This window comes from Galleria mellonella, unplaced genomic scaffold (assembly GCF_026898425.1).
Source record: "Galleria mellonella isolate WM207_F2 unplaced genomic scaffold, CSIRO_AGI_GalMel_v1 utg352, whole genome shotgun sequence".
In the NCBI taxonomy this organism is placed as follows: Eukaryota; Metazoa; Arthropoda; class Insecta; order Lepidoptera; family Pyralidae; genus Galleria; species Galleria mellonella.
Window position 1 is genome coordinate 7,915,765 of NW_026442084.1, and position 131,456 is coordinate 8,047,220.

Genomic DNA, 131,456 nt, shown 5'->3' on the forward strand with positions numbered 1-131,456 from the left:
CTATCAAAGTGAAAGCTTTTTTTTAAGCAATTTATAATCTAAATATTATATTGTCATAGTCGTAGAATACTGACGTATCTGACAAATATTACATATAACGATCCGTCAGTATTCTACGACTGTGACGATATGTTTTTTTTTTATTATTTTTTTTTACGAGTGTACAGATAAAATTTCCGTCTTCAAGAATCTATGTCACAATGTCTATTCTATTAAGTGTAATGTTTGGTACTCGTTGAGTGTTGCCAGCTTGCTGAATGTATCGCAAATCAGACATTATTGTTAATTATGATGAATTAATGTACACTTCGAGCTATTTTTCACATCGACTCTTTTGACTTTTTTTTTTATTGTAACAAGAATAATTTATACAGTCACTGTTTTACACTGGGATTTATGGTTTTATCAATGAATATAAATATAAAATGAGTGTTTTTATGTTTCGTTGCTATTGAGTGTATATCTGTGAACCGTGTTATGGTAGAAAATGGTATGGTAACCCCGCCTGCGCTAAACGGTATACGCTTGGCGGAGCACCAGTGAAGGATGATAGATGAGAATGAAAACAGGCCAGTTAGCCCATCATGATGAATTCATCGGGAATTAACCATGATAGTTGTCAGGGAGAACTGCGAAGAGATCGACCTGGTTGGGTATATTGCTAGCAACGGGATTCTCAGTCTTCATTACTTACAATCCCTTACTCCCCAATACCTATATATTCGAGTTATAATATCTATACAATAATATACACTCAATAACAGATATATTAATTATTGGTTACCCAATATATAGTGTCAAAAAGAATAGCGCTGGTATGGAAATATATAACTGATATGGGCGTTATCGCAATACATGGTCATCAATATCCCTTTCAGACCTGAACGATACGAGCGTGAGTTGTAATTTTAAAAAATTCTAAAACCGCGCCCAATTCATTTTTACGCACGAAGCTGAAATAACGTGATAGTGAGATTCTAAACCAGCCAATAAGAAATCATTTTAGCGGTTAGGTGGTGCAGTAGTCTCGTGCGTGCCGGCAAGATGGCTTGGCTCCAAAACACGAAAATATATTTAATCTGAAAGCAAAAAAATCTTGTGTCTGAAAGGGATATCCGGAAAACCTCTATATATAGATATCGGGTATTGTAATAATAATAAATCTTTTATTTTCAGATATACACCCATAGTTTACAGTTATTATGATTAAAATTTCCTTTTAATTAATTAATTACAATTTTTACATTATTAATTATACAAACTATTATTATTATTATTTTTAAAATACCCATCTCTTGTAAAAGTAGTCAAAAGAACTTAACTGGTTGTTAGTTTGAAATAACATATCTCTACAATTACATTATACTTTCTAGTTAAATTGTCGTCCGATGATAGTTTGTCTAAGTTAAAACGTATTAAATCATTGTAAATATACCATACTGATGATGTAGCGTACAATCCAACAGTGAATTCGGTCCTTCGATAAATAATCATTAACTTATTTGTTTAAAAAGCACTAGCTAGATATAAAGTTTCAAGCGCCTTTCTGCTTAGACCTAGTTTAATGTAACATAGAGATTTGTATTCCGATATTTTTCTCCAAAATGTTATAAAATAATATAGTGCCCGTTTAATTTAATGATACAATCGATCGAGAGTAGCTAGTTTTTTCCACTCATGAGATATTAGACCTTTAGCTTAATCTGATACTTTAATTTGAAAATTTCCCGAAATTATTGTTTTATGGACCATACATATACATACATACTAAAATTATAAAATTTTTAATTATTCTATATGAAAACTAAATCGTATCGGTCCTCAAAATAAAGATTTCGCTGTGAAATTTTAATCTTTAAAAGAAAAGGTTTTAAGGTTAGAAAAATGGCGCCGATTCTGAGGCGCCATCGCTTGAAATGTCAAAGTTTGGCGCCAATTGTTTTTGACATTATTTTTTTTCGTAGTGACAGCGTTCGGTTAATGTTATAATGATACTTAAGTTCTTAATTATCATAATAACATATCGTGTCTTAACAAGCATATCATGGCCGAATTCTTTTTTTTAAATTTACCGCGTTTTTCTTTCAGTTAGACAGTGGTATAGAAAAATATAATAGTTCTTAGTGTTTTAAAATATATTTATATTATTATCTGTATATATATTATTTGAGTATCTTTAACATCTCACTGTGGAATATATATTTTATATATAATAATGAATAGTAAATATTTTTAATGTTTTGAAATCTACGAATCTATAAAGCTTGTCGCTGGCGACTGTTGTATCCAATATAATCTATGATTATTATTTTTTTACTATAAACTGTGTGCCTATAGAGAAAATATCGGAAAACAATAGTATCAGATAGTATGTAACAGATTTATTGTAAATTAATTACGGCGAATGTATATTGTTGTGACAAAGAAAGAATTTTCTAGACGTATCCAAGTTTTTTTTGTTTTATTTATCCTCAAACAAAACACCAATATTATTTATATCACCAAGGTAAGTCGTTTTTTTTTCTATAAATTTCAATAAATTCATTCTATAAAGCAATATTCATCCATTAGTTTTTTTTTTTTTTGTTATATTACGAAGGTGATAAATAAGCATACGGCTCGTCTGATAAGGGAGAAAGGGATTGTTAGTAATGGGGTCTAACAGCTCTATTGCTAGCAATGTCTGGTTGATTTCCACGCGGTTTCCTCCTAGAAAACATCGTGGCTAATTGTTGAATTCGTCACGATGGGCCAACTGACCTGCTTCATCCTCATCTATCTTCCCTCACTGGTGCTCCGACAGTGTGTACCGATAGCGCAGACGGAGTTATCATACCATTATCACCCATTAAAAAAACCACCAGAGGGAGACTGTAAAAAAGTCGATTGCTTGGGTACCTCTGTACCATTCGTGTTTCAACCGTGAAGCAGTTGTGTTTGCATGGCTGTGTTTCGGTTTGAAGGGTGGGATATGGCGTGAATTTACAGGGTACAGAGTAATAACACCTGAGTCCTCAGGAATGGCAACGCATGGGGGGTATCATGGGCGAAACAGTATACTCTGTTATGTCCATGGCACTGCTCATGTCTATAGGCGACGGTTACCACTTTCCATCAGGTGGGCCGTCAGCTTGTTTGCCATTCTAAGTTGTATAAAAAAAAACCCAAAGATGCAGGTCTGTGCATTTATTGCAGTTAGTCTGTTCGTTTGTTGTGGCACCTAAATTCTTGGATACTCTTTAAGGTGTCTTAAAGCATTAGGATTTTTGGACTTCGTATTACGAACTATGTTCAATTCAGGGATTATTTGGAGGAAAAAGCGAATCTTTGCTTCTAACTTAGTGTTCTGAACAAGGCGAAGGAGTATTTCACTCCTCAGCATAGACTCCTGCTATAGAAAACCCAAATTCACCCACATAGAGAGTACTGCTTATATCTTTGGTCAGGAGTACCCCAATATCGGCTCCTTTCACTCTATACAGCGTCGCTATTAGTATACACTGGCGGGGCACCAGTGAGTGATGATAGGTAAGGATAAAAAGACAGGTCAGTTAGCCCATCGTGGTGAACACACCTGTAATTTAGCACGATGGTTTCCAGGGGAGACCACGTGGAGGTCGACCTGATTGTGTATATTGTTAGCATTAGTGCACTTAGTCTCCATTATTAATAATCCCTTCCCCCCGAGCGGTACGAGTTGTCGACGATCCCATGGTAACGGACGGTTTGGATTCCCTGAGTTTGAGACAGGATGTTGTCTATCAATTTTATATGGGCTGTACAATGGGGAATGATCCAGGGAATTATATGGCCTGATTTATTATGCAACTTAGAATGGCAAACAAGCCTACACTAGGCAGCTATGAATTGAGAAAAATAGCAACTGATGGTGTATCTTTCGTCCTCTTTTTACTAATTATATTTGCATAAGAAGAAAGGAGGCAACCATATGATTTACAGTTTTTATTTTATCATCCCTACATGTAATTCCTTGTTCCTAGAACTTATTTGCAAACTTACTTTCATTTTAGAGGGATATTTTTTTACTATTAAAGATTTTTGCCATACTCAACTACAATTCAGTGTATGTACTTATTTAAAACGGTCGTGAGACATTATCACGATTAGATTTACGAGTACAACAGAGTCATAATGTCGCCATAAACGACTATGTAAAGCAAGCAAGCCGATGGCCCGCCTGGTGGAAAATGGGAATTGTCGTCTATACACGAACAGTACCAGGAATACAACAGAATACACGGTAATTACTTTTTTTTCTTTATTTAAGGGTATTTATTCTTATTTGAATATGTCATCTCTATAGGTAAACATAATACGATGTTATTGTATTGTAATGTAAGATTATTAACTAAAATTAACTTTTTTTTTATACAACTTAGAATGGCAAACAAGCTGACGGCCCACCTGATGGAAAGTGGTAACCGTCGCCTATAGACATGAGCAGTACCACGGACATAACAGAGTATACTGTTTCGCCCATGATACCCCCCATGCGTTGCCATTCCTGAGGACTCGGGTGTTATTCCTCCGTACCCAGTGAATTCACGCCATATCGTGGGATATCCTTTAAACCGAAACGCAGCCATGCAAACACAACTGCTTCACGGTTGAAACACGAATGGTACAGAGGTACCCAAGCAATCGACTTTTATACAAAGTCTCCCTCTAGTATCCGATAGCGAAGTTTTTTCCCCTCCATGAAATAATAACGTACTTTTTCATTGTATATTAGCTATGGGTTACTGTGTGAACGTCTGCTATTTCTGGCAAAATAAAATAACAATGCCATTACCTTTACACAAGTTGTCGTGAACTAATTATTTTACAATATTCATGCCTGTGGCTCTTTTCTATTTGTCGGGTCGTGGTCGTCGCACGCAGCTGCTGATTCTTCAATGTACAAGATATTTTATTCAGTGCCATTATTAAGACAGGTTGGTTTTTAAATTATTATTCATGTAACAAATTTGAAAACATTAGGACCTTGAATTCGCACGTAAGTGGACGCGCGTGTAACACCTGTGGTGACACTGCCTTAATTTTAACCGCCTTTAAAAAGGAAAAGTTTTAAATTGGTCTATTTTTTTTTCTTATTTCGTTAATTCAGAACTGATTTTGATATTTTTTTTTAAATAGTAATATTTATTTATTTATTTAAGGCAGAACAATACATAATTATACATTTAAATACTAATTTAACAGCCACTAAAGTTTGCACAAATGTAATACAAATGAAGGAAACATAAAATTAATCAAAATTAAATAATATTAAATTAAACAATACTAAATAAATATAATATAAATATTTTTCAATCTCGAATATCGATTTCGTAGTTTTTTTTTTTAGATGGGCGCACACTTCCACGTTAATTTCATACTCGAAGCCCAAGGCAGGTCAGGGGATTTTTTTCGCGATTCATGTTATATTTTTGCAATAGAATCTCGCTTGTTTGTAAAAGCGTGACGCTTAAATAAGTCAAATAATGCATTAACAGCAATAAGTATTACAATTTTATATATATTATTTATTACACTTGTGAAAAAAAAATACCTACAGCGATTAATTGGTTTAACAACTTGTTAGCAAGGGTGGTTTTATCTCTGCAAGGGATCTCTTACAGCCATCTTAATGTAGCTAGAGAGAAAACCTTACCTTTTAGTGCGGAGAAAATTTTACAAATAGTATATGAGGGAGATTTTGTACAAAGGTACAAAAAGGTGATTGCTTGGGTACCTCTGTCCCATTCGTGTTTCAACCGTGAAGCAGTTGTGTCTGCATGGCTGTGTTTCGGTTTGAAGGGTGGGATATGGCGTGAATTTACTGGGTACAGAGGAATAACACCTGAGTCCTCAGGAATGGCAACGCATGGGGTGCATCATAGGCGAAACAGTATACTCTGTTATGTCCATGGTACTGCTCATGTGTATAGGCGACGGTTATCACTTTCCATCAGGTGGGCCGTCAGCTTGTTTGCCATTCTAAGTTGTATGAAAAAAAAAATGTAACTAATCTTTTTATATGTTAATACGGTTTGAAGATGTAGTAAAACTATTTCTATTGACATGGTAAAACCAAACATAGGTACCTAATACAATATGAATACTAGTAGTAAACAAGTACGTAAGTGATACCTCATTGTTACGTTTCAAGCGAACTCATAAAGAAGGAGGTATTCAAATCGGTTTTTATTTTAATGGATGATAATGGAATGGTAACCCCACGCGCGCTATCGGTATACACCGGCGGGGCACCAGTGAAGAATGATAGGTGAAGTAGGTCAGTTAGCCCACCGTGACGAATTCAACAAGAATTGTTCACGATGGTTTCCAGGGGGAACCACGTGGAGGTTGACCTAATAAGGCATATTGCTAGCAATGGGGCTGTCAAACTCCATTGCTAACAATCCCTTTCCCCCCACTCAGATCGGTTGTATTTTTCCTTATGTTTGTTACCTCATAACTCCGTCAATTCTAAACGGATTTGGAAAAGTCTTTTTTTATCTGAAAGGATATACTTATAGTTTGGTCCTGTAGAGATTTTGTCAAAATTGGTTGAGTAATTTAGTTTTTTTTATACAACTTAGAATGGTAAACAAGCTGAGAGCCCACCTGATGGAAAGTGGTAACCGTCGCCTATAGACATGAGCATTACCATGGACATAACAGAGTATACTATTTCGCCTATGATACCCCCCATGCGTTGCCATTCCTGAGGACTCAGATGTTATTCCTCTGTGTCCTGTAAATTCACGCCATATCCCACCCTTCAAACCGAAACACAGCCATGCAAACACAACTGCTTCACGGTTGAAACACGAATGGAACAGAGGTACCCAAGCAATCGACTTTTGTACAAAATCTCCCTTTGGTATAAAATCATTTTAAAATATATTCCATTCACAACTGTTCTATTACAGAGGAAATGTTGAAATACGTACACTCGTATGTCGGCTTCGAATCCTGCCGGCGAACAGCTGAATCAACATAGATAAGTTTATATCCACTTGTTAACATGACCTTGAATAGATTCAAGCCTTCTACGTAATACAGTGTAAGGTTTTTTTTTTTTTGATGGGTGAAATTGGTATGATAAACCCGCCTGCGCTAAACTATCATGATTAATTCCTGATGAATTCATTATGGTGGGCTAACTGGCTTGCTTTCATTCTCATCTATCACCGCTCACTAGTGCTTCGCCAGCGTATCCCGGAAACGAAAAAAAATATAAACGAATTAAGGTCTTCCTTTTTGAAGTTCGTTAAAAAAACGACTAATTTAGATAAAACTCGCCATAGTATTTGTTTAATGGATGATAGTAGAATGGTAACTCAGCCTGCGCCTGTACCCTGCCAGTATACACTGGCAGGGTACCAGTGGGGGATGATAAGTGATGAAAAGGCAGGTCAGTTAGTCCATTGTGATGAATACACCTGGAATTCAGTACGATGGTTTCCAGGGAGGCCACGTGGAGGTCGACCTGACAGGGTATATTGCTAGCAATGGGACTGGCAGTCCGCATTAATAGCAATCCCATCCCCTCACCAATGTATTAAATAGATATGGTCATATAGATCAAGATGACTTTGAACGAAGATTCGTGATTTCTTTGGTTACCCACAATGATTTTATCCATGTATTTTGATGTATTTATTCTTCCGTTCCAGACATGGGTAACTTTCAGCGTTCTCATGTTTATGGTTGGTCAAGGAATGGTGATAGGTTACACGACAATGTTGGCAGCTCTTCAAAAACCTATATCCGGTATTCTACTTGATAATTACGGAGCATTCCAACTGGGTAAATATTTTATTTACTATTTCTATTTATTGTTAGTGAGGTAAACTAGCAGACGGTCCACCTGATGGAAAGCGCCTACAGTCGCCCAATACCTGCAACACGAGAGGAGTTGCTTGTGCGTTGCTGGCCTTTTAAATATTTAAAGGCACGTTTTTTTAAATAGCTCATACTATATTGTAAAGGGAAAACTGAAGACGGGAGCTCATTCCACACGAGGGAGAAATGAACGGGATGCATGAACAGTAGTACTATGCCATGCACCCAAGAAATGAGGAAATTAATAAACTATTATAGAACACAATGTGATGTGACAGTGAAAAGATATAGAGAAAAACTTAGACAATCATAATAAGATAGAAGAAATCAAAATTCAAGAATTCAGGACCCCACGAGCAACCGAGGTTTTCCCTAAAGACTACGGAATGGGATTTTTTAAAAAGATTTCTTTAGGCTCAGCAACGCGCACGTGACAACCCTAATGTTGCAGGCGTCTATAGGCTACAGTAACCGTTTACCATCACACAGGCTGTATGCTTGTTTGCTACCTTTGTGGTATAAAAAACAAAACAGCGTATATGCTTGAGACGACTTATAAAATTGGATGAAGCACTTGCCTTTCATTAAAGACATACATCACTGGATATGCCGTGTGGTCCTGGACTACCCCTACTACTCCCTCCTTTTTCGTGGTTGTCGTAAGAGGCGACTAAGAAGACTTGGTCGAGGGATGGGCAAAAGCGTACGTTTTAAAACATTACCAAAGTCTAGCTGCGTTTGCTAGCTCGCCTGCCAAGCGTAGCAACTACTGGCGTACTAACTATCCTCCTTATGGGGGATGCCTATGTTCAGCAGTGGACAGTTAACGTCTGATTTAATAATAATTATAATATAATAATCACTGAACATATGTATTTGGTACTCGGTATGTTTTCTTTGTTTCTCCCATAGTTTATGGGATATGACATGAAGATAGAATAGTTTTAATATATTTACATGTTAGATACATCTACATTTGGCGTTCCATTGTTTTTGCTTACCCTAATGGGAAACAGGCGTGACAGATATGTATGTATGTATGTATACATCTACATGATTTAATACACGAATTGGGAAACTTATTGTAGTAAACTTATATTCCAGAATTGGTGATGATTTTATTTGCTGTCCAAATCTAATAACTCCAACCAAAGCACGTAACGATGAAAGCAACTTCTAATACTCTTATTTTATATCTTATTTCAGAAACCTGGTTAGAACGATCATGTTTTATTGGACTTGTCATATCATCTATACTAATGGACTGGTGTGGTCGAAAAACCACTTACTTACTGATGATCCTTACGGGAGTAACCGGATGGTTACTAATTGATTTCGCTCAAACTTTATCAATGCTCATCGTAGGATGTTTGTTAAGTGGAACTACGTTTGGAAATTTATTACTAACTTCACTGATTATTAGCGAGTATGCCAGCCCGAAATATCGAGGAATATTTCTCTGTTTGAAAACGGTCTCAGTTTCTGTTGGGATCACAATCAGTCATATTCTAGGTAATGATTTTGATTGCAGACTACTATCTACGTTGGTATTGATATTTTATATCGTATCTTTTGGTATGGCTTGCGATTGGCCAGAGAGCCCTGTTTGGTTGGCGTCAAGAAAACAGTTCGTGAAATGCGAAGAATCTTTCATTTGGTTAAGAGGAACTGAGGAGCCATCAATGGCAGAATTTCAAGAATTGATCAAAGCACATAAAGAACAATACATGTACAAGTGTTTAAGAACCAGAACAAAGATTGTAGAGTTTATGCAAAAATTTATAAAAACAGATTTTTTAAAACCTATTACAATCATGATATTTGCATTCCTGTTATTAGAAGCAAGTGGCAAGCACTATTTTCCTGCATATACTTTGCAGTTTATTGGCGAAATCACACCTCGATCTTTCTATAATACGTTGTATATTGATCTAGTCCTATTAACTAGTTCTACAATTTCATGTATTTCAATTAGATTATTTAAAAGGCGAAGTGTTTTACTGAGCACAGGAATAGCAGCTGTTATTGTATTAATTTTAACGAGTAGTCATATTTTTTTAATTTCTAATAACATTTTACCTAACAGACCATCGATTTCTATATTATTGTTATTTTTATATTTAGCATTAGCAAATTTAGGATGTACAACACTACCTCTTATATTTATAGGGGAAATACTGCCTACTTTGCACAGAGCAGTAGGTTCTGCAGTATCAGGTGTTATAATATCTATATTATATTGGGTTGCTTTAAAAGCAATTCCTTATTTGTTAGAATGTACAAAAGTTTATGGGGTATTCGCAATTTTGGGTCTATTAATTACTGTATCTGTGTTGATATTATATTTTATACTGCCAGAAACCAAGGATAGAACGTTAGAAGAGATTGATTATTATATTTATAACGGATGTTTTCGAAATGAAGAAAGTATTGATGATATATTTAATATATAATGTTAACTGAAGCCTCCGGTACCGTCTGAAGAGTATTTTTCTTCTTGTCCTATTTCTTCTAAATGTTAACGATAATGAGTAATAATTTTAATTAGATTTTAAATTCAATGATATTCAATGTTTACCATCAGACAGGCTGTATGCTTGTTTACCTTTGTGTAACAAAAAATTGCAGGATGATTTTTTGCTTTATTTATTTTTATATAAACTGGTCAACTAATAAGAATAATGTTTTCTTTATGAATATGCTTACCTAATTTAAGTCGAATTATTGACGGGTGACAGTGGTGAGATGTCACCGATCTTTTTTCATTATATAAATAAAGTGCTCGAATAAGAGCGCGAATGCCAATGACATATTTATTTTCCAAAAAAAAAAAATGCATCTGCATAATACAAACAGACAAAACAATCAACCGATCTGACTTTATCCATATTTATCATCACTCATTGCTACTTTGCAACTGTATACTTATTACTAGGGGGAGAGGAGATTGTTAGTAACGGGAACTACAAGTCCCATTGTTAGTAATATAGGATATAGTCGGTTCGACCTCCACGTGCTCTCCCTTGAAAACCATCGTACTAAATTCCAGGTGTATTCATCACGATGGGCTAACTGACCTGCCCTTTCATTATCATCTATTATCTCTCATTGGTGCCCTGCCAGCGAATACCATTAGCGCAGGCGGGTATAGCATTCCATTATCATCCATAAAAAAGACAATATAGGATGTGTAGCAATGGGAAAAACAAAATGCACCCAGTACCAACTGGAAACCATCATGGCGAATTTAATTATATTTTGCTAACAGGCCTGACTTGATTCTCATCTATTATCTCTCACTGGTAGTCTGCCACCGTCTACCGATAGTGTTGGTCGGGTTACCACTCCATCATCACTTATTAAATACATATACCTATTATAGACGGGGATAAGGACTCCATTTTATTCCCGTATAAACCTACTTACATGACAAATTATAAATCGCAATATCTATCTATCTATTTATATATATGTATTCTATAAAAGTTGTAGCACTTCAGTTGCCTGCTAACGACATGCTTTCTAACTGCATTGGGTTGACTGAAAGAGATCTCTGTCAGAGATAAGTCCACCCTTACTCACAATATTTATAAATGCATTAACAAAGAGACTCATGTTTAAACCACGTTGTTTTAGGAAGTTTTCAAGGTGTTTAATGAATAAAATCGCTTATTGTAATATTTTGATTTTATTTCACACATAGATTCGTGTGGTTGCAAAGTTGCTTGCTTATTAATGATCATACCATAATCAATAGGATTCTTTTTACAACACAGAGGGCAAACGAGCATGCGGCTCACCTGATGGTAAGTGACTACCGCCGCCCATGATCACCCACAACACCAGCAGCATTGCAGGTGTGCTGCCGGCCTTTTAAAAAAGAATATGCTCTTTTCTTGAAGGTTACGATGTCTTATGTTTGTTTACTTCACCAAAAGTTGTATATCACTTCCCATATGATGACCACGTGAAATCACAGTTAAATCTATGTTTTGGTTTTCGTTAACATCCTTTATTTTTTTCTTTGTCAAATATCTAAAAAAGTCACTAGATTCAAACCCTTCACTTTTATTGTAGGTGCAGTTATTTATCTCTTGTTTTTTCTTATCTTAAGTATGTTTCAATAAACAATAAAAAAAACCTCATTCTGCAAGTCTGGTCAAGGACCTTCGTAAATAATATTGGCTTAGAATCCCTTAACATTGGAAAGAGATTTCTCATATACACCTAGGCAATTTTGTTTAATTTGCACCAAAGAACAGTTTTGTAATGTACGAGCAAATCTTTGGTTTTAAATAATTATAGAACTTTGAGAATTAATCAAATCGAAATTGTAAAAAATACTTATATCTTAGATTATATAGACAGAGCACCGAGCCTCAAAACGGGTCAACTTTTTGTCAGCTAATTGTCAAATTAGCTGACTCGTTTTTTTTATCAGTGTTCTATTTACTTACGCACACAATGTATCTTCACGTATCTATATTTAATTATTTAAAAATAAAATGAGTTATTGCGTATTAAAAAGGTGCAGAATTTATAACACAAAATAAATATAGAAGTTATAAAGGAATCACTCATAACTATTTGTCACGCAAAATTGTATGAAAAAGTTGACCCGCTTTTCTCGAAGCATTTGTATGGACACAGGTGTATGGTTTTACCTTGATGTGTTATTTACAAATGACTTATTTAATTGGTTTTTCTACGTCTGAAGTCCATTCATACGAAATAACGGACAAGAGGCTAATGAGCAAGAGTACATAACAATTTTAGTTAAATTAATATTTCTACGGCGAGGCTGTTAAAGTGAGAGATGTCAGCTTACAGCCTTGAGGAAGCAAATAGTGTCAATAGTGTCAAGGATTATTTGATCAAAATTGTAGTTAGATATTATTAATTATAAATAATAATTACTTTTAATCTACTTCCTCGTTCACTATTTTTCTATTGACATCATCCTCAAACTCATGTTCATTTTCATTTTTTTTATAAAAAATATCTTCTATCTCTTGCAAAGTTTTATTTCTAGTTTCTGGCAGTATAAAATATAAAACTGCCAAACCTATCGCTGTAAGTATACCAGATATTGCAAGGGTCCCATATATTTTTACCTGAATCAACAGATAAGGAAATACTTTCAAACAAACCATTAACGTACCACATATAAATGTACCTAATATACAATGACTGGTCACTCTATGTTCTAATGGGAACATTTCTCCAGCCAGTGACATTGGTATTGGACTGCAACCTAAGTTTACTAAAAATAAATAAATTACAAAAAGTAATATAACAATCCACGCCCTATCATTTGATATGATGCCATTTGAAGCTAAGGCAAGGTAAATGCAAGTAACAAATAATGTAATTAATGCTGCGGATCCAGTGGAAAAGAGGAGAGTTCGAATGTTAACGATTCGAACTAATATAGAGGAACATATAGCACTTACTATAATAATCAAATCCAAACATAAGACGTAATAATTATTACTTTGAGATCCCATAATTTCCGCTATAAATTGTAAAGCATATGTTGGGAATGTATGCCTGCCGGACATTTCCATTACAGCCACAGCACAAATGCAAATTAGAAGAGGTTTCAAAAAGTCCCTTTTACTGATTTGTCTCCGCAATTCAGTGAGGTGTATACGGTTGACAGTTCTCTTGTCGTTTAACAATCGTTCCCTTTGCGCTTTGATCAATTCTTTGATCTCACATTTTGAACTATTACTTCTCCCTCTAATCCAGAAGAAAGCGTCTTCGCAATCTTCGAACCGTTTCTTTGAGGCGAACCATGCGGGACTTTCGGGCCACATGAACGCCATCACGAAGGACACGATAAAAGGAGTTAGTATCATAATAGCGGCTATTCTCCAATGAAAATGGCCCCCTAACGCATGAACTATTGTAGTTCCTGAAGTGAAAAAAACCGTTTTTAAATTTAAAATCATACACCTGTATTTTGGATGGACGCATTCTGCGATGGCAATTATGCTTATTGCTTGTATTCCTCCAACCGTTATTCCGATTAATATACGACCAATGAGAAGTGATATATAATTTTTGGCAAAATACGTTAATAATAAGCTGGCAAAACTTGGCAAGTGTGATAGTATATATACTGGTTTTCGACCAATACTGCCCATAATGTAAGACGCTATTAGATGTCCTAGTAGTATGGCTGGGGCAAAGGATGCAGCTGAAAATAAAATAAACAGTGTTAGAATGTTAGAGACGAGGCATGCAGTCAGGCTCATGCTCGCGTCCTAGTCACTCAATGAGTAGGGATATATATTATTACATCTTCATATTTAGAACTAACAGAATTTTTCATTGTGCCTCCCACCAAATTGTTTATTACTCCTCTCCATCCAAAGGTTGCCTGGAAGAGATCTCTTTTAGCGATAAGGTCGCCCATTGTTTTCTCATTGTGATTATTTCTTGTAATTGTTTATATTTATAACAAGTTTACTATCGTAATCTTTTGGAGGAAACAATAAAGAGTATTTATCTATTTATCACTCATGACTAAGGATCACGAATTGATTCCGAAACTAGTCTAGCTTTTTAGATCTAAGTGCACGTAAGTTAAACCGGTAGTTATTAAATTAAAATAGAACGTTAGAAGTGGAAATTGTTTGCTTGTTCACATCTATATCAATAAAGATTAAATTGAAGTACACGCTCCTACAGTATTTATTAATAATTAAGAAAAAATCTTTGCTATAAAAAATGAATGCTATATAGCATTAAGCTCGCCATTTGTACAAAGTATTATTGTGCAATAAAGAATAAATAGACATTTATGTCTACATAGAAATGCTTCGAGAAAAACGTGTCAACTTTTTCATACAATTTTGCGTGACAAATAGTTATGAGTGATTCCTTTATAACTTCTATATTTATTTTGTCTTATAATTTCTGCATCTTTTTAATGCGTAAACACTCATTTTAGTCATTAAATAATACGTCAAGATACATTTTATGCGTAAGTACATAATATAGAACGCAGATAAAAAAAACCGAGTTAGCTAATGTGAGAATTAGTTGATAAAAAGTTGACCCGTTTTTGAGGCTCTAATGCTCTATCTATATAATCTAAGGTTTTTTTTGATGGGTGAAAATGGTATGGTAACCCCGCCTGCGCTAACGGGATACGCTGGCGGAGCACCAGTGAGGGGTGATAGATGAGAATGAAAACAGACCAGTTAGCCCATCATGATGAATTCATCAGGAATTAACCAGGATAGTTTCCAGGGGGAACCGCGAGGAGGTCGACCTGGTTAGGTATATTGCTAGCAATAGGATTCTCAGTCTCCATTACTAAGAATCCCCCCTATAATCTAAGGTTGTATCTAATAGTTTCTAATAGCTATAGAAGATTTTGAAGTAATATTTTTGAAGTAATATTTTTGAAGTAATATTAAGCCAAATAATAATAATTTGGCGTAAAATGGAAACAGAGGAGAAATTAAATGATCTTTATTAAAACAGATTTGTTTACAAGTTCTATTAAATCGTCATACTGCTGATATTGGAAACTTGTTAGATTGGAAACTGCAGATAAGTAGAAAAAAAAATGCAAAACAAACTTCACGTATTTTTTTAGAAACGACAATTTTCGTAATAGGATTTTTTTTTCTCTTTTCAAACCCAAGGACGTCAGTGAATAAATGAAATGTACATATGTAGGTAAATTGATCATAAAATTAGTTACTTAGCCATGACATAGAAGATGGATCAATTTTAATGGGCGAGTCTGGTACACTGAGCGCCGCTATCAGTATGGACATGTATCCAAGCACAAGGCCCAGTCCCACATTCACGATTAAAACTGTCGATGCCATCCACATCTGGAAAATAAAATGGTATTTAAAGCGACTTACAAAATGCATATAACTAGATTTTATTAAGTTCTCCGTAACTTTATGTTCGGCAACGCCTAAAAAGTTGCTATATATACAGGGTGTCCGGTAATGAATGGATAACCTTGAAACGTCTTATAGTTCAACTTATGGCCGTCCATACCATAAGTAGCCATATATATAAGTAGTACATATATACCATAAGTAGTACCTTTGTTATCTTTATTTTAAAGAAATCTTCTTTTCTATCTTATTTTACTGTCCTGATCACAATGACCAGAAATGAATGAATTCTATTGGTTTTTTGTTGTTTTATTATTATACACTACTTGTGCTGATAGATTTAAAGTTAATAGTATGACTAGCTATGCAGTTTTTTTTTAATACGCAAACTAATTTATTTTTAAATAATATGTAAAAAAAAATTTTTAATCAAAGTTCAAACCGTCTAGGGTATAAAAAAAATGTATGAATACATGGGTGACCAATCATTTTAAAATAATGTCTGTTTCAAGTAGATTTTACAATGGTACAATTCATAACTGTATCTATCATAAATAGTGATTTATTGCCATTAATGTAAAAAAGGAGAAAATTTGACTAAATAACAAAATTTGTAATATGGAAACATTTTTTTTAAATTGAAATTTATCTCATCATTGGAAAATAATAATAAACAACATTTAATATTTAAAATAATTTATTTTACATAAATTTACAATAAATGCTCAAATTGTTTCCTCCCACTTTTATGCATGCCCTGCATCGTCGGATAAATGCGCTTTTGAGCAGTCTTGTGTACCGTCGCTCGTTTATTTTCGATGCGGCTGCTCTGATACGACTGCGTAATTCGCCCAAAGACTGTATAGGCTTACGGTACACTTCCTCTTTGATGCAGCCGTAAAAAAATCCAATGGATTTAAATCCGGTGAACGTGGAGGCCACAGAATTGGCCCTAGGCGCCCGATCCATCTGTTTGGATACCTTCTATTTAAATATGCACGAACCGGTACAGCATAGTGCGCAGGACAACCGTCATTTTGCAGCCAATACGTCATTTTTAATTTTCTTTAAAATAAAGATAACAAAGGTACAACTTATGGTATATTTTGTTTCGTATTTTTTTAGGACGGCCATAAGTTGAACTATAAGACGTTTCAAGGTTATCCATTCGTTACCGGACGCCCTGTATATATATATACATATATATATATATATATATATATACACACACATATATATATATATATATAACATAAGCATAAGACAGACGCTGCTGCTCATCTCTCACCGTCCCTTAGTCACCTTTTATGACATCCACGGAAAAAGACGGGATGGCCTGTTTTATACTGGGACCACACGGATACATACAATATGGATATAGAATATGTAAAACGGAGCCATTTTGAGGCCCTCAGGATCAAAGGCCCGTTTGTCTCCTACTGGCAGAGAATTATTAGAAAGTAAAATATTAGGTCCGATTGCTACCGAATTTCGACTAAAAGCAATACAAATAAATCATGTATATTAAATATAATATATTTTTAATTGTTACAATAATCAATTTACTGTAATGTAGTATGAAATTATATTAAATTAGCTATAACATATTTTTCACCACATCTGCCCTTCATACGCTTTCTATTTTTACCCAATGGTTAGCTGGTAGAGAATGCCATATGGCATTAAGCTCGCCATTTGTACAAAATTTTATTGTGCAATAAAGAATAAATAAATAAATAAAACATAGTTGAGTTCTTCGAGTAAATCATTAACACTGTATTTATTTAGCTATTTCTTTACTTATGTAAATAAAAAAATAATATAGTTTAATCTCACCTGCTTCCAAAAAGGGGAAACACAATTCAGTATGTTACACATTTTATTAATTTAAATAGATTGAGTTTTAAATACTAGATTGAACCCATTATTGGTATAGTTTAAACTGCCATATTTCAGAAATGAAACAATAGCGACTGTAATTCTATTTCGGTCGTGTAACAAGTGTGTAACAAGTGTGTAACCCTCCCACGACGGCTATGGTCTTTGAGAATGTAAAATTAAAAAAAAAGAACTTTTATGTTTTTTTTTGCCTCATCATCATTTCAGCCATTGTCCGTCCACTGCTGGACACAAACCTCTTTTTTTTTTTTTTATACCACTGAGGTGGCAAACAAGCATACGGCCCACCTGATGGTAAGCGGTTACCGTAGCCTATGAACGCCTGCAATACCAGAGGTATTACGCGCGCGTTGCCGACCCTGAAGAAACCTCTTTACCCCCTTTTGAAGAACCCCATGCTGTAGTCTCTCGGGAAAACCTCGGCAGGGAGCTCATTCCATAACCTGAGTGTTCGTGGGAGAAAGCATCTCTGAAACCGCGTTGTACGCGACCATTTAGGCTGTAAGGTATGAGGGTGAACTCCCCCATAGACTGTCATAAAGTACGGTCCTGAGCTACCTGCATCCACTGACTCCCTGCAATACCTTTCAGGTCGTCACTCCATCTTTTTTTTTATACAACTTAGAATAGCAAACAAGCTGACGGCTCACCTGATGGTAAGTGGTAACCGTCGCCTATAGACATGAGCAGTACCATGGACATAACAGAGTATACTGTTTCGCCCAGGATACCCCCCATCTAGTGGTGGGTCGTCCTACACTGCGTTATTTTGCATAGACAAGGTTTTTTTTAGTGGGTCATAATGGAATGGTGTCCCTGCCTACGCTATCGGTATACGCAGGCGAGGCACCAGTGAGGGATGATTGGTGAGAATGAAGTCAGAGGGCCTATCATGAAATGTTTTTCGAAATTTCGGATCCGAACGAAACAAAAATTTGATGTTAAAATTACATGATACGTACCGTTTAAAAATATTAAAAATGCTAAAATATCGTTCCTTTGAACTGTAATGGTAGGAATTATGACAAACGAAATGTTGAGCTCCATTTACAGGGTCGATTTCGGCAAGAAACAAAAACACGAAATTGAGCGCGAAAATTTCATTTCTTGGTAGACTTCCAGTTCAGTTAGCCCATCGTGACGAATTTCGCAATGGTTTCCTGGGGAACTGCGTGGAAACCTAATAGTGTATATTGCTAGCAATGGGACACTTAGATCTTATTATTGACACTCTCTTTCCCCCTACGCGTAAACAAGGTTGCTTGCTGATTTAATGAACAAATATTGTAATGAAATAAAATGAATTCATTTTATTAGAATAATATTATAAAAAGAAATTAATTGATAGTTTATAATGAATAAATTCAAAAATTACTCAACTTATTTTGAAATATCTTGCTAGAGAGCTACAATACCAGCGCGTAATATAGGTGTATGTTTTTTTTTCGCAAATTCTATGTATCCATGCCAAGCCGTGCCGGACTGTTAGTATATAAAACTTTTAAAACTTCTCTCAAGCCTAACTGCGGTTGCCAACCCACCTGTCAAACGTGGCAATTACTGGTAAAACCCCCCAAGGCTTATGTTCAGTAGCGGACGATTAAAGCCTGATATGATGATGGTTATTGCGTAAATTTCATTTCTTGATCGTTTATTAAATCGCATCTTCGCTAAGTTATTTTTTTTTTAAGTTTTTTTTAAATTCAACGTCGTGTTGTTCGCCAAATTCATCCAAAACGACAAAAACACTAATGCTGTCTGGTAGCGAATAATCCGTATTTATTTCGAATCTTTGTTTGACCAGAAAACTGAATATTTTTATGGTTATCCCTTTCAGATCTGAACGATACGCGCGTGAGTTGTAACTTTAAAAAATTCTAAAACCGCGCGCAATTCATTTTTACGCACGAAGCTGATATAACGTGATAGTGAGATTCTAAACCAGCCAATAAGAAATCATATTAGCGGTTAGGTGGTGCAGTAGTCTCGTGCGTGGCGGCAAGATGGCTTGGCTCCAAAACACGAAAATATATTTAATCTGAAAGAAAAAAAATCTTCGGTCTAAAAGGGTTATGCGATATTTTGTATGTTGTGCCCTTGTCTTACCTGACGTGCAAAATGTCAAGAATAATGACAATGTACAGTGTAAGTAAACGCACTTTTCACTTACAAACATAATTTGTTTTTTTTTTACAACACAGGGGGCAAACGAGCATGCGGCTCACCTAATGGTAAGTGACTACCGCCGCCCATGATCACGCACAACACCTACGGCATTGCAGGTGTGCTGCCGGCCTTTTAAAAAGGAATATGCACACATACATATTATATACATAATTTGTTTTATTTTATAATAATAATAATTTTTGTTTGTAAGAGAAATTTGGGTAGTTTTGTTCAACAATTTTGGTATTTGTAAACTATAAAAAATGATAAATGCAAGAAGTCAGTGTTTACAGGTGGCTCAGGACTGCTCCTTATAACAGACTAGGGTTGGTGCCTTGTTCAGGAGTGGACGGATAAAGGCCAATATGATGATTACGAAACTATAAAGAGGTAGCAAAATAGCAAAACAGAGAATGGGAGAAGATATAGTAAGATAAACTAAAAGCAGGAATTGAAGATGTGATCTTTGTTTTTTATCGTGCAATTTGTATTGATTAGGAGATATAATATTTGAAGTTTAGGTAAACAAAAAACTATCTGGCAACCCTATGTTGGGAATAATTTGTGAGATACAAGCTCAATCGAGAAATCAATTTAAAAAAATATATTTTTTAAATTGATTTCATTGTTGTATGGTAACCGATAATCTTTAATAATTTAATTTTCTTTTAATTTAATTAAAAAAAGCATTATTCATACTATTTAGATGGTGTTTGGAAAATTGTGACTTGTTAAATTTAAAGAAGCAAATAAAGTGTTACTATTTGTTACTGTAGAGAAAATCGTGAAACTGTGACAGATTTCAAGCAACCAAATGCATAAATGATCTATCATATATAAAAATTTAATTTATTTTTAACAAAATAATAACAATTAACATATTACAAGTGATCTCCGAAATAATACAAAGTTTTATGTTTTGGCCAGAGAGATTGCTAGAGGGTTGACGTCAGGCAGGTGGCCGGTCGTAAGACTAGAAGCCAATTCTAATAATTCCAAATATTACGCCGACCCCAAATAATAATTGGGGTAATGGTAGGAAATCACCATCATAATGGTCATTGAGACCGAATGCTATTATAAATTTTGACGCACGTATAGAAAGGTTAAATTTTATATATACCTCATATTGTTTTTACAGCTGTTAAAACCACCTGTTTGAATGTCAACAACATAATTTTTATCGACGAGAGCAGCAGTTTGAAGTAAGGTGGTATAATTCTCATTGTAGTCATATTTTGGGGAATAGCTTTGATAACTAGCGGTTTTATGGGGCACCAAGATCAAGGGGGGCGCGAGGTTTAAAAGGGGCGTCGAGGTCCAAAAGGGGCGACGAGATCCGTATCATAGTAAAAGGCGGTGACTGTGGTTTCTGACTTTAACTGCAAGCTACTGTCTACGTTGACATTGAGGATGTCTTATGGAATGGCTTGCATTTAGCCAGAGAGAGATGCTTGGTTACTGTCAAAGAAACAGCTAAATAAATACGAAGAATCTTTTATTTGTTTAAGAGGAGTTCAGGAAAAAACCCATTCAAGAGTTGTTAATTTTCACTGCCATATTTCACATGCGAAACTAGTGGTGAGCTCGGATCTTGGTGTTTCTCGTAACATAAGGTAGTTGTTAGCAATTGGTGTGATTGTGTGCCATTTGTTTTATTTATTTATTACTAGTTTTGTGGATGCTACTTCTTACACGATTTCAGAAGTAGGAAAATTTATTAAATAAATTACTTCTAGATGGGTTATCAAGACAAAATATATACCAGATTTAAAGTTAGACCTTTAAGAACATAACTATGATAACGACATCAAATTTGGTGTGGTCGTTATTGCGTATGTCAAAACAACATAGACAGACAAAATTTCTAAAAATGATTGTTATGGCTTTTATTAGTCTTATCCATAATATATTTTTTTCTTAAATACGAGTATCTCCCATGTATAGACATCGTCTGACTACAATTTTATTTATTTATTGCATCAACTAGTTGAGCTTTACAACCTAAATCTCTGAACACGAATACTCTGTGGTCATTAGACGAAACTCCTGCAAGTTGGAGGCAAATACATCCAATTGCGGATACTGGCTTTTTTTTTTATATAACTTAGAATAGCTAACAAGCTGACAGTCCACCTGATGGAAAGTCATTCGGCAGTTTCAATGCAAGATGATAGGGCAGCTTGCTTTTTTTTTTTTATGCAACTTAGAATGGCAAACAAGCTGACGGCCCACCTGATGGAAAGTGGTTACCGTTGCCTATAGACATGAGCAGTACCATGGACATAACAGAGTATACTGTTTCGCCCATGATACTCCCCATGCGTTGCCACTCCTGAGGACTCAGGTGTTATTCCTCTGTACCCAGTAAATTCACGCCATATCCCACCCTTCAAACCGAAACACAGTCATGCCAACACAACTGCTTCACGGTGTGTTGCTTGGCCAACTCTGATCTTCTTAACAGAATATTTATTATTTATTTTATATACAAGTACAGCTATTCAATGACAGAAATACGAGTGAGATGAAGCTATCTAAGAAGACAACTTTTGCTTTTAATCTCCCTATGGTACTTACCTTCTTATGATTACAATGTATGGGTGTAAATGGAATGATAAACCCTCCTGCGTTAGCGACATATGCTGGGAAGGCACAGTGAGAAATGATAGATGAGGTTAAATGCAGATAACTGATCTGCATTTAACTTCGTGACCATCGTGATTAATTGTACAAAAATTAACCACGATGGTTTCCAGGGGGAACTTAAGTGGAGGAAGGCAGTGGGAGATTGACCTGATAAGGGTATAGGGTTTGTTAGCAATGGTACTATTAGGCTTCATTATTTACAATCCCTTCCCACCAAGAATACCATGTAACTGACACTTGTGCATTACTCTGTTTGTGGATATCAGAAAGAGTAACTCCTTTATTGGTATTCGATTTATTAAGGATGTTTTATAGATGTTTAATAAAGAAAACATATTTATATAATAGTTTGATTTTATTTTCAATATCCTTTATAGAATCGTATTACATTCTTGATTGGTATCGTCAGCTTTATTAGAAATGGTGTTGTCGAAACATCTACTCATACTGCTAGTGCACTCACTGATCATCAATAAGTTGATCTTACAATGAACTGCGGTATGGTTATTAATTTACATTGATTTTTTTTGTTAAAGATAGTCAAAATGATCACCATCCATTTGGAGTTAAGTATTTAATATGTTCTAAATATGAGTGACGCCATCACAGCAATTTATATTGTTTTGGAGCTCGTCGTCTTAATAATCTGCAATTATATGTAATTTCTCATAGGACAACTACGTGGTATTGGATTCACAGTTGAATTTGATTTGTTGATCTTCTTTTAGGAAATTAATATCATCGAGAGTTAATAGTTTTGATGATAAATTAGGCGTCTCATATTTTTTGGAACAGCTCGTATTTGGTTCGAGGATCCTGTTTTATAGCTTCATTTTAGAAAACACGCGAAATATGCGGAAAAATCCTTGTTTCAAAGTATATTGACAAAAAAACAGTAAATTAACTTCGACTGTTTATTAAAGTATGGTATATAAACACTACACTAAAAATAATATTGTGAGTGTATAAGAGGTAAAATTGAGGATTTAATAAAGCTTATATACAAGTCTATTTGAATAAAGATTATTTCTATTCTAGTCCTATTCTCTGATGTTAAAAAATTGAGGTAATATAGAGTTTTATTATTATTTATAAGATGTGATCATTTTAAATTTCTTCGTCATTTACAATTTTCAGATCATAATCATCATTTAAATCATTATCATTTTTATTTTTTAGATTTCTATTGTAAAAATAATCTTCTATCTCCTGTAAAGTTTTATTTTTAGTTTCTGGTAGGATAAAATATAACGCTACTAACCCTATAGTTGTGGATGTACCAAAAATGGCAAAGGTTCCATATGCTTTAATTTGGACTAATAAATAAGGAACTATTTTTAAATTAACCATTAAAATAACACATGCGAATGTACTTAACAGGGAAGTAGCAAGAACTCTATGTTCTAACGGGAATATTTCTGCAGCTAGTGTTATCGGTATTGGAGTGCAACCTAAATTTGATAAAAAGAAGTAAACTATAAAAAGCAAAATAACTATCCATGGTCTATCATTTGATATTACATCTAATGAAACTAAGAAAAGATAGATACACCCTAGAAATAATGCAACTAATGCTGAAAATCCTGTACAAAATAAGAGAGGCCGAATGTTAATGATTCGAACCAATATAGAGGAACATATAGCACTTACTATAATAATCAAATCTAAACTTATGGTGTAATAATAATAATACTGTGTTTGAGATCCAACTATATCAGCCATAAACTGTAAAGCGTAAGCCGGGTAAGTATGTCTACCAGACATTTCCATGACAATTACAGCACAAACTCCAATTAGAAAAGGTTTCAAAAAGTCACTTCTCGTGATTTTTTTCAATAATTCAAGAAAATATATACGGTTTGTAAGTTTTTTATTATTTGATAACCGTTCCCTTTGTGCTTTGATCATCTCTTTGACTTCCCACTTCGAACTATTGCTTCTTCCCCTGATCCAAAAGAAAGCATCTTTGCATTCTTCGAATCGTTTCTTTGAGGCGAACCATGCGGGACTTTCGGTCCACATAAATGCCATTATGAAAGATAAAATATGGGGAATAAGAATCATAACGGCAGCTCTTCTCCAATGAATATAGTGTCCCAATGCGTGGACTATTGTAATTCCCGAAGAAAAAAAGACTGTTTTGCAGTTTAAAAACATGCATCGGTATTTTGGATGCACGTATTCTGCGATAGCAACTATGCTTACTGAATGTAGTCCTCCGCCTGTGATTCCAAGCAATATACGTGCTATGAGAAGTGTTAAATAATTTTGAGCGAAATATGTCAATAACAAGCCAATAATACCCGGTATATTGAATAATATATAAGCTTTTCTCCGGCCCTGCCAGCCCATAAAGAAACATGATGAAAGTCCTCCAATTATAGCCGCTGGGGCAAAGGGTGCAGCTGAAAAGAAAGTAATTTTAAATTTTTATTGATATGATTTAAACGATTCAGTAGTTTGTCAAAATTAAGACTTAGATTTTAATTCAATAAAGCCAATTACCTAGTTTGAAAGTGAACATTTATGGTGGGGACTTATGATTTAAAAATTTTGAGTTTAGCATGCCAATAAAGCTGGATTCGTACTATCATAAATTTTGAATACATTTTCTTCATTCTTTTAGGGATGTAGCAATCAATAGATGTAAATCGAATAGGGCTTGTGTCAGCCCTGCATTTAGTTTTTGAAGATTGAAGAAGCAGAGTTTAAAATTCTTTGTTTGTTACCAAACAAAACTTGTTTGTATACATACGATTTTACGTTTTAAATTCAAATATTACCAATTTAATATGAATACGAAACATCTTGTCATTCAGTACTCGTATGTGTAATTATTCATAAGTAAAGTCACTTTTTTGCAGATTATAATGTACGTACAACTAATGCATCAAAAAAATTGTTCATCGGATAATTAATGGGAAAATTAATAGTAAAATCATTACCTAACCATGAAATAGAAGCTAGATCAGTTTTAATAGAGGAATCCGGTGCACTTAGTGCGGCTGTCAGTATAGACATGTAACCAAGCACGAGCCCTTGTCCCACATTGAGGAATAGAACGGTAGATGCCATCCATGTCTGCAAAAAAAAAAAATTAAATATGAAAGAGTGTATTTGACAATAATTAAGTGACAATGTGGTCACCTGAGTTCTCAGGAATAGCAACGCATGGGGGTATCATGGGTGAAACAGTATACTCTATTATTTCCATGGTACTGCTCATGTCTATAGACGACGGTTACCACTTTTCATCAGGTGGGCCGTTAGTTTGTTTGCCATTCTAAGTTGTATAAAAAGAAATACCTGCAATAGTTAGTAGTAAAAAACAATATAGAAGAGAACTAGGACCTAAAGGAGTACTTACATGGACAGGGGCATGAATAAGAATTTGTAAAAATAGTTTTGTTATTTCGTGAGGTTATAACACCGGCCGGTACGTAAAGAGTAAAGTGGAACTTTTTTTGACGCTACATAGATTATAGGTTGGAGTAAACAGCAAGTTTATGTTTTTGATGTTATTTTTTTTCCGGATGGGATTACATTTGCATAGAAAATTTCAGAGGGACAGTTTATAACAGTCTCCTTTTATTCATACTAAAATAAGGCTGTGAACTGTCAAAAATTTTAAGTGTTTGAAGTAGGTGCAAAATGATGTGCAATTTTTTTTTCTATATTTCTGTTTAACTTATTATTAACTCATGTCAGGCTTAAACTTGCGTAGAAACAGAAAATTATTTGTAATTGAAAATTTATAGATAAGCTACACGTCAGAAAGAGATGAACGATTTTAGATTTTTTTTTTTATAAAATTTATTTGAGTGATTTTCAGCAAGTGTGACCCTTGTTCAACTTCGGTTAGACCTTTCAAAATTTGCTTTCAATTTTGAGTTCTCAAAAAAGCCGATGTCCTTGAAATATATAAGGAATCATTTTATAGAATACTTATTGCTTACATCAACTTTTCTGAAACCCAAACCAAAGAAGTACGCCGAAATAAAACAGAAATCTCACTTGCAGAAAATGCTCATCTGAGGGTAAATTTAACTGGATTGTTAAAGCTAATAATTCCCAAAGAGGGTTGACGTCAGGCAGGTGGCCGGTCGTAAAACTAGAAGCTAGAACCAAATCTTTTTGTAATATGGATAAAATCATATTACGCCGACCCCAAATGATTGGGATAAGGGTAGGACGATGATGATGTTAAAGCTAATAATAGTAAGAGATTGATCACGTGTAGAAGGGGAATTGTACTGGATTATTACGGTGTAAAACGCACATAATATAATACACACCTGTTTCCAAAATGGGGAAAGACAATTCAACATAATACACATGTTTGCAGTAAATTTCTAGGCATTAGGTACTGACTATAGTTCAATAGTGGATATATTTTTAGAATAGTTTTGAATACATTGTTAGAACTGAATCGATAATGTATGTAAAATGTATTTAAATACAATTAAATTAAATTGATAATGTTTTCTTATCACTGTAGTGAATTACATTTTACTTATTCTACATCAGCACATTGATGCTTGGTTTACGAGACTGAAAATATTTGGACGATCTGTGAGGTGTAATTTTGGTATAAGAATAGATAATCCGGATAGAAGTGACATTTAAGTACTTTCCTTTGTTTGGGATTTTTTTTAATGGACTATAATGGAATGGTAACGCTACCTGCGCTAATGGTATATGACTTGTGCCCCTTCAGCGGAGCACAAGTCAGGAATGATAGGTGAGAATAAAAAGGCAGGTCAGTTAGCCCATCGTGATGAATATCACCTGCAATTCGGCACGATGGTTTCCACGTGGAAGTCTACCTGATAAGGTATATTGCTAGCAATGGGGCTGATAGTCCGCGTTATTAACAATCCCCCCCCCCCTGCTAATCTGTTTAGTGGAGTACATTTTGTCGACGTATATTCGTTGAATAAATCATTTATTTGACAGTGGGCTGGTCACATAGCTCGACAACAGATGGGGAAAGGAAAGGTTCTTGAGTGGCGACCGCGTACGGGCAAACGCAGGGTAGGACGACCCCCACTAGATGGAGTGACGACTTGAAATGTATTGCAGGGAGTCAGTGAATGCAGGTGGCTCAGGACCGTTCTTTATGACAGTCTACGGGGGAGGCTTATGTCCAGCCTGTATGTATGAAATGATGACGACGATGATTCGACATAGGTACACCATAGGCTATGATTGATTGATTTTGCTAAATGATTTTTACAATGTGATAGTTCTATTACTTATACTTTGGCAGTATTTGCACAATTATCGATACAGGAAATTCTGTTACTTATTGTATGCTTAGACAAATTTTGCAATGATTATGTAGTAATTACGAATAATTGGATACTAGGTAACTTGGTATGGAATGTTGCCATTCTTAACAACTAAATTCTATTTATCATAATGACTTTATGTAAGTTAAAACAGCTATACAATAATTCAAAATCTGACGATATAATGAAATTTCATGTACCTGTATTTTTTTTTATTTAACTGTTTACTGAAGGTTTATTCATGTAAGTTAGTATATAAATTATCCTATGCGCTATGTTAGGATATAGCCCATTTGTGTACCAAATTTCATTCAAATTTGTCCAGTAATTTTTGCGTGATAGAGTAACAAACATCTAAACCATTATTATAATATTTCGAATTTATAATACTAATAAAAGAATACAGTTACGTTTCCAAGTCGTTTGTTTGTGCCAGATTTGATTCTACCAGAGGAGAATTATACCGCTTTTACTAGAGGCAGACTTTGTACAAAAGTCGTTTGCTTGAGCACCTCTGTACCATTCGTGTTTCTACCGTGAAGCAGTTGTGTTTGCATGGCTGTGTTTCGGTTTGAAAGGTGAGATATGGCAGTGAATTTACTGGGTACAGAGGAATAACACCTGAGTCTCTAGAAATGTCAACTCATGGGGGGTATCATGAGCGAAACGGTATACTCTGTTATGTCCATAGTACTGCTCATGTCTATAGGCGACGGTTACCACTGTCCCTCAGTTGGGCTATCAGCTTGTTTGCCATTCTAAGTTGCATAAAACAAAATGCGACGAGTATCTACTAATATGCTAACTCACCTGATGGTAAGTGACTACCGCCGCCCATGGTTACCCACAACACCAACGGCATTGCAGGTGTGCTGCCGGCCTTTTAAAAAGGAATATACTCTTTTCTTGAAGGTTATGTTGTCGTATCGGTTCGGAAATACTGCTGCTGGATGTTGATTCCAACGAGTGGTTGTGCGTGGGAGAAAGTGCCTTGAAAAACGCACGGTGGAGGACCGCCACTCGTCCAGATGGTTGGGATGAAATGAAATATCGTATTCGTATAGTTCTTATTATTGACAACATAAAACCAAGAGGCTGATTAAGTACACGCTACATTGTTGGACAAGTTTAAGGCGGTGTACAGGTGACCCGGATCTGAGGGTAAGTTCGAATGAACCCGAAGTTCTGGGTAGCCTAAAGCTAGAGCGAAATCCTACTACATAGATTCAGGTCAGTGGTTTCTACTTTCATTATCCTCATTTATTCATAAATTTCATACAATTGTTATAATATATAATACAGTTTACTAGCAACGGTAGATTAGTTTCCATTTTTTACCATCTCATTACACGAACAGTTAACATACATACGCATAGAAATCTTCAACTGTTTTTTAAAAACAGCGATCTGAATAATCTTAACACTAGATACAAATACAAGCTTGCTGTACCGAAGTATCGTTTAGAAAAAGTTAATAGGTATTTTATGGGAACGGGCATTAAATGTTATAATAAGATACCGAAGGATATTTTGGATTTGCCTTTTAATTAAACTAAAACTGTTATTAAAAACACTTATTGAACAAAGCCTATTACACTCTGAACGATTACTTGAATGACATGTGAATGACACGTGCATGGTGTTAGTCGATCATGCACGGGCTTTTTAACGGCCATGTAATTTAAAACATAGTACATTTAAATAAATACACATAATGTTAACAGAGATTTAAAAGAGTAACTGTTGAGTTTCTTGCTGGTTCTTCTCAACAGATAACACCTTACCGAACCGTGCAGTAGATTTAAAAAAAATTACGATTTAAAAGTACTTGTAAACAAGTCTATTTAAATAAAGATTATTTGAACTTGAATATGTATATTGTTTTGTATTATTCTTTAAGTGGTACAATAAAGACTTACATTAGTTTTATTATTATTTTTTACGTATTATGTTTTCTTAAATATCTGTGCTGTAATAATGTATGTACAGACACTGTCCGGTTACCATTCTTTATATATATATTGGTATAACCTACTTGAGCACGCTCCCTTAACTGACGCAGTACGGTTATTAAATCTTATATGTAAAATTCTCGTGTCACGGTGTTTGTTACCAAACTCCTCCGAAATGGCTTTACCGATTTTCATAAAATTTTGTGTGCATATTCTAGGTAGGTCTGAGAATCGGCCAACATCTATTTTTTATACCCATCACTGATAAGGGTGACCCACCCCTAAAAAAATTTTTTTTTTATTTGAATATGATTTAGCATTGAAAAATACACACAATTTTTAATTTTCATCGTTTTACGATCAACCCCTGTATTATAATCGCGATTGTTATATTTCGCCATAAGTGGTAAAACAACGTTTACGGGGTCAGCTAGCTAGATAAACATCATTGATATATTTGGTAGTAGCTTGCCAAAGATATTAGAAACGGCTTAGAAATATTTAGAGTCGGGTTAAATACATTTATCATAACTTTGTATGTTAGCACACTAGGTTTATAACATTGATTTGGCTCTTGCTGTTATAATGTTGTAAATATTTAAAAAAAAAACAAATTAATAAATAATAAATAAATGTATGTGCGCAGTTGTTAATTTATTACTCTCCAGTTGTTTATATATATTTTAAATTCACAATTAGACGCGATTACAGGTAAATAGTTTTTTTTTATGCAACTTAGAATGGCAAACAAGCTGACGAAGCCGACTGATCTATAGACATGAACAGTACCATAGACATAACAGAGTATAATCGTAGTATGTCGCTCATGTTACCATTCCTGAGGACTAAAGTGTTATAACTCTGTACCCTGTTCTACAGTTCATATTTGATAAATCTAAGAAAGGCAAAAGTCTCTAAAAACATTAATAACAGTTTGGGAATAAAAATGAAATTATAACCCGAACTTTGCGAATGGTTTCCGTCAGCGGGAGTAGCAAGGACATGGTTTTTACAAGTAGCTACTCTTGCAGTATCTCCAAAGGTTTTAGTACAAATGTCTTCATTTATAAATTTATATATATATAAAGATTGTCTGTAAGAGATTGCCCTAGCGATAAGACCGCCTTTTGTACCTTTATGTGTATATTTCCATCTGTATTTATGTTACTGTATATCACTTGAATTGTTCAATTGTCATTGTAAGGGGGAAAATGGATTGTTAGCCATGGAGTTTGACAGCCCCATTGCTAGCAATATGCCCTATTAGGTCGACCTCCACGTGGTTCCCCATGGAAACCAACGTGAACAATTCTTGTTGAATTGGTCACGATGGGCTAACCGACCTACTTCATTCTCACCTATCATCCTTCACGGGTGCCCCGCCGGTGTATACCGATAGCGCGGGTGGGGTTATCATTCCATCATCATCGATTAAAAAAAAAATTGTCATTGTATACATATTTTTGTTTATGGTGCAATAAAGAGTTAAATAAATAAAATAAATGTAAAAAATCGCCCATGATACCCTTTATGCCATTGCCATTCCTGAAGACTGAGTATAGCATCTAATTTTTATTGCAGACTTTTCGATGTGTGTTATGTTGGTAAATCCCGATTGTGAATTAAAAATAAATGTATGTGCGCAACTAAAATTCAAATGCATTCATAATAATAATAAAGTTTCTATTGTGTAACATCCCCGGAGACGGTAACGTATGATAATGTGATGAGTTATTACATTACACATACATTATTAACATACATGACACATACATTACTGTCTCCAGGGCCAGGGTCAAGGTCAGGGTGAGATAGTCATCACTGACGACTCTCTCATGGTCACGGTATATTTATTTATTTATTGTTACCTGAAATTTACATACGATTAAACCATAACACAGCTCCTTGATGAAAGATACACAAGTGGGACAGAAGTATGTTATAAACTTTTTTTTTACAACACATGGGGCAAAAGAGCATATGGTTCACTCATGTGGTAAGTGACTACCGTCGCCCATGATCACCCACAACACTATAGGCATTGCAGGCGTGCTGCCGGCCTTTTAAAAAGGAATATGCTCTTTTCTTGAAGGTTACAATGTCGTGTCGGTTCGGAAATACTGCTGCTGAAAGTTGATTCCAAAGAGTGGTTGTGCGACTAGATTAAAAGATGGATTTAGGAAATAAAAGTACAGTATATATCATTAATAATTTATTATATAACTTAATTAAAATATCACTATAAATTTATTACAATAATGATAATAAATAATCATTGAGTATATAAATTATATCAAAACTAGAACATTTTACATTTAAACAAATATTTTGGAATTTTTAACGTGTTTTTAGAATTATATTCTATATAAATATGCTACTGGATATAAAAAAAAAATACTGTAAGATCATTATAGACGAATACAGTAAGTCATAAAAGGCGACTAAGGTAAGTCATCGAGGGATGGGCAGCAGCGTCCCTCTTAAAACATCACCAAAGTCTAACTGTGGTCTCCTTGCCTGCCAATTACTACGTGTAACTATTGGCAACCTCCTCCCCCCCCCCCCAAAGAGGGAGACCTATGTTCACCAGGAGACAGTTAACGGCTGATATGATGATGATGATGATGACAGTAAGTTTACTAAATTATCGATAGCCAGTATCCTGATTATTATTCTAGCAACACAAATATGGCATCTGTATTTGTAGTAGTATATTATATTTTCAATTAAATAATTTCATTATACCAAATTATAAGTTTTGACCTTAGATCTAAGAGATCTAAGAACAAAGAATTTCATAGAAGGAATGATAAAATCAAAATTGTAAATCATATGGTTGCCTCTTTCCTTCTTATGCAAATATAATTAGTAAAAAGAGGATGAAAGATACACTAGCAGTTGTCATTTTTCTCAATTCATAGCAGGCTAGTGTATAGAAAATACCTTGGACTGCCTTTCGAACTAACGTTTCCATTCTGAATGAACTGAAAATCAGAGAGAGATTGTCGTCAACTGTTCGTATACGAATTCTCAAATACTTCGGCCATATCATCCGGAATGAAGATTGTATGGAACGTTTAATTGTCCAAGGAGCGGTACAAGGCAAACGTTCTCGGGGAAGATCGCCAACGCGATGGACTGACCTCGTCAAAACGGCCACACAGAAATCTATTGTGGAATGCTCTCGCTCGGCGGCGAACAGAAGTAGATGGAGACATATTGCGAGAACCTCAATTGCGAAGGAGAGCCTCACCGACGATCCACCGTCATTGTGAAAACCACGACCACTCTGCCAAGAGTGTCCGACTGAACAGAGAGAGAGAGAGAGAGAGAGAATGAAAATATTTAATATCTCAATTATTTGTCAGTAACAACTTTTACATTACTAGATTATATATTCGACACAGTTTATGTAGAAAGTATGCGAGCAGGTTGTATCTGAATTTGGTAGGGTTATACGGCCGTATAACATTTGTATGTTAACATGGCCTGCTATGAATTGACAATTTTATCACTCCTTCTATGTAATTCTTGTTCTTAAAATTATATGCTTAGATAGAGCATCGAATTTCGAAAACGGATCACTTTTAGTCAGCTAAACTGACATTGGACTGATTAAATTTTGACACATACTTTTTTAAATTAAAACCAAAAACGCCATTTTTGTTTGTGTTGCTAGTAATTGAATTAAAAATCTCCTAAATCAAGTTGATTTTTTAAATTTGAATTTGGAACTATTTTTTCTATATGGTATCATATAAATATTTCCGTATTGTTTACAATTTTATACATATGTATTATTTAAAATGGCGGCCATTTTCAATGATTTAAAAGCGACAACATATTTTAAGTCTTAATTTGATAATATAAATTAAAGTAATCAGTAAAGATAAGCATCATTACGTATCATTGCGTATTGTTTATTCTTTTAAATTCATTCGTAAGAATTTAGTATCGCTTTTATTTTTCAATTTAATCTTACAAAATATTTTTATTTCCTTATTCTGAATAATAAATGTACGTTACGGTAACCCGATTCACGCACACATGGATAATACATTGACCTGTTTCTGGTAAAGAAACTAATATGAGATTATCTACATAATGTAAGGTTTTGACATAGTATTATAAAATAGAATAATGAATGTTAACTTTAGAAGCAAATCCATTATCTAAAATTTTAAATTTTTCGAAAATTGTATATAAAATAGGAGATATGACAAATTATCTTCTTTACACCTGAAGCTATAGGTAAAAATCGATTTTCCAAAATTTTTTTTGTACACTATATTACTAAATACTTTTTTTTTTTATTATTATTTTAAGGGCTTTTACCTTCTTCAGGTACATCAGTACTATCGTACCCTGAACTGATTTCTCAAACAAAACTTTATCTACTGTCCCTAGACGCGAAAAGAGAAGCATTAATGGGCATCAATAATTTACAAAGATGTTCAAAAAACTTATGGTTTTAGTTCAGCTAGTATAAATGAAATAAGACCAACATTAAATATATTTAAGTTAAAGTGGCGCATGAATTCTTCTCTTTCTTTACTAAATACTTTATAAATAACTTAAAAGACTTTATATTTTAACAATAATTATTAATTTTATCAACTGTATGTTAAAATAAATTTTGGTTTTCTAAAAATCTATAATTTATTATTTTACACGTGGCCGTGTGGTCCCGGCATAGAATAGGCCACCCCTTCCTTCCCATGGATGTCGTAAGAATCGACTAAGGGAGGACGAGAAGGGCAGCAGCGTCTAAAGCCTGACTGCGGCTGCTAATCCGTCTGCCAAGCGTGGCAACTACTGGCAAAACCCCCCAAGGGGGAGGCTTATGTTTAGCAGTGGACAGTTAAAGGCTGATATTATATTGTTTAAATTTATGTTTACATGCTGTATGGAAATTTAATAAAAATATAATTTGATTTTAGTATCATACATATCTAGAGATTTATTTAGCCGCTCTTAGCGACCGACTGACTGGGAATTTGAAGGAAGGAGTGAAATGAAGTGTTCACTAGTGTTTTATCTTGAGTATCATAGGTTTTAGATACTATCAGTTGATATCTATATACATATATATGCGATTGCGTGCTTGTCGACTACTATCGGCACCGCCGGTTCGCACCTGTACTGCTCAGTTTGCTCCCACTTATCAGGCTATTTCTCTGCTCAATTCTCTAATTGCTCAGCAGCCAGATATTGATATATTTAATGACAAAATATATATATTTTTTAAATGTTGTTTAAAATTTTTTTTTAGTTTTGTAAAATAAACCTATGGCTCACTACGCGTTTTTGGGATACTGTAAGTATGAAGAGTAATTTATAAATAAATTAATATAATAGGAGGTTATATGACATTATATGTATAACTCAAATTGTGACCATGAAATGACAAATTTTATATTTTTCCCCCCAACATTCAATTGTAACAAACTGACGGTGCACCTGATGGTAAGTGGTAAACTTGAACAGCATCATGGACATAACAGAATACTAGGTATCTCTGTATATTTCTTTTAATCATCAATTCCTTCCTATATTTTGTACACTATTTTGAACTTAATTAAAAACTGTGTCCCACAAAAGACCTACTACAATAGTAACAAAATCAGTTATCGTGGTCTAAAAATTAAACTACAAAACCTATTTTGATAAAATTTCTATGAGACTAATTTATATCTTTTCAGATAAAAAAAAAAATCCTAAAGCGGTTAGAACCGACGGAGTTATGAGGTAACAAACATTAAAAAAAAAACTTCTTCTTTTTAAAGTCAGTTTGAAAAACAAACTCTTTTTGCTTGGTGCAATTTTCTAAGCTAAAAATATTGAAGAAGGATTTAAAAATAAAATTTCAAAGTCAATAAAATAATAGCTTTTATAAACACATATCGAAAAGATTATAAAATGTCGTATTCCTTTTTATTTCTAGACATTTTTTAATATTAATTTTCTATCCATTATTATGAATTTAAAAAATAATAAAGAACATTTGATTTTTTAAAAAGAAAAAGATTATTTATTGCTTTTTTTAAGTATACTGTATTACTACCATATCTGAAGCGTCTGATATTTTTTTTAATTGTTGTGGTCCCATAGGAATAATTTTTATTTAAGTAAAGTTAATGTTAATAATTTTAAACAATCATTTTTTATAATTACCGCCCATTGGATTGCAATTTGCAACCGAGGAAAACAAGAAACACAGTTATTGTTTTTTTTTTTCAAACAAAAGTAAATTTTACAATTATAAATTTTAAATTAACTATTTTTACTTAACAATTTTATTTTAATAAACTATTTAAATAAACACTATTGGGATTTAATGAGATGAAAAAATTGCCAAGTCGTGATGACGACGCGGTGCAATCCACGTCGAAACGTCGGCAATAAAGAAGCAGGTATGTAGGTACTATTTACTTGCAAAAAAATTTTCATTCCGTTAAGTCCCGAAAGTGTATTTAAAATACGTTTAAACAATGCAACAAAAGTTTAAATTAACTTTTTTTATACAACTTAAAATGGCAAACAAGCTGACGGCCCACCTGATGGAAAGTGGTAACCGTCGCCTATAGACATGAGCAGTACCATGGACATAACAGAGTATACTGTTTCGCCCATGATACCCCCCATGCGTTGTCATTCCTCAGGACTCAGGTATCATTCCTCTGTACCCAGTAAATTATAAATTTGTGTCAATACAGACTAGTAATAAACATCAGATGTAATATTATTGAAGTCGCCATGTTGTTAAATTTCTTAATATTAAATTTTCAATTATTTACCATCTATCTAATTGCACGTTATTTTTCTACAAATATATTTGAATCACAGATATGAAACTAAATAATTTACATTTCTATCCTATTATTAAATTCGTCTAAAAATAATAATTTGGGGAGTGCCTCGTCTCTTACCATTAGTACCCGAATTTCACATAATGGTGTAGAGAGACGGCACTTATGCTATTTACAAAAATAATTTTTATTTTCGACTCACAATTTGTGCTATGTAATTATAAAATAGGTTGAAAAATTTACCATCCGTCGATTCGATCACACGGGATTCGAACCCGAACGTCTCTACTATCCTGGCTGGATGTATTACAATTTAGTAGCTCCCATGAAATTAATAATGTTATAAATAAATAAACAAATATATATTGGTTACTAAATATTACCATCACTTTTTTCCAAATCCTTTTTTCCATCACTTTTTTCCATCACTTTTTTTCTGACGTAGTTTGTTGATTGAAGGTATTTACATTTTTCAACCTGTTAATAATTTTGGAATTTACAAATGCAATATTTTACAATATTTTCAAATATATTAAGTAACATTAAGCTAAGGCGCCTATAATAATCATAATTATCACACAGATGAATAATATAACTAGGAAATTAAGTACTTTTTAAAAAAATAATACATCAATATTAATTTGTGATACTCAAAGAACAGACATGAAGAGAGTCCGTGATGCTTCATCGTACTCAAATTTGTCAATCACTCCATCACTTTACAACTATTAAATCACACGTGATTTGTACCAAAAATAAATGATTGGATCTAAGCACAGCGATTTCATTAAAACTAAGACTTGAAACTCTTAGTTTTGATGTTAAATTCTAAAGTTAGAAGGGCTCTGTTAATAATTAAAATTTGTAAGACTATTAACGAAGCTTATTATATTATTATATTAAATTAGTATTAATGGAATTTAATGAAAATGTAAGAAAACAGTTTACTTGACTCAATCTGCTGATAGTAAGAAAGAAAGAAAGAAATAATTTAATCGAAGAAGCATGCGGCCCACACAGTAGCGCACAAAACAAGAACAAAAGAAATCAAAACAAAACAAACAAAAGAAAATAATAATTGTATACAAATAGAAAGCAATTAAATTATAATAATAATCAATAAACAAACAAACAAACAAACAGTAGGATAACTCTTGAATCCAACATCGAACTCAATCCAAATCTATTGCTAATGACAATTTAATACTGCACTCATGTAGTAGTCCATAGTGATAGCTTAAATTCATAAAAACATAATATAATTGTTAACGTATGCCAGATTCATGATTAAAATCTTCTTATCAATTTAATTGTTATTAAAACAACCGGAAATACAGTTTTAGTTTTGTAAAACATTGCAATTTATGTGTATTGGTGGCGCCACAGTCGCGCTCCCGCCAATATGCAAAACTAGTGAGTCATTTTGTTAAAGCTAAGAACAAGGAAGGAATGATAAAATAAAAACTATAAATCATATGGTTACTTCCTTTCTTCTTATGCAAATATAATTACTAAAAAGAGAACGAAAGATATACCATCAGTTGCTATTTTTCTCAATTTATAGCACGTTAGTGTATAGGAAGTGTGTACGTAAAATTTTTGCTCATATTGATATGTCAATTATTTGCCAATAACAAATTTTACATTACTACATTACATATTCGACACAGTTTATGTAGAAAGTATGCAAGCAGGTAGTATCTAAATTCCGTAGGGTTATACGGCCAATAAAACCAAGTGACATATCTTGATGAATTTGATTATTCCAGACAGTATGATTATTGAAAACTAGGCAGCATGGTCTCCGACCTTAGCCTGTTCCACAACGGAACAAACGTACTAAAACAAATGAACTCGACTTCTACGAACTAGTCAAAAGGCAGATGCATTTTTATATGTCTATCTCTCTCTAACGCATTGGCAATGTCATAAATACAACGAGCAATACACTATGTGTATTATGCATTCCATCTACGAGTTTCTATTCCGAAATCTTTGTTAAAAGCAGTTTAGCTGTCAACACATTACTCATAGTATAATAAACTACTTAAGTTTAATTATCTAAAGCGACAAGAATTGTGATCAGGACATGTATAATCGTCATGAAATAAAAACTTATGTAAGACGTGACTGTATTATTTGTGGAACCTCGCAATAACAGCAAAAATCAATTAATTGCTTGAATGTTTTAAATTTTTATTAATATATATTTCTGTGTTAATTTCAACAAGACTTGCTTACATTTTCATTAAATTGTGTTGAAACTTAATATACGTAGGTGTAGTATAAGGACCACACGTGATCATATTTCAAAGCCGTAAATTGAAAATTTTAGAAACTTAACGGATTATTCTTAAACTAACAAATATGTTATACCTTTTAAAGCTTGTAAATATAAGCTTTATAAATTAATATAATAATCGGAATTAGTAATAGTATACTAGAGTATTACCGTGTGGTCCCGGCATAGAATAGGCCACCCCGTCCTTTCCCGTGGACGTCGTAAGAGGCGACTAAGGGCGGGCAAGGGATGGGCAGCAGCGTCCTTCTTAAAACATCTTAAGCCAAACTGCGGTTGCTAATCCGCCTGCTAAGCGTGGTAACTACTGGCAAAACACTCCAAACTGACTCTAGAGTATACTTAATAATTCCATGAGTATACTAATTAACGTTCTGATGATTCGCTTTCAAATAGAATGCTTTTGTTCATTATTTCCATTTATTTTAAAGCGTCATTGTATATTACATCTTTTAATGTGTCCAATATATTATTGTGTACCATAAGGATTTTATAATACAATACAATTTTTCTATTATTCCTAATTAGTTGTAAAATTTTCTAGAGTAACAGGAGTTCGTTGAGTATTCTGTAAAGTTTAAAGTTTAGTAACCGCATTGGTAGTGCATTGGTACACCAACAACGTACTATCAAGTTAAATTAATGGGCTGCTACATCTTCTGTCTTTACTGTGCTGTTTCCAAGATGTCAAAGACTGTACAGATTTTAATTCGTCTGCAGTCAACGGTCTACCTCTAAACTCATTCTCTATATCTTGAAGAGTTCTATCTTTCGTTTCTGGTAGAAACAGTCCAGCTATAACTAAACAATATCCTACCACGGCGAAATATAACAAATAGGCTCCGTAGATTCCTACAGATTTAAACAAAATAGGCACAGTTTTAACTGTGATGAAAAGATTCGAAGATAAGAACAGAACGCTGATACCGCCAGCTAGACTCCTATATTCTAATGGGAACAGTTCTCCAGCTATGATGAAGGGTAACGGAACGGTACCAGTAGCTATAGAGAACATATGGATATGTATCAATAAAATGCCTATTGCTGGATGGTCGAACGGTAAAAGGTGTTGCGCTTTGCAATATGTGTATCCAGCGATTGAAAGAAAAGCAAAAAGGTTAATGCCCACAGTGATGAAAAGCATGGTGCGTCGTTTGATCTTCTTGATAACGTAAACAGCACAAGAATTCGAAATGATTCTCTGGATATCCAACGTAATAATCATAAGGGGTATATTAGTGCCATCGCCTACTACATTTTGGAAGATATCTGTAGTGTACGCTGCCAAGATGTTCGCACCAGCCCACTGTCCCAAAGTATATACGTGCATCATAATAAATATTGGCTTGTAAAACTCTTTCTTTAGTACTGTATTATTAAAATAAGCAACACCAGCTTTCATTTTCTTTAAAAATGATTCAGACAAGTTCGCTTCGTCTTTCGATTCTCTTAATATAACACTGGCTTCGATCATCTCCTTCAGTTCCTCTTCCTCGCCGTCTCCTCTCAACCATCTAAATACTTTTCTGCAATCCTCATATCTACCTTGATCAGATAACCAACTGGGCGATTCTGGTGAATAGATCACAATTAACAAATCAATAAAGACTATGAATGCGCAAACCAACGCCGCAGTCTGCCAAGGCAAATAAGACCCCAAGGAATGCACAGTTAAAACCCCAATTGCAATAGTCAAGGATATGCTTGTTAAAAATGCACCTCGATTGTTTGGGCTTGTGTATTCACCGATTAAAACTGGTCCCAATGTTGCGCTCATGCCCATGGATATCCCCTGGAGAAATCTGGCGAATAGCAGTAAGGGTATACTTGTCGCTATGATGATGCAGAACCAACCAACCAGCATTGGCACGATGCTCACCAAGTTAGCTGTTCTTCTACCATATTTGGCCATTATAGTGGGTGCTATGAAGTTGCCTGCTACCAACGCGAAACCCAGGATGGAAGCTGAAACAAAAGCGTTATTGTAAGAATAATAAATATTACATTAAAGCCTGCGACGATCACACTTATATTCTATGAAATCAAAAAGTGGTATTGGTGAAAAATTTAACAAAATATTGGATCCAATTAAAACAATTGTTATTCCGACACGTTTAGCTGTTAAATAATACAGTATACAACACACGTGAAATACAGTAACAAATATTATAGTCAAATACAAGCATCCATTTTGAGGAATTGTTCAATGCTCACAGCCACTTTCCACCATCGTACGACTCACCATCGACAAGGAGTTCATCTTCATGTCCTACAGCCTCAATGGTCGCGTACTGCGCGGTTTCAGAGATGTTTCCTCCCACGAATACTCAAGTTGTGGAATGAGCTCCCTGCCGAGGTTTTCCCAAGAGACTACAGCATGGGGTTCTTCAAAAGGGGGGTAAAGAGGTTTCTTCAGGGTTGGCAACGCACGCGTAATACCTGGTATTGCAGCTGTTCATAGGCTACGGTAACCACTTACCATCAGGTGGGCCGTATGCTTGTTTGCCACTTCAGTGGTATAAAAAAAAATCCATTTTGTTGTTCAATAGTTTAAACAACAAAATATTTAGATAAACGCAAGTTTATCTATAAAATCACTCGACTAGATTACTAATGTATTAGAAACTAGGTTTTTTTTTTGTTGGATGAAAATGGTATGGTAACCCCGCCTGCGCTAACGGGATACGCTGGCGGAGCACCAGTGAAGGGTGATAGATGAGAATGAAAACAGGCCAGTTAGCCCATCATGATGAATTCGTCATGAAGAATTAATCATGACAGTTTCCAGGGGGAACCGCGTGGAGGTCGACCTGGTTGGGTATATTGCTAGCAATGGGATTTTTAGTCTCCATTACTAACAATCCTTTTCCCCCCTAGAAACTAGGTTATATGTCTAAGTACAGCTACTAAATACATAAAACATGTATCTAAGTGATAATAATATATTGTTATAACTATGTAATTTTTATGTTTATTTATATTTCTTGTTAGCAGTTAAGTGATTACCTTCGTGATTTAACTTAACACATACATCACGTAATGATTTTCATGACTGTTACATTTTAAAGTGATTATAAAGAGGTAGAGTTTGTACAAAAGTCTTTTGCTTGGGCAGTTCTGTTCCGTTCGTGTTTCTACCGTGAAGCAATTGTGTTTGCATGGCTGTGTTTCGGTTTGCAGGGTGGGATATGCCAGTGAATTTACAGGGTACAGAGGAATAACACCTGCCCTCAGGAATGGCAACGCATGCGGGTATCATGGATCAAAACATTACACTCTGTTATGTCCATGGTACTACTCACGTCTATAGGTGATGGTTACCACTTTTGATCAGGTGGGTCGTCAGTTTGCTTGCCATTCTAAGTTTCATATATAAAAAAGCGTATATATAAATTATTTAATTTCCAAGAGCTGTCTTTATATCTTTACTTCAACGTGGACTGTCGAACAATTTGACAGTTCTCTTGATTGAGTGCTGATCATCGCCTATACATCTCAGAATGCACTGTGTCGCCCCTAACGTTCATTCCGGATTCTTTAGGATTTTTTTTAGCCTCCCGTAGGAGTGCAGCTTGTTCCCGGATAATAATTTCCAGGTTATTTAGCTAATTTAATTTCCTTCTAAGTTTTCCTCACTCTTTACTACCATGTTCCCTTCATTCCTCATTTTTCATTCCACTTTTTCCCATTTGTCGTAACGATCTTCTTGGATTATTTCAAATTTCCGTAGATTCTTTAGGATTCAGAAGTAGATATTTCTGTAGGATATAGTAATTTTTTTGTAATATACTAAGTTTCTGTCGTGTGACCTCGTGGGTGTCGTATTAAACGACTACGGGAATTTAATGGCAGGAAAATGGGCAGCAGCGTCTCTCTTGTTAACTGTTGATAACCCGCTTGTCAAGCGTAGCAACTATTGGCAATACGGGGGGTATTATATGAGAGGCCAACAGTGGACAGTTAACGGTTGATGTAATAAAAATATTCACATGTTTAATTATAATAAAAACAATAGAACAAAATGTTTTTATGCCAGTAATTATTTCCATTGGAGTTTCCAACAATAATTCATATTGTAGGATTTTAATAAATTAATTTTTAATTTATTAATAAAAATAATTATTTAATTCCTAAAAGTAATACATACTTCAAGCATTCCGTATAGCTCATCCTTCATAAACCTGAGCACTGATGCAGTGTCATCTGTCTTTTATCGCAATAAACACTTCGGTTACTCTCGAACGAGGTGATTTGGTAATTTGCCAAATGTTAGAATTTTCCGTTCACTTCAATCGGTGAGAGTTACTGACGAAATATTGTCAGAAATACACGTTCGTGACATTAGAACGCCCGTAACTGAAGTCATGCACAGTTAAATATAAACATTTGATATTGTCTTTAACTTTGACTTTGAACTTTGACTATCTTAATATAGCATTATGGGGTGAAAGGGATTGTTAGTAATGGAGACTGAGAATCCTATTGCTAGCAATATACCCAACCAGGTCGACCTCCTCGCGGTTCTCCCTGGTAACTATCATGGTTAATTCCTGATGAATTCATCATGATGGGCTAACTGGCCTGTTTTCATTCTCATCTAGCACCCTTCACTGGTGCTCCGCCAGCGTATCCCGTTAGCGCAGGCGGGGTTACCATACCATTTTCACCCATCAAAATAAAAAAAATATATAGCATTATACTAGTTAGAAATGAGCAATGACAGTGACCTTAAAAACAGTTTTTTTATCTTATATAAAAATATATTCTAGTGTATTATGGTTTTATTGTAATTTAAAAAAATAAATGATAGAATTGTTACCAACATGCTTAACAAATATAGCAATAGATTTTTAAACAATTCTTTTATGCAACTTAGAATGGCAAACAAGCCCACCTGATGGAAAGTGGTAACCGTCGCCTATAGACATGAGCAATACCATAGACATGACAGAGTATACTGTTTCGCCCATGACACTTCCCATGCGTTGCCATTCCTGAGGACTCAGGTGTTGTTCCTCTGTACCCAGTAAATTCACGCCATATCCCACCCTTCAAACCGAAACACAGCCATGCAAACACAACTGCTTCACGATTGAAACATGAATGGGACAGAGGTACCCAAGCATTCGACTTTTGTACAAAGTCTCCCTCTGGTAATATAAATATAACAAACGCGGATTTTTATCTTAATCCTGTAATACTTACGAGTGTATGTAGTTAGAGATTAGATAAAGAATTCAATACACTTTATTAAACTAAAACTGTTTACAGATCGTAAGCACCTGCTGATGAGGGGGGGGGGGGATTGTTAGTAATGCAAACTACCAGTCGCATTGCTAGCAATGTACACAGTCAGGCCGGCCTCCACGTGGTCCCCCTATCATGCTGAAATTCCAATTCTTTTTCCGTGAGTTTCGTAAGAGGCGATTAAGAAAATATAGCAATCGATTGATGAGCAGCGTCCCTCTTAAAACACCACCAGAAGCCTAACTACGATCGCCAATCTGCCGAACAAACGTGGCAACTACTGGCAAAACTACCCTTCATTGGGGTGGCTCATGTTCAGCAGTGGAGAATTAACGGTTTTTAAATTTTTATTTTATTTATTAGCTCAGAAGGAAATGGATAAACTTAGAGCCTTTGAAACGTGGTGCTGGAGAAGGATGGAGAAAATTAGCTGGAGGGATCGAATTAGCAATAAGGAGGTCCTGCTTAGGGCTAAGGAAAAAAGACAAATTATTAGAACTATTGAGGGCAGAAGGGGAAAAATGTTGGGACACTTGATACGACACGACGAACTTATGAACATTATAATAGAAGGTAAGATAGAAGGAAGGAAGGGAAGAGGGAGACCGAGGCATAGTTACATCAGGCAGATCAAGGAAGGAGTTGGTGTCGTGTCGTATCAAGAGCAGCGTACCGTGAAGCAGTTGTGTTTGCAATGCTGTGTTTCAGTTTAAAGGGTGGGATATGGCCGTGAATTTACAGGGCACAGAGGAATAACAGCCGAGTCCTCAGGAATGGCAACGCATGGGATGTATCATGGGCGAAACAGTATACTCTGTTATGTCCATGGTACTGCTCATAACTACAGGCGATGGTTACCACTTTCCATCAGGTGGGTTGTCAGCTTGTTTGCCGTTCTGAGTTGTATAAAAAAAATCTTATAAAAAGGCAAGTAATGAATATTTGAAATGTTTAAATAAACAGGTGAGTTGCTAAGGCATTATCGTTACAGGAAAATCAAACAGATCACTGATAACTGTTTTCGTTTAAGATAGTATCAATAGGCGTAAATTTTGATATATTACATAGATAACTTATTACATAATATACAATATTACATTAACAATTTGCTCCTGATATATCATATGTGTGATCGGTATTATTGTCAAATGAAATATGTTTATAAAAAACTCAGAAATAAAGATATAAAAGAATGTGAGAACATAGAAGAACCAAAGTAATTTACTAGAGGGAGACTTTGTACAAAAGTTGTTTACTTGGGCACCTCTGTCCTATTCGTGTTTCTACCGTGAAGCAGCTGTGTTTGCATGGCTGTGTTTCGGTTTGAAGGGTGGGACATGGCGTGAATTTACTGGGTACAGAGGAATAACACCTGAGTCCTCAGGAATGGCAACGCATGGGGGGTATCATGGGCGAAACAGTATACTCTGTTATATCCTTAATATTGCTCATGTCTATAGGCAACGGTTACCACTTTCCATCAGGTGGGCCGTCAGCTTGTTTGCCATTCTAAGTTGTCAAAGACGGTCTGGCAACCGTCACCTACAGACATGAGCAGCACCATGGACACAACAGAGCACACTGCCTCGCCCATGACACTCCTCATGCGTTGCCATTCCTGAGGACTCAGGTGTTATTCCTCTGATGATGCAAGTGGCTTAGGACTATTCCCTTTGTCAATCGATGGCAGTGATTAATAATCCATTTCTGCCATTAAGTGGGCAATTAATGGCAGGAATTAAAATGATGTAGGTAGAATACGGAATAGAATAGAGTACGGGTAAAAGAATGGAGAGTCCATTTTTTTACCCGTTTTTGTAGGAATTGTCATTAATGTTTTTTTAGTGATTATCTACCTATAAAATGAATCTACCTCCCAAATTTCAGTTCCCTAGGTCAAAAGTATTTTTAGATTTTACGATCAATCAATAAGTAATTAAAAAAGTCCATGTAAACTGTTCCATGTATATTGCTTGCCTTCCGTATTCCATGTTCTGTATTGGTCATCTTGTTTACTCGTATTCTATCTCAATATGGAATAGTTTCTTGTAGAAGAAGAGAGAAGAAAGAAAGAAATAATTTAATCGAAGAAGCATACGGCCCACACAGTAGCGCACAAAACAAGAACAAAAGAAATCAAAGCAAAACAAACAAAAGAAAATAACAATCGTATACAAAGGAAAACAATTAAATTATAATAATAATCAATAAACAAACAAACAAACAGTAGGATAACTCTTGAATCCAACATCGAACTCAATCCAAATCTATTGCTAATGACAATTTAATACTGCACTGATGTAACAACAGTTTGGAATTAGCTACAATTAGGATCGGTTTACAATAGTTTGCATTGACAATTGCATTGAGAAGAGCGTACTCGACATACTCGATTTTAACGCTATCATGAAATATTCAAACATTAAATTAATTATCTGCTTTTTTTGTTAGATTGTTTCTATTAACTCCGTTACCCAACGGTTGCCTTGAAATTATTGCATTAGCAACATGGTGCCTTGTTACTTTAATATATTACCCTTAACCTTGCATTTAACTATACTATATTAACTATTTAACTATCACTAATTGTATTCTCCGTATCACCTCGATAAATTGCGAAGTTCAATGTCATGAAATGTTAGAATTACATACGTAAACCTTCTCAACATACTAGTCTAGGCTTGTTACTAGTTAATAAATGTGGTCTCGCAACTTCCTTATATGGTTAAACTGGTTTATGGTCTCGAGGTTATATGAAACGTTTTTCTCGTGACCGATATATATATAAGTTCGTCTAATTTCATTTAGCTTTGAAACTTTAAATCCACCGTCAGACGCCAATATTCAATATTGGCGTTGCTGTGATGAAAGAACAATCATTAAGGGATAAAGACTAGAGAAATAGGATCATTGCAACTTTTACAGGGTGAAGTTAGTTTCAACGTGGTCTCTCCTGGATTCCATAGTCGTTAACCCTTTATGGAGCAAGATGGTAATTTATGTTAATTGTACGATTACTTAGTTGTAAATATGTATCTTGTTGTAAAAATCTTATTGCATAAAAAGTATTTATTATTTTAAAAAAAAAATTGTTGCAGAAATACAACAGTGCCTAAAAAGCCTTTAAAAATTATAAAATATGAAATTTTTTAAAACAGTTCTTTTGCTTATTGTAGCATAAGCCAATGCCACATTTTTCGCAAAGTGTTTGCGTATACCCTGAGCAACTTGGAAATTTGCACCATTACATTCTTTTATCCACACAAACAGGCCAGTGTCCATATTGGTCTAACCTTACAACTTTAATAACCCGTAAATTGGCCATAGTGGGCCAAATGAACTGTCTTTAACTTCAACCAATAGCGCAGGCAAGGTGACCATTACAAAAGATCTCAATGCTGACTTATGCCGGTGGGTAGTGAACAATGATGTTTACACATTGATCCTGTTAGTAGAATGGGAAGCTTAGCTACTAGTTTCAGAAGAAAAGCAACTACAAAAGCTGAATTGGTTGTGCTGGTGCAGAATGTGCACAACAAGGATTTTGAGGATATGTTTTTTTTTTATATAACTTAGATTGGCAAACAAGCTGACGGCCCACCTGATAGAAAGTGGTAACCGTCGCCTATAGACATGAGCAGTACCATGGACATAACAGAGTATACTGTTTCGCCCATGATACCCCCCATGCGTTGTCATTCCTAAGGACTCAGATGTTATTCCTCTGTACCCAGTAAATTCACGCCATATCCCACCCTTCAAACCGAAACACAGCCATACAAACACAACTGCTTCACGGTTGAAACACGAATGTCATATATGTGTGTATCTGTCACTATAGCCATTTTAAATTGCGGTATACAATAGAGTTTATAGTAGATTTATTTAGCGAGGTGCAAACCCAATACCTAACATCTAGTAAATACGGAATAAGCAAAGGCAGTTTTGGGCTATGGCCAAAAACACGTTGAAAATGATCATATTCTTCGAAAAAAGAGCAAAGAGGTTTTTGTTTTAATGGATGATAATGGAATGATATCTTGCGCTATCGGTATACATTGGCCGGGTATCAGCGAGGGAAGATTGGTGAGGATGAAAAGGCAGGTCAGAGCCCATCGTGACGAATTCAACAATAAATTAGTCACGATGGTTTCCAGGAGGAACCGCGTGGAGATCGACCTGATAAGTTACATTGATACCGATGGGGACTAACCTCCCCATTGATAACAATCCCTTCCCCCCGAGCAAAGAGGTTTCTTAATGTATGCTTTATCAATTTATTTGGTTGACTTCCTAAATTCATCCACGATTTGGAACGTAGAGTTTTGAATGCTAAATCAGCACGTATTTTTTATTTTGTAAAAATTTTATATAATAAAAAGAATATCACATTTTCTCTTTTTGGGTTCTCAAGGTTGACTGGAAGATATCTCTTGAAGTCCGCCTGTGTACATTTTGACTATAACATAATATCTATATGTAAAGTGAATGTACGATGTATATAAATAAATAAATAAATGAACTTACCTATCCAAGAGCCAGATGATTCGTCAATTGGTATAATGGAATCTGGTTTTCGGAGCTGTGGCAGCAGTATGGCAGCAAAACCCATGACCAAGCCATGCCCGGACATGTTCAGACAAACGCCTATTGTGACGAAGCACTGAAAGGAAAAACAAAAAATATATCAAACGATTTTTTATATAAATAATTATATATAATTCTATATACCATAGATGTAGTACTATCTACAGTGTTTGCATGATTTTTTTTATACAACTTAAAATGGCAAACAAGCTGACGGTTCACCTGATGGAAAGTGGTAACCGTCGCCTATAGACATGAGCAGTACCATGGACATAACAGAGTATACTGTTTCGCCCATGATACCCCCCATGCGTTGCTATCTCTGAGGACTCAGGTGTTATTCCTCAGATTGATGACAGTTTTATCACTTTGATATAATTTATTATTAATAGGCTAACTGACCTACTTCATCCTCACCTATCATCCTTCACTGGTGCCCCGCCGGTGTATACCAATAGCGCGGGTGGGGTTACTATTCCATTATCATCCATTAAAAAAATAGGTATTATATTATCAATGGCGTAGCCCTCTCCATAATATTAATTCATATAGATATAGGTACACATACAAACGTAAACATGTTTTTATGATTGGTCTTTTTTATCATACGCAAAATTCGTGTAGGTAATTAATATCAGTTTTTTCGCTGATCGACATCTCATTAAGCATAATGCCCTTGTTAACTAATAATACATATGTATACCTATACATATGTACTATAGATACAGACTACGTACTATAATGATTACCATTTTTGTTATCAACTTGTTTACCGAGTTATTACTTGAAATGAAGGCAATTTTCGTTATTGAAAACGCTTCTTTTTACCTAGGTTAAAAAGTAATACCAGTACATCCAAATAGTCTAGTATATCTAGTTGGTATACTGGAGTAAATGTGTCAGAGTCTTGGTAATATATATATATATATATATATATATATATGCCACTTTTCGTTGTAATTTTATAACTCAAGAACGGCCTCACCTATCCAAACCAAATGTTTAGAGGCTTTGTTCGGACTATTTAGTAGATGGTTTATGTGAAGTTTGAACAAAATCGGTCGAGCGGTTCTTCATTTATCACATTTTTTGTAACAAATAAATTCAATAAATGGCTGATCATTTTTTTAATGGGGATTTTAGTGTCAAATTAAAACTTTTTTTTAAGATGGGGATTGTGCTGTCAAATTGAAACTTTTCAGTGTTTTCAGTACAAGCATGTTGTTACGTCATTCATGCGGTCATTTCATTTTGGACGTGTTTCGATTAAAGCAAATTGTCAGCGATAATTATTGTTTTGTGTTTATATTTTTAAATATATTGTTCAAATCGGCTATTCCATTCAATAGATATTTACGAATTTAATAAATGCATAGAAATAGAAAAAATAACGCTCTAGCGTTGAACGTCGTGATGAATTCATCAAAAATTAACCACGATGGTTTCCAGCGGGAACCGCGTGGAGGTCGACCTGTTAGGGTATATTGCTAGTAATGGGTCCGTTGGATCTCACTACCAACAATCCCTGTTCCCCCAAACCAATACCATATTACGACTACTCAAATTAGCTTCTGTATAAACCAACTTGAATAATGTTTATTCTGAATTTGACATGAGCATCTGGCCATTAGATCGGCCGTTTACCTGTTCGCTGTTCCAAGTGGTTCGGTATATACAGAAATATCATTTAATTCTATTTCCGTTAACAACAAAAACACAACGTGAATCTAAACATAACCACGGTACCTAACTAGCATTTTGTTTACTGTAAAATTACAGTACATAATGGTCATTTACATCATTTACTCCAATCCTAATTATATATATTCTTTATTACTTTATTGGAAACCATCGCCTTGATAGCCAGATTATTGCTCGCCCATCATGATGGACTAACTGGCCTGTTTTCATTCTCATCTATCACCCTTCACTGGTGCTCCGCCAGCGTATCCCGTTAGCGCAGGCGCGGTTACCATACCATTTTCATCCACCAAAAAAAAAAACATGTATGTAGACTGAATAATGGGCAGTGATTGATGACTAGTACGGAAGATCGTAGATTTTCCACTATTAATAATAATATGTAGTCACCTCAAACCCTCAAATGTCGGCAGTTTTCTTTTTTCTTTAATGGATGATAATGGAATGGTAACCCCACCCGCGCTATCGGTATACACTGGCGGTACACCAGTGAAAGATGATAGGTGAGGATGAAGTAGGCCAGTTAGTCCATTGTGACGAATTCAACAAGAATTGTTCGCGATGGTTTCCAGGGAGAACCACGTGGAGGTTGACCTGATAGGATATTGCTAGCAATGGGACTGTCAAACTCCATTGCTAACAATCCCTTTCCCCCCAAATCTTGGCAGTCGCACGCACACTGATGGCAGCGGAAATAAACAAAGTAATTCAAATTAATTAACCATCAATTTATACTAATATTATAAAGAGGAAAGAATTGATTGTTTGTTTGTAATGGACGAACTCAAAAATTAATCAATCGATTTAAAAACACTACTTCCTATGCCACTGTTTTTTTTTTAATGGGTGATAATGGTATGGTAACCCTGTCTGTGTGGGGGGAAAAGGATTGTTAGCAATGGAGTTTGACAGCCCCATTGCTAGCAATATACCTTATTAGGTCGACCTCCACGTGGGTCCCCCTGGAAACCATCGTGAACAATTCTTGTTGAATTCGTCACAATGGGCTAACTGACCTGCTTCATCCTCACCTATCATTCTTCACTGGTGCCCTGCCGGTGTATACCGATAGCGCGGGTGGGGTTACCATTCCATTATCATCCATTTAAAAAAAAACCCTGCCTGCGTTATCGGTATACACTGGCGGGGCACCAGTGATAGATGACTAATGAGGATGAAAGCAGGTCAGTTAGCCCATCCTGACGAATTCAACTAGAATTAGCCACGATGGTTTCCAGGGGGAACTACGTGGAGGTCGACCTGACAGGGTATATTGCTAGCAATGGGCTAAAAATACTATATAAACAGGCCACCAAAAATAGTGCATACTAAACAAAATTATGCACTTATATCTAATCTGGTCTAATGCTGTTTATGATCAAACACAACCGAAATACTCATGCACATTTATACTTATAATAAATCTGTATAGAGGTCAATTCTGTACATGAAATATATTTCCAAAATAACTATCAGCGGGTGATTAGTGATCGATACTGATGCCAAAAATGCAATCGGTAAAATTTTTGTCAATCCCTTTGTATGTTCGTTATAGAAACAAAAACTACTTGATGGATTTTAACGAAACTTGGTACAGTTATTCTTCATACTCCCGGGCAGGTTATAGTATACTTTTCATCACGCTACGATCAATAGGAGCAGGGCAGTGAAGGGAAATGTGTCTGTTACATCGAAACCACTGAACCGTGAGGAAGGACATAGGCTACTTATTTTACGGAAAACGACGGAAACACGGACGAAGTCGCGGGCAACAGCTAGTTTATTGTAATAAAATATTGTCTGTCATCAATGACACATAGAGTCACATTCACGGTACGTATTTAAGTTATTTTCCGTGATAACTGTTTATTTTTTTATTAAAATATTTGCGACACAGTTTACTTTTTGGAATAACAAAGTGAATCTTGACATTTACAATAGAATTTAAAAAGAAACACGTTCCCGTTCGATTTGATTGTATTTTTTTTTAATGTTTATTACCTCACTAGCGGCCCGACCCGGCGTCGCACGGGTGGACATTTTTAACATTTCCCTTCACTGCTTTGCTCCTATTGATCGTAGCGTGATGAAAAGTATACTATAACCTGCCCAGGAGCATGAAGAATAATTGTATCAAGTTTCGTTAAAATCCGTCTAGTAGTTTTTGTTTCTATAACGAACATACAGACAGACAGACAAAATTTACTGATTGCATTTCTGGCATCAGTATCGATCACTAATCACTCGCTGATAGTTATTTTGGAAATATATTTCATGTACAAAATTGACCTCTCTACAGATTTATTATAAGTATAGATAACTCCGTCAGTTGTAAACCTGTTAATTATTCTTTCAAATGAAAGGATATACTTACAGGTTGATCTCATAGAAACTTTATCGAAAACGGTTCAGTAATTTTGAAAGAAATAAATACTGGTATTACCACAGCCAAAGTTAGCTTTCTCGTGTTTGTGATACACAATTTTGTATTATATACCAATGCTATTTACAAATACGTATTTAAGGGGGGAAAGGGATTGTTAGTAATGGAGACTGAGAGTCCCATTGCTAGCAATATACCCAAGCAAGTCGACCTCCTCGCTTTTCTCCCTGGAAACTATCAAGGTTAATTCCTGATGAATTCATCATGACGGGCCAACTGGCCTGTTTTCATTCTCACCTATCGCCCTTCACTGGTGCTCCGTCAGCGTATTCCGTTAGCGCAGGCGGGGTTACCATGCCATTTTCACCCATCAAAAAAAAAAAAGAAAACGTATTTAAACCACTCACCTGCTTCTTGAACGGCGTGTTCCATTCACATTTTTTAGCCATCGCAACAAACACGCACACTAACAAGCATCGACGTTTGTAATTCACTATTAACACTTCCCGTATTGTTATATTTCACTCATCACATTTTTATCAGATGTGTCGTAACACGATAGATAAATACTTGCGTTATAATATCAACTGTGCACAGTGTAGCGCCACGCGCCGTGTTTCAAATAGGTCTGACTATTTATAATCAATATATATATATCTCTACACAGTTGACTGAGAGTTTTTTTTTTTGTGATATTACACAAACAAACATAGGGCCATTTTTTTTTTTATAATTAACTCGTTGAACGTAATTTTGTATCGTGATTAGGCATGCGTAATAAGGATATCGACCAATCCCATTGCTAGCAATAAACTCTCTCAGGTCCACCTCCTCGCCGTTCCCCCTGGAAACCATCTTGATTGGTTTATTGTTGAATTCGTCACGATGGGCTAACTGACCTGCTTCATCATCACCTATCATCCTGCACTGGTGTCCCGCCGGTGTATACCGATAGCGCGGGTGGGGTTACCATTCCATTATCACCCATTAAAAAAAATATGGATATCGATTTGATATTTATATATCGGATTTCTCTGGATATCGACGGTGGATAAAAGGTCATTACCAATTTCGGTATCGCCCATATCGGTCGGATATCTATTTTCGAGTATTTTAAAAGTCTGTTATCTAATATAATTTTTTGGATAACAGACTTTTTTTTATGCATTTTCGAATGGCAAACAAGCTGACGGCCCACGTGATGGAAAGTGGTAACCGTCGCTTATAGACATGAGCAGTACCATGGACATAACAGAGTACTGTTTCGCCCATGATACCCCTCCAATACGTTGCCATTCCTGAGGACTCAGGTGTTATTCCTCTGTACCCAGTAAATTCACGCCATATCCCACCCTTCAAACCGAAACACAGCCATGCAAACACAACTGCTTCAAATAAAATTAGAGTAAATACTCAAAGACGAGAACTCTGAGAAGTATGTGTTACATTAAAAGATAGAGTGAGAAATAGTGTGATTAGAGAGAAATGTGGACTGAAAAGGAATGTCGCGTTGGTTTGGTCATTTGGAGAGGATGGATAAAAGAAGAATTACGAAAGAGATTTGTCGAGCAAGAATGAATGGGCATATCAGTAAAGGCCGGCACGGACGGACCTATGTCGACGTACTGAAGAAGGGCCAGAAAACAAAGTTATTCGACGAGGCCTTTAACAGTCGGAATTTAATGTCTTTTTGAATTAACGATAGAAATACACCAGAGAACCATGTTTAACATAACATATAAAAGTTATATTTTTAACGTTGCATCGTTTTTAAACATATACATATAAAAGTAAATACTAAATATTTTAATAACTTTTATCGCATCTATGTCGACGTACTGAAGAAGGGCCAGAAAACAAAGTTATTCAGAATCTGTCTTATCATATATTTAATCGTTTCTTAAACATATACATAAGTAAATACTAAATATTTTAATAACTTAACATCGTTATCGTTGATAAAATCTGTCTTATCATAGTATTTAATCTACTTTATTTACATAAAATATTATAGGAATGATATAATAACACGGTAGTGTACATTTGTCGTGTGTTCGTTAAATTGTTTTTTTAGGGTTCCGTTGCGAAATCATGACTAGATAGATAGGTAAGTACTCTTTATTATATACTATTTTCCGTGGCTTTGCCCGCTTGTATTCAGTACACAAAGTATTTTATAAGCAGATAGACAGATACTCTTTATTGTTTCCTCCAAAATATTACAATTGTAAACTTATTATGAAAACAATGGGCGACCTTATCGCTAAAAGCGATCTCTTCCAGGTAACCTTTAAATGGAGAGGAGTAATTATAAAAAGTTTGATTGGAGGCACGATGAAAATTTTATTATTTCTAAATATGGAGATGTAATACATGTAACAATGTAAATATATATTCCTAGTCATTATATATATATATACACAACATATACATACATACATATATGCATATAAACACAAATACATAAAAATATATAAATACTGCTTACATGTATATGGCTGTGCTTTAGTTTGAAAGGTAATGAATATGGCAGTGAATTTACAGGGTACAGAGGAATAACACCTAAGTTCTCAGGAATGTCAACGCATGGGGGTATCATGGGCGAAACAGTATACTCTGTTATGTCCACGGTACTGCTCATGTCTATAGGTGACGGTTACCGCTTTCCATCAGGTGGGCCGTCAGATCGTTTGCCATTCTAAGTTGTATAAAAAAAAATCAAAACCGTTCAATAGTTTTTGCGTGATAGAGTAATAAACATCCATCATCAGATTACATATAAATCATATAAGTGCGTGTTGTAGTTAGAAAGTAATATGCCAAATAAGATATTTGCTAAATGCAAATTTAGCGTTGCACGTACTAGGTTAATATGTCGCCTCGCCATTTCTGTTGTATTTTTATTTGTTATACTAGCCGTTTCCCGCGGCGTTTTAACATACAAATGTTCATATCATAATTTTTAATAAATCTATCTTTTAAATTTTTTTTTGCACTGATTTTTCGCAACCTACCTAGAGAGACTTGTACAAAGTCTTCCTCTGGTAATCAGTCGCGGGTAAAGCTAGTTAAAATGGAGTGTAACATCGATCAAAACTGTAATTTCGCGACGGATTCAGGCGTAAATTCGTGACATTTTTATTACATTCTGAGAGCAGTACAAAGTCTATTGATGATATGGAGTCAGTGATAAGAATCGATAGAAAACATTTTATATAATCTTTATATATGTAGCAGATGTATGGATTATATTTTTAATACGATGTTTATAGCTTTCAGCGTATATTAAGAACTGCCTGTATCTCAAGGTTTTTTTTTTACAACACAGGGGGCAAACGAGCATGCGGCTCACCTGATGGTAAGTGACTACCGCCGCCCATGATCACCCACAACACCAACGGCATTGGTGTGCTGCCGGCTTTTAAAAAGGAATATGCTCTTTTCTTGAAGGTTATGTTGTCGTATCGGTTCGGAAATACTGCTGCTGGATGTTGATTCCAAAGAGTGGTTGTGCGTGGAAGAAAGTGCCTTGAAAACGCACGGTGGAAGACCGCCACTTATCTAGATGGTTGGGATGGTACTTTAGTTTGTGGTGGGTTGTACTGTGGGGATAATCAGCAGCAGGATTCTCTAGTATATATCCATTATATTAAGTATCCTGTGTTTAAAATTAGGATGTTTTATTCGTTTACTAAAAATCGTTCAAATACCTAAAGTAATATAAATGTGAAAGCGTAACAAATATCCGTCTATCTTTACAAATTTTACCCATGTATGATATATATACAAATATATATATATATATATATATATATATATATATATATATATATATATATATATATAACATCAGTTTTTACATATAATAAAACTGTACAGATTGAATATTTGTACACAGAAAAAAAACTAATAACCGAGTCAGGAGATATTAGAACGTTTAGTTTTTTTCAATTTTTTGTTTCTCTGTTTGTTTGTCTGTTTGTGCGGGCTAATCTCCGTAACTATTGGATCGATTTAAAGGAAATTTTGTATGGTGATACCTCACATCCCCGGGCAACATTTTAGATATTTTTAATTACGGAAAATTTGGGGAAAGGGATTGTTAGCAATGGAGTTCGACATTGCTAGCAATATGCCCTATCAGGTCGACCTCCACGTGGTTCCCCCTGGAAAACATCGTGAACAATTCTTGTTGAATTCGTCACGATAGGCTAACTAACCTGCTTCATCCTCATCTATCATCCCTCACTGGTGCCGCGCCGGTGTATACCAATAGCGTGGGTGGGCTTACCATTCCATTATCACCCATTAAACAAAAATTATGGAAAATTAAAGAGTTCCCGTGGGATAGTTAAAAAATCATAGTAACTTATATAACTTAATACACAACCTACTTAAGTAAAGTCATTTTGATCCAAGTCAAAGGGTAAGAACGACACGTCATTTGTTAATTTTGGTCCATTATTCCCAGACGTAATAAACAGGTAAGACCATACATCGATACGTACTAGACAGGAATAACAAATACCACGCGGACAAAGTCGCGGGCATCAGCTAGTATGTTAATAATATCTGTGATGCTATACAAAGCGCCTGTTAATTAAATGTAGGCATTAAAGTAAATCGACGAAATAAAGTATTTATACATCTAAAAGGGAATCTAAAATACTAAAATTTATTTTAGTAATAGAAAGATCAAAGTATCAGGCATCAACTGTCCACTGCTGGGCATAGCCTCCCCCATAAGGGGGGCTTTGCTAGTAACTGCCACGATTGGAAGGGGGATTGACCCAGAAAAAAATATCTCATCGTTAATCCATTGTAATACAAGATTTTAATGTTTTTTTTTTTATGCAACTTAGAATGACAAACAAGCTGACGGCCCACCTGATGGAAAGTGGTAACTGTCGCCTATAGACATGAGCAGTACCATGGACATAACAGAGTATACTGTTTCGTCCATGATACCACCCATGCGTTGTCATTCCTGAGGACTCAGGTGTTATTCCTCTGTACCCTGTAAATTCACTGCCATATCGCACCCTTCAAACCGAAACACAGCCATGCAAACACAACTGCTTCACGGTAGAAACACGAGTGGGGCAGAGGTGCTCAAGCAAATGACTTTTGTACCAAGTCTCCCTCTGGTTATTGTATGTTATTTTTGTTTCAACCTTCTACCAAAAACTTCTTCTGTATTACTCAGATAAAAGAAGTTTTTGACAGAAGATTGGTACGTAATGTTATTTTTTGCGTCTGTAGTCATTAAAAAAATTAATTATTTGTTTTAATTTATACAATAAATTTATATATAATTATAACAGCTACATATGTAACGGGCTTTTGTCATTCGGGATCCCGGAATTGTATTTTCTAGTCGGCAGATAGTTGTTCACGAAAACCATTAGTATATTTGAAATAATGTACGTATTTAGGTATATATGTATGTATGTATGATGGGTTATAATACACTTGAAGTGAGACAGAAATTAAATTTAATTGATTATGTGTTAAAATTAATACGGCAAAAAAATTATTCTTTGTACAAAAGTCGTTTGCACCTCTGTCCCATTCGTGTCTCAACCGTGAAGCAGTTGTGTTTGCATGGCTGTGTTTCGGTTTGAAGGGTGGGATATGGTAGTGAATTTACAGGGTACAGAGGAATAACACCTGAGTCCTCAGGAATGCAACATATGGGGGTATCATGGGCGAAACAGTATACTCTGTTATGTCCATAGTAATGCCACAGATAACATATTACTATACTAGTACAGATAGATCATGTTGAACAAACAAGTGAAAAGCTCTAAATCGGTTTATTCTTCGGCTCAATTTTTAGTTGTTCATATGTGCGCTAGATGCCGCTACTTTCTTAGCCGTTCAGCCAACTCAAGCTAATAAATTAATTTACCGATGACTACTAATTGCGTAAGCAACTTATAGATGGCGTAAATCTCTGTGGCGTTTGCTATTGTTGTGGAATATTCTACCTATCCATATAAATAATAATTACCTATCTATTTCAATCATTTCGGTGGTCTCGTTTTGCGTTAATACATATATAGTTCAGTAGGTAAGTATTGCACGAGACTGCGTAAGAGTTTAAATAGTTTGCTTTACATGAATCGTAATACGATTTACTTTACATAACTCTTCGAAAGTGTTAGGTTTTTTTATAAATAGATAAGTACTATATATATGACTAGATATATAACTAGATATACTCGTGTTATCATATCGTTCTATATTTATCATTTCTGAACTAATTTAGTTATTTTAATTCAATATGCTTTATGTATTATAGCAGTCTGAGAGTCTAGTGACTAAGTGTCTAGTGTCAGTGTGTCTAAGTGTCTAGTGTCTGAGAGTTTAGTGTCTGAGTGTCTAGTGTCCGAGTATCTAGTGTCTGAGTGTCTGGTGTCCGAGTGTCTAGTGTCTGACAGTCTAGTGTCTGAGTGTCTAGTGTCTGTGTGTCTGATTGTCTAGTGTCTGAGTGTCTAGTGTCTAGTGTCTAGTGTCTAGTGTCTAGTGTCTAGTGTCTAATGTCTAGTGTCTAGTGTCTAATGTCTAGTGTCTAGTGTCTAGTGTCTGAGTATCTAGTGTCTGTGTGTCCGAGTGTCTAGTGTCTGAGAATCTAGTATCTAGTGTCCGAGTGTCCAGTGTCTGAGCGTCTAGTGTCCGACAGTCTAGTGTCTGAGTGTCTGGTGTCCAAGTGTCTGACAGTCTAGTGTCTGAGTGTCTAGTGTCTGAGTGTCTGATTGTCTAGTGTCTGAGTGTCTAGTGTCTGAGTGTCTAGTGTCTGAGTGTATAGTGTCCTAGTGTCTAGTGTCCGAGTGTCTATTGTCTGTTTGTCCGAGTGTCCAGGGTCTGAGACTCTAGTGTCTGAGTGTCTAGTGTCTATGTGTCCGAGTTTCGAGTGTCTGAGAGTCTCGAGACTGTATCTGAGCGTCTAGTGTCTGTGTGTCCGAGTGTCTAGTGTCTGAGAGTCTAGTGTCCGAGGATCTAGTGTCTGAGAGCCTAGTGTCTGAGTGTCTAGTGTCTCAGTGTCTAGTGTCTGAGTGTCTAGTGTCTGTGTGTCTGAGTGTCTAGTGTCTCAGTGTCTAGTGTCTAATTGTCTAGTGTCGGTACGTCTGTGTGTCTAGTGTCTGTGTGTCTGAGTATCAAGGGTTGGACTGTCTAGTGTCCGAGGATCTAGTGTCTGAGAGTCTAGTGTCTGAGTGTCTAGTGTCTGAGTGTCTAGTGTCCTAGTGTCTAGTGTCCGAGTGTCTATTGTCTGTGTGTCCGAGTGTCCAGGGTCTGAGACTCTAGTGTCTGAGTGTCTAGTGTCCGATTGTCAAGTGTCTGAGTGTCTAGTGTCCTAGTGTCTAGTGTCCGAGTGTCTATTGTCTGTGTGTCCGAGTGTCCAGGGTCTGAGACTCTAGTGTCTGAGTGTCTAGTGTCCGATTGTCAAGTGTCTGAGTGTCTAGTGTCTATGTATCCGAGTGTCAAGTGTCTGAGTGTCTAGTGTCTCAGTGTCTAGTGTCTGAGTGTCTAGTGTCTGTGTGTCTGAGTGTCTAGTGTCTCAGTGTCTAGTGTCTAGTGTCTAATTGTCTAGAGTCTGTATGTCTGTGTGTCTAGTGTCTGTGTGTCTGAGTATCAAGGGTTGGACTGTCTAGTGTCCGAGGATCTAGTGTCTGAGAGTCTAGTGTCTGAGTGTCTAGTGTCTGAGTATCTAGTGTCCTAGTGTCTAGTGTCTAAATGTGTCTCGTGTCTGTGTGTCCGAGTGTCTAGTGTCTGAGAGTCTAGTGTCCGAGGATCTAGTGTCTGAGAGCCTAGTGTCTGAGTGTCTAGTGTCTCAGTGTCTAGTGTCTGAGTGTCTAGTGTCTGTGTGTCTGAGTGTCTAGTGTCTCAGTGTCTAGTGTCTAATTGTCTAGTGTCGGTACGTCTGTGTGTCTAGTGTCGGTACGTCTGTGTGTCTAGTGTCTGTGTGTCTGAGTATCAAGGGTTGGACTGTCTAGTGTCCGAGGATCTAGTGTCTGAGAGTCTAGTGTCTTAGTGTCTAGTGTCTGAGTGTCTAGTGTCTGAGTGTCTAGTGTCTGAGTGTCTAGTGTCTGAGTGTCTAGTGTCTGAGTGTCTAGTGTCTGAGTGTCTAGTGTCCTAGTGTCTAGTATCCGAGTGTCTATTGTCTGTGTGTCCGAGTGTCCAGGGTCTGAGACTCTAGTGTCTGAGTGTCTAGTGTCCGAGTGTCAAGTGTCTGAGTGTCTAGTGTCTATGTGTCCGAGTGTCAAGTGTCTGAGAGTCTCGAGACTGTATCTGAGCGTCTAGTGTCTGTGTCTCCGAGTGTCTAGTGTCTGAGAGTCTAGTGTCCGAGGATCTAGTGTCTGAGAGCCTAGTGTCTGAGTGTCTAGTGTCTCAGTGTCTAGTGTCTGAGTGTCTAGTGTCTATGTGTCTGAGTGTCTAGTGTTTCAGTGTCTAGTGTCTAATTGTCTAGAGTCTGTATGTCTGTGTGTCTGAGTATCAAGGGTTGGACTGTCTAGTGTCCGAGGATCTAGTGTTTGAGAGTCTAGTGTCTGAGTGTCTTGAGTCTGAGTATCTAGTGTCCGAGTGTCTAGTGTGTGAGTATCTAGTGTCCTAGTGTCTAGTGTCCGAGTATCTATTGTCTGTGTCCGAGTATCTAGTGTCTGGGAGTCTAGTGTCTGAGTGTGTAGTGTCTAGTGTCTAGTGTCTGAGTGTCTAGTGTCTGTGTGTCCGAGTGTCTAGTGTCTGAGAATCTAGTGTCTAGTGTCCGAGTGTCCAGTGTCTGAGTGTCTAGTGTCCGACAGTCTAGTGTCTGAGTGTCTGGTGTCCAAGTGTCTAGTGTCTGACAGTCTAGTGTCTGAGTGTCTAGTGTCCTAGTGTCAATGTGTCCGAGTGTCAAGTGTCTGACAGTCTAGTTTCTGGGTGTCTAGGGTTGGACTGTCTAGTGTCTGAGTGTCTAGTGTCCGAGTGTCTAGTGTCCGAGTGTCTAGTGTCTGTGTGTCCGAGTGTCTAGTATCTGAGAGTGTAGTGTCTGAGTGTCCAGTGTCTGAGTGTCTAGTGTCCGAGTATCTAGTGTCGACACTAGACACTGAGACACTAGACACTCGAGCACTATATACTTAGACTCAGACACTGGATACTTAGACACACAGACACTAGATATTCAGACACACAGACACTAGAGATTCAGACACTAGACACTAGACACTCGGACACTAGAAACTCAGACAATAGATATTCGGACACTAGACACTCGGACATTAGATACTCAGACTCAAGACACTCAGACACTAGAGTCTCAGACCCTGGACACTCGGACACACAGACAATAGACACTCGGACACTAGACACTAGGACACTAGAAACTCAGACACTAGACTGTCAGACACTAGACACTTGGACACCAGACACTCAGACACTAGACTGTCGGACACTAGACACTCAGACACTGGACACTCGGATACTAGACACTAGATTCTCAGACACTAGACACTCGGACACACAGACACTAGACACTCAGACACTAGAGTCTCAGACCCTGGACACTCGGACACACAGACAATAGACACTCGGACACTAGACACTAGGACACTAGAAACTCAGACACTAGACTGTCAGACACTAGACTGTCAGACACTAGACACTTGGACACCAGACACTCAGACACTAGACTGTCGGACACTAGACACTCAGACACTGGACACTCGGATACTAGACACTAGATTCTCAGACACTAGACACTCGGACACACAGACACTAGACACTCAGACACTAGACACTAGACACTAGACACTAGACACTAGACACTAGACACTAGACACTAGACACTAGACACTAGACACTAGACACTAGACACTCGGACACAGACAATAGACACTCGGACACTAGACACTAGGACACTAGATACTCAGACACTAGACACTCGGACACTAGATACTCAGACTCAAGACACTCAGACACTAGACTCTCAAACACTAGACACTCAGACACTAGACACTCAGACACTTGACACTCGGACACTAGACACTCAGACACTAGACACTCAGACACGAGACTCACAGACACTTGATACTCAGACACACAGACACTAGACACTTAGACACTAGACACTCAGACACTAGACACTCGGACACACAGACAATAGACACTCGGACACTAGACACTAGGACACTAGACACTTAGACACTAGACACTAGACACTCAGACACTAGACACTCAGACACTAGACACTCAGACACTAGAGTCTCAGACCCTGGACACTCGGACACACAGACAATAGACACTCGGACACTAGACACTAGGACACTAGACACTCAGACACTAGACACTAGACACTCGAACACCAGACACTCAGACAGTAGACACTCGGACACTAGACACTCAGACACGAGACTCTCAGACACTTGATATTCAGACACACAGACACTAGACACTCATACACTAGACACTCAGACACTAGACACTCGGACACACAGACAATAGACACTCGGACACTAGACACTAGGACACTAGACACTTAGACACTAGACACTAGACACTAGACACTAGACACTAGACACTAGACACTAGACACTCAGACACTAGACACTCAGACACTAGACACTCAGACACTAGACACTCAGACACTAGACACTCGGACACAGAGACACTAGACACTCAGACACAGTCTCGAGACACTCAGACACTAAAACACTGATAATAGACACTCAAACACGAGACATTCAGACACTTGATACTCAAACCCACAAACACTAGACACTCAGACACTCAGGTCAACCTTCACGTGGTTCCCCTGGAAATCATCGTGAACAATTCTCGTTGAATTCGTCACGATGGGCTAACTGACCTGTTTCATCCTCACCTATCATCCCTCACTGGTATATCGTATACTGGTATATGGTATCAGCGTATACCGATAGCGCGGGGTTACTACTTTTTTATTATTACTTATAAAAAAAAAATATGTATATAAAAATATTGCTATATATTTATTTGGGAGAGAGAACTACACTTTATCCAGGTCATTTATCGTATCTTGTCACGCGAAAAAAGTCGCGGGTAAAAGCTAGTAGCTATTATAAAAAAATCATTAGCGGCGAATCGCATGACTTCACGGATTCGTGGGAGAAAAAAAAATAACTACTGTTTAACACTGAATGACAGAATTGCCAATTAGTAATAATCATTCTATAGGAATAATAGAAATATTAACACTTTTCCTGGTATGATCGATCGTAATCGATTTTATATAAGTTTATCATGCAAAATTTGTTTCTATTAATCTTTTTTCTAGGCACAGGTAATAGGTACGTGTCAATACCGCTCCGATATCTATATATTGGGTTTTTTGGATATTGATATTGGCGGGAAAAAGCTCATCGCCCGTTTTAGAGCCCTTACCAGAGGGAGACTTTGTCCAAAAGTCGATTGCTTGGGTACCTCTGTCCCATTCGTGTTTCAACCGTGAAGCAGTTGCGTTTGCATGACTGTGTGTTTCGGTTTGAAGGGTGGGATATGGCGTGAATTTACTGGGTACAGAGGAATAACACCTGAGTCCTCAGGAATGGCAACGCATGGGGGGTATCATGGGCGAAACAGTATACTCTGTTATGTCCATGGTACTGCGCATATCTATAGGCGACGGTTACCACTTTACATCAGGTGGGCCGTCAGCTTGTTTGCCATTTTAAGTTGCATAAAAAAAGTTTTGTCAGCTAATTTTCCAATTATCTGACTCGTTTTTTTTTATTAATATTCTAAATATTTACGCTCATATTATAACTTGATATATCTTTTTTTAATAAATAAAATAAGTTATTGCGCGTTAAAAAGATACAGAATTTATGAGGTTAAATAAATATAGACGTTGTAAAGGAATCATTCATAACTATTTATCATGCACAATTGTATGAAAAAGTTGACCCGCTTTTCTCGAAGCATTTGTATGGAGACACTCTGTCTATATAATGTAAACTAGCTATCTCACTATATCTTAACTCGCAAGCGATCATCGCTTTCATAGATTGATTAATTTCTATGGATATATAGGTAATATATAGCAATCTGTATATTGTAGTTATAGTATCTATGTATTGGCTGAGTAAAGAATATATTAAATATAAGTTTTTTTTTTATACAACTTAGAATGGCAAACAAGCTGACGGCCCACCTGATGGAAAGTGGTAATCGTCGCCTATAGACATGAGCAGTTGCGTGGGCATAACAGAGTATAGTTTGCTCATGAATACTCCCCATGCGTTGGCATTCCTGAGAACTCAGATGTTATTCCTCTGTACCCTGTAATTTAACTGGTATATCCCACCCTACAAACCGAAACACAGCCATGCAAACACAACTACTTCGGAGAGGGAAAGGGATTGTTAGTAATGGAGACTGAGAATCCCATTGCTAGCAATATACCCAACCAGGTCTACCTCCTCGCGGTTCTCCCTGGAAACTATCATGGTTAATTCCTGATGAATTCATCATGATGGGCTTACTGGCCTATTTTCATTCTCATCTATCACCCTTCACTGGTGCCCCGCCAGTGTATCTCGTTAGCGCAGGCGGGGTTACAATACCATTTTCACCCATAAAAAAAAACACAACTACTTCACAGTAGAAACACGAGTGGGACAGAGGTGCTCAACCAAACGACTTATACAAAGTCTCCCTCTGATAAATGGTGAGTTATATATAATATTAAAAAAAGTATCTGATCTAAATGAATATAGATAACCGACTGGTATTGTCGATATCCAAGTGGATTATTACTTTTCTTCCATCATTAATGTTCAGAGAAATCCAATACATAGATATCGGAGCGGTACTGATATTTTTTTTTGATGGGTGAAAATGGTATGGTAACCCCGCCAGCGCTAACGGGATACGCTGGCGGGGCACCAGTGAAGGGTGATAGATGAGATCTCCCATATTTAGAACTAACAAAATTTTTCATCGTGCCTCCCACCAAACTGTTTATAATTACTCCTCTCCATCCAAAGGTTGCCTGGAAGAGATCGCTCTTAGAGATAAGGTCGCCCATTGTTTTCTCATTGTGATTATTTCTTGTAATTATTTATATTTACAATAAATTTACTATTGTAATCTTTTGGTGGAAACAATAAAGAGTATCTATCTATCTATCTATCTAACGTGAATTTTTGTACCAACTCTAGCCAGCCAGCAACGCAGGAACGTTGTGGGTTTTTTCAATTTTAATACTATACTTCTTTTAAATTTGCCATAGATTAGATTACTGTTGTTTCGTTTTATACATTAAGACAGTATAAATAAGAATTACACCTAATTTTGCAATGTCATTAAGAAAATATCACCAGTAAAGTATGATGTATGTAATTCTAATTATGTAGGCAGTTGACATAACTCGACGAGCATTATCTCAACACTCATAATTGTTAATTAATTAATGGTAGCAATAAATGATAGTACATTTAATTTGTATTGTTACAACATAACCGGTTCCTTATGACTGCACGTACAAATTATTGTACTTTAAAATATTGTATGATTTTATTTATTTATTTACACTTTATTGCACCAAGTAAAAAGAGAAATAACAAATACAGTAAATATTAATGAAAAGTGATACAAAAGGCGGCCTTATCGCTAAGCAATCTCTTCCAGACAACCTTTGGGTAGAGGACATTGAGAAAAAGACATAGGGTAGGTGGCGCACTATTATATAAATATACATACATACATACACATACATATATAATACATACACAATTAAATATATACATAACATACACATACTTAATAGTACACATACAACAGAAAAAAAATGTGGATTAATTAATAAATTATTTAAAACAGTTGTGTTGTGTAGAGTCTATGGTAGATGGGCACATATAGCACATTTTCGGAGATGTTTTTTCCCCACGGACGCACAGGTTATAGAATGAGCTCCCCTGTCGAGATTTTTCCAAGAGACTACAACATGATGTTCTTCAAAAAACGGGTAAATGGTATCATCAGGGTCAGCAATGCACATGTAATCATTGTTAATGCAGGCGTGGTCTCCGCTTACCTTTTTTTTATGGATGATAATGGAATGGTTACCCCGTTTGCTCTATCGGTATACGTTGGCTGGGCACCAGTGAGAGATGATAGGTGAGGATGAAAAGGCAGGTAAATTAGCCCATCGTGATGAATACACCAAGAACTCAGCACGATGGTTTCCAGGGGGCACTACGTGCAGGTCGACTTGTTAGCTGATTTTATTAGGTAGGTCGCATGTTTATTTGCCATCACATTGGTATAAAAAAACAATACAGGCTGTAACTAACGGCAGTCGGTATGGTGAAAATTAAATCTAGTTAAAGCCACAGATAAACAGGTTATAGTTGAATCACCTGTTCTGATTGTATCTAGATATATCTGGCTAAAACTGCTGTTACCACGCTTTGGCTTTTAGCCATAACATAGCCATATTTCTCTTTACACAGCTGCGCAATTATCTGGTTAGCTATAAATTGGCAGTTTGCAAATATATAGTGATCACTTCGTAGTCGATTTTTAATAGTCAAAAATAACATTACTACATAATATTATTGCTAGTTAATCGCTAATTATTCGTAGATTAAATGCAGTTTTTTGCGACATAAAGTGCCTTATCACCGTCATCACAGTATACACTGTGACACCCATGGCACACAATACGTTTTCATTGCTAAATTGTTTAAATTGCAAGCATATTTTTATATTGGATGATAATGTAATGGTTACCCTGCCCGCGCTATCGGTAGACACTGACGGGGTACCAGTGAGGGATGATAGATGACGATAAAGCAGGTCAGTGGGTCCAACGTGATGATTTCAACAATTTAAGATTATTTATTTGTAAAACATGCGTATAAATACATGCAGACGTTCACAATACAATATCGTTCGACATGTTTAGTTTGTACGCCTTACAAACATATGTAGTTACACAGACAGTCCAAAATTATACGTCAAGTCAATTTTATACAATTAATCGTCATCACATTCCAATTTTAAATACATTTAAATAAATAATAATAATAATTGTCAGGCATGAATAAAAAAAAAATGTCACAATGATGTTAATAAATATAAATAAATATACGTTTTGTCAAATTTTATCATTAAATAATTCACATACGTTGTAATAACATTTTTTTAATTTATACCTAAACACATTAGTTGGTGCATCCTTTATAGATTTTGGTATTTTACTATAGATTTTTGGTGCCATACATAATATACTGTCTTGCATAAGTTTTGTATTAGATTTTTTTAGATATAACTTATCATTATCACGTCGATTGCGTTTAACAATTTCTGAAAGTCGTGAAAATAAATTCTTATTAGTTTTAACAAATTAACACACTTCAAATATGTACAATGAAGGTACTGTCAATACATTATATTGTTTGAAATAAAGCATACAACTATCAGTATTTTTAAGATTAAACATGGCTCTTATGCACCTTTTTTTTTTATACAACTTAGAATGGCAAACACGCTGACGGCCCACCTGATGGAAAGTGGTAACCGTCGCCTATAGACATGAGCAGTACCATGGACATAACAGAGTATACTGTTTCGCCCATGATACCCCTCATGCGTTGCCATTCCTGAGGACTCAGGTGTTATTCCTCTGTACCCAGTAAATTCACGCCGTATATTACCCTTCAAACCGAAACACAGCCATGCAAACACAACTGCTTCACGATTGAAACACGAATGGGACAGAGGTACCCAAGCAATCGACTTTTGTACAAAGTAGTAATTGGGTTTAACAACCCCAATGCTAATAATATACCTTATCAGATCGACCTCCACGCGGCTCCCCCTTTAAAACATAGTGGTTAATTCTTGTTGAATTCGCTAAATGGGCTAACTAACCTGTGATAACTTACACCACAGCGCATGTGTGGTTACCATTTAATTTTCACCCACAAAAAAAAGACTGTAAATAATCTTTCCCTCGTATGTATTATATTACGCACGGACATACATAACTGTATATATATATATAACAAATGTCATTGCATTTGCGTGTACATAATTATCTGTTACATTTATAATATCAATAAACTGTTGGTTTTCCAGAGAGTCGTTTCACTCGCTTAGATAAAGACCTGTTTTACAAATGGTGTCGCCGGTTTTTCGTCAGGTTAAAAAAAAAACATTCTATTTCATCCTCACTTTATAGTTGTGTGTGTGAGTGTGTTTGTGTAACTGTCTGTGCTATTGTAACTCCTAAACGGATTGCTTGATTGCAGTGCTATATTTTATTTAAAAAAGCTGTTTTTGTTTCTTTTTTTTTTTAATTATAACTTTTTTTAATTTATAACATTAATAGCAAACTAACGTTTTTTTTAACTTTTCATCAACTAAAACTTTATGGCAGTCTATGGGGGAGGCCTATGTGCAGTGAAATGGTTATGATGGTATCAAACTAATTAGTTGCACCAATATTGATGTGTTTTTTTTATTTTCAATAAGTGATAATGGAATGGCAACCCCGCCTGCGCTATCGGTATACGCTGGCGGGGCACCAGGGAGGGATGATAGGTGAGGATGAAAGTCGGTTAGTTAGCCCATCGTGACGAATTGCACTAGAATTAATCACGATGGTTTCCAGGGGGAACCACGTGAAGTTAGACCTGATAGGCTGTATTGCTAGCAATGGGGCAGTTAGACCTCATTACTAACAACCCCCCCCCCCCCCAAATTGGTTAAATTTAAGTAAAAATTACAAGATTGTACACAATAATATTTATCGTGAGATTAATAACTACTAACAAGTGTGTTCCCGTGTGGTCCCGGCGTAGAATGAGCCACCCCTTACTTTCCCGTGGGTCGTAAGAGGCAACTAAGGAAGGGCGAGGGACGGGCAGCAGCGTCCCTGTTAAAATATCTCCAAAGCCTAACTGCGATTGCCAGTCCGCCTGCCAAGCGTGGCAACTACTGGAAAAACCCCCTTATGGGGGAGGCTTATGTTCAGCAGTGGACAGTTAAAGGCTGATATAATGAATAACATATATTGTTTATAAGGGGTGGCCTATTCTATGCCAAAACCTACACTGCTAACAGAATAGATATAATTTTATACAATTTTACTAATATTAGAGATGTTTGTTATTCAATCACGTTATGGCGTTATGGTATGGGCGACATCGAAATGGGTGATGACCTTTTTTCCTCGATCAATATCTAGAGGAACGCACTATATATGGTAGATATCGGATCGGTATGAGTAATATACCCATGTCTTGTATCCTTATTGTACTCTCATTTAGCAGGCAAAACCGCGAGAAACAGCTAGTGATTTATATTAAGAAAAAAAAATGAATTTTCATACATTTTTTTATCTATTAGGATTTCTAAGATTAATATAAATATTTAGATTTGTTTGTTAATTAACTTTTTTTTTTTTTTTTAAAAGAAACTTTATTTTCTGTCGTTAATTTTTATACGACAACTTTTTTGCTATTTTAGTTTTGCTATTGAAGGTCTACTTGGTTTTTTTTTTTTTTTATTTTGTTAATTACCTTATGTCTTAATAGGTCATACTATTCTTATGAACACACACACACACATAATAATTGTATATACACGTGTGTGTACACATATGGATATAGATATAAAAAATATATTTTTTCATGCAACTTAGAATGGCAAACAAGCTGACGGTACGCCTGATGGAAAGTGGTAACAGTCGCCTATAAACATTAGCAGTACCATGGACATAACAGAGTATACTGTTTTGCCCACGACACTCCCCGTGCGTTGCCATTCCTAAGGACTCAGGTGTTATTCCTCTGTACCCTGCAAATTCACTGCCATATCCCATCTTTCAAACCGAAACACAGCCATGCAAACACAACGTGTTTCACGGTAGAAACACGAATGGAACAGCGGTGCTCAAACAAACGACTATCGTACAAAGTTTCCCTCAGGTAAATCTCCAGGTTAATAAAGAACAAAGCTGCAGAATTACTTTATATTAAAACTTATTTTTCAGATATGGACGGTGTCTGCTGTACTTCTCAACATGATTGGACAGGGCATGGTTCTAAGCTACCCATCGAGTCTTCTTCCTGGTCTTCAGTCAGAAAACTCTACAATCAAAGTTGATTTTAACACTGCAGCGTGGCTCTGTAAGTGTATCTATGATATAAAACACGCACTTTATTTCCAAATAGTGTTAAAAACGTCTCAAAGTATAAAATAGGGTTTCCAGATATGATATGATTGCTATCTACGATCCAAAAAGAGAATATTTGTAGAAGACCGAAGTGGCTGACATAGCTCGAAGGGTAAGCAAGCTGAAGTCACAATGGGCTAGTCACATAGCGCAAAGAACCGCCGGAAAGAAAAGCTCTTGAATGAAGACTGCGTACAGGTAAACGTAGTTTAGATTTAGTATCAAAGGGCGAAACAGTATACTCTGTTATGTCCATGGTACTGCTCATGTCTATAGGCGACGGTTACCATTATTCATCAGGTGGGCCGTCGGCTTGTTTACCATTCTAAGTTGTATATAAAAAAAATCTCTTATAATGATTGCTATTTTACTTTCCAGATATACTCGTATTAAGTTTTTTCTTTTTCAAACAGCATCATCGATCGGATTAGCTGGAATACCGGGTTTCTTGCTCTCCTCGTACTTCATGGATATATGGGGGCGCAAGGTGGCGCATGGACTCATCATTATACCGGGAACAATTGGATGGTCTTTAGTCTATGCCGCCAACAATATCCCAACGTTAATGATTGCCCGGATTTTAGGAGGAATGACAGCTGGAGGTACTGTGGGTTTAGGTGCAGTGGTCATCGGTGAATACACAGACCCGAAACATCGAGGAATGTTTCTAAATTTAAAAACAGCAGCAGTCTGCATGGGAGGTATGCTGGTGCATGCACTTGGTCATTTTGTGGACTGGAGAACGATTGCCCTCGTCGCTCTCGTGCCTCATATTTTAGCGTTAGGAATTATTTGCTCATGGCCAGAAAGCCCATCATGGTTGGCGTTAAAGAAACAATTCGAGAAGAGTGAACAATCATTTTACTGGCTACGAGGAAAGACAACGCAGTCCAGAAAAGAAATCGAAGAACTTATCCGAGCGCAGAAGGAAAGTCTACAGCTGTCTTCTAAAAAAATATCACTGGGTGGCCGTATAAAGGAGTTTTTTAGAAAATTTTTGAGAAAAGACTTCACTAAACCTCTTGTAATCGTTATCCTCGGCACATTCCTATTAGAGGCATCTGGGAGACATATTTTCCCAGCGTACGCGATAAAAATAATAAATGCAGTTACTGGAGATAGTTCACAGTCGTTCTACTATACTCTAGCTATAGACATAATAATTACAACAAGTGCTGTGTTTTCATCAATACTAGTCAAAATGTTTAAGAGAAGAACATTGCTTTTTGTTAGCGGTTTTAGCGCAGTAGCTGTTCTTATGAGTGTGTGTTTATATTTATTCTTAGTATCCCGGGATCTCATCTCGAGTGAACGTACTTGGATACCTATAATGATGTTTGTTGCTTACTTCATATTGGCAAATTTGGGTTGTACTCCTATACCTTTGGCCTTGATTGGAGAGGTGTTTCCTCTAGCTCATAGAGGTATAGGGTCGTGTTGTGGTGGGCTTTCATTATCAATTGTTCTGAATATTGGTTTACAAGTTGCCCCATATTTAATGGCTAGTGTTAAAGTGTATGGTACTTTTGCAATTCTTGGAGCCACCACTGGAATAGTTTTAATGATTTTGTTCTTTATACTCCCCGAAACTAAAGACAAGACCTTACAAGAAATCGATGATTACTTCAAATATGGCAAATTTAAAGATGTTAGAGAAAATAATGATGATGATGAAGTAAATGTAAAAATGATTACGTAATGAAGATATTTTTATTCAAATTTCGACGTCAGTGCATATATTTTTAACATACTCATAACAATACTCTATAATAGGAACAAAATAACATAAATAGATAGATGTTGCATTTAAATATAAATTCACTTTATATCTTACTTTACATAGTTTAGATGTTTTTTTATACATTGTGAGTACTTTTTTGTGTAGAAGGTAATGAATAAATATTGAAAACATAACTATTTTTATTAACGAAATAAGTGTTTTTATTTTACATACAATAAAAATAGACACTTATACTAACTATATCCTACCTACAGACATGAATAAAACCATGTGAATCGCAATAATACAGGGTTACCTGTGGCATTCCTCGTGATGGCATAGTTGTTCGATTTTTAAAATAAATTGCATTTAAATTGTAAGATAGCTATGATATTAAGATATGATAGATTTCAGAAATAGCAATGCATGAGGGTAACTGAGGTCCAGAGTATTCCGTGATGACCACGCTTCAATGATGTTCTTGTCTATAGACATATTGTTATAACTAATGATTTAAAATGATGAACTGTATGACTTATGTAAGCAGTATGTTTACAGATATCATTTTCATTATTTCAATCATTACCCGTCCACTATTGGACATGGTCTTTCTCCATAGACCGCCATAAGGAACGGTCCTTAGCCACCTGCATCCACTGACTCCCTGCAATGCATTTGAGGTCGTCACTCCATCACTCCACTTCAGCTTGCTTATCCTTCAGTCTATTTCGGTTACTTTGGTTCTTTTGCGGATACCCTCGTATCGGATTCTATTACGCAAAGAGACCCCGAGCATAGCCGTCTACATAGCTCACTGAGTAATTTTAAGCTTTACTTTTTGCTTTGAATAACTTTTTTAATAGACAATAGTCGGGGGGAAAAGGATTGTTAATAATGGAGACTGAGAATCCCATTGCTAGCAATATACCCAACCAGGTCGACCTCCTCGCGGTTCCCCCTGGAAACTATCATGGTCAATTCCTGATGAATTCATCATGATGGGCTAACTGGCTTGTTTTCATTCTCATCTATCTCCCTTCACTGGTGCTCCGCCAGCGTATCCCGTTAGCGCAAGCGGGCTTACCATACTATTTTCACCCATCAAAAAAAAAAATAGACAATAATCGAATGGTAACTCCGCCTGCGCTATCGGTATACGCTGACGGAGCATTAGTGGAGAAATGACAGCTGAGAATTAAAGCAAATTTGCAAGCTGACCCATCGTGACGAATTCACAAAGAATTAACCACGACGCTTTGTACAGAGGACTGAATAGAGGCTGACCTAACAGTGTACATATATTTTTAGTCTTTAATACACATTATAAAAGATTGACTTTTCTGTATTACAATTAACGTTTAAAATTTTACAATAACCTTTACATAATTACACATTAAAGAATTATTTTGTTATAACTTTTGTAATGACTGTTGCACGTCAGTAATGACAAAATGTATGAAACCATTGTAATGTTACCGTATGACCTTATTCTACCACATTTTTAGCAATAAAATTAATTAATTAATTAAGTATTAGGATTTCTTTTCTGTATTATTGTTATAATGTTTTATATTCCATCAGGGAAACTGATCATTTTTACTATCTCTCTTTTTTTATTACCCATTTTTATTTCTTTTTCTGGCTTTTATGTAATAATAATAATAATATTATTTTATTGTAAATTGTAAAAATTGTAAAGTGCAATTTACAATTTTTACAATTTACATTGTATTCATACATTCATTATTAATATCTCCTTCCAAATCTACATACTTTGTAACTTGTAACATACTTGCGTGTATTATGCAATGGAATTCCGCATGTCGATTGTAGCAGGAACTCAACTCTTTGGACAAAGGTCATCGGGTAAGTATACAAAACTCGTTTATTCCAACGATATATCCTTACTAGTTTAATAAATGTGAAAGTGAATTTATTTGTCACCTCTCAGCTCCTCCACTGCTCGATCAATCGTTGTCAAATTTGGTATACTCATAATATTTGGGTTAAAGAAGAGTTAAAGGCTAGTTTTTTTTTTTGGGTCCATTAATATAATTAATATATTCCGTAGATAATTTTCCTTTTTAATTTCATTAAAAAGTTTTTGTATTGAATTACTATCAGGTTATTTTGATTTCGCTCCTCCTCCTCCAGCCTCCTTCTTAACTGCGGTTTTTTTAATGGGTGAAAATAGCATGGTAGCCACGCCTACGCTATCGGTATACACTGGCGGAGCACCAGTGAGAGAAGAGGAGAGGAAGATAGGTGAGAATGAAGAGGCAGGTCAGTTAGCTCGTCGTGACGAATTCAACGATAAATTAGTCACGATAGTTTCCAGGAGGAACCGCTTGGAGGTCGACCTGATAGGGTATATTGATAGCAATGGGGACTAACCTCCCCATTACTAACAATCCCTTCCTTCCGCCTAACTGCGGTTGCCAACCCGCTTGTTAAGCGTGGCAACTATTGGTAAAACCCCATAATCTATGGTGATGATCTAAGATGATGAATTGCCAAATGTCTAAACGCAAATAAAAATAGACTGTCATTAGTCCTAACTAGTATTATAAATGCAAAAGTTTGTTTGTTTGTTACGCTTTTATGTCTAAATCACTGATTATGATAAATTTTGGTATAGAGAGAGATGTAACCTTGGAGACAGTTATAGGCTATTTTTTCTTGGATAAACTTTATAGGGGGTGGGGTGAAGTAAAGGTGATTTCTGAATTAAATTAGTGTATTTATAACTTTATTGTTAACTAGCTGTTCCCCGCGACTTCGTCCGCGTTTCCGTAGTTTTTCGTAAAATAAGTAACCTATGTCCTTCCTCACGGTTCGGTGGTTTTGATGTAACAGACACATTTCCCTTCACTGCTCTGCTCCTATCGATCGTAGCGTGTATAAAAAGTGTACTATAACCTGCCCAGGAGTATGAAGTATAATTGTACCAAGTTTCGTTAAAATCCGTCGAGTAGTTTTTGTTTCTATAACGAACATACAGACAGACCGACAAAAATTTTACTGATTTCATTTTTGGCATCAGTATCGATCACTAATCACCCGCTGATAGTTATTTTGGAAATATATTTCATGTACAGAATTGACCTCTCTACAGATTTATTATAAGTATAGATTACAATTGTCTGTCATTTTGACGTCATATTTATTACTTCTAACACCTAAACAAACATACAGGACTTTTGTGAAGTGAACAGAATTCTAATTATAAACCCAAATATGATTCAAGTTTGTTAAAAATATTTTTATATTTAAATATTTCAATTATTTAATTACTAAGTTTAAATAGCGAATGATATTTTCATTTGTATTGAATGGATTTTAGTACAAAAAGAGCGTTGGTTTGATACCTTAAGTATTTTTTTTAAATTATGATAATAGAATGCTTTTTTTTTTGATGGGTGAAAATGGTATGGTAACCTCGCCTGCGCTAACAGGATACGCTGGCGGAGCACCTGTAAAGGGTGATAGATGAGAATGAAAACAGGCCAGTTAGCCCATCATGATGAATTCATCAGGAATTAACCATGATAGTTTCCAGGGAGAACCGCGAGGAGGTCGACCTGGTTGGGTATATTGCTAGCAATGGGATTCTCAGTCTCCAATACTAACAATCCCTTTTCCCCCGATAATGGAATGTTAACCCTGCCTAAGCTAACGATATACACCGGCGAGGTACCAGTGAAGGATGATAGGTGAGGATGAAAAGGCAGGTCAGTTCATCATCGTGATGAATATATCTGGAATTCAGCACGATGGTTTCCAGGGGGACTACGTGGAGATCGACTTGACAAGGTATATTGCTAGCAAAGAAACTGGTAGTCTGCATTACTAACAATCCCTCCCCCCCACCTATTTTGCCGTATTAACGCATTATTCTTTATATTTTTAGTACATAGACAAAGTTACGACGCACATGTAGTGAATATACTTGAGGAGTGGGGGGGATTGTTAGCAATATACACTATAACAAGAAAATATTACACTAAGAAAATAGTAACTCTATATTGTTTCCTCCATAAAATTACAATAATCAATTTATTATAAATACAAACAATTATAAGAAAATATTACACTAAGAAAAAAAAATTCATAAATTAATTAATAAATAAATAATGAATTTTTATTGATTTAAATATTCGATCGAATAATACTGAGATTGATTGTAGCGCTGTAGCTTTCTTCTTTCTTTTATCAATACGAAGTTTCTGATTGTCATTTTATCCACAAAAATATAATTTTTTTTGTTGTCCTCTTAACTTAATTAATTCCGAATTACCTGAAATTGATATAGTGTACGATAATTCGAATTCCTACAGGAATAAATTGCTGAAGCACTTTGTACAACAATCTTATGAGAATTAACGCTAATTGTCATAATATATATATATTTTTTTAATATTTTTTATTTCAATTCACTCATAATCATATTTTCTGATATTGCTCACCACTTAGGTTACATGTTTATTTTTATTATTTACTTAATTTTCTTACACTGTATAATTATATGTTAAAGTGAATGCTGTGAATACCTATAACAGGCGTGTGCATTAATATTGTATTATATTTAATGTTTGTTATACCTATATGTTATAATGCAATATGCTGTTGGTGTTCCTTAAATAAATAAATAAACTCTTATTTCCATAAAGCAACAGCTGTGTTTCTTGCCCGTTCTTGTCAGCTGAAATTGCATTCCGAACTGGGCGGTAGATTCATTAAAAAAATTTCTATTCAAAAATGCTTATAATATTAAGTTTATTTGAATATAAATTCATCATCATCATCATTTCAGCCATTACCCGTCCACTGCTGGACATAGGTCTCCCCCATAGACAGCCATACGGATTGGTCCTGAACCACCTGCATGCATTAACTCACCGCAATGTATTTGAGGTCGTTACTTTATCTAGTAGTGAGGTCGTCCTACACTGTGTATTTTTTATGCAACTTAGAATGGCAAACATGCTGACAGCCCACCTGATGGAAAGTGGTAACCGTCGCCTACAAACATGAGCAGTACCGTGGACATAACAGAGTATACTGTTTCGCCCATGATACCCCCCATGCGTTGCCATTCCTGAGGACTCAGGTGTTCTCTGTAGCCAGTAAATTCACTGCCATATCCCACCCTTTAAATTGAAACACAGCCATGCAAACACAACTGCTTCACGGTAGAAACACGAATGGGTCAGAGGTGGCCGAGCAAACGACTTTTGTACAAAATCTCCCTCTGGTTGGTTTGCCGAGAAACGTGTATACGGCGTCGCCGCTCCAGTACCGTGTGTTTCTTAATAAAAAATACTGTATTTTTTATATATATATATATATATATATATATATATATATATATATATATATATATATATATATATATATATATATATATATATATATATATATATATATATATTCGACGAATATTTGAAAATGATGATGTTTCCACGTTACTGTAGCGTGATCAATACAAACGAACTATCAAATTATTGATGCTAAATACGTCAATATTACTTTGCCTTGGCTCGTTACGTTATTGCACAGAGTCAAGGTGAATATGCCATTTTATATGATAATTTCATAAACGCATTCTTTAGGGTAATGAATGCACTTTCCGAAGGAGTAATAACGTATGTAAAAAAAAGTAAAAGTAAATATATTTTTTTTTATCACAATATGTTTGCATAAGCACCGGGTAAACTTTGTCGGATTGATTCCTACACTAGAGCTGTGCTTGTCTTGTAGGTAACAGGAGTCGTTTTATCATACACATGCTTAACATAGCTTTCTAGGGGGGATAAGGGATTGTTAGTAATTGGAGTTTAGTCTCCATTGTTTTCAAAATACCCTATCAGATCGACCTCCCCGCGATTCCTCTTGGAAACCATCGTGACTAATTTATCATTGAATTCGTCACGATGGGCTAACTGACCTGCCTTTTTTTCCTCACCGATCATCCCTCACTGGCATCCCTCACTCATCCCCCACCAGAGTTTACCGATAACATAGACGGGGTTATCATTCCACTTTCATCCCGTTAATAAATTCTAATAATCTACATTAATATTATAAAGAGGAAAGATTTGTATTTTTGTGTGTATGTTTGTAATGAATAAACTCAAAAACTACTTTGTCGATTTCAAAAATTCTTTCACCATTAGACAGCTACATTCACCATTATATTTAGTGCTAGAAAGGCTTAGGGATCCTTACTAAAACTTTAGTAACGTAACTCAAGGTGTAAAAAAATGCTATAAAATATCTTTGGTCGCGCGCGCTGCAGAAACTATTGGTGATAGAACAAAAGTATGTTCTACAATATTGAAGAAAATATCAATAACTACAAAAAAACTTCGCGATACTATATGCCCAACTATTATCGTTATGTCACAATAACAACTTTTTAAAATGTTATAAAAATGTCCACCCGTGCGAAGCCGGGACGGGCTGCTAGTAATCGATAAATGGAACTATTAGCTATATCTTTATTACAGTCGTATTATATTGACACGCAGATGATCTATATCGTAGAATAATCAACAAAACTTACTTAGAATATCGCTGTGTCAGTCCCGGCATAGAAAGGGCCAACCCTTCTTTTCCCGTGGGTGTCGTAAGAGGCGACTAAGGGAACTTATGATGAAGTGATGGGCAGTAGCGCCCCACTTAAAACCTCTGTAATAGCTTAATTGCGGTTGCCAACCCGCCTGCCAAGCGTGGCAACTACTGGCAAAAACTCTCCTTATGGGGAAGGCTTATGTTCAGCAGTGGACAGTTAAGGTCTGAAATAATAATAACTTAGAATATAATAATTATATCAACTCCTTCAGAACTTCCTGAGGACTCGGGTGTTATTCCTCTGTACCCTGTAAATTAACGCCATATCCCACCCTTTAAACCGAAACACAGCCATGCAAACACAACTGCTTCACGGTTGAATTCATATATGAAGGAATATGTGAGGATGGAATAAATCAGTAGGCTCATTGTGACGAAATTATAAAGAATTAACCAAGATGGTTTCCAGAGGGAACCGCCTGGAGGTCAACCTGATAAGGTATATTGCAAGCAGTGGGACTGTTAGATCCTCATTACAAAATTCCTCCCGAGATGATAGTTTAGGACGAAATCAAATCAATTGGTCCATCGTGACAGACTCACCAAGAATTAATCACGATGGTTTCTAATATTCTAGTTCTTAGAAATGGCAAAAGAGGTGCTATGGGCATACCTTTTTTTCTTTTAACGTGGGTGTCGTAAGAGGCAACTAAAGGAACTGAATGGTTGAACGATGGGCAGCAGCGTCCCTCTTAAAACATCAAAACCCTTACTGCGGTTGCCTATCCACCTGCCAAACGTGGCAACTATTGGCAAAACCTCCTGGTTTTATAATTGCTCATAAAGGGTTTATGGAAGAGGCATATGTACAGCAGTGGAGAGTTAACCGCTGATTGTTGACGTCCATGGAGCTCTTCATGTCTATTGGCGATAATTGCCTATTTCCATCAGGTCCTCTGTGAATTTCTTTGCCATTGTGTCATAAAATAAAATTCATTAAGCAAAAAATTTTCCTTTTTTGACAACCGTATTTATCATTTCCAGTATCACGAAAAAAAAAATTATTGACAATTATTTTGCAATGTCACTCCTTTGCAAAGGTCATCGTTCTAATAACAAGAGGGAGGAGGGACCGGTTATTGGGTTTTCCTCCGTAATCGAGACTCTTTTCCCCCAGTCTCCAATGTTCCTTCGAGGTGAAGCCGTTGGATTCCAATAAACCGTCTTGCATAAATTTTAACGTTCGTGCCGCATAATTGGAGTAGATCATTTAAGAAACTTATTTGAATAAAGTGATTGTGTTGAAATGATTACGAATTGCTTGCTCCATGACAATTGTGTAGCGATCTCTTAGTGGGGAAGACATGGCGTCGCCTTTGGCCCGACAGGTATGGTAAATCCTATATCCTTTTTGTAGTAATATATGAGCAAAATATAAATTTATTCTAAAAAAGTTTGTGACGTGTATCCTCGAAATACTAGAAGTCCTGATAGATTACCACAAACACCTCTGTATTTTATAAAATTTATAAGAACGCAGTTTATAAAAAAAACTATCAATTTTAATGCGCACAGCATTAAAATGTGTAATAAAACTCTAAATAGGTACGTTCAAAATATATAATATGAAAAATATTAAAATTTATATGAATTATTAAGCAAAGAAGAGTTTTAAAAGGTTAATGAATTCCTAAAATAGTAACTGACTGCAGACTACTCAATTATATTTATTTATTATTATTTTTTATCATTATTATTATTTTAGGGCTTTTACCTTCTACAGGTGTATCAGTCCTATCGTACCCTGAACTGATTTCTTAAATAAAACTTTATCTACTTTCCCTAGACGCGGAAAGAGAAGAATTAATGGGCATCAATAATTTACAGAGATGTTCAAAAAATTATCTTATTTTGTAATTAAATCATTATTATTAACAAATGTCAAATATTTACTGACGTTCTACAATGATGTCAGTATATCAAATACTGCGTATATACTAGATCTTAAAATGACTGACTCATCACTTTCATATTTGTATTATTAGTAAGTATATCATCGTCATCGATTCCCTTGAGGGATTTTACCAGTAGTTGCCATGCTTGGCAGGTAGATTGGAAACCGCAGTTAGGTTTCAGAGATTTTTAAGAGGGTCGCTGCTACCCATCCCTCGCTCTCCCTTAGTCGCTTCCTACGATGCCCACGGGAAAGAAAGAAAGGCCACCCCGGCCTTTCTTTGCTGGAACCACACAGCCGATTACTTAGTATATACCTGATGTAAATTTTTTTATGCAACATGCTGACGGCCCACCTGATGGAAAGTGGTAACCGTCGCGTATAAACATTAGCAGTACCATGGACATAATAGAGTATACTGTTTCGCCCATGATACCTCCCATGTGTTGATATTCCTGAAGACTCAAGCGTTATTTCTCTGTACCCTGTAAATTCACTGCCATATCCCACCCTTCAAACCGAAACACAGCCATGCAAACACAACTGCTTCACGGTAGAAACACGTATGAGATAGAGGTGCCCAAGCAAACGACTTTTATACAAAGTCTCCCTATGGTTCTGCTTATTATGCTTATATCTTTTCAGATATGGACTGTATCAGGGGTGTTCACAAATATGTTAGTGCAAGGCATGGTACTGAGTTTCCCTTCATGCCTCTTGCCAGGATTACGGGAGACTGATTCACCAATAAAAGCTGATCTGGCAACTGCTTCTTGGTTAGGTAATTATTGTCATCTTCATTTCTATTATTTGCTATATTAATTTCCAAAAAAAACAGGTTTGAATCACCTGCGAGTGTTTTAATGAAAGTATATATATCAAAGAATAAATAAAATAAATAAATGGTTGGACCACTGCTACAGTTTAATGATCTTTCGGACAATATTAATGTTTGGAATAGATTTAAAGTAACAATTTAATTTAAGATGAATGATTACAAAATTTCATCAAGTAGTGGCAATTTTAATAATCTTCTCATGACCAAAGCTGCCAAAACCAAGCAAATTGGTCGAAACATTCAGATAATCCCGGTAAATACCTACTTGTTGGAATATTAATTTTTAGACATTTATGTCACAAGGTTTACGAGATGGGAATTAAACGTATTTATTAACAATCAATATCCAATATTAATACATTCTTTCAATTTTCCGTAAACATCGATGATGTGTTTCTATTTGTATTAGTTTCGGTACTCCGATAATGATTACCAATTAATAAAATCATAAATTTTTCTATTTTTCAGCGTCATCTGTAGGCCTATCAAGTATGCTAGGTTTCCTGATATCTTCATATCTAATGGATCGTTGCGGTCGGAGAATTTCTCATCTCCTGGTGATCCTACCAGGAATCTCTGCTTGGCTTTTCATATATTTCGCCCACAATGTACTAACTTTGATGTTAGGAAGAATTCTAGCAGGGATCACTGCTGGTGCAACTGTTACTTTGGGAGCTATCGTTATTGGAGAATACACCAGTCCTGAATACAGAGGAATGTTCTTAAATCTTAAATCGGCATCAGTGTGTTTGGGGAATATGGTTGTACATATTTTGCACAATTTTTTCAATTGGAAAACAATAGCCATATTTGGTTTAATACCGCAGATATTTGCTTTCTTAATAATTTATACTTGGCCAGAGAGTCCTGCTTGGTTGGCGTCCAAAGGGCAATTCCAGAAGGCAAAAGAAACATTTTTCTGGTTGAGAGGATCTAGCGAAAGAGAAAAGTTAGAACTATCAGAATTATTTAAAAAGCAAGAAGCAAGTCTTTTGAAATTCGGAGTAGAGTCGACCCTCATGAATTCTCTAAAGGTGATATTAAAGAAATTCACGAGAAAAGATTTCATTAAACCAATCACAATTATTGTATTCACTGGTATCTTGTCAGAAGCTTGTGGCAGACACTTCTTTCCAGCATATGCTACACAAATTATTGACGATATCACCGGTGATAAGACACAGTCATTCTATTACACGTTGTCTATAGATTTGATCATAATATCTAGTATTATACTTTCATCAATTTTAGTTAAAGTCATCAATTTAAGAACTTTATTATTCACTACGGGCGTCCCAGCTCTTGCAGTGTTAACAAGTGTTTGCGTTTATTTATTATTAACATTTTTAGATGTAATATCTAAAGAACGACAGTGGATACCACTTTCAATGATTGTAATATTTTTCATATTAGTCAATTTGTGTTGTACACCAATACCTTACCTTATATTGGGAGAAATTTTACCATTAAGCCATAGAAGTATTGGATCATCATTGTCTGGACTTATTTTGTCTTTGTTTCTAATGATAGCATTAAAAATCACACCTTATCTATTGGAAAACATCAATGTACATGGCACATTTACTGTTTATGGTGGTTTTGTAGCCGTATCGTTACTATTACTGTATTTTATGTTACCTGAAACTAAAAATAAGACGTTGGTCGAAATAGAAGATTATTTCAATAATGGAAAATATCATAGTTACGACGAAACTGATAAAGATATTAAAAGAAGAATGCTTATATGATGCTGAATATTGAAAAGTAAATACTAAGTTTTAGGAAAATATTTGTCGAAAACTCATATCTAGAAAAACAGAGTAATCTTATTTTGTAATCTAGTTTTAGTACTTTCAGTTAATGTGTGTGTTTTAATTTTTATTTACTTGATATATGTATGTTAGTTATTTTCATATACAGAATGTTATTTACGGAGGACAATTAGCAAGAAACTTAAACTTCTGTAGTTTTTAGGCTTAAAATTTTTTTCTTGTTAAATGCTAACTATCGTGAGTCATACATACATATAAATATTTATATGGATTTTCCTTGCAATACACAAACATACAACAATACAATACACTTGTATACAAAAACACGACAGGAGCCCTTATTCATAAGCACCTTTCATAGTTAATGAAAGGTGCTTATGAATAAGGGCTCCTGTCGTGTTCGAAACTAGTCGGGCATCTCCGAATACGTGAGTAAAGCCGATAATAAAAATCATTACAATTTTTTTCGTGTACTTTATGAATATTTATGAATATCGCAAACGTAATAACAACGTCAGTACGATGAAATTGAGTCGCTAATTAGTCATTTTGTAATTATTGATACATTTGTCATTTTTGCTGGTCCATTAATATCCATAAATGATTATTGGCACGCGTCTTGGTAAAGAAATATCAACTAAGGTCTTTTTTTTTTTCTAAACAAGATGAGTTTGCGCTTGATTTTATCTCATCTGATGGTAACTGATACTTGCTCGTAATTCTAGAATAGAGCACGTTTACCCAGAAAATACTTATTTACCTTCGATTTGAAAAGGTCAGATTATTTATTTATTTATTTATATTTATTTATTTATACTTTTACACACAATAAAATATGTCTACAGCGCGGACTTAATGCCTGATGGCATTCTCTACCAGTCAACCGTTACGATAAACAGGGAGAGCAAATGGCGGTGCAATGGCTTGACAAAATTTGTAAATTAAATAAATGTTTTGTAAGACACAACAATAATGCATTTTAAGATAAATTTACATAGAAACATATAGAATAATACACTTACAAAAATTATACATACATAAATCACATACAGTGCAATACATATATAAATAATTATACATAATACATATTAATATAAAATTTGTATGACTCAAGTCTAATTATATTATAGTACAGATAGAAGCAGTTGATTTTATTCCTTATATATGTATGTCTTAGCCTAAGTTGACTTTTTTGACATTTCTCAACTATCAAGAATTACTTAGTAATTCAATAAAGAACGATGGAAAGTTCGATTTATGTTTAATATATAATTATTTGAAGTGTTCATTTGTTTACATTCAATGTCATATAAAGTGGGTCGAAAGTCTTTAAAGGTTTTTTTTTGATGGGCGAAAATGTTATGGTAACCCCGCCCGCGCTAACGGGATACGCTGGCGGAGCACCAGTGAAGGGTGATAGATGAGAATGAAAACAGGCCAGTTAGCCCATCATGATGAATTAATCAGGAATTAACCATGATAGTTTCCAGGGTGAACCGCGAGGAAGTCGACCTGGTTGGGTATATTGCTAGCAATAGGATTCTCAGTCTCCATTACTAACAATCCCTTTCCCCCCAGTCTTTAAAGGTTACCATATAATGGAAAGTGGTAGCCATCACCTATGATATGAGCAGTACCATCAACATAACAGAGTATACTGTTTAGCCCATAATACCCCTGAGTCTTTGCCATTACTTAGGAATAAGGCGTTGTGTCTTTATGTCCCGTAATTTCACTGTCATATCCCACCCTTCAAACCGAAACACAGTTATGTAAACATAACTGCTAGGGGAAAAGGGATTGTTAGTAACAAGGAGGTTAGTACCCATTGCTATCAAAATACCCCATCAGATCGACCTCCACACGGTTCCCCCTGGAAACCATCGTGACTAATTTACTGTTAAATTCGTCACAATGGGCTAACTGACCAGCTTTTTCATCCTCACCTTACAATCCCTAGCCCCTCCAGTGATGCAGTTAGAACTTGTCCATATTGCATTGCTCATTCTCAGGGTAAAGGTAATTTTACATGAAACACGTAATGGTAAAAAAGCTGACGGTCTAACTACTGGATAGTACCTAGTAACCGTCGCCTTTAGATATAAACAGCATAACGTGTTATGCTCCGTTTCCAAGGCAGAAGTATTTTCTTCTACCCACTCATTGTCCCACATGGTCTTACGCGTTGCTATTTCTAAAAACTAAGGCCATATTGCCGTGTAGTTCCGGCATAGAATAGTCCGCACCTACCTTTCCTGTGAGTGATTTAAGTGGCGACTAGAGGATGGCGAGGTATTGGCAGCATAATACTTTGTACAAAAGTCGATTGCTTGGGTACCTCTGTCCCATTCGTGTTTCAACCGTGAAGCAGTTGTGTTTGCATGGCTGTGTTTCGGTTTGAAGGGTGGGATATGGCGTGAATTTACTGGGTACAGAGGAATAACATCTGAGTCGTCAGGAATGGCAACGCATGGGGGTATCATGGGCGTAATAGTATGTTCTGTTATGTCCATGGTACTGCTCATGTCTATAGGCGACGATTACCACTTTCCATCAGGTGAGCCGTCAGCTTGTTTGCCATTATAAGTTTGTATAAAATATATATATATATATATATATATATATATATATATATATATATATATATATATATATATATATATATATATATACTTAAAAATATGACAGTGGTAATCAAATGTACAAAGGCGAGTTTATCTCTAAAAGAGTTCTCTTCCAGCAACACCCAGAGTGGAAAGGAGCATCAATGTCAGCGAGTAGAGCGGTGTACAATATTGTGACAATTTTTAAACAAAAGAACTAGATTTCTACTGATTTTACGTACTGATTTATTTATTTCGTTATCCCAGACATTCGCGTATGCAGGCGCCTGTCTTGCTTTGATGGAATCCGGCTTAGTATTTAGTTATACTGCCATATTGCTGGCACAACTTCGTAAGGAACTTAAGAACAAGGAATTACATAGAAGGAATGATAAAAATAAAAACTGTAAATCATATGTTTGTCTCCTTTCTTCTTATGCATATATAATTACTAAAAAGAGAACGAAAGATTACACAATCAGTTGCTATTTTTCTCAATTCACAGCAGGCTAGTGTATAGAAAATGTTTGATATGTCAATTATTTGTCAATGACAACTTTTACATTACTAGATTATATATTCGGCAGAATTTATGTAGAAAGTATGCAAGCAGGTTGTGTCTGAATTTGGTAGGGTTATATGGCCGTATAACATTTTCAATACACTAGCCTGCTATGAATAAACAATTTTGTACTTTATGAAGTTGAATCGTTGAACCAAAGTAGAAGTTTTTTCACTATGCCAGTTTTGGAGTTCTTTCTTGGAAAGTATAAAATAAAAATGCATACTAAATCTAAAATATGAATATGAACGTTGAATCTTGAATGACTAAATTAAATCATAATTTTAAGTAAATATTAATTTGAAATGCACTGCTGATAAAGAAAGAAGAATAAATGCTGTAAATGCTGTAAAATGGTAGGTACTATGGCGGAAGCTTAAGTCAAAAATAGCATTAAACTATATTCTATAGTTGTCGACAAAGGGGTTTTTTTTTATTTGTGAACATGGTATGGTAACCCCGCTTGCGCTAACGGGATACGCTGGCGGAGCACCAGTGAAGGGTGATAGATGAGAATGAAAACAGGCCAGTTAGCCCATCATGATGAATTCATCAGGAATTAACCATGATAGTTTCCAGGGGGAGACGCGAGCACGTCGACCTGGTTGGGTATATTGCTAGTAATGGGATTCTCAGTCGCCATTACCAACAATCCCTTTCACCCCAGCGTATACCATTAGCGCAGGCGGGGTTACATTCCATTATCATCCACTGTTGCCCCGCCGGTGTATACCGATAGCACAGACGGGGTTACAATTCCATTATTATACATTAAAAGAAAAACCACAGACATTTGTGTTTAATTAATATTACCCCATCGTATAAATATTGACAAATATTGACATCAATATTTGTACGGCACTAACGTCACTCAATTGTTTTACCATCCCAGAACCTCTCCGCTAACACTTGAACTTTATGGTACGGTATTAAAGTTGAAATTTACTTTTAAATATTATTACGAATCGTTTTTATGTGATCATAGAAAAGTGTTGTTTTTAGACTTTTTCGGGCAATTTTTTAAGTTTTCCTCTCCATAAGAACCATCCTCGTACTTCAAGGAGTATTCTAAAAAGAAGAATTAGCGAAATCGGTTCAGCTGTTCTCGAGATTTGCGCTTAGCAACACATTCAGCGATTCATTTTTATATTGTACAGATATTTTGTTTTGTCCCAATTAAAGCCGGTCTTTTTTCTCTATCTGTAAATTCTTATTTATAAATAGCTGAACGAACAAACGTTGTACTCGTATAGTATTTACATACATTTTACTTTAAAAAAATCCTATCTCTCATGTTGGAGAGAAAAATGCACATTTATAAAATTTTATTAAAATCGTTCGACAACTCAGGCTTCAACGAAAATATGAATAAAAATTCATTCGTTCTCAAATTCTGCGCTTAGCAAATTCTTTATATCATTTCAGCAGTTAATTGTCCACTGCTGGACATAAGCCTTCCTCCTAAGGGGAGTTTTGCCAGTAGCTATCATGCTTGGCAGGCGGACTGTCAACCGTAATTAGACTTTTAGAGATGTTTTAAGAGGGACGCTGCTGCCTATCCTTCGTCCTCACTTAGTCCCCACTTACGACTGACACTTCCCTATGGTTGATTGGGAGAGAATGTTTTTAGTATTAAGTCCGCCATGTACGCATACATATATATACTAATGAATAAATAAATATATAAATATATTTTATTATATATACTGTTAACCGTTCGTAAAATAAGATGTTACAAATAGAAATTAATCGTCCGGCAACGGTTATTAGTGGACTGTATGAAGTTATTACGATGATGCTAAGTAAATACGAGGGCTACACTGAAAATTTTTAGAATTGGCTACTTTAAAGCAATATAATTAAAAAAAATATGTTAAAATTTTGAAAATGGAACTCTTTACGAATAATACTGAGTATATAATTTATTCGTTTGTCATTTGTATTATGGTTTGGCGGCAAATTGAAAATAGTCTGTGTAAAGTTATCATGAACTTAACACGAGAAAATTTTCGTGCGATGATTTCTTATGAGTTTCGATGTCATCTAAGTCAACAAGAAAGTTATGACAGACTACGATTGACCTTTCACGATGAAGCCCCGTCTCGTGCCACTGTTTACAACTGGTTTAATGAGTTTAAACGTGGTCGCACTAATCTCACCGATGATGTGCGTGAGGGACGGTCTTCTACGGCGACGACTGAAGATAACATCAGTGTTGTGCGGCGTATGATAGAGACTGACAAAAGAGTGACCTATCAGCAGATCTGGGCAAGCTTAGGGATTGGTATGAGTCAAGTGCACAAAATCCTTCATGAACATTTGGCGGTCAGGGAGCTTTGTTCCCGGTGGATATCTCATAATTTGGCCGAGGCTCAAAAACTCCGTCGTGTTGATTGGTGCCGTGAAATGCATGAAAGATTTAACGTAGGTGTCTCAAATTCTGTGTTTGACATAGTAACGGGAGACGAAAGCTGGATTTACTGTTATGATTCCGAAACTAAAAGACAGTCAGCTCAGTGGGTATTTCCTTTCGAGGAGTTGCCAACTAAAGTGAAGAGAGGTCAAAGCGTGGGAAAAAGATGGTGGCCTCGTTCTTTAGAAAGAAGATCATTGCGCGACAATTGTTTTAGAGGATCGAAAAACAGTTACTGCAGAGTGGTACAAGTGCAAGTGCGTGAGAAACGTCTTTGCAGTAGGATCCTCCTTTACCACGACAATGCTTCGTCGCACACCGCCAGGCAAACGATTGATTATTTGGCGACCTCAGACGTAGAACTACTGGGTCATCCGCCTTATAGCCCCGACCTCGCACCTTGCGATTTTTATTTATTCCGAAAAATAAAAGAAAACCTTCGAGGAAAACGTTTTATGGACGTCGAGGAAACTGTGGCTACGTTTCAGAAGGCCATCAAGAGATCCCTAAGGACGAGTGGGCAAAGTGCTTTTCTCAGTGGTTCTATCGGATGTAGCGATGTATTGACGTGAATGGACACTATTTTGAAAAGATAAAACAAAGGTAAAAACTAGTTAATTTAATCAGTTTTTGATTTTCTAAGGACTTTTCAGTTTGACCCTCGTAATGAACACAAGATTACACACATAAGGAAGGTGGAGACCACTGATCTGAAGCTTTGTAGTTTACAGGATTCGGTTCTGGCTTTAGGTTTCCCAGAACTTCTGGCTCGTTGGAACTTACCGCCTTGAACCGACCAGCAGTGTAACGCCCTCCTCTCAATCAACCTCTTGGTTATGTGTTATATAATTGAAAGCGATACGAAACGATATATATTAATTTATACGATATTCGCGGCAATATATGCACGCGCGCGATAATATTCGAAAACGAGAACGGCGACAACGAACGCGCGTTCTACCGACACATTCGATAACAAATAGACAAGTCTTTTTTTTCCTTACGATATTGTTGCCAGACGAAACTTATTAGAGCTACAATTCTTAACAATATATGTACATTATAACAGTCAACGCAGGAGTTATCAGTAATATAAAGTAGTGGTTTTTGAAATTTAATTATGTAAGCACGCGTAAAGTTAATATTAATCTATATACTTAAGTATGTATTACTGGCGTATTATATAATACAAGGCGTGTAAATATAATATAGTAATTTTCATAAGATATTATAATATAAAATGTTTATTTATTTATTCTTTATTGAACACAAAAAATTACAACATATAATATATATAAAATATAGAGAAATATATAAAGATGTACAACAGGCGAGCTTAACTCTGTAAGAGTTCTCTTCCAGCAAACCCTAAGTGGAAAGGAATGTTTGATATGTTTTAAGGATAGTTCGCGAAGTGATAACAACTGGTATGAAAGAATACTGGTTTATTACTGACAGCGCATCAAGTCTCCCATTACTTACCATTATATGTAGGTAAATATAATTATGCTACATTATTATTAAAAGAGGGTAGCAGATACATCGTGCCTCCTACTAAATTGTTTATAATTACTCCTCTCCATCCAAAGGTTGCCTGGAAGAGATCGCTCTTAGCGATAAGGTCGCCCATTGTTTTCTCATTGTGATTATTTCTTGTAATTATTTATATTTATAATAAGTTTACTATTGTAATCTTTTGGAGAAATCAATAAAGACTATCTATCTATCTATCTATCTATCTATCTATCAATGTTCCTTTTTGCAATGTAGTGTATGGAGTGTTTCTGTTTCTATATTATTATTAGAAGAGGTTATTTTTCAGGCAGAAAAGCTTGTGCTCCCCTTATTCGCCTGTAATTCCTATCAGTTATAGGCATTTTAAAAAGTTAAAATATCTCTAAAAGCCTAACTGCGGTTGCCAATACGCCTGCCAAGCGTGGCAACTACTGGCGACACTCTTATATTCAGCAGTGGATAGTTAGTGGTTGAAATAATAATTGTGACATACGTACACGCTGGTGGGACACCAGTGAGGGATGATAGGTGACGATGAAAGTAGGTCAGTTAGCCCATCGTGGCGAATTGCACTAGAATTAACCACGATAGTTTCCAGGGGGAACCACGTGGAAGTCGACCTGATAGGGTATATTGCTAGCAATGGAGAGCCTAACTTTAAGCTGCAGTTAAAAATCAGTGTTTTGCTTTTAAGCAAAACTATCACTGAGCTGTGATAGTTTTGCTTAAAAGCCTATTTGGGTCACATGGCGAAAACATATTTTTGTATTTAATCTTTTGTTTTATTTTTTATCATTATATAATTAATTGTCTGTATGTGTTGCGACCTAAGATAGAGCACACTCTCACACCCATGGCTGTAAACGATTATGATCTATGCCTCTATATTATATAAATCGTATTAAAAAGTATATATTTTTTTCTCTTTCTGTGTTGTAATCTTGTTGTTTGCTGAAATACTTCCTGTATTGTGATATTACATCAGTACGTATTCAGTTGTTAATTTATGTGTGTTATAAATAAGTCAAATACAGTGTTTATCTATTCACTTGCTTTTACTGTAATTTCCATTGCTGAGTTTGTTACAATCATGGTTATGCAATAAAGTTATTATTGTTATTATTATAAATTATACAAAAAGATACTAACACATTGAAATTATATGCCTTTTTCGCGGTCAATTTTTATCGCCTAATCATGATATTCACAGTAACATAAAATATGCATGTGTAATAAAAATAAATTTCATAGAAAATACAATAATTACCAAGTCATTTATCATTATTAGTTAGTTCAATCGAAGGATTTGTATTAAATGTGTGTTCCGGAACACACCACTTTAGTGGGATATCAAGAGTAACCACTGTTGAACATAAGCCTCCCCTTATGAGGTTTTGCCAGTAGTTGCCACGCTTGACAGGCGAATTGGCAACCATAGTTTGGCTTTTGGGATATTTTAAAAGGGTCTTACCTATCTCTTGCTATTCCTTAGTTCCTACGACACTCACGGGCAGTGGTGGCGTATTCTATGCCGGGACTGCACGGGTAATTACTTTAGTTACTTTATTATTATTACCAAATACAAAATTACAGGTATACTGTAATACGTTGTGTGGTCCCGGCGTAGAACGGATCACTCTTTCCTTTCCCGTGGGTGTAGTATGAGGCGACTATGGTAACTTAACGGTCGAGGGATGGGCAGCGGCCTCCCTTTTAAAACATAACTAAAAGTTAGCTGCAGTTGCAAATCCACCTGCCAAACGACAACTAGCAAACCCCCCTTTATGGGGGAGGCCTACGTCCAACAGTGGACAGTTAACAGTCGATAAATTAATAAACAACATTGTAACAGCGTCTCCTTATGAAGAACAGTTTACATTTTGTTTTATATATTTCACTTCAATTTATTTAGATTGGGAAAACCACAAATTGGCGTCGTCTGCTTGATGTGCTGTCTCACGTCCTTGTACAAATCGGGAGCTTAAGTTAGGTAAGTAACTTTACTTATTAACCAGAGGGAGACTTTGTACAACATGTACAGAGGAATAATATCTGAGTCCTCAGGAATGGCAACGCATGGGGGATATCATGGGCGAAACAGTATACTTTGTTATGTCCATGGCACCGCTCATGTCTATAGGCGACGGTTACCACTTTCCATCAGGTGGGCCGTCAGATTGTTTACTATTCTACGTTGTATAAAAAAAAGTCGTTTGCTTAAGCACCTCTGTCCCATTCGTGTTTCTACTGTGAAGCAGTTGTGTTTCGGTTTGAAGGGTGGGATATGGCAGTGAATTTACACGGTACAGAGGAATAACACTTGAGTCTTCAGGAATGGCAGCGCATGTGGCGTATTATGGGCGAAATAGTATACTCTGTTATGTCCATGGTACTGCTCATGGTAATAGGCGACGGTTTTGACCGACGACCATGACATTATGTCGTGGTAATTTTACCAATCAATATATTTTATAAAAATTGTCATTTTTACTTTTAACTTTATTTATACCATGTAAGGTGGCAAACAAGCATACATCCCACCTGATGGTAAATGGTTACTGTAGCCTATAAACGCCTACGATTATTGACATTATTATATTAATTATTCTGTAAATGCCAATTTAATTTTTGCAATGTATGGGTATTTTGATAATCACATAGGTAGTGTCTTGAAGTAATTTGTTCCCATAATGTATTCAAGTAACTTGAAGCTAGTCTGACTCACTATAAGGTCCTGTTTGGCGGAGGTGCGATGAGCTGAGTCGTCGAGTTCCTTGAATTATAGTTGAACGCAATAAATTCTAGCTTATCCCTCGTAGCACCCGTTCACTATTATGTGAACGGGTGCTACTTGTGGGAAACAGTCTGCTCATGTTTCGCTTGTTCATTATAATAATACATACAAATGGAACTTAATTCTAATTATAGTTACTGTACTCATACAAATGGAAAATTATACATAATAACTTGAAAAGAGTAATTGTTGAGTTTCTTGCGGGTTGCGGGAAAATTTCAAAACGGAATAAAGAAAATGATCTTTGCCGTCAAGTTTATTAATCTTATATTATATAGATAGAGTGTCTCCATACAAATGCTTCGAGAAAAGCGGATCAACTTTTTTATACAATTGTGCATGATAAATAGTTATGAACGATTCCTTTATGACTTCTATATTTATTTTGTCTTATAATTTCTGTATCTTTTTAATGCGTAAACACTCATTTTATTTATTAAATAATACGTCAAGATACATTTTATGTGTAAGTTTATAAAACACTGATAAAAGAAAAGAGTCAGCTAATTTGACATTTAGCTGACAGAAAGTTCACCCGTTTTTGAGGCGACGCTTTTTCTATATAAACTAAGACACGTGTATGTAAATTTCATTTACATTACTTACTAGATTATATATTCGATACAGTTTATTTAGAAAGTATGCGAGCAGGTTGTATCTGAATTTGGTAGGGTTATACGGCCGTATAACATTCTCTATACACTATATATATATATATATATATATATATATATATATATATATATATATATATATATATATATATATATATATATATTTAATAGTGAGTAGGGATATATATTTACATTATTACATGTATTATATCTTCATATTTAGAAATAATAGGATCTTCATCGTGCCTCCAATCAAGGTGTTTATAATTACTCCTCTCTATCCAAAGGTTGCCTGAAAGAGATCGCTTTTAGCGATAAGGTCGCCCATTGTTTTCTCATTGTGATTATTTCTTGTAATTGTTTATATTTACGAGTATAATAAGTTTACTATTGTAATATTTTGGAGGAAACAATAAAGAGTATCTATCTATCTTTCATCCTCTTTTTATTAATTAAGAAATTATTAAGAAGAAAGGAGGCAACCATATGGTTTACAATTTTGATTTTATCATTCCTTCTATGTAATTCCTTGTTCTTAGTTTTAGACAGAGCTCTGTGGGAACATAACATTATGAGAAACATAGATATATTTTTGTAATTCTGATTTATGTGACTAAAATTCAATTATAGCTTGAAATATAATTTAATTTATACTACAATCTTCTTATTAATTTTTTAATTAACAATCTGGTAACAGACTTAAAGTTGGTCGAAACACATGTCATTTGTATTCCGCGCTATTTCTTTATATATTAAGTGTCGATTTTCATAAACAAACACGAGATGGTCGATTCAGAATGACAATTACACCATGTACATAATTTAAATATTACGATTCAGTTGGTTACATTCACGAGACTGATGGATCGCAGTGACACCTTTCGCTAACCAAGGTTTTATGTTGTAATTAAATAATTTTATAATATGCTTAAATCATTACGTAATAAAAATATAATATATTCAATTAAATTAAATTATAATTTAATAATGTTACATATTTGCACGTGTGTGTGCGCACGTACGCACGCATGTGTGTGTGTGTGTGTGTCACGCACGCACGCAAGAATAACTTCCTCTATTTATTTTTCCAAACAATATTTAAATATGTATATATTTTATATAATTTAAATATGTTATAATTATTATTTAAACACGCACGCACGCACACACACACATGCATATACATTAATTATTTAAGAAAAATCTATATATATATATATATATATGTATGTATATTACTAATATATATTTATTTATGAATAGTGAACCTATGCGAGTGCTATTTTCCAAGTGATTATTAAAAGTTTAAGGTAAAATTTATTTTTAATTTTTATTTTAAATTAAAAATGGAATATTTATGTGGCGAAATTGTATGAAAATGTCGACCCGTTTTTCTTGAAACATTTGTTGTTTCTTGTAATTGTTTGTATCTATAAAAAATTTGCTATTGTAATCTTTTGGAGGAAACAATAAATAATATCTATCTATCTATCTTATTAATAATAATAAAGTTTAAATAAGAAAAAAATATAATAGTAATACAAGATAAACATACCGTATAACGTAATAAGTAACATACATTCTGAACTTTGAAATAGATTTTATGAAAAATAACATGAGGTTTCAAATACAGTAGTCAAACGGCTCGAGACTGGTTTAATATGTTTAAAAGTTGGCTGGAAGAGATCTCTTTCAGAGATAAGCCCTCCCTTGCTAACAAGTTGTTAAACTAATCGTCGCATGTATTGTTTAAGTGCAATAAAGAATATATAAATAAAAATATTCTTGTTTCTATTCGTCCCAGAAATGGGGTTAAAAGAAATAATATACAGGGTGAATAAACAAAATTGATCAGTGCTGCCATCTTTCAAATGGTATAAGTTGATTTTATTGTTACTATTTTAAAAGATATCTATTTTTATAAATAAAACCAAATTTATAATCTATGTGTAAATGAACATACACAAAAATACTATGTGAATGAATAAATAAGTATATTTAAGTTCTACAAAGTAGGGAGTAAGCAAGACAACTAATAAATGTAACGATACAGTTGTTAAGTACAGTGAGGCGGTCTTATTGCTGAGAGCAATCTTTTCAAGACAACCTTAGGGTAATGGACCAATTGTTGTACAAATAGGTATAACAATATTATTATATATAATTAAGAAAATATGAGACAACAGTTTAAAAACATTAAGGAAAATGATTACAAGTACCTATATATGTGGGTATTTTAAAAACAAAATATATATATATATATATATATATATATATATATATATATATATATATATATATATATATATATACATATATACATATATTTTACTTTGTTACTCCTTACCTGTTCTGTCACTGGCGTTACTTTCAAACTTCCTCTGATGTGCTCATTCTTGTCACACTACACATCCATCTTAACATTCGCATTTCAATTACATGCAGTCGCCTTTCGTCCATCAATTTTTTAGAAATTTCAATCAAAAATGATGAAAGTAAAAACTTAAATACATATTTTACTAATACAATTGTTTTGGTATTACGCGAGCTTTGGAATAAATTCTTAATTAAAAATAATTGTCTTCTTTGTCTAAATAATATATTCACTATTAGATATAGTTAAAGTTTATTAGTAGTTAGTTAATAGAAGCCTAAAGGGCTTAAATCTAGTAGAAATAACTGAGGAATTAGGAATTATGTTGGTTTATATTTATATGTATGTGTATGTTTGTACAGTATATATGTATCAATGTTGTATTTTTCAAATATATATATATATATATATATATATATATATATATATATATATATATATATATATATATATATATATATATATATATATATATATATATATATATATATATATATATATATATATATATATATATATATATATATATATATATATATATTTATTATATAGCTTTTTTTTTAGCACTACTAATGCCCACTCACTACTTCCTATGCCACTGCGTTAGGTTGACTGGAAGAAATCTCTTTTTGACATAATTTCGCCTTTGCTAACATTGTTGTTAATTTATTGTTGTTACTGTATGTTTTAGTGCAATAAAGAATATATATAATTTATTCCTATAATAGCTAGGTTTTTTTGGATGATAATGTAATGGTAACCTCGCCTATGCCCACCATGCCACCAGTGAAGAATGATATATGAGGATGAAGCTGGTCAGTTCGCTCATCGTGACGAATTCATCAATAAATCAGTCATGGTGGTTTCCAGGGGAACCGTAGACATCGACTTGATAGGTTATATTGTTAGCAATGGGGTTGTTAAGCCCAATTATCAACAGTCCTTTCTCCGCCATAATGAATTCAAAATTCGAAAAAAAAATGAAGAAAAATTAAAAATAAAAAATACCCACGGCCGATAATTATAAAATAATAAAAATTACGTGCCACTTAAACGTGTGTGTTGTGTTTTTCCAATATGTTTGTTTAAGAAAGCATTGTATAACATGTTTGACGTAATAAAATAACAATTAATATCGAAAATTGCCCACGCCAAATAATTGTAACGACGGTCCGCGTCTAAACTGTTGCCAGCACGGGTGCCTACTTAAGGCGTGTGCACTCAAAACTGAATCTCATATTTAAAAATTAGACTCTACATATTAATAATTGTAAAAATTTATTATTCTTATCTTAAAGTATTAATTAAATTAAAAATTTAGTTATATTTCTTCTAATATTAAGAATATAGATTTAAGGTATGTATTATATGGCGCATTCGCGATATAATATTTATATTATTATATGTATCACATCTCCCATATTTAGAACTAACAAAATTTTTCATCGTGCCTCCCACCAAACTATATAATTACTCCTCTCCATCCAAAGGTTGCCTGGAAGAGATCGCTCTTAGCGATAAGGTCGCCCATTGTTTTCTCATTGTGATTATTTCTTGTAATTATTTATATTTATAATAAGTTTACTATTGTAATCTCTTGGAGGGAACAATAAAGAGTATCTATCTATCTATATGGCGCATTCGCGAGAAATTGTGTTAACTATTTTATGTATATTCGTTTTTGCTTTTTTGTATATGTTTTGTTTTATTTCTTTTTAAATATTTTTTTATACAACTTAGAATGGCAAACAAGATGACGGCCCACCTGATGGAAAGTGGTAACCGTCGCCTATAGACATGAGCAGTACCATGGACATAACAGAGTATGCTGTTTCGCCCATGATACCCCCATGCGTTGCCATTCCTGAGGACTTAGGTGTTATGCCTCTCTACCCTGTAAATTCACGCCATATCCCAAACCGGATTCAAATTTACGGTTGAAACACTAATGGGACAGAGGTAGCCAAGCAAACGACTGTTGCACATAGTCTCCCTCTGGTGTACCAACTATGTAGTATGTACCAACAGCTATTTGTGTGCTGTAAGTGATGCAAATAAATTATCTATCTATCTATTTATCTGTATTTTTGTAGAAATTTGTTATTCAAGTAATGAGTTCAATATTTAAAATTTAACAAAAATTTTTGGGGGGAAGGGATTGCTAATAATGCGTACTACCAGACTCATTGCTAATAATATACCCTGTCAGCTCGACCTTCGCGTGGTCCCCTTTGGAAACCATCGTGCTGAATTCCAGATGTATTTACCACGATAGGCTAATTGACCTGCCTTTTCATTCTCATCTGTCATTTTTCACTGGTGCCCCGCTAACGTATACCGTTAGCGCAGCCCCGTCTACGCCATACCATTCCATTATCATCCATTAAAAAAAAAACTCTAGAAGTGACAAAATTGCTCTTTTATTAGTTTTTTTTTTTTTATACAGCTTAGAATGGTAAACAAGCTGACGACCCACCTGATGGTAAGTGGTAACCGTCACCTATAGACATGTGTAGTACCATGGACATAACAGAGTATACTGTTTCGCCCATGAAACCCCCCATGCGTTGCCATTCCTGAGGACTCAGGTTCTATTCCTCTGTACCCTGTAAATTTACGCCATATCCCACCTTTCAAACCGAAACACAGCCATGCAAACACAACTGCTTCACGGTTGAAACACGAATGGGACAGAGGTACCCAAGCAATCGACTTTTGTACAAAGTCTCCCTCTGGTTTTACCACACTGTTGTCATTTTCAATTACAAATTAAAGAACTCCAGCCCAAAATGTTTCAAAAAGTTTCTGTAAAAATCTATTTATCTTTTCAACCGACTTTAAAAAGAAGGAGGTTGTATTTTTTTATATTTATTATCTTATAGCGTTAAAGATAGAGTATAAATTTAAATACTTAGGACATCAATTAGCCTGTCATCTCAAAGATGACGATGATATTGAACGGGAGCGGAGGGCGCTGGCGGTGAGGGCGAATATGATAGCACGCAGCTTTGCGCGGTGCTCTAGACAAGTTAAAACTACGCTATTTAGATCATGTTGCACATCTTTCTACGCATGCAACCTGTGGGCTGTATACACTCAACACTTCGCAGAGCATCGCGTAGATTGTTTTTATGCCACGATGCGAAAAAGGAACTGCACTCCGTCAGTTCTAAAGCGATTTGGAATTTTTTTTTTGTCTAAAACGTTCTACTTACAGATTCGTCTCATAGAAATTTTATCAAAATTTGTACAGCAGTTTACTTTTTTATTATCATGTTTTTTTTATACCACTGAGCCCACCTGACGGTTACCGCAGCCTATAAATGCTTGCAATACCAGGGGTATTACGCACGCGTTGTCAACCCTATTATTTTTTTTCTCAAAAAAACAAAAAATCCCTAACTAATACGATAATATGTTACTAATATAACCCGAGAATTTCAGTTATATATATTACATATTAATGAGTTACTTATATATATATATATATATATTTTAACGGTAACAGACTAGTTTCAGGATCATCCAGGACCCTTAGTCATGAGCGGCTATGACGCAAGCGCACGCCTGACTGCGCGCAAATTAAAATAGCGTACAAAGTAATTAAAATACAGTCTTACTGTTAAAGTATAATGTGTACTTACGAAATTTTTATTAATCAATAGCTTAGCAACACACGTCTCCCCTGATGCAGTTAGTGTCCATGGACTGCGGTAATCACTTGCCATCAAGTAAACCGTATACACGTTTCTCGCTCTTTCACTTAAAAAAAAAAATTAAACGTTCCAGGTGCATAATGTTCTACAAATAATTTTACCATGGATACAAATACAAAAGGCATCAGTTTCAAGTGGATTTCACCATTTATGAAACAAGTAAGTCTATTAAAATTATTTGGCTAATAACTTGCAGGCTTAAACGGATAATGGATCTGTTTACTTATTCAATAACAACTTTACTATCACCTATTTAAAAGAAATAAAGTATTCTATTTCTATATTAGTATATATTTTGACATTATTATGGGTTCAGTGAAACCGTATTTAATCAACTTATAATTACTAATGACTTTGCAATAATTTTCAACAAATAAAACATTTTATGTTTATTTAGTTGTTACTGAAGAGGCCGTGTTAATTTATATTTCTTTTTTAAACTTCCATTAATTTTATTAGTTATGACGTTATTTCAAACATTAGTTAACACACCAGATGTAACAATGACAAATTGAGTATATGACGAACTGCAATTGTGACAAACTGAGTATATGACGAACTGCAATTGTGACAATTTGAGTATATGACGAACTGCAATTGTGATAATTTGAGTATATGACGAACTGCAATTGTGACAATTTGAGTATATGACGAACTGCAATTGTGACAAACTGAGTATATGACGAACTGCAATTGTGACAAACTGAGTATATAACGAACTGCAATTGTGACAAACTGAGTATATAACGAACTGCAATCATGGCAAACTACGTATATGACAAACAGCAATAATGACAAAACGCGTATATGACGAAATAACACCCGAGTCCTCAGGAATGGCAACGCATGGGGGTATCAAGGGCGAAACAGTATACTCTGTTAAGCCTATGATACTGCTCGTGACTATAAGCGATGGTTAACACTTTCCATCAGGTGGACCGTCAGCGTGTTTATCATTCTAAATTGCATAAAAAAAACTACAATTATGACAGACTGTTTACAACGAGCTGCAATTCCAGCAAACTGCGTAGATGGACCGTATTTATGGAAAATAACGTTCTGACAATTTACAATTATCGCAAACTGTGTAAATCTCCTCGCTTGTGGAATGTGTATATGACTAAATGCCTTTATGATGTTTATTTACAATTCGACAAGTTTGGCAATTTACAATTGCAAATAATTAATATGAAAATACTAGGTTTTACACATGACTTCCTCTATATGGCCGTAATTATTATGAAAAGACTAGTTTTTACACATGACTTCCTCTGTATGGCCGTAATTATTATGAAAATACTAGGTTTTACACATGACTTCCTCTATATGGCCGTAATTATTATAAAAAGACTAGTTTTTACACATGACTTCCTCTGTATGGCCGTAATTATTATGAAAATACTAGGTTTTACACATGACTTCCCCTGTATGGCCGTAATTATTATGAAAAGACTAGTTTTTACACATGACTTCCTCTGTATGGCCGTAATTATTATGAAAATACTAGGTTTTACACATGACTTCCCCTGTATGGCCGTAATTATTATGAAAAGACTAGTTTTTACACATGACTTCCTCTGTATAACCGTGATAATTACTAACCATGATAGAAAGTTGAACTTTTAAGTTGCCAAGAAAGATCCATCCCAGCTTATCATGTTTTTTTTTTCATAAAATACACCCCATGTTAGACGCAGATTATGTAGCTTTCTTTGGGTGTTTATAGATTTATTAATACAGTATTTTAAAATCCGGTCAATTATTTTTTGAGTATATCCATTACAAAGAAAGTTACATTTAATTTTTTTTTTATATATATTATTTTAAGGGCTTTTACCTTCTTCAGGTATATCAGTCCTATCGTACCCTGAACTGATTTCTCAAACAAAACTATATCTACTTTACCTAGATGCGTAACAAAGAAGAATTAATGGGCACCAATAATTTACAGAGATGTTAAAAAATTTCTGGTTTAAGTTCAGCTAACATAAATTGAATAAGACCAACATTGTATAGATAACGTTGTACAGTTTAAAATTGTTATTTATCTATGTCATGTATAGTCTATTATAATTTCACCAAAGGGAGACTGTACAAAAGTCGTTTGCTTAGGCGCCTCTGTCCCATTCGTGTTTCTACCGCTGTGTTTCGGTTTGAAGGGTGGGATATGACAGTGAATTTACAGAATACAGGGGAATAACACCTGAGTTTTCAGGAATGGCAACGCATGGGGGGTATCACGGGCGAAACAGCATACTCTGTTTTGCCTATGGTATTGCCCATTTCTATAGATGACGGTTACCACTTTCCATCAGGTGGGCCGTCAGCATGTTTGCCATTCTAAATTACATAAAAAAAAAGAATGTAGTAATTGATCGTAGTTTTGTTGCTTTTTATTTTCTTTCTTTTTATCACAATACGAAATTTGTGATAATTATTTTATTCATTTATAGTTTTTGGTGTAAACTTATCTTTTATTTAAAATAAAGCAACACCTATGTTTCTTGCCCGTTCTTCTGACCTGAAATTGCATTTTAAACTGAGAGGTATTTTCATTAAAAATTACCATTCAAAAATAGTTATTACTAGTAATTTACACTTTATTTTTCAAAAAAAAACTATTTTTTTAACTTCTAAACATTAATTTACTTTCAGTGCTTTGTCACGGCTGGAGTAGCTCTAAATATGTTAAACCACGGTACAGTGATCAGCTTTCCCTCAGCGCTTCTACCACAACTGAGAGAAACTCATTTTATAGAAATTGATGATTCGTCCACATCGTGGATTGGTAAGCATGTTTTTTTTTAAATAGAATTTAGAACAGTACAAACTAATGATAAGTAACCTTAGATTATATAGATAGAGCATCGAGTCTCAAAAACGGGTTAACTTTCTGTCAGCTAATTGTCAAATTAGGTCACTCGTTTATTTTGTCGTTATTTTATAAACTTACGCATAAAATGTATCTTGACGTATTATTTAATAAATAAAATGATTTTTTACGCACTAAAAAGATGCAAAATAATAAGACAAAATAAATATAGAAGTTATAAAGGAATCACTCATAACTATTTATCATGCAAAATTGTGTGAAAAAGTTGATCCGCTTTTCTCGAATTATTTGTATGTACGTACATATATATATATATATATATATATATATATATATATATATATATATATATATATATATATATATATATATATATATATAATTTCTCATAATTTATATTTTTCAAAATAAACTAGAAATTGTTTCTCTGTAAACAAAGAAACGACATTTAAAGTTTATTCTATAGCACTTTTTTAATTATAATAATGTTTTATTTGTAAGTTTTGATTTTATTTTTATAACATAACCTAAAAAAATCTTGTTTTCGATCACATCAATATAGTTAATGGCTCCATCTAACGTATGGTAGACAATCCACAATCGCGCGGAACGCCAACATATAAACTTAAGAAATATCATTTCTTTACATGTATATAATCATGGTACTGCTCGTCTATAGGCGACGGTTACCACTTTCCATCAGTAACTAGTCAGACTTTTAGTTACTAAATTGTTACTAAAAAAAAAGTGAAAAATAAAAACACGAGCTAGCTATTTTGCTACTTTGAGTCATTACGTCAATTAATTTTATTAAAGTGGGTATTGTTTTGCAGAAGGTCCTTATCATACATACATACATACATATTGATCACGCCTGTCTCCCATTAGGGTAGGCAGAAACAATGGAACGCCAAATACTTCGATTCAAACAAACCTCTTTCGCTTTCTCCACATTTATCAATCTTTAGGTCCTTTTCATTGGGTTTTATCATTCCTATTTATTATTGTCTTTTTTTAGAATATCTATTTTGGTTAACTCTGCTACCATTATTTCTAAGAACGGTGGAAAAATTAAATAATTAAATTAAACAATAGAACGGATTCAAAGAATTGAATAACCAATAATTTCTTTTATATTATATTTTTCAGTATCAATAGTTGGATTCGGTCTTATGACTGGAGTGATCATAATTCCTTTTATCATAAAACGCTATGGAAGACAACTTATAAATCTTACATCAGCTGTTTTGATCACATTGGGATGGATAATTATTTGCCTGTCAAAGACTACATCTACATTGATAATATCAAGGTTTATACAGGGAGTAGCCAACGGTTTCACTGCCATCATAGGGCCAGTGTTAGTTGGCGAATACAGTAGCACAAAGAATAGAGGAGCCTTCTTAGCTGTAATGTCTGCATCGTTGTTTGTGGGCGTATCTCTTGCGCATGCGACTGGATCGTTTCTGTCTTGGCAGAAATCAAGTTTAATATGTTCTATTATAAGCTTTTTGGATATAATAATTATAATATTCTCCCCGGAGTCGCCGATTTTCTTAGCAAGAAAAGAAAAGTATGCTAAATGTAAGAAGGTCTTTCACTGGCTCAAAGGCAACGACGAAGATGAAGAATTGATTGAAATATTAAATAGTGCTACCACAAAGCATCAACACAATGATCGAATAGAATACAATACTGATTGTTTAAATCGAATTATAATAATTGCTAAAAAATGTGTTTCAACATTGAAGAGAAGGGAATTTTATAAGCCTATAATTATAATGTTACATCTGCACGCCATAAACTTATGGTGCGGAGCGACAATTTATGATGCACTCGCAACAGATATTTTACATGCAATCGTCGGTCCAAATGTTAATGTTTCATTAATAATATTATGTATGGATTTGCTAACTTTAGTCACGAATGTGTTATCAATATTTTTTATAAGAAAATTTAAACGAAAAAATGTATTAATATTTAGTGTGTCAATTAACATTCTATCGTATTTATTAATAGCTGGATACTCATATTTGAAAACAAGACGAATGTTACCATTTGATTGTCCAATAGTTGGTATATTATTGTGTAATTTACATTCGGCTTCTATAAACGCTGGTTGTGTTTCAATACCAAATATAATAGCAGGCGAAATATTTCCTTTTGAATACAAAGGTGTTGGGGGAATGGTGTGTTTATTGTTTTTCTCTGTTAATCTATCAATAACACTTAACATTACGCCATATTTATTCACAACAATTGGACTATCTGGTACGTATTCTGTTTTCGCATTGCTCGTATGTTACAGTTTGTTGATTTCAATCATTATATTACCTGAAACGAAAGATAGAACGCTTTTGGAAATTGAAAACGAGTTAAGAGGTAAGAGTATCGTTAGAGACAATATAGAATTGAACGTCTTGGTTCCCTAAGTTAGTATTGCTAAATGAAATATTAACACTATGTAAGGGGAAGTTTAAATACTATGTAACGCAATTTTTGAAGATTTTTAGGTCTTATCTGATCTCACTAAAACCCAAGATAGAGTCCAAATAAATAAGAGTATTGTATTCTCTGTAAAAGTTATTATTTTAATTATAAATGGTTATATTAGTTTTTAATAAATTTTTTTGCTATGCAAATAAGTGTATTTTAAATAAATTGCAATGTATTTTATTTATTTACTCCAATTGTAATAAATATGCACATGTATTATAATCAATGTTAACGTGAAGATCATCTCATTGATGTGTAGAGAGAGCAAATAAAAGAATTGATACGAGATGAGAGGGTACAGTGAATATTTTTTTACAATAATTAACGATAGAGATATACCAGTAACTTTATTAACTTCTAACAATCCTGGTTGAGAGGTAGTTGCACATTTTACAATTATATCCTAAATTAGTGATGTACCCACAAACATTACAAACTTATTATTTCCAAAGACAATATTATTGTCGAGCATGTCACAATTTTTTTTTTGTATACCTACGTATGAATTAGTTGCACCGACAAGAGGAAACTCTTAAATGAAAATAGAGATACCTACGTAGGTTTGAAAACGTAGGTTTTTTTTTTAATTGATGAAAGGAACCAACGAATGGAATGATAATCATGCCTGAGCTAGCAGTATACGCTGGTGAAACACCAGTGAGGGATGACAGATGAGAATGAAATGGCAGGTTAGTTAGACCGTCGTGATGAATTCACCTGGAATGCAGTACGATGATTTACAGGGTTGGAGGATTTCTACGTGGAGGTCGACCTGACTGGATATATTGCTAGTAATGCGACTAGTATTCTGTATTATTATTAATTCCTTTCCCCTCGGCAAACGTGGGTTGATAGCTTACATCACTCCCCCCTTGAGACTTGGCCACGGGTGATAAAAATCTGGAAATCCCACGCAATGTCCGGAATGAATGATGCTGTCTTCAGGATTGTTCATGTCATAGTAGAAGTGTGCGACTTTAGGTTTCGTTAATAAAATTTCAATCCACTGATTAAATAATAATTAATACAAATAGAGAGAAGAGAGAAAGAGAAGTCAAAGAGCTAAAGCCACCGGACACTATAATGTGCGCAACATTTTTTGGGTCCAATTAATACGCTCACAGTATTTGAAACTAAATCAACGTTTACATTTGTACAATTCTTTCTAGAGTTTTCCCTGTGATCCTGGCATTGAAAACCCTTTCCTGTCCTGTAGGTGTCGTAAGAGGCGACTAAGGGAGGACGAGGGATAGGCAGCAGCGTCCCTCTTAAATCATCACCAAGACCTAATTGCAGTTGCCAAGCCGCCTGATAAGCGCGGCAACTACTGGCAAAACCCCCCAAGGGGAAGACTTATATTTAGCAGTGGACAGTTAAAAGCTGGTATGATGAAATGAAATGAAATGAAATGAAATGAAATGAAATGAAATGAAATGAAATGAAATGAAATGAAATGAAATGAAATGAAATTAAATGAAATTAAATGAAATTAAATGAAATGAAATGAAATGAAATGAAATGAAATGAAATGAAATGAAATGAAATGAAATGAAATGAAATGAAATGAAATGAAATGAAATGAAATGAAATGAAATGAAATGAAATGAAATGAAATGAAATGAAATGAAATGAAATGAAATGAAATGAAATGAAATTTGAAATGAAATGAAATGAAATTATTTTATAAAGATGATTACTGCCACATGATGCAAATTTGATGATGTAAGGATATCAATTTTGTGACCATGGAAGTCGCATTTATCTTAAGTACTTGTATAAATTTTATAAAGTTTACTGCCACATGATGAAGTGGCAAGGTGACCTCAAATATTGCAGGGTTTCCATGCATGCTGATACCTACTTTGAAACTGTTCTTTGTAGCTGTCTACGATGAAGGTTTATACTACTCTCACACTCTGAGTTCGTTGCACGCGTCCGTGTAGCCTGACTTAAGACTGCAGCTGAAAATCAGTGCTTTGCTTTCAAGCAAAACTATCACTGAGCTGTAGCCTATTTGGGGTCACTGCGACACACATGGCGGAAACATCTTTTGTGTTTTATTCTTATAATTCTACTAATAATTGTGAAAATTAGTTTGTTTGTTACCTCCTGGTGCCTTAACGAATCAACCAGAGGAAGAAGGAATTGTCGGTAATGAAAATTAGGAATCTCATAGCCAGTAATATATCACATCAAGTCGATCCTCAAGCGGTTACCCCTGGAAACCATCGTTGTTAATTCTTGTGAATTTCGTCATAATAGGCTAAATGTGCTAACTACACACTAATCTATCGTCCCTCATTGGTGATGGTGGGGCCATCGTATACCGCTCCGGTCTTATACCAGTTAACTGATCTGCTTGGGGGAAGGGATTGTTTGTAATAGAGACTGAAAGCCCTTTGCTAGCAATATACCCTAACCAGGTTAACCTTCACGCAGTTTCTCTTGAAATTTTCGTGGTTAATTTGTCACGATGATCGGATTAAAAAAAATGGGCTTTTTTATTAATTTTTAGTACTTGTAAAATGCATACGTACGAAATAGCAACGAAAAGATGGTAATTAACTTATTTTTAACTTAAATTATTATATTTTTAATGGACTATTATTTATTATATTTTTATTCATGGAAAGGATTTTTTAGAAAATACCAAATTAACACAACGATATTTGAAACAATATTATCATCATCATAATATTATAATATATATTAATCATTAATTAAACATGTTAATCAATAAATATAAAACATTATTACTTTTTACTATACTAATTCGTTTAACTCCATTTTCTGATCAATACTATTATTGCTGCCTCTAAATATATCTTCGATATCTTGGAGAGTTTTATCTTTAGTTTCTGGTAGTGTGATAATGGAAACTGTTAAACTGTAACTGAGCAGTAACACTAAAACACCATAAGTACCTGGCAGTCCTATAGATGAAAATAAATATGGTAGCACTTTTAAAGTTATGGAGAGATTTGTTGAGAATATGATCTGAGAGATCATTCCTCCGATACCTTTATATTTAAAAGGAAATATTTCGCCTGCTATTATGTTTGGCATTGCAACACAACCAGTATATATAGCGGCTAAATGCAAATGACTCAGTACAATGCCAACAATAGGATAATCAAATGGCAACATTTTTTCCATTCTTAAATACGAATAGCCAGATATCAACAGATATGCTGTGATAGTTAGCGAGACACAGAACATTAGGACACGTTTCCTTCTGAACTTCTTCACGAGAAGTATTGATAATATATTTGTAATTATAGCTTGTAAGTCCAATGAAGACAATATTAATGGAATATTAACGTCTGAACCAACAAGTGTATGCAATATATCTATAGCAAAGACGTCGAATAAAACTACTCCGCAATACACGTTAATACCTTGAAGATGCAACATAATAATAACAGGTTTGTAAAATTCCCTCCTCTTCAATGTTGTAACACATTTATTGAGAATTTTCTTCGTCCAATTTAAAGTACTTGATAACCTTCGTGCTTCATCCACTTGCTCTCTTTCCGATATCGCTTTCTTTATCGTTTTATCTAGCTCCTCGTTCTCGTTATCGCCTTTAAGCCATCGAAAACTATGTTTACACTCCTCGTATTTGCCTTTTTTAGCTAAATACAAAGGAGATTCTGGTGAGAAAAATATTATGACGATATCTACAAAACTTATACAACCACATATTAAAGCTGATTTCTGCCATGACAGACATGATCCTGTTATGTGCACAAGAAATATTCCAACCGCGAACGATGTGGTCAACGTCGCTAAGAAAGCACCACGATTTATTGGACTTGTACACTCTGCGACTAGAACTGGCCCTATGATCGCGGTGAGACCGTTCGCGACACTTTGGATATATCTGACTGTTATGAACGTGTGTGTAGCCGTGGCTGAGCAAATTATTGCCCATCCTAATGTACTAGTGATGGCCGCTATGAGATTTATCGTCTTTCTTCCCCACTTGTCAGCAATAATAGGCACCAATAACATGCCAGTGATAAGTCCGAAGCCAACAGCAGATACTGAAAAAGATAGAAAATTATTATAATAGATGATAATAGAATGGTAATCGGTTTACCTACACTAGATCAGTATCAGTAAGGAATGATAGGTGAGAATGAAAACATGTCAGTTGGCCCATCGAGATGTCATTGTGAATTCATCAAGAATTAACGAAGGTTTCTAGTGAGGATCGCATGGAAGTCAACGTTATAGTGTAAAATGTCAGCACCCTATAATGATTTTTAAATTTGACAAACCAAATAAAGTACACCAGAGGGAGACTTTGTAGGGGTACCTCTACCAGAGGGTACCTCTGTCCTATTCGTGTTTCAACCGTGAAGCAGTTATGTTTGCATGGCTGTGTTTCGGTTTGAAGGGTGGGATATGGCGTGAATTTACAGGGTACAGAGAAATAACACCTGAACCCTCAGGAATGGCAACGCATGGGGTATCGTGGGCGAAATAGCTCTGTTATGTTTATGGTATTGCTCATGTCTATAGGTGACGGTTACCACTTTCCATCAGGTGGGCCGTCAGTTTATTTGCCATTCCAAGTTGCATAAAAAAAAGTAAATATTCCAACTTCATAGCTGGAATGTAAAAAGCTTAACTGATATTTTTTAAAATATTTTGTTGTCCTATAATGATTTTTTTTTTTTATTTTTATTAAAAGAAATACTTTACCATGTATCCCGGCATAGAAAAGGCCACGACTTCCTTTCCCGTGGGTGTCGTAAGAGGCAACTAAGGGAATGTAAAGGTCGAGGGATAGACAGGAGCTTTCCTCTTGAAACGTCTCCAAAAAACCTAACGCTTGCCAACCTTTCTTGCCAAGCATAACAGCCAATAGCAGAACTCTTAAGCCTATGTTCACCAGTGAACAGTTAACGGCTGATATGATGATGATGATGATGAAATACCAGAGGGAGACTTTGTACAAAAGTCAATTGCTTGGGTACCTCTGTCTTATTCGTGTTTTAACCGTGAAGCAGTTCTGTTTGCATGGCTGTATTTCGGTTTGAAGGGTGGGATATGGCGTGAATTTACAGGGTACAGAGGAATAACATCTGAGTCCTCAGTAATAGCAACGCATTTGGGGGGTATCATGGGTGAAACAGTATACTCTGTTATGTCTATGGTATTGTTCTTGTTTGCCATTCTAAGTTCTATAAAAAAAAAATACTTTATTAGAAACTAGCGACCCGCCCCGGCTTCGCACGGGTGCACATTACATCACATCACATTAGAAACCTCTAAAATTATCAGTGTTTCTCTACAATATTATGCGTGTATTATATATATAAACCATCCTCTTGAAACACTCTATCAATTCAAAAAATCCGCTTCAAAATCAGTTGCGTAGTTTTAAAGATTTAAGCATACATAGGGACGGACAGACAGCGACAGCCACTTTTATATTGTGTAGTGACTGTACACAAAAATTACATTGTTATAATTTATTTTGAATAAAGATGTACAACAGACGAGCTTAACTCTGTAAGAGTTCTCTTCCAGCAAACCTTGAGTGGAGAGGAACATTAATTACCAGCGGGCAGTGTGCGTACAATAAGAAGTGGAAACAGTACTTGTACTTACTAACAATAAGTTTTAAAACATGTTCAAACGTTTTATTATGTAATATGGAATAGTAGAAATTTGTATAATAGAGATTTATCGAGCAAGAATGAATGGAGATGTCGGTAGGGGCCGCCCTAGACGGACGTATGTCGACCAAATAGGCGACGTGCTGAAGAAGGGTCAAATTAAAAGTACCCGTAACCGGCGAGCGTGTATGACAAGATTGATGAATGTGGAAGAAGCGAAAGAGGTTTGTTTGAATCGAAGCATTTGGCTTTCCATTGTTTCTGCCTACCCTAATGGGAAACAGGCGTGACAGATATGTATGTATGTATGTATGTATGGAATAGTTAATACTAATCAAATTCCATTTAACTAAGGCTAGTTATTTCTTATGTTAATCGTTTTATACTATGTAGCGATGACGGTAATAAAATTTGATTATAAATATTAGACGTGCTTCTAGTTTTTGTTCATGTAATTTCAACAAATGAATTTCTATTTCTTTTATATATATTTTCAATGTTAATTAAGTGGCCATTATCTGTCACACGACCGTGAAAAAATATATTTTTTTTACTTATATTTGACTTTATCAGCGACCTTGGTAAAGTAGCTTAACATAATGCCTCGCCTTGTGATCGTCGTAATAATAATATAAATAAATATTTTTTATTCAAGTAAATTTAACAGTAAGCATTTTTGTATAGTCACTTTTTGGGGGGGAAAGGGGTTGTTAGTAATGGAGACTGAGAATCCCATTGCTAGCAATATACCCAAACAGGTCGACCACCTCGCGGTTCCCCCTTGAAACTATCATGGTTAATTCCTGATGAATTCATCATGATGGGCTAACTGGCCTGTTTTCATTCTCATCTATCACCCTTCACTGGTGCTCTGTCAGCGTGTCCCGTTAGCGCAGGCGGGGTTACCATACCATTTTCACCCAGCAAAAAAAAGTCCCTATTAGAAGCACCCGTTCACGAGTATGACGGATGAGCCAGCCATCGCTGTGTTCAACCATATATCACTTTTTTATAAAACTACCGCCTAGTTCGGACTACAATTTTAGCTGACAAGAACAGAGAAACACAGCTGTTGCTTTTTTCAAATAAAAGTTATATGTTTACTAAAAAAAAATTATTAATGGATAAAATGACTATCACAAACTTCGTATTGATAAAAAGATAAAAAAGAAAAAAAAGTTACCAAGCAACAATTAATCACAGTATTCTTGAACAGACCAGTCCCTATTAGAGGGGGGAAAGGGATTGTTAGTAATGGAGACTGAGAATCCCATTGCTAGCAATATACCCAACCAGGTCGACCTCCTCGCGGTTCCCTCTGGAAACTATCATGGTTAATTCCTGATGAATTCATCATGATGGGCTAACTGGCCTGTTTTCATTCTCATCTATCACCCTTCACTGGTGCTCCGCCAGCGTATCCCGTTAGCGCGGGCGGGGTCACCATACCATTTTCACTCATAAAAAAAAAGTCCCTATTAGAAGCACTCGTTCACGAGTATGACGGATGAGCCAGCCATCGCTGTGTTCAACCATATTATGGGGGGGGGGGAGGATTTGCTAGCAATATATCCAATCAGGTCGACCTCCACCTGGTTCCCCCTGGAAACCATCGTGAATTCTTTTTGAATTTATTACGTTGAGCTAACTGACCTGCTTCATCCTCACCTATCATCCTTTACTGGTGCCCCGTCAGTGTATACCGATAGCGAAGGCGGGGCTACCATTTCATTATCACTCATTACAAACCATTGTTATAGGGAGCCCATCACGCCGCAAAACTACTCAATATTTCAAAAAATATTTACCTATAGAAAGTATAGAGGAATAACACCTGAGTCCTCAGGAATGGCAACGCATGGGGGGTATCATGGGCGAAACAGTATACTCTGTTATGTCCACGGTACTGCTCATGTCTATAGGCGACGGTTACCACTTTCCATCAGGTGGGCCGTCAGCTTGTTTGCAATTCTAAGTTGTATAAAAAAAAATAGTTGCAATATCAGCGAGTAGCCTCATTGTTAGCAATACACCCTGTCAGGTCGACCTCCTCATTCCTTATAGCAGTCTATGGGGAACACCTATATATAGCAGTTGGCAGTTAATAGTTGATATGATGATCATGTGAATGAAGTGAAAGTGAGCTGGTCACAAGGTTCTTGAGTGGCGACCACGTACGGGTAAACGCAGTGTACGTCAACCCCCCCACTAGATGGAGTGGCGACCGGAAATGCGTTGCAGGGAGTCAGTGTATGCAGGTGGCTCAGGAACGTTCCTTATAGCAGTCTATGGGGGAGGCTTATATCCAGCAATGGACGATGACGATGATGATACTGACCAATCCAAGATGTGGAGGTGTCATCAATCTCAATAAAATGATTATCTCTAAGTTGTGGCAGAAGAGCTGAGGGGAATCCCAGCACCATCATATGGTTCATCATGTTTAATGCAACTCCAGATGTCACGAAGCACTGAAAATGTAATATTGTACATTTATAGTATATTACTGCAGCGGCCAGCAACTGAGGCATTGATGGACGAACGTGCAAATGTGGGCCGAGGCGCAGCCAAGGCACACATACGTGCGTCCATTAATGCCTAGTTGTGGCCATGGCTTGTATAGTACTTTTCTCAAACAATGCGCGGAAATCAAAAACACAATTTTACTTTTTAAGTTCAATGACGAATAACGAACAATAATAATTTTTCACGCGCCACAATGTTCCTTTGGTTTTTTTTTTTTTAATAAACAGCTTTCTATTTGCAAGACAGTTCGAAATTTAAATAAAACCTTTTATCAGTTACCTCCTTGGTAGCTATGTTTCAAAGTAAAAGGTCATTCCATTTTTAAATTACAGGACAGATATGAGTTTACATAGTAATTTATCTGGCCGCAAAACACGACAAATATAGATTTTCAAACAACTTTTGCCGGCCTCTGTTCGCATGTATCTGGCCAGTACGACAATTTTGATTTATCTCGAAGAAGATTGTCAAAATAATGCTCACATTTCCAAGCATGTTTGAGAAAAAAATTCTAACACAATTTGTTATATTCATCAATACTGTATAATATGATATTACCTGTCTTGCCAAAGGTGACGCCCACTTCGAGCGTCCATTGTGGGTTTTTATTTCAGTCATAGCTACTCCTAACTGCGTTAACTATAATAACAATAAATTGTAACTACGGTTTTAACTTACACGTAACTTGGTCGAGAAAACTACGAAACTAGTCGATAGTTTCAAGACCATTCGGGAGTCTTAATCTTGTCAAGATCGCGCTCACGTCACATCCGTTCAAGATTAAGAATCCCGAATGGTTCCGAAACTAGTTGATCTTTCTCGACCAAACTACATACTACTACGTATGTTAAACCGGTAATTTAGTTATTGCATTAAAATTATAACTCGAAATAAAGTTACATTATAAATTTTTACAATCATATTTTATACAGCCATATTTATATTTTATCATTTACCAGTACGATGTAACCTTAAATTATATAAATAGAGTGTCTCCATACAAATGCTTTGAGAAAAATGGATCAACTTTTTCATACAATTTTGCGTGATAAATAGTTATGATTGTTTCCTTTATAATATATACAATACCCGCAAATATTGTGGAAGTAAGACGTGTAAACATACGGTCCGTGTAAATTAATTTAAAATACTATTAAAAAGTTGATTTTCGGTAGTGCAACTTATACAAAAACATTTATTAATTATCAAACTTACATTCCATTGCAAAATTACAACTTAATATTGTAGAAGTGTAACAGAGAATAAAAATGCATTAACAACTTATGAATTCCGTTGCGTTCATGCAGTGATTTTAGTGTAACGGTGAGTCATCGCTGCAGCAGCGCAGTCACGCATTTCTACCTACCTGTTGATGTTGAGCGGCCGTTCAGGAAATATAATTTGTTCATTATTTATAACTACCTACATATTGAGTATTTGTAGTTTAATTATACTACGTTATAACTTCAGTACACGTGCAAATCTATTAAAATGGCATCAAAGAAAATATCTTGTGCTGGATGTCTTAATATCATAATGGGCAAACTGTATCTTAAATGCCATACGTGTAGAGATATTTATGACTTATCGTGTGCTAATGTTTCTGAAAAACGGTTTAACAACAATATGACCAAGGAACATAAACAGGCTTGGGTATGCCCTGCATGCCGAAATAAACAACCTAAGGGAGATAATACCAATACACCCATACGTCAAGGGAATTTAGGAAACCTAAACAAGTCTTCTGATAGCGAGGATTCTCAGAGCAGCTATGTCACTCAACGAAAAAAGCAATCAACATCGTTGTATTCGCATTCTGAAGATGAATTGAGAAGACTCATCAAATCGGAAATGCGAGCTTCGCTGCGTGAGGAGCTTCCTGATCTGATTCGCCCAATGTTAGAAAAAGAACTATACCCCCTTAAAGAAAGACTACAAGATCTTCAAAACACAGTTCAGTATATAAGTAATCAGTATGAAGATTTAAACAAGACAATATCAACATTGTCATCGGACTACAATAAGATGAAATGTCAATGTGATAATTTGGAATCCACAGTACTATCTTTAACGGAACGCATTAATACTATAGACCAAAATCTAAGAGATTCTAATATTGAGATACAGGGAGTCCCCGAAAGTAAAACAGAAAACCCGCTTAGTATTATTAAGAAAATTGCTGAAACTGTGTCTTACAACCTTTCTGACACTGATGTTTTGAATTGTACAAGAGTTGCCAGTATGAATAGGAATAGCAAGCGGCCAAGAGCTATAATCGCAAAATTACGAAGTACACGATGTCGTGACGAACTGTACTCTGCCATTGCTAGATATAATAAGTCTCATCCCCACAATAAACTTAACTCATCAAACCTCGGTATCAGTGGTAATATTGTGCCAATATATGTATCGGAGCATCTTTCTCCTTTTAATAAATCTGTGCATGCTGCAGCCAGACTCAAAGCGAAGGAACTAGCTTATAGATTCGTGTGGGTACGAAATGGACACATATTTATGAGAAAAAACGAAACCTCACAATTTATACATGTTAAAAATTTGCAGGTGTTAGAGAATCTGCAGTGAATTTGTAGTTTATAACTTCGTAGTGTACTTTTTGTTTTGTTTTCTATTTTATTTTTTTGTAATTATCTTTTTAAAATGAATAAGATGGATGTAACGATTTATTATCAGAATATCAGAGGTATGAAATCTAAAACGAATGATATTTATAAAACTATTATCTGTAATAACTATGATATAATATGTCTATGTGAAACTTGGCTCGATGATACGGTATATTCAGCAGAAATATTTGACGAACGGTATAAAGTTTATCGTAAAGATAGACCTATTGAATTTTTAACAAAATATAGTAGAACCCATGGTGGAGGAGTGTTAATAGCAGTAAATAAAAGTATTTTATCGGAGTGTAGATATGATTGGAATTCGTCACTTGAAGATGTATGGGTTAAAATTAAGCTAAAACATATTTCTTTAAATATTTGCACAGCTTATATGCCTTCATATATTGCGAGTGAGCAATTCTTTGACTATCTAGAAATTTGTGAAGAAAGAATGTTATCGTCGTTTGGTGAACATTTTCTTATTATAGGTGATTTCAATCTACCAGATTATGAGTGGGATAACACAAAAAATTTTAAAACTATTAATGAGAAATATTTGCTTATGAGAGACTTTGTATCTCGAACTTCACTCGCTCAACGTAACTTTACTTTTAACAGCAATGGGAAGCTTCTTGACTTGGTATTGGCAAGTACTGACTTGGTATGTAAGGTGATGGACGCGCAGCCACTTAGTCGTGTCGATATTTACCACCCCCCTTTAGAGATTAATATTACCGCAGACAATACTTCATCATTAAAGGAAAATATCATTAAAAGATTTAACTTTCATAAATGCAATTTTTTAGGTTGTACAGCGGATCTCTCGAAAGTCGAATGGCATAAATACTTGAATCTTGATTGTAATAATTTCTTACAGTTATTTTATAATGTCCTATGGGAAATTATAGAAAAATATACTCCCGTGGCCAAATCTAAAAAATCCAAATATCCGTCCTGGTTCTCTCAATCCCTGATAAAACTATTAAAGGAAAAGGATAAATATCATCGCAAATATAAAAAGTTTAGCAACCCGCGTGATTTTGACACGTATTCGTTACTAAGATCCAGATCTAAAGAGTTATTTGATAAAAACTTTAAAATTTACATATCACAAATGGAAGAGAATATAAAGACTAATATCAAAGCATTCTGGAGATATACTAAGGCTAAAAAATTAACAAACGATCTTCCAAACCAAATGTTTTACAAAGAGCAACGTGCAAACGATGGTTATAGTGTTGCTAATTTGTTTGCAAGTTATTTTTCTTCCGTTTACAGCCAGTCTACCGCCAAGTCATATACCCCAAAGTTTTCTCAGGCAACGCAATGTCTGTCTCATATTTATATTTCAAAAGACGATGTTATCAAGTCATTGAAATCTATCGATGCTACTAAGGGTGCAGGGCCCGACGGAATACCGCCAATATTTGTTAAAAATTGTGCAATAGCATTGGTTGAGCCTCTAACTATATTATTTAACAAGTCGTTGTCATCGGGAAGTTTCCCTGATTTGTTCAAAATTGCTAAAATTGTGCCAATACATAAAACAGGCTGCAAAGCAGATATAAGTAGCTATAGACCAATAAGCATTCTTTCTTGTTTTGCTAAGATCCTGGAAGGGCTAGTGTATAAACATATCTATTCTCATCTTAGGCATATTATTGATTCCAGCCAACATGGCTTTATAAATAATCGTTCCACATTGACAAATCTTCTTGAATATATCCATTATATAAACGTAGCCTTTAATAACAAAGTACAAGTTGATTCAATTTATGTGGATTTTGCGAAGGCTTTTGATAGGGTTGACCATGAGATACTTTGCATCAAAGCACATCATTTGGGTATTCATGGCTCACTTTTGCTTTGGCTTAAATCTTATTTAATGAATCGTCCGCAAATCGTAACTATTTACGGCTATGATTCAGTCCCGTTTGAATTAAAATCTGGTATACCCCAGGGCTCTAATTTAGGCTCTCTATTATTTATTTTATTTGTCAATGATCTTCTCCAAACTTTAACATGTGAGCATTTAGCCTTTGCTGACGACATAAAGATATATCGTACGATAAGTTGTGATCTAGATTGTGAAATACTGCAGCGAGATATCAATCGTTTGCATCAGTGGTGCATTGATAATAATATGAACTTAAATATATTTAAATGCCACGTCATATCTTTTACTAAAAATAGAATTCTTATAAGTTATCCATACTGTGTTAATAATATGCGTTTGGAAAAAAAGGAATCCATTCGTGACTTAGGTATTATACTTGACTCAAAATTATCATTTATACAACACTATGATTATTTAGTTGCAAAAGCAAATAGAACTCTAGGGTTTATCTTTAGAACAACTAGACCTTTTAAAAACTCGCATGCTATCTTGTCACTCTATACATCACTAGTTAGAAGTTCACTTGAGTACTGTTCTGTTATTTGGTCTCCTTTTTATCAGAACCACATTGACAGAATAGAAGCAATTCAAAAACGCTTTGTTAGATTTTTGAGCACTAAGTATGGTCTGAGAAGGAAACTTCATTCGTATGAATTAAGACTTAATCATTTTAACATTAATTCTCTTATAAATAGAAGATCTATGTCTGATTTCATTACTCTTTATAAAATAATAAATTATAAATGGGACAGTAGCACATTGTTGAGCCTTGTTTCATTTCGTACAGGTAATAAAAGAATACAAAAATTATTTTATATACCGATTTGTAACAATAATGTATCGTATCACAATCCAATTATCCGCATGTGCAGAAAATATAACAATGTATGCAAGGACCTTGATATCTTCCAACAATCCTTGCAATGTTACATTAAGGCTGCCAATTTGTTACTTTAAATTTATAGCCGTCATTCTTTTAATGTATATAGTATCGAATGTTATGCAGAGCAGTTATTGGAGTGCAAATTTAATGTCGTTTCATGTAATATTTATTTTATAAATGTATTAATTTGTAATCTGTTGCCTTGCTATAAATAAATAAATAAATAAATAAATAACTTCTATATTTATTTTGTCTTATAATTTCTGCATCTTTTTAATGCGTAAACACTCATTTTATTTATTAAATAATACGTCAAGATACATTTTATGCGTAAGTATATACAATACTGATATAAAAAAAAACGAGTCAGCTAATTTGACAAATAGCTGACAAAAAGTTGACCCGTTTTTGAGGTTCGATGCTCTATCTATATAAGCGTGTAACCGAAAGTAACTCATCTATTTATCTTTTATCTTTATATGTCTTTAGTAAAATGATATCAACTGTTTACTGTCCACTGCTAAACATAGGTCTCTTCCATGAGAGGTTTTGCCAGTAGTTGCAACGCTTGCCAGACAGGTTAGCAACCGCAATTAAGCAGTGGAGATTTTGGAGGGACGCTACTGGCCATGACTTCGACCATCTCCCTAGTTCCCTATTCGCCTTTTACGACACCAACTGCAAGGAGGAGTTGGAAAAGTTGCCTATGCCCTTCGTGATCTCATATAGCAAATGTCTACCGAATGTCACAGTGATCGGTCAAGTCGTTAAGGCGCTAGAGGTGACAAACATACTCGCTTTCAAATTTATGATATACATAAAAGAAATTTAATAATTTAATAATCGTCACAATATTGAGAATAAATATTCTTTTATAAAATCTATATTAATTCTCCCTAATAAATAAATAAATATATAAAATACAGAATAAGTTGTATTAAAGTAAATATTTGCTTCCGCAAAGAAAGATTGAAGAGAGACAGTGGATGCAAGTGGCTCAGGACCGTTCTTTATGGTGGTCCATGGGAGGGGCCTATGTTCAGCAGTGGACAGACAATGGCTGAGACGATGACGATGAAAGGAAAACAGAAACTTTATACAACATTAGTTAATACGAAACAACACCAGAGTTATCTCGATTGAAAATTAAATTAATTTTAATTTGTAAAAAGAATCGCCAAAATCAGTACAATTATAATAAATAATTATTAACGAACGCCCCAGTACTTTTATTTATTTATTAATTTATTTATTTATTTAAAGGAACACCAACAGCATATTGCATTATAACACATACATATAACAAACATAAAATAAAATATAATATTAATGTACATCGAAGCATTTGGCGTTCCATTGTTTCTGCCTACCCTAATGGGAGACAGGCGTGACAGATATGTATGTATGTATGTATTAATGTACATGACAACAATTTTTGAAAGGTATTCACAATTTTTTAAAAAAGTAATCTCTGAAAGATTCACATAATCACTTCCTATGCCACTACGTTAGGTTGACTGGAAGAGATCTCTTTTAGAGATAAGTTCGCCTTTGCTAACATTGTTATTAACTTATTGTTGTTAATGTATGTTTTAGTGCAATAAAGAATATATATAATTTTTCACTGTTCTTGTTTGCTTAAGCTATTTATATGATATTTGAATCGATTTACTCAATGTTTTCTTTTATTAATATTATGTATTTTCTTTTGTCATTGTTAGTTTACTCAAATAAAAGAGAGAAAAAAATGAAAAATTTTAACAATACCCGAGTACTTGCCGACACAATTGTTCAATATTAAAAACGGCACATTTTAAAATATCGCGTTTTGAAAATGAAGTGAAATTTGCATTACAAATAAAGTTTAATTTATTTATGTAAATACTATGTTTCGATTCAAAGATAAATTTAATAAAGGAAAAACCGATACTTAATTAATTAAGGACTAAGTCATTGTGCGTGGTCCCTGCACAGACGGGGCGGGGCGGGGCAGGACGGGGCAGGGCGGGGCGGGGCGGGGCGGGGCGGGGCGGGGCAGGGCAGGGCAGGGCAGGGCAGGGCAGGGCAGGGCAGGGCAGGACAGAACAGAACAAGCTGGGCCGTCACCTGATGGAAAGTGGTAACCGTCGTCTATAGACATGAGCAGTACCATGGACATAACAGAGTATACTGTTTCGCCCATGATACCTACCATGCATACCTGAGGACAACCTACAACCCACCTGAGGACTCAGGTGTTATTCCTCCGTACCCAGTAAATTCACGCCATATCCCACCCTTCAAACTTGAACACAGCCATGCAAACACAACTGCTTCACGGTTGAAACACGAAAATAATTGTTAATATTGTAGTTTTACAGTCCAATTGCTAGCAATTTACCCAGTCAGGTGCCAACCTGACACACCCATAGAAACCATTGTGGTTGAGTTTTGTAAAATACGTCTTCATAGGCTAACTGACCTTTTTTTGTAACACAAAAAGCAAACGAGCATGTGCATCACTTGATGGTAAGTGACTACCGTCGCCCATGTGAACCGGCAACACTAGAGTTATTGCAGGTGTTCTGCCAACCTTTTAAAAAGGAATATGCTCTTTTCTTGAAGATTTCAATCTCGTATCTTATAGGAAATATTGTCGGGACTTGATTCGACATTTACATTTTCAAATTTTAATACATTAGCTGACTTAGCAAAGCTTGTTTTGCTCTCTATCGCCATCTAAGGGGTCCAAAGAGATAACAACTATCCTATCCTTCATTAAGAAATGTTTCCTCAAATTATCTTTTTTTTTTTAAATAATTAACAAAAACCACTAGTCTCAATTCTAGCGCCATCTATCCAGTATACGATGTACTATTATACTGTAGTCAATTTTTGTTTAGTCACCCATCGCTGCATGCATGCCCTCCGGAAGGCTAAAGGTGATGTCCTTCCAATGTGACGTCTCCTTTTCCCACAATTCTTCCCTTCTCTCGCCTTATTAAAATTTGTTACATGGTTTAGAAGAAACAGAAGAAAATTTCGAGTTTAGAATATACTTCTACTAGATCATACTTTCATCATCGTCATCATCTATCCACTCCTGAATGTAGGCCTCCCCCATAGATTGCCATAAAGAACGGTCCTTAGCCACCTTCATCCATTAACTCCCTGCAATGCATTTGAGATCGTCGCTCCATCTAGTGGGGAGTAGTCCTACACAGCATTTGTCTGTATGGGATCGCCACTCAAGAACTTTTCTTCACCATCGGTTGTCGGTTCTTCGAGCTATGTGACCAGTCCATTGCTACTTCAGCGTGCTTACCCTTCCAATGGTATATACCAAAAGGAAACTGCCCCCAGTGTTCGACAGCTCCACTATTCCTAACTGAGGGAGCGATTATGGTAACGAAAGAGCAAGAGATGTTAAAAATCTACGAAAGATTATATTTTAATACCGTAAAAATTATGTTTAAATTTGCACATTCTTAATCGGTTCTTTATATTTTGCCAAATAACTTCGTTTTATGACAGAATTAAAAAAAATTTTCCCTTATCTGCAATGTTTGTGACGAGAAAAATAAAAAATATTTACAGTTAAAAAAAAAACGTAATAAATACAAATATTTGTACATAACGTCATTTGGTTGTTTTTTTTTTCTAAATAAAAATAATTAATTTCATGAACGGAATCTTCGACGTGTGAGTGCAACTCACACTTGGCCTATTTTATTTTTTACGATATCGCAAACACTGAATCGTTTCCGCTAAATTACTGATATACTATCTATAATTGATAGTTTTTTTTATGTCTACATATATTTTTAAATGAGTTATTTTAACATAAAAAAAAGTTATGTTAAACAGGTTCGCAATTAGTCGGTATAGTATAGCCGACTTCAAAAAGAGAGAGGGTCACAATGTATTTCTTTATATTTGTTACCTCATAACTCAGTCATGTCAGTTTTAAGCCGATTTGTAAAATTCTTTTTTTTTATCTGAAAAGATATACTTACAATCAGGCCCTATAGAAGTTTTATTAAAATCGGTCCAGTAATTTCGTTTTTAAGTCTAATTAACTTTTTTTTTATACAACTTAGAATGACAAACAAGCTGACGGCCCACCTGTTGGAAAGTGGTAACCGTCGCCTATAGACATGAGCGGTACCATGGACATATGTAAATTCACGCCATATCCCACCCTTCAAACCGAAACACAGCCATGCAAACACAACTGCTTCACGGTTGAAACACGAATGGGACAGAGGTACCCAAGCAATCGACTTTTGTACAAAGTCTCCCTCTGGTAAATGGTAATGCATGAAGGGTTTCATGGGCGACACAGTATACTCTGTTATGTCCGCGGTACTGTATATATCAGCGTCTGTTATCACTTTCCACAACAAGTTTACAAGAGAGGGAGACTTTGAACAAAATTCGATTGCTTGGGTACCTCTGTCTCATTCGTGTTTCAACCGTGAAGCAGCTGTGTTTTGGTTTGAAGGGTGGGATATGGCGTGAATTTACAGGGTACAGAGGAATAACACCTGAGTCCTCAGGAATGGCAACGCATGGGGTGTATCATGGGCGTAACAGTATACTCTGTTATGTTCATGGTACTGCTCATGTCAATAGGCGACGGTTACCACTTTCCATCAGGTGGACAGTCAGCTTGTTTGCCATTCTAAATTGAATAAAAAAAAAACCCTCATAAGGAGTAGGATGTTTAATCTCTGCACCCTGTAATTTCATTGCCATATCCACCACTCTCAAATTGAAACACAGTCATACAAACACAACTGCGTCATGATAGAAACACGTATGGGACAGAAGTATAAATTTCGTGCCTTTTTTTTTTATACCACTAAGGTGGCAAACAAGCAAACGGCCCACCTGATGGTAAACGGTTACAGTAGCCTATGAACGCCTGCAATACCAGAGGTATTACGCGCGCGTTGCCGACCCTGAAGAAGCCTCTTTACCCCCCTTTTGAAGAACATATATACATAATATCCATATAAATACTATGTATATACACAACAATAATATATTCGAATAAATATTAACGCTGTGTCGATAGACTGTTATTTAAACAGCGTCCTAATGATTTGTACAAGTGGTTAGGGGCATGTTTCATTTATAACTATTATATATACCTCTATTGTATTTGATGTAATAAACATAAAACACAAAAGAGGTAACATTTAAAAATTCCATGTTGTCACTTATTACCTCTTGCCAATGTCGTAGATAAAGGAAAATAAAATGTTTAAAGTTTATTTATACCAAATCGACTCACCTGGGTAATTGTAGTTTGGAGTGATCAGTATATTTAGGTGTTTGCTTGGTTTCGAACGTGGTTTGTTTTATTGCATTTTTTTTTGTTAATTTTCATAAGTGTTTTTATATATAATAATAATGGGTAAGAAACTATTGAATGCTTTATTTTGTTTTAAAAAAAAATACTTAAAAAAATAGGTTTTCTCAATTCGTGGCAATTTTTTTTGTGTAGAAAAAATAAATAAACTTTTTATTAATGATACTTTGGAAATGCATTATGAATCCAAATTGGAAATGACGCTTGGAAATGGCAATGGCAGTTAGGCGTTGGTGATGTTTTAAAAGGGACGCTGCTGCCCACGCCTCGACTAATACATTCCCTTAGTCGCCTTTTTTTTATACAACTTAGAATGGCAAACAAGCTGACGGCCCACCTGATGGAAAGTGGTAACCGTCGCCTATAGACATGAGCAGTACCAATGATACCCCCCATGCGTTGCCATTCCTGATGACTCAGGTGTAATTCCTCTGTACCCAGTAAATTCACGCTATATCCCATCCTTCAAACCGAAACACAGCCATGCAATCACAACTGCTTCACGGTTGAAACACGAATGGGACAGAGGTACCCAAGCAATCGACTTTTGTACAAAGTCTCCCTCTGGTAAGGAAAAGGAAAAGGGCGACTTATTCTATGCTGGGACCACCTGCTGGATCTTCTTTTCATCTTCTTTTGCCCTCTATCATTCCTTCTACTATGCTCTTAAAAAAATCGTCATGTCGTATAAGGTGGCTCAGCATTTTGCCTCTTCTATTCTTTATTATTTCAACCAATGTTCTCTTCTCGTTCACTCTTTTTAGGACTTCCTCGTTCGTTAGTTTTTCTGTCCAGCTTATCCTTTCCATTCACCTGCTGAATACTAGTACCAAAATGTAATCTTGGCATATAAGTAAGCATAATTACTATTGTTATAATTATAGATACCGCGGTTCCAACAGTAATTACACCTGAAACAAAAGCTAACAACGACCAATCCAAGTGGGTAACACCTTTCAAGAAACAGGTAACACATATTTTAATACCAAAACACAATTCTCTCTTCCTCTCTCCCTTCCTCCTTATAGGGGAGGCCTATGTTCAGCAGTGGACAGTCAACGACTAATACGATACGATACGATACGAATAGAAAAATAAAAAATCACGTTTTAAAGTCACAATGATCTCTGATACCCCTGAACGGATTTTCATAAAATTCTGTATATTTTTTTGCTCCAACTCGAGACATATTATCGGAAGAAAAAAATAGGAAAATTATCTTAATTATAAAACAAATCTGGAATATGACGGTAACAGGTGAAACAAACTTTGGCGGATCACCTAATAATTATAGTATATACATACATGTGATATGCATACATATAATGCATTGCAGGAAGATGGCTTAGGGCCTTTTATTCTGTTACAAGTTCGTATTGAGTAAAATTCTATAAACATGGAAACTACAGAAATACTTCTCAGGTTGACCACTAGATAGAGTTGTCATTTTAGTATATATATATATATATATATATATATATATATATATATATGTTTGTGTGTATGTGTGTGTACTACAACGCGATATTAAGATTTCTAACTAGAGTATATAAGCTCAGGAATATATTGAAAACAATAATAATAAAAACATCTCATCTGGTACAGTTCAAGGGTGTATTTATTTATTGAAACCTAAATTAAAACGTATCTGTACTCGTGGATGTGATTAAGGGTTTGTTCACCAAGACAAGGGAGGCGTATGTTCAGCAGTGGACAGATAATGGATGAGACGAAGATGATAAACTAATTATATATTCTTTATTGCACTTGTAAGTTACATATAAAATAATCTATTTATAAATGTTGTGAGCAAGGGTGGACTTATCTCTGACAGAGATCTCTTCCGATACAGAGAGAAAGCATGTCGTTAGCGGGCAGCTGAAGTGCTACAACTATTAATACATAAACAAATATATAGTTAAATAAAATATTAAAATATATAATAAAATATTACATAAATACGTACACTATAAATACATACAATTCCCATATCTATCCGTGAGAGTCAATCCCTAAATATTTTTAAGAGTAGACTTAAAAAGCATCTTCTATCTCTATGAACATATATTTATTTATCTATATGTGTAGGTATATTGTATGTATATGTAGGTTTATGCATAGATATAGGTATATATTTATGTATATGTATGTGTGTATTTGTACTATATAATATAATCTAATTAATTTAATTTTGGCTATTTAAAAATTGTACACTGCTGTATTCGCTGACATTGACGCTCCTTTCCACTTTGGGTTTGCTGGAAGAAAACTCTATCAGAGTTAAGCTCGCCTTTGTACTTTTGTTTACCTCTGTCATATTTTTATAACTAATGTGTACAATAAAGTATTAAATACAAAAAAAAAATACAATACCTACCTACTTATATAATATATGTTAAAATAAATTAATATACTACTTACATTAGGAATTAATTATTAACATTATTAAATAGAAAGATTTTAATAAGAGAACAGAAGCCAAAACAATACCTAATGTTTACAATTTTTGCTTCATTGTCATGATTTAAATCATGACGATGAAGCAAAAATTAGATTAAAAAATATTAATCTAATTTTTGCTTCAAAAGCTTTAAAAATTTTATCTTCCAACTTGACTGACTTGAAAACTAATTAACTTAAAACCTTACCTTTCAGTGTTTCGTGACTGCCGGAGTTTCTCTTAACATAATCAGCCATGGCACAGCGCTGGGCTTCTCTTCTGCTCTCATACCACAATTGAGAGAATCTAAATTTATAATACTTGACGATTCTTCGACGTCATGGATAGGTATTATTACATAATTTTACTTTTTACATAAACTGCTGGTCTAGCGCACTCTGACAAGTTTTAGTAGCGCTCTTCTGGTGACGAAAACAGTGTATACTGCGATATTTTACTGATCTGATTTATTTGGATAAATAGAAAATTCAGATTGTTTACCACAAAAAAAAATAATCAATTTAAACTATAGCAAAACCAGCTATTTTTATTTAAAAACTGATCTAGTGAATATATTGTATCATCATCTTCCTACCCTTATCCCAATCATTTGGGGTCGGCGTAATATGGTTTTATCCATATTACAAAAATATTTGGTTTTTAGTTTTACGACCGGCCACCTGAAGTGTATATATTGTATATTTACATTATTACATGTATTATATCTTCATATTTAGAAACAATAGGATCTTCATCGTGCCTCCAATCAAACCGTTTATAATTACTCCTCTTCATCCAAAGGTTGCCTGGAAGAGATCGCTTTTAGCGATAAGGTCGCCCATTGTTTTCTCATTGTGATTATTTCCTATAATTGTTTATATTATAATAAGTTTACTATTGTAATCTTTTGGAGGAAACAATAAAGAGTATCTATCTATCTATTTGTCTAGTAAACCGTATTAATATCATTTCTATGGGATCAGTCTATAATCACATTCTTTAAGGTAAAAAAAGAATTTTCCAAATCGGTATCCTCCTTATTTTTAAAAGCCGCATGATCGTTTGCCCCCTGTGTTGTAAAAAAACGTTTATAATGTTTAAATATTAAGAATTAGAAAACTGAACTAGAATTCTGCTAATTATTCGCAAAAAATTAATGTATTCCATTTTTCAGTGTCCATCGTTGGCATTGGCGTTGTCACCGGGATATTAATCATTCCTTTTATTATCAACAAAATTGGAAGAAAGCTGATAAACCTTATGTCCGCCATCATTATTACCATAAGCTGGATAATTATATTCGTAGCAAAGACTGCGTTTACTTTGATATTAGCAAGATGCGTCCAAGGTATTGGCAATGGTTTTACAGCCATCATTGGACCAATACTAATTGGAGAGTATACTAGTCCACGCAATAGAGGTGCATTTTTGGCAACAACGTCTGCATCTTTTTTTGTAGGAACAGCACTTTCTCATACAACAGGCTCGTTTCTCTCTTGGCAGAAATCTGCTTTAATATGCGCTTGTATTAGTTTTATAGATATACTTCTAATAATATGTTCACCGGAATCTCCATTATATTTAGCAAAGAATGGAAAGTATGATGCATGTAAAAATAATTTCCATTGGCTTAAAGGCAACGATGAAGATGAGGAATTAGATAAAATGTTAAAGAATGCTATGATAGAAAAAGATTTGTGTAAACAGATCAAAATTAAGTCTGGTTATTTAAATAAAATTTTAGAATATATTTTAACATTAAGAAAAAGAGAGTTCTATAAGCCCGTTATTATTATGTTCCACCTTTATACGATTAATATATGGTGTGGAGTAACTATACATGATGCTTTTGCTATAGACATTTTGCATACAATTGTAGGTCCAAATGTTAATATTTCATTAATTGTATTTTCCATGGATATCCAAGCAGTTGTGATAAATATTATAACAATAGTTTTAATAAGAAAATTTAAAAGGAAACGAGTTTTATTGTTTGCTGTCTCGCTTAACATTATTATGTACTTATTAATTGCTAGTTACACATACTTGAGAGTTCAAAATATTTTATCATTTCACACTCCTATTATTGGTATATTTTTGAGTCATGTACATTTGATCTCCACAACATTAGGATGTGTTTCAATACCAAACATAATTGCGGGCGAAATATTTCCATTCAATTACAAAGGCATCGGTGGAATGTTTTCTCAAATAATATTCTATATAATTTTGACAGTATTTTTAAAAATTACTCCATATTTATTGCGTATAGTGGGACTATCAGGCACTTATTGTATTACTGCCGCATTAATGTGTTACAGTTTAATTTTTCTAATTATCATGCTGCCAGAAACTAAAGATAGAACTCTCCAGGATATTGAAAATGAGCTTACAGGTAACAATAAAAATGTTAATACTGAAACAGAACTAAATATGCTAATGTCCTAAATTATACTCTTAATTATATATAATGATAAAGTAACTAATGTACCTTCTATGGGGAAATTGCTGTATATATACAGCAATTTCCCCATAGAAGGTATTTATTAATCTTATAAGATTAATAAATAATAAAACATTTATTTTGTGTCAACTGAATCTTTATTTAATGTATCGATCATATTCCATAAAAATCTTATATAAAGACATTTTAGAAAAAAAAATATATAACGTTCTTTTTTTTTCATAATACTACCTTCGACAAAATTAAGGTTTCTGAATTCGTACCAAGAATGATGACTTAGGCTATAGTCTATCTTTGGATAATGAAATTAGTAATGATATTGTAAATCTATAAAATCAATGCAATTTTAAATTTAAAATTGCAAATTAAAAGCTACTATCTACAGTTTTAAATTACTATTATTTTGACATAAATTTAATTAAATTAGGAAACTCGCCCTCATAAATGTACACATTGAAAATTGAAAAGCAAGAAACAGTGGAAAATTTTCAATTAAATTACCATTTCACAGATATTCCCCATAAATTCTCAGTTTTATTTTTTATTATAAATTGATTTGAACGTTATAATGTTACTAATACTAAATACAGCTGATGGCCTGGCAACATTCTCTATTGTAAAGTTGCAGTGGTGAACGCGGAAGTACTTAAGTATTAAGTTTGTTAATGGTATATAAGAGAAAAATACTCTAAATGATTCTTGACATCATTGTCTGAATTTATTTTATTATCAATAATTAAAACGTTTTTATTAACAGAAGCCGTTTCTTTTCCTGATTAACCTTCTATGTGACTTATTGCCTTCCAAAACTGGCTTTTATTTTATTCACAGAGTTGATAATTTTAAATATTTTGAATATGGTAATTTTGGGGGGAAAGGGATTGTTAGTAATGGAGACTGAGAATCCCATTGCTAGCAATATACCCAACCAAGTCGACCTCCTCGCGGTTCCCCCTGGAAACTATCATGGTTAATTCCTGATGAATTCATCATGATGGGCTAACTGGCCTGTTTTCATTCTCATCTATCACCCTTCACTGGTGCTCCGCCAGCGTATCCCGTTAGCGCAGGCGGGGTCACCATACCATTTTCAACCACCAAAAAAGAATATGGTAATTTTTTTTATAAACCTCTATTCTTTACTTACTATTCTCTTACACGCAACTTCACCCATGTAATCAGGATATAACGATAAACAGGAATAGAAAGTATACTGCGTCTTTCTCCAAGAAACTTACTTTTACATTCGTAACATTAGAATCATCATTGTCATTAATATCGGCCATTAACTGTCTACTGCTGAACATAGTATAGTTAAATACAATTTCTCACAACCATTAAATACAAATTCAAATTCAAAATATCTTTAGTCATATATGTCTATTCCAAACTCTTATGACATGTCAAATCTACCGTCATTTCGGAATGATTTCGAGATGAGAAGAACTGACAAGAGACTCGGCTCGTATTCTTTTCAAATATATTTTATACACGTTTACAATAATACAGATTCATTTTTAAATTCAATTTTTGGAGAATGGAGTGACCACCAGCATATGGTATTACAAAAGCTAATAGTCTAATCAGTGTTCGTAACCCAAACAGACCAGTCCCCACAAACAGCACCCATTCACGAGTATGACTGATGAGCCAGCCATCATTGCATTCACCCATATTGGAGGGAGCACATCCACCCGGATCACCACCCCGCCACAAGTTTGAACAAGTGTGACAAGACAAGTTTAACCAGAGGGGAGACTTTGTACAAAAGTCGATTGCTTGAGTACCTCTGTCCCATTAGTGTTTCTACCGTTAAGCAGTTGTGTTTGCATGGCTGTGTTTCGGTTTGAAGGGTGGAATATGGCGTGAATTTACAGGGTACAGAGGAATAACACCTGAGTCCTCAGTAATGGCAACGCATGGGGGGTATCATGGGCGAAACAGTATACTCT

The 131,456-nt window shown here is 35.1% G+C and overlaps 10 protein-coding genes across 15 annotated transcripts; 6 read left to right on the forward strand and 4 right to left on the reverse strand.

The window, feature by feature from the left end:
* Window positions 1–4,655: 4,655 nt before the first annotated feature.
* On the forward strand, window positions 4,656–10,307 carry LOC113513911 (facilitated trehalose transporter Tret1-like). The gene is made up of 3 exons (XM_026897893.3): window positions 4,656–4,955; window positions 7,686–7,818; window positions 9,061–10,307. The coding sequence occupies exons 1-3, from the start codon at window positions 4,917–4,919 to the stop codon at window positions 10,305–10,307; spliced, it is 1,419 nt and encodes a 472-aa protein (XP_026753694.3). The 5' UTR covers window positions 4,656–4,916.
* Window positions 10,308–12,415: 2,108 nt separating this feature from the next.
* Window positions 12,416–17,689, reverse strand: LOC113513913 (facilitated trehalose transporter Tret1-like). Its single transcript, XM_052897151.1, has 3 exons — window positions 17,562–17,689; window positions 15,575–15,710; window positions 12,416–14,056 (listed from the first exon to the last, which is right to left on the reverse strand). Exons 1-3 carry the CDS (start codon window positions 17,601–17,603, stop codon window positions 12,774–12,776), a joined length of 1,461 nt encoding a protein of 486 aa, XP_052753111.1. The 5' UTR covers window positions 17,604–17,689; the 3' UTR covers window positions 12,416–12,773.
* A 5,820-nt stretch (window positions 17,690–23,509) lies between these two features.
* LOC113514134 (facilitated trehalose transporter Tret1-like) lies at window positions 23,510–26,974 on the reverse strand. Its single transcript, XM_052897080.1, has 3 exons — window positions 26,735–26,974; window positions 25,385–25,520; window positions 23,510–24,844 (listed from the first exon to the last, which is right to left on the reverse strand). Exons 1-3 carry the CDS (start codon window positions 26,774–26,776, stop codon window positions 23,547–23,549), a joined length of 1,476 nt encoding a protein of 491 aa, XP_052753040.1. The 5' UTR covers window positions 26,777–26,974; the 3' UTR covers window positions 23,510–23,546.
* A 4,907-nt stretch (window positions 26,975–31,881) lies between these two features.
* Window positions 31,882–53,349, reverse strand: LOC113522378 (facilitated trehalose transporter Tret1-2 homolog). Its single transcript, XM_052897082.1, has 3 exons — window positions 53,116–53,349; window positions 48,565–48,700; window positions 31,882–40,755 (listed from the first exon to the last, which is right to left on the reverse strand). Exons 1-3 carry the CDS (start codon window positions 53,155–53,157, stop codon window positions 39,425–39,427), a joined length of 1,509 nt encoding a protein of 502 aa, XP_052753042.1. The 5' UTR covers window positions 53,158–53,349; the 3' UTR covers window positions 31,882–39,424.
* A 15,430-nt stretch (window positions 53,350–68,779) lies between these two features.
* On the forward strand, window positions 68,780–72,821 carry LOC113521023 (facilitated trehalose transporter Tret1-like). 3 transcript variants are annotated; one of them, XM_052897143.1, is made up of 3 exons: window positions 68,780–68,870; window positions 70,725–70,860; window positions 71,321–72,821. In XM_052897143.1, exons 1-3 carry the CDS (start codon window positions 68,847–68,849, stop codon window positions 72,604–72,606), a joined length of 1,446 nt encoding a protein of 481 aa, XP_052753103.1. In that variant the 5' UTR covers window positions 68,780–68,846; the 3' UTR covers window positions 72,607–72,821. The 3 variants fall into 3 exon arrangements, with proteins under 3 accessions (XP_052753103.1, XP_052753105.1, XP_052753104.1); XM_052897145.1 differs by having other exon boundaries at window positions 68,840–68,917; XM_052897144.1 differs by lacking the exon at window positions 68,780–68,870 and adding an exon at window positions 68,981–69,147.
* A 7,570-nt stretch (window positions 72,822–80,391) lies between these two features.
* LOC113521022 (facilitated trehalose transporter Tret1-like) lies at window positions 80,392–83,990 on the forward strand. The gene is made up of 3 exons (XM_026906455.3): window positions 80,392–80,588; window positions 81,800–81,935; window positions 82,461–83,990. Exons 1-3 carry the CDS (start codon window positions 80,565–80,567, stop codon window positions 83,738–83,740), a joined length of 1,440 nt encoding a protein of 479 aa, XP_026762256.2. The 5' UTR covers window positions 80,392–80,564; the 3' UTR covers window positions 83,741–83,990.
* Window positions 83,991–92,155: 8,165 nt separating this feature from the next.
* On the forward strand, window positions 92,156–105,824 carry LOC113517783 (uncharacterized). Of its 3 annotated transcripts, none has more exons than XM_031909742.2 (5): window positions 92,156–92,199; window positions 92,770–92,847; window positions 100,429–100,514; window positions 103,011–103,143; window positions 104,338–105,824. In XM_031909742.2, exons 3-5 carry the CDS (start codon window positions 100,458–100,460, stop codon window positions 105,618–105,620), a joined length of 1,473 nt encoding a protein of 490 aa, XP_031765602.2. In that variant the 5' UTR covers window positions 92,156–92,199; window positions 92,770–92,847; window positions 100,429–100,457; the 3' UTR covers window positions 105,621–105,824. The 3 variants fall into 3 exon arrangements, with proteins under 3 accessions (XP_031765602.2, XP_031765599.2, XP_031765601.2); XM_031909739.2 differs by having other exon boundaries at window positions 92,162–92,213; XM_031909741.2 differs by having other exon boundaries at window positions 92,168–92,248.
* A 2,570-nt stretch (window positions 105,825–108,394) lies between these two features.
* On the reverse strand, window positions 108,395–121,064 carry LOC113517994 (facilitated trehalose transporter Tret1-like). Of its 2 annotated transcripts, XM_052897136.1 has the most exons (4): window positions 121,012–121,064; window positions 114,399–114,479; window positions 113,653–113,785; window positions 108,395–109,730 (listed from the first exon to the last, which is right to left on the reverse strand). In XM_052897136.1, exons 2-4 carry the CDS (start codon window positions 114,456–114,458, stop codon window positions 108,448–108,450), a joined length of 1,476 nt encoding a protein of 491 aa, XP_052753096.1. In that variant the 5' UTR covers window positions 114,459–114,479; window positions 121,012–121,064; the 3' UTR covers window positions 108,395–108,447. The 2 variants fall into 2 exon arrangements, with proteins under 2 accessions (XP_052753096.1, XP_052753097.1); XM_052897137.1 differs by lacking the exon at window positions 114,399–114,479 and having other exon boundaries at window positions 121,012–121,052.
* Window positions 115,332–116,423, forward strand: LOC128201152 (uncharacterized). The gene has a single exon (XM_052897140.1). The coding sequence runs from the start codon at window positions 115,332–115,334 to the stop codon at window positions 116,421–116,423; it is 1,092 nt and encodes a 363-aa protein (XP_052753100.1).
* A 3,404-nt stretch (window positions 121,065–124,468) lies between the features above and the next one.
* On the forward strand, window positions 124,469–130,236 carry LOC113513650 (uncharacterized). Its single transcript, XM_052897162.1, has 4 exons — window positions 124,469–124,645; window positions 125,485–125,567; window positions 127,256–127,388; window positions 128,215–130,236. Exons 1-4 carry the CDS (start codon window positions 124,642–124,644, stop codon window positions 129,486–129,488), a joined length of 1,494 nt encoding a protein of 497 aa, XP_052753122.1. The 5' UTR covers window positions 124,469–124,641; the 3' UTR covers window positions 129,489–130,236.
* The last annotated feature ends 1,220 nt before the right edge of the window (window positions 130,237–131,456 follow it).

What these genes read in the sequence shown, in the direction of transcription:
- LOC113513911 (XM_026897893.3), top strand. Translation starts at nt 4,917, where the DNA reads ATGTACAAGATATTTTATTCAGTGCCATTATTAAGACAG. An exon ending in CAGTGCCATTATTAAGACAG is followed by an intron (nt 4,956 to 7,685) that starts GTTGGTTTTTAA and finishes CTTCCGTTCCAG; the next exon opens with ACATGGGTAACTTTCAGCGT. An exon ending in TTACGGAGCATTCCAACTGG is followed by an intron (nt 7,819 to 9,060) that starts GTAAATATTTTA and finishes ATCTTATTTCAG; the next exon opens with AAACCTGGTTAGAACGATCA.
- LOC113513913 (XM_052897151.1), bottom strand. Translation starts at nt 17,603, where the DNA reads ATGTGTAACATACTGAATTGTGTTTCCCCTTTTTGGAAGCAG. An exon ending in TTTCCCCTTTTTGGAAGCAG is followed by an intron (nt 15,711 to 17,561) that starts GTGAGATTAAAC and finishes TTTATTTTCCAG; the next exon opens with ATGTGGATGGCATCGACAGT. An exon ending in ATCTTCTATGTCATGGCTAA is followed by an intron (nt 14,057 to 15,574) that starts GTAACTAATTTT and finishes TTTTATTTTCAG; the next exon opens with CTGCATCCTTTGCCCCAGCC.
- LOC113514134 (XM_052897080.1), bottom strand. Translation starts at nt 26,776, where the DNA reads ATGTGTATTATGTTGAATTGTCTTTCCCCATTTTGGAAACAG. An exon ending in TTTCCCCATTTTGGAAACAG is followed by an intron (nt 25,521 to 26,734) that starts GTGTGTATTATA and finishes TTTTTTTTGCAG; the next exon opens with ACATGGATGGCATCTACCGT. An exon ending in AGCTTCTATTTCATGGTTAG is followed by an intron (nt 24,845 to 25,384) that starts GTAATGATTTTA and finishes CTTTCTTTTCAG; the next exon opens with CTGCACCCTTTGCCCCAGCG.
- LOC113522378 (XM_052897082.1), bottom strand. Translation starts at nt 53,157, where the DNA reads ATGGCTAAAAAATGTGAATGGAACACGCCGTTCAAGAAGCAG. An exon ending in ACACGCCGTTCAAGAAGCAG is followed by an intron (nt 48,701 to 53,115) that starts GTGAGTGGTTTA and finishes TTTTCCTTTCAG; the next exon opens with TGCTTCGTCACAATAGGCGT. An exon ending in ATCATCTGGCTCTTGGATAG is followed by an intron (nt 40,756 to 48,564) that starts GTAAGTTCATTT and finishes CTTTTGTTTCAG; the next exon opens with CTTCCATCCTGGGTTTCGCG.
- LOC113521023 (XM_052897143.1), top strand. Translation starts at nt 68,847, where the DNA reads ATGGTGTCGCCGGTTTTTCGTCAG. An exon ending in TGTCGCCGGTTTTTCGTCAG is followed by an intron (nt 68,871 to 70,724) that starts GTTAAAAAAAAA and finishes CTTATTTTTCAG; the next exon opens with ATATGGACGGTGTCTGCTGT. An exon ending in TAACACTGCAGCGTGGCTCT is followed by an intron (nt 70,861 to 71,320) that starts GTAAGTGTATCT and finishes TTTTTCAAACAG; the next exon opens with CATCATCGATCGGATTAGCT.
- LOC113521022 (XM_026906455.3), top strand. Translation starts at nt 80,565, where the DNA reads ATGGCGTCGCCTTTGGCCCGACAG. An exon ending in CGTCGCCTTTGGCCCGACAG is followed by an intron (nt 80,589 to 81,799) that starts GTATGGTAAATC and finishes ATATCTTTTCAG; the next exon opens with ATATGGACTGTATCAGGGGT. An exon ending in GGCAACTGCTTCTTGGTTAG is followed by an intron (nt 81,936 to 82,460) that starts GTAATTATTGTC and finishes TCTATTTTTCAG; the next exon opens with CGTCATCTGTAGGCCTATCA.
- LOC113517783 (XM_031909742.2), top strand. Translation starts at nt 100,458, where the DNA reads ATGGATACAAATACAAAAGGCATCAGTTTCAAGTGGATTTCACCATTT. An exon ending in TTTCACCATTTATGAAACAA is followed by an intron (nt 100,515 to 103,010) that starts GTAAGTCTATTA and finishes ATTTACTTTCAG; the next exon opens with TGCTTTGTCACGGCTGGAGT. An exon ending in TTCGTCCACATCGTGGATTG is followed by an intron (nt 103,144 to 104,337) that starts GTAAGCATGTTT and finishes TATATTTTTCAG; the next exon opens with TATCAATAGTTGGATTCGGT.
- LOC113517994 (XM_052897136.1), bottom strand. Translation starts at nt 114,458, where the DNA reads ATGACTGAAATAAAAACCCACAATGGACGCTCGAAGTGGGCGTCACCT. An exon ending in CGTCACCTTTGGCAAGACAG is followed by an intron (nt 113,786 to 114,398) that starts GTAATATCATAT and finishes TTACATTTTCAG; the next exon opens with TGCTTCGTGACATCTGGAGT. An exon ending in CACCTCCACATCTTGGATTG is followed by an intron (nt 109,731 to 113,652) that starts GTCAGTATCATC and finishes TATCTTTTTCAG; the next exon opens with TATCTGCTGTTGGCTTCGGA.
- LOC128201152 (XM_052897140.1), top strand. Translation starts at nt 115,332, where the DNA reads ATGGCATCAAAGAAAATATCTTGTGCTGGATGTCTTAATATCATAATG.
- LOC113513650 (XM_052897162.1), top strand. An exon ending in TAACACCTTTCAAGAAACAG is followed by an intron (nt 125,568 to 127,255) that starts GTAACACATATT and finishes CTTACCTTTCAG; the next exon opens with TGTTTCGTGACTGCCGGAGT. An exon ending in TTCTTCGACGTCATGGATAG is followed by an intron (nt 127,389 to 128,214) that starts GTATTATTACAT and finishes TCCATTTTTCAG; the next exon opens with TGTCCATCGTTGGCATTGGC.